General features: G+C 35.7%; 6 protein-coding genes across 7 annotated transcripts; 4 read left to right on the top strand and 2 right to left on the bottom strand.

Annotated features, from left to right (window-relative positions):
• The first annotated feature begins 26,698 nt into the window (after nucleotides 1-26,698).
• Nucleotides 26,699-62,401, top strand: LOC149951544 (uncharacterized). Of its 2 annotated transcripts, XM_090168091.1 has the most exons (35): nucleotides 26,699-26,778; nucleotides 27,271-27,449; nucleotides 28,347-28,600; nucleotides 34,064-34,126; nucleotides 39,806-39,913; nucleotides 39,980-40,095; nucleotides 40,162-40,223; nucleotides 40,852-40,904; nucleotides 40,974-41,077; nucleotides 41,152-41,308; nucleotides 42,488-42,653; nucleotides 42,720-42,829; nucleotides 42,896-42,934; nucleotides 44,168-44,354; nucleotides 44,424-44,488; nucleotides 45,725-45,872; nucleotides 46,103-46,220; nucleotides 47,148-47,320; nucleotides 48,516-48,622; nucleotides 48,705-48,777; nucleotides 49,220-49,315; nucleotides 49,400-49,573; nucleotides 49,931-50,065; nucleotides 50,144-50,228; nucleotides 50,887-50,978; nucleotides 51,054-51,116; nucleotides 51,917-52,009; nucleotides 52,080-52,139; nucleotides 52,789-52,947; nucleotides 53,560-53,723; nucleotides 54,596-54,674; nucleotides 54,736-54,873; nucleotides 54,944-55,046; nucleotides 56,390-56,464; nucleotides 62,197-62,401. In XM_090168091.1, exons 1-35 carry the CDS (start codon nucleotides 26,715-26,717, stop codon nucleotides 62,247-62,249), a joined length of 3,915 nt encoding a protein of 1,304 aa, XP_090024217.1. In that variant the 5' UTR covers nucleotides 26,699-26,714; the 3' UTR covers nucleotides 62,250-62,401. The 2 variants fall into 2 exon arrangements, with proteins under 2 accessions (XP_090024217.1, XP_090024218.1); XM_090168092.1 differs by lacking the exon at nucleotides 34,064-34,126.
• A 410-nt stretch (nucleotides 62,402-62,811) lies between these two features.
• On the top strand, nucleotides 62,812-64,762 carry LOC149951545 (uncharacterized). Its single transcript, XM_090169579.1, has 8 exons — nucleotides 62,812-62,850; nucleotides 63,062-63,101; nucleotides 63,198-63,350; nucleotides 63,405-63,501; nucleotides 63,570-63,625; nucleotides 63,693-63,766; nucleotides 63,842-63,961; nucleotides 64,022-64,762. The coding sequence occupies exons 1-8, from the start codon at nucleotides 62,812-62,814 to the stop codon at nucleotides 64,250-64,252; spliced, it is 810 nt and encodes a 269-aa protein (XP_090025705.1). The 3' UTR covers nucleotides 64,253-64,762.
• Nucleotides 64,763-64,876: 114 nt separating this feature from the next.
• LOC149951546 (uncharacterized) lies at nucleotides 64,877-65,493 on the bottom strand. Its single transcript, XM_090169580.1, has 3 exons — nucleotides 65,281-65,493; nucleotides 65,089-65,218; nucleotides 64,877-65,031 (listed from the first exon to the last, which is right to left on the bottom strand). The coding sequence occupies exons 1-3, from the start codon at nucleotides 65,491-65,493 to the stop codon at nucleotides 64,877-64,879; spliced, it is 498 nt and encodes a 165-aa protein (XP_090025706.1).
• An 851-nt stretch (nucleotides 65,494-66,344) lies between these two features.
• LOC149951547 (uncharacterized) lies at nucleotides 66,345-67,487 on the bottom strand. Its single transcript, XM_090169581.1, has 2 exons — nucleotides 67,293-67,487; nucleotides 66,345-67,229 (listed from the first exon to the last, which is right to left on the bottom strand). Exons 1-2 carry the CDS (start codon nucleotides 67,485-67,487, stop codon nucleotides 66,345-66,347), a joined length of 1,080 nt encoding a protein of 359 aa, XP_090025707.1.
• Nucleotides 67,488-97,360: 29,873 nt separating this feature from the next.
• On the top strand, nucleotides 97,361-114,237 carry LOC149951548 (acyl-CoA desaturase 1-like). Its single transcript, XM_090169582.1, has 4 exons — nucleotides 97,361-97,535; nucleotides 102,778-102,908; nucleotides 103,600-103,805; nucleotides 113,811-114,237. The coding sequence occupies exons 1-4, from the start codon at nucleotides 97,361-97,363 to the stop codon at nucleotides 114,235-114,237; spliced, it is 939 nt and encodes a 312-aa protein (XP_090025708.1).
• A 26,267-nt stretch (nucleotides 114,238-140,504) lies between these two features.
• Nucleotides 140,505-141,812, top strand: LOC149951549 (uncharacterized protein F54H12.2-like). The gene has a single exon (XM_090169583.1). It carries the CDS (start codon nucleotides 140,505-140,507, stop codon nucleotides 141,810-141,812), a length of 1,308 nt encoding a protein of 435 aa, XP_090025709.1.
• Nucleotides 141,813-144,179: the final 2,367 nt, after the last annotated feature.

Consider the following 144,179-nt stretch of genomic DNA (forward strand, 5'->3'; position numbering starts at 1 on the left):
GGTGATTATAAAAAACATAAAAAAACCTTAAAAAAGACTTGAGGTTATATTCCCTTTAAACGAAGAAAAAATGTATATGGACCAATTTGGAGACTACTATTTGAGTACTACGTTCTTTCCTTTTTGAATATTTTATTTAAAATAACCCAAGGCCAAGAAATGCCTACCACCTGGAATATTTAACTACGGTGAAGTCTTGATTTAAGATTTTAATTATAGGGGATATTGATAAGGCGTCAAACTATGCGTACCCAATTATCGCGGCCGCAGAATTCTTGTTATAGCTATACACTATCAAATTCTGTAATAATTTAGTGACATGTTGCGTGTTGTAACCCCCTTTGATCCCGCAACTTCAGGGACGCTCATTCGGATATTTCAACCGAGCGAAAACCAGCTTCATCTGGTCGTGATAATGATTAATATATTGAGTCGTATGGAATAATTAAAAAAATTAATATGTAAGGGCCTATAACGCATTGAAAATAGAGTTAAAAAGTTTAGGAAGTAAAATGGATAAAAGAGTGTAAAATAAGTACACTCCACAAAGGGACTGAATTTGGAGAGCAGAAGGTTTAAATATGTTCTATGGTAAAACCCCGAATGGTCTCAAATATGTTCTATGGTAAAACCCCGAATGGTCTTAAATATGTTATATGGTAAAACCCCGAATGGTCTTAAATATGTTCTATGGTAAAACCCCGAATGGTCTCAAATATGTTCTATGGTAAAACCCCGAATGGTCTCAAATATGTTCTATGGTAAGACCCGAATGGTCTTAAATATGTTATATGGTAAAACCCCGAATGGTCTTAAATATGTTCTATGGTAAAACCCCGAATGGTCTCAAATATGTTCTATGGTAAAACCCCGAATGGTCTTAAATATGTTATATGGTAAAACCCCGAATGGTCTTAAATATGTTCTATGGTAAAACCCCGAATGGTCTCAAATATGTTCTATGGTAAAACCCCGAATGGTCTCAAATATGTTCTATGGTAAGACCCGAATGGTCTTAAATATGTTATATGGTAAAACCCCGAATGGTCTTAAATATGTTCTATGGTAAAACCCCGAATGGTCTCAAATATGTTCTATGGTAAAACCCCGAATGGTCTTAAATATGTTCTAACGTAAAACCCCGAATGGTCTCAAATATGTTCTATGGTAAAACCCCGAATGGTCTCAAATATGTTCTATGGTAAAACCCCGAATGGTCTTAAATATGTTATATAGTAAAACCCCGAATGGTCTCAAATATGTTCTATGGTAAGACCCGAATGGTCTTAAATATGTTCTATGGTAAAACCCCGAATGGTCTTAAATATGTTCTATGATAAAACCCGGAATGGTCTTAAATATGTTATATGGTAAAACCCCGAATGGTCTCAAATATGTTCTATGGTAAGACCCGAATGGTCTTAAATATGTTCTATGGTAAAACCCCGAATGGTCTTAAATATGTTCTATGGTAAAACCCCGAATGGTCTTAAATATGTTATATGGTAAAACCCCGAATGGTCTTAAATATGTTCTATGGTAAAACCCCGAATGGTCTCAAATATGTTCTATGGTAAGAACCCGAATGGTCTTAAATATGTTATATGGTAAAACCCCGAATGGTCTTAAATATGTTCTATGGTAAAACCCCGAATGGTCTCAAATATGTTCTATGGCAAAACCCCGAATGGTCTTAAATATGTTATATGGTAAAACCCCGAATGGTCTTAAATATGTTCTATGGTAAAACACCGAATGGTCTCAAATATGTTCTATGGTAAGACCCGAATGGTCTTAAATATGTTCTATGGTAAAACCTCAAATGGTCTTAAATATGTTCTATGGTAAAACCCCGAATGGTCTTAAATATGTTATATGGTAAAACCCCGAATGGTCTTAAATATGTTCTATGGTAAAACCCCGAATGGTCTCAAATATGTTCTATGGTAAAACCCCGAATGGTCTCAAATATGTTCTATGGTAAAACCCCGAATGGTCTTAAATATGTTATATAGTAAAACCCCGAATGGTCTCAAATATGTTCTATGGTAAGACCCGAATGGTCTTAAATATGTTCTATGGTAAAACCCCGAATGGTCTTAAATATGTTCTATGATAAAACCCGGAATGGTCTTAAATATGTTATATGGTAAAACCCCGAATGGTCTCAAATATGTTCTATGGTAAGACCCGAATGGTCTTAAATATGTTCTATGGTAAAACCCCGAATGGTCTTAAATATGTTCTATGGTAAAACCCCGAATGGTCTTAAATATGTTATATGGTAAAACCCCGAATGGTCTTAAATATGTTCTATGGTAAAACCCCGAATGGTCTCAAATATGTTCTATGGTAAAACCCCGAATGGTCTTAAATATGTTATATGGTAAAACCCCGAATGGTCTCAAATATGTTCTTTGGTAAAACCCCGAATGGTCTCAAATATGTTCTATGGTAAAACCCCGAATGGTCTTAAATATGTTATATGGTAAAACCCCGAATGGTCTCAAATATGTTCTATGGTAAAACCCCGAATGGTCTTAAATATGTTCTATGGTAAAACCCCGAATGGTCTTAAATATGTTCTATGGTAAAACCCCGAATGGTCTTAAATATGATCTATGGTAAAACCCCGAATGGTCTTAAATATGTTCTATGGTAAAACCCCGAATGGTCTTAAATATGTTCTATGGTAAAACCCCGAATGGTCTTAAATATGTTCTATGGTAAAACCCTGAATGGTCTTAAATATTGGCAGGATTGCAGTGAGATGGTTCGATCACTTAGATTATTCATTTGGCGAAATATTTTTCCACCACGGATGGCGCTAGTGACGCTACGTAGCCCCAACGAATATTTTGTGAGCTTTACCTGATTACACTGGAGTACCTAAGGAAAGGGAACACTACCAAGTTTTCGTGTCGATTGAACTCGGTTCTTTATGATCTCTAAATTAATTAATTGTCGCTTTGTTATAAATTCATTAACAATTTAATACTTGAAATTTGCAAACAATCTAAGCAAACCTAAACTAATCAAGAGCCAAAAGGCAAAACTATGGTCAGTGATATTCCTTTATCAATTTTAGTACAAATTTTGTATTTCAGTTCAAATAAATATTTGATAAACTAAGATTAAATGTTCGCTGATTAATTGTAAATATTTAAAATATAAATTACTTTAAAATTCGCACGTGTAAAAACGAAACAAAAATTAAGGCGATCCCTGTTAGCTTGTAAAATTTAAATTTCCCGCTGCCTCCTATAAATAAGGCTGCACCTCAGTACTTCTATGCATTGGCGAATCACCCATAAGTATCTATTTGCCACTTTTTCTTTAGCCAAAATCTCCTATGGTAGCATTGCTAAGTGATCGAACCACTTTAACCACTTTAGAGGTCTAAAATAAAACTTTTTTTCTAACAGTGTAGTTATATTTTTTTCAATCCGTGAATATCATATTAGAGAAATATTTATGAACACGGTTGAAGAGGTAAAAAAGACCAAAAACGTTTGGGGAAACTAAAATATATTTAACGCAGTACTTCGGCCGATAGTACTTGACTGTCTTTCAAAAATTACGATTTAAATTATCCACTCTCAATGAAACGATTAATTCGTAACCCGTTGTTTTTTCCACAGACAATATTTCTATTGGCAACGCCACCAGATGAATTACAGTTTTTAGCAATACACGCAATCAACTTCGAACAAAGATTAACTCCCACATTAAGAGCCCAGATCTGGTTTATTCAAATGGTTTGAATGGCGTGTCAGCGTCTGTAACTGACAAACATATTTTAATCAAGGTAAACTAAAAATCACTCACGTGATGTTGCGTTCTAATTCTAAAACAGTTCTTGCATACTCTGTAATTAAAATTATACCTCTACTAGGATTTACACAATAGACGACTGAAAAATATTTTCATTGTGTTCCATATTTTTCATTTATTACGCACTTGTATATAAATATTCGTTTATGAAAAATGGTAAACCAAATAATGTTTTTAAAACAGTGATCTTGCCGTCCAAATTACAGCTTTTAAACCGTTAATAATTTTACAACATCTTTTGTTGAACTGAATTAGTATTTGTGATATTTAAAAGAGTTTGTTAATCCACGTGGAAATCAATCACGAAAAATGGACGCTACCCGATGGAACTGTTGGATGATGAAATGATATTTATGTTGACATGAACAATTCAGTGGTGGATTAACTACCACACGGTCCCTAGACTTGCATATTATTCGAGGCCACTTTGACCTCGCTCTAGTTTGATCTCAGTGGCCCCCTACCTTTTGACCAGTTTCAGGCTCTAGGCTTTCACAATAATTTAAAATTGAAACTAGCTTTTCAACGAGAGTGGCCAATTTTCAATTAATCTATTTTACGTACGTTATACATTTTGGTTTAGTGTTGTATTACCGTAGTGAAACATCTAAACCACCTAAAATCGGAATTTGCTCCCTAATTCATCCTATTTCTACTAAATTTTGTTAAAATCACCATCAGTTTATAATATTGAACCAGAATTGTAAAATTTATTACATTAGGTGGCGCCACAAGCTCGGATAAATTGAAATATTCGGTAAAATTCATAATGAGCTTCCCTGTCGTAAAGTTGAACTATATAATTTTTAGTAAACATAGGTCATTTCTGTGATAAAATATTTTAATAAATAAAGACAGTTTTAGAAATATCCTATTTTAAAATTAATTTTTTGTAAACATTAAAGTTTAAACAAAGATTAAATTTCTTATTAAAATGGTCCCTATTTGGTTAGTACTTTTCCAAATTTGGTTCCTATTTCACCCTATTTTAGCCTGAAAAATCCCCTATTTCCCTATTTTTGTGGGAGCTCTTCCGTTAATTTAAGTGTCAGCTTTTCGTTAAAAAGGAAAATAAAGTTTGACCGTTGATTTAACAACGATATTTGAAACGTTCATATAACTATAAAATTTACCGTGATATTTCTGTTCAGTTACGGTAATTTCTTAGTGCTAACGACGACCGGAAACACTACTATCACGCTTGTTTATATACGCCAGTAGAATATTTTTAGAAATATGTTAATCTTATAAATTGAATAATATTACAACATTGAAATATCGTTATTTCACTGCACGTACAATGGTTTGTTTTAGAATTTTAACCGATGCATATGAATAAGGTTTCGCACTCGTAACTACCTGAATATAACCCGCTTAAAACCTTCGTCCTTTCGTATAATTAAAAAAAAAATTACTGAAGCATGTAGGATGCTTGTTGGAATTTTCATAAATCACTGATCACTCAATGCGCGTCGAGGGAGATCTACCCGAGGGATTTATTTCATATTTTAAATAATTCTGTTCCATTGCGCCGAATCCCATTCAACCGAAAAAGCCGCACTTTGGCGGATTTAGGATTCGGTCTAATGGGATTGTCCCATTCGACCGAAAAAACCACACGACTCCGGGTTTAGGAATCGGTTTTATCCGTTTCAGCATCTTTCAGAACAGCATGCAGTGTTACCTAACCTAACCTAACCCGGAAATTTTTAAAGTGGTCAACTCATTTGCCCACTACCACCACAATTTCCTTTCCTTTCCTAAGCCTAACTGTTTTTTTTGCGGTCGCTCAATTGTGAATATTGCATCGGTCGATTAAAAAAATAGAAAACCCGCTTTTGGGCTAATTTCATCAAAAAGATTGGCGGAATTCGGTCTAATGGGAATTCGGTCAAATGCGATTCGGCGCAATGGGAAGATACCTTTTAAATCAGACGGATGTCATTCACGGTGGGCGGCATTGCGATAGTTTTAATAATGTTGGATTAACGTAGGTCACCTTAGCTATTTCCCAAAAATGCTGCATCTACGCGCAATCTACAAACCACCATAGTATAGCTATGGTTTGTATGAAATGGTGGTTCAAATTTGTTTAATAATAACCAGTTGGGCTAATACCCAAGGACCAGGCACCACCTTAGGCCCAAGACATCTAGCGACTTTTAATGCCTTTCATGTCACTCCATACACTTACTATTACCGTTAACCTCAAGGATGGGGAAACCGTATAACTCGGGGGGAAATCCCTTTCACCAGTAAGGAGAGAACTTGCAAACTCTACGCGCAAGGAATAGTTCCGAGTGTACACCCAGTGTCGAAAGCTGGAATCGAAACCGTCTCCTCATGCTGCGAGGAGAAAGTGCTCTAGCCCCTCCGTTACCCCAATTATATTCAAGCAAGTGGGAACCATGTAATTCTGGGGAATCCCTTTAACCAGTAAGGAGAGAACTTGCATAACTCTAAGTTGAAGGAGTATATCCGAGTTTTCACCCTGCGAAATGAGTTGCGATCTAAAACGGCTTCTCGTGCTGTAAGACGAAAGTGCTAACTACTCCGCCACCCAACCTACTGCTAACCACTCTGCCACCCAACCAATCTTTGAGTACACTCGTATTAGATGTGATCTATGGCTCAATATTTAAGTATTGAGCACTAATTTAGGTGTCTACAATCAAAGGTTTTTCAATTTTTACCTCTCCGAGGGGACAAAGTCCCCTAGGAGGGGTTATACAACGACCGTGTCTGTCTGTGGGTGGGTCTGTGGGTGGGTCCGTGGGTGGGTCTGTCTGTCTGTCAGGACTGCGAACGCGTTCGCATTTTCGGTGCAAAGTGTAATCACTGCGTACGCAGTTTCTCAAAGGGTTGGCAAAACCACCGTGTGACGGTGAGCGTTAACGGATGCATTTGCGGTTTGGTTTGGATGGTGTTTTTTCGCTCACCGTCGTGACGGTTTGGTGTATTACGTTTTTGTAATGGTTGTGCATGTTGAGACTGTTGTGTTTATACGGGCGTTTTCTCTCCAACTTCTTCTTATTGACTTTGGGACGGACCGAGTGCTGAGTGTAATGCTACCTCTCAACGTCCAATGGCAGGGTTTCCACCAGTTGTACACGGTATTCGTCTTAGTATCAATTTGCGATCGCATCGGGCGGGATTTGAACCCGAGACCTCCTGATTGACAGGCGGACGTTCTACCACAGAACCACCGACACTTGTTATCCTTATTGAAAATTAGACCTTCAGCTTTATCGGAAGCGTATTTAATAGAGTACGAAATTTTGGTTTAATTGAAATAGAATTGAAATTGAAATTATTGCATCGAAGAAATTCTAATTTAGCGTTTCTCTATTGATTAAAAACAAATGCGCCACCCAGGTTTCGAACCCAGACCATTCGGCTTGGCAGTCGAGCGCTCTACCACAGAACCACCGATAGCTGCTTAGATTCACTGAAATTAAGACAGGCATCGTAAGCATAATAGGTAATAAAGTCTTTTTTTATTAATGAATTTATGAAGGCCTAATCTGGTATTTTTTAAAGGTTAAATCTTGTTTTAGCGCAGTCAGCCGAGATTAGAGGGTTAAAGGGTAGACCCTGTGGGTGGTCCACTTTCTTAACGACCTATATATAGTTCTGTTAATTCAAAGGAGATAATTTAACGTTAATTGCTTTAAGAGGTGGCGGTTAGTCAAGTGGCTCTCTGTGCTTTGTTGATGGTAAGGTTTTTGCTTCTTGTAAATACATTTGGTGTGGATATTTGGATATCTACGATTTCTAACGCAGTCAATGATTTCTTGGGTGTGCGAGTCATTATATGATATTGGAAATTGGACGGCATTGGTCTTTTTCATGTGGTATGCGTCACAACGTCAACAGGAAGTGAACGAGTCGTCCACTACCAGATATCTACGGTATCTTCATCAAGGGCGAGTGTTGAAATAAAATGAGCGTTAAAGATGCGGCAAGTATTTCGTAAGCGAGTAATTCCAAAAAGCCTCTGTAGATATTCCTTTCTTTAAAATTTGCTTCGTATTATATTTAACTGATAAACTTGTTCTGTAAAAGGGTTTAATTCAATTGTGCATTGTTATAGTACGTCTAACTTACTGTTGTAACTACTTAACTTATGATATTCTGAATAAATTAAAATTGGTCGTTTCGTCTCAATTATTTTAATTATAATTAAAATTTTATACCGGGCGGGATAGAAATGGGTTAATATTTTTAACAAATAACTCTAAATTGCGGAGATATATCTTTAAGGGTTATCTCGAGAATTAAATACCACTAGGGACAATTCTACCGAGGAGAGGTATATTTTGGCTTGCCAACTTGTTCTTATAACTATTTAACTAATAATTTTGTGAATCATTCAAATTTTTAATCAAGCTGAGAAATATTTACACTTACATTTTACTAGTGAAAATTGTTATTAACTGTGTAATACAATTTCAGTAAGTTGTAAAAGAACAACACAAAATAAAATAATTATTTTGAGCTCAAACACGAATGTATTGGCGTATAACACGTACCCAAAAAAAAAACTAATTCGATTATCAATATTTTTAATACATACTGTTATTTTAGTTCATAGTTTTTTATACTTCCATTTATAATTTTCATTTCAACTGAGATAAATTAACTAAACTGACTACAATAGGTGATTCTGAAACATAATATCGACAAACACACAACGCGTGCTCTTGATATATTAGTAAATTGTGCCTCGCGCGATTTTGCACGCGCGTTGAAAAAAAAAGAAGCCCGCGTTCAAATAATTTAACCATACTGCAGAGAGTAATCATATCATGTGAAGATCGAACTTTTTCGGAATGACCTATTCCCCGTGAGATTCCTAAAGAACCGCGACTTTCTTCGCAACCAAGAACCAAACGAAAGTGGTGTAAGAAACTACTGCCACGAACAACCCACCCACAAAAGTCAGGTCAATGACGGCACCTCTGAATAAACTAAAATTCCAAGTAACCGAACGAAGTTTCCGAAGCAGGAAGAGTTCCGTGGCTTGGCTTTCCAAGCTAAAGTTCTCGCCTCGTTTGGACCTCAAATGAAAGCCTATCAATAACTTGGAATTAACGTTCTTCATCAAAGACATCTTGAAAAGCGCGACGAAGGGGTTTAGAGCCGGCGTAATGTAATAGATCATCGTGATGTAGTCTAGTTTGTACGTACGAAAGTAAAGCAAGGCGTAATAGCAGTTAATGGGAAAAATAATGATCAATCCGCACGTACTCCACTTCAGTAGATCGTCGAATTTTTGCGTGGTTTCGAACAACTCGGTGTGTCTTTTGAGAAGATCATTTATATCGTGATTAGTATCAGACAAATTTTCCGCCATCTCGGACACTTTCGTAAGAATTAAATCCACCGTGAAAACTATTACGGCTTCATAGAAGAAGAAAACAAAGTTTATTATGTAAATTTCCCAGATCCTTTCCAGGGCAACCACGAGATAACCAAGGCTTAGGCGCATTTTTAAGTACTCAACGTCGAACGAATAACATACGATATACTTCTTGATTATTTCTTCAGCCGAGTAGTAAGTTCTAACAACCGAAATTATTGTTCTCGCAAAACTACACGTTAACGAACTGATCAAATACCATTTGACGAAAATGGTACGCTTAGAATGGGTATTGCGCTCGTCCACGAGCAACCATTTAAAACTGGATATTATATTTCCGTTAAATAAAGTATAGTTGATTATGAGCGATACAACTACTATGTGTAAAGTGTACAATATTGCTCTGAAATTGGACGCGACCTGACCGAATCTAAATGTCAAGTACACGAAGGAGCAAAGCTGGCGAATCACCAATACATTGACCAATGAAAACGTAATCCAACGGCGTTTATTAAACCTCCTCTTGTTGGTTTCAAGTTCCAACAGTCCCACAAACACTTCACGAAGAAACGTATTACGCTATTTTCATCGCGCAATAATCTGGATGAATTTGCGTCTGCAGGCATTGCACACTAGACAGTTACTGGTATAACGAATCATTCAATCACGCAATGCCTTTTGGTCCGTTCTTGGTGATTCGCGCGAAAACGTACTGGTCCTGATTACCGTTAAGTGCGCAGAAACTCAATCATGTTGAGTGTTTTCAATTCCAATATTTGCTAAGCAAACAAGTTCGTCGAGGTCTTATAATATAATCTTTTCTTTGAGATTCGACTGTGGTGTGCAGTGCCGTAACTAGCTTTTCTTGGGCCCTGTGCAAAGTTCAATTTTTGGGCCCCTAATTTTTTTGGGTAAATTACTAAGACAAACACAGAACGAATGGTGCAAGGGAAAATAATTAACATCTGAAATTTTATAGTACAAGTTTGTGGGAGTGATGTTCGACGGGGAGAATAATGGTGGTTCTATGCATGCAGATATTCAATTATAAATTCAAATTATATAGAGGGTAATATTTCCATTTACTAATTTCATGGCTCTTTTTGAATATTTACTGAATTTAGTAAATAATTGTAGTTTATTGCCCGAGCGAGCGAGGTGTTAGGCTTAAATAATATTCGTAATTGATTTTCAAGGGCCACACCGACGTTTACTAAAAGCTGGGTAAAAATACAGTAACTCTTGACTATTTTCGCATTTTTTCAGAACTATTTCCAAAGATAAACCCCAGGAGCAGATAAATAATAATAATAATCAGCTAGGCTAATACCCAAGGCATGATTAAATATAGTTAAAATCAAATCTTTAGCTTTGGCTGTACAAAAAAATAAAAATGATTAATACATTACTAAATTTTAAATCATGATTATTAGGACACCTTCAACAGAGTGACCTTCATCTCGAGAAACCTGTAAAATTCAAAAGACAGAGTTCCACTTTAATAGCCGCTGTCAGTTCCGTTAATTAAGTTTGCTTAAGATTCATTAAAATTTTAAGCATAGGAAAAATCTAAGATGACCATCAGCCGCGTAAAAATTGAATTTCACACATTTAGTTATGAATGTGGTGAGGATTCTAGGCGAATTTTCAATTACTTCACTGCCTAGGCCCTGTCGTAACCAATCAATTGGATACCAGTAGTTAACGATCAGTCAAGGGCTTAATTATGTCTAATGCAGAGCTGAATTTGCTGTGTTACCTGAACATTGTGAGTCGTAAATTAGCTGATATGTAATTGATCGCTTTAAAGGAAATAGAACCTCAGGTATTTGGTATGGGTTTAGATATTCGTGATCTCTTGCTAAAGGGTATTCCATGAATAACGCGTTGAGTTTATATTCCCTTTCAAATATTTGACAAAGTTTGAATTTTTAATTTTGTCTCAAAACATTTAGCTTCATTTCCCGCTACTATAGGGCCCTAAGTGGTCCAGTTGATTATCAGTGATGGCTTGATTTGTAATTTGAAAAAAACTAGCATTTTTAAACTTTTAAATTCCCTTAAAATAATTGACATTTTTCTAATGCACCAAGAAATTGAAATGTAGACGGTTACTCGCCATATTAAGCTTTAATATTAATAAGAACGAGGGGCCTACTTATTTCCCAATAATCTCGGCGCCACCATATATCTTCGAAAAAATAATTTTACATATTTCATTCTAACCTCGTTTATGGGCCTCCCTTGGCTTCTGGGCCCTGTGCGACCGCACCTGTCGCACCTGTCTAGTTACGGTACTGGTGGTGTGCACATAAATTGGTCCAGGGAGGGGTCAGACTTCTATAAAATTACCTGGGGGTCAAAACATGATGAATGTTTCGTCCAATCAAAGCTACAAGCTTTCTGCGCAAGGAGCTTCAACGCTTAGAGGACACGCAACTCCATCCCCAAACAATTAAGTTGAAATTTGGTTATTCTATATTTAACCCTAATTGTAAATACAACTTTAAGCTTGTTTTAACGAAAACTATTCCTGATCGAAAGCCTCTTTGGGTTATATTACTAAATAAAAGCTCTTAACAATTGTCGCCTAAATATGCGATAATTATGCAACATTGCGATTTAAGGCTGCGTCCGTAAACTGCCAGGCACAAATTTTGGTAATATTAAAACAAAATCTTCTACCCAGGAATTTCTCCAATATAAATTACGATTGAAATTATAGATTTATGATTTCGAATACAGTAATTACGGTCACTGGAGGGCCCCTTCCAAGGATGGGCCCCTAGGCCAAGGCCTAGGTTGGCCTCGGCGGAAATACGGCACTGGGTTGACGTGAAAAACTAGAAAGGTAGCGTATTAGCAGGCGCTATTAATAGAAATAGAAGTTTTAAAAGGTTAATATATTATTATAATTTTCCAATGTTTTGTGTTTCGTCCATGCTAACTCAGACCAATTGTTTTCTAATTTGACAATAGCAGACGCAACTAGACTCTTTTCAGCCGCGAATAGACTAAGAAATTTATTTATTTGCATTTCCAGACGGTAACTGAATTTCTTGAATTGTCACCGAATAGGGATAATGATTAAAAAGCTTATAATTATCTATAACTACAAGTCTAAAAGTTTGTCCTTTTATTTATTTATTTGTATGTCATGGTCCTAAAAACTCGAGAAAGGTTAGCTCTAGAGCTTTGAAATTTTAACTCAATGTTCAGGGCCTAATTTCCAACTAAACGCGCCTAATTCCAAATACCTGACATGGTTATTAATCTAATTCAATTTTATTCTTATTTTACTCGACTTTGGACTTTCGCCTCTTGGCTTCACTTATCTAATTTCCGGCTGGTCTCGGTTTCAATTTGTTTTCTCGACTCCCACCCCTTTGCTTCCCTTATCTCCTCCTTGAGCTCCTTGCGCCCGACCCGACCTTTAAACTTTTTTTAACGGGTTAGTGTGAAATTCGTAGAAGGGGAGTTAGTGTGAAAGAAAGGGACTTTGTAGAAGGGGAGGTTTAGTTGGTATTTTTAAGTAGTTCAGAAATTTTTGCTACGCGTGTTGCGTTTTTGTTACAGCGTTTACCTTTCTTACGTACAAATCAGATCTAATTCATGAAAACTAAGACCCCGGGCGAAGCCGGGTATTAAAGCTAGTAAATCTCTAAAACAAGATCTTGTGGCGGCGTGGATCTGTTCGGATTTTCAATCTTCGCACAAACTACATTTATGCGCGATACTAACGGTATAACTATTGTTTAAATTTCTCTCGTGCTTTGATGAACCACTACCAAACAAAATCAATGGTAAATATTTCAGAGTGATTTCCAGTTTGTTCTATATTTAACGCAAACAGTTTTATTTTTCCAATAATTTCAAAAAATAAGTCTCAATTTTATTAGAAAGAACGTCGACACACCTTGGCAATATTTGGACATGCAAGGAAAAGCAACGTTAGTGTACCCCGTTTGTAGCACTAAGATCGACTATAATCAAAACCACCAAACAAATAAAGTACCTTTGATCTTCAACCATCAGCAGGTGCTGCAGCATCTTCAAAATATGTTCCACCATAAGGAAATTACTTGTTCCAATGCCCAAACTTGGATCCATCAGTAATCCAGTTTGAATCCAGTTCTGTATTTGATGAAATCGGATTTACTTTAAATTTCATTCATTACTAGCTGGGTAGCCCGGCTGAAGGACGGGCTAGAACTAAAATCCCGTGAAGACTGTTTCGACCGGGCCCCAGCTAGTACTAAAATCCCGTGAAAACTGTTTCGTCCGGGCCCCAGCTAGAATTAAAATCCCGTGAAAACTGTTTCGTCCGGGCCCCAGCTAGAACTAAAATCCCGTGAAGACTGTTTCGTCCGGGCCCCAGCTAGAACTAAAATCCCGTGAAGACTGTTTCGTCCGGGCCCCAGCTAGTACTAAAATCCCGTGAAAACTGTTTCGTCCGGGCCCCAGCTAGAAATAAAATCCCGTGAAGAATGTTTCGGCCGGGCCCCAGCTAGTACTAAAATCCCGTTAAGACTGTTTCGTCCGGGCCCCAGCAAGAACTAAAATCCCGTGAAGACTATTTCGTTCGAGCCCCAGCTAGAAATAAAATCCCGTGAAGACTGTTTCGGCCGGGCCCCAGCTAGAACTAAAATCCCGTGAAGACTGTTTCGGCCGGGCCCAGCTAGAACTAAAATCCCGTAAAGACTGTTTCGGCCGGGCCCCAGCTAGAACTAAAACCCCGTGAAGACTGTTTCGGCCGGGCCCCGGCTAGAACTAAAATCCCGTGAAGACTGTTTCGACCGGGCCCCAGCTAGTACTAAAATCCCGTGAAAATTGTTTCGTCCGGGCCCCAGCTAGAACTAAAATCCCGTGAAGACTGTTTCGTCCGGGCCCCAGCTAGTACTAAAATCCCATGAAGACTATTTCGTTCGGGCCCCAGCTAGAAATAAAATCCCGTGAAGACTGTTTCGGCCGGGCCCCAGCTAGAACTAAAATCCCGTGAAGAATGTTTCGGCCGGGCCCCAGCTAGTACTAAAATCCCATGAAGACTATTTCGTTCGGGCCCCAGCTAGAAATAAAATATCGTGAAGACTGTTTCGGCCGGGCCCCAGCTAGAACTAAAATCCTGTGAAGAATGTTTCAGCCGGGCCCCAGCTAGTACTAAAATCCCGTTAAGACTGTTTCGTCCGGGCCCCAGCTAGAACTAAAATCCCGTGAAGACTATTTCGTTCGGGCCCCAGCTAGAACTAAAATCCCGTTAAGACTGTTTCGTCCGGGCCCCAGCTAGAACTAAAATCCCGTGAAGACTATTTCGTTCGGGCCCCAGCTAGAACTAAAACCCCGTGAAGACTGTTTCGGCCAGGCCACAGCTAGAACTAAAATCCCGTTAAGACTGAGTCATAAACAAAACCCTATTCCCCCGGTCCCAGCTAGAACTAAAATCCCGTGAAAACTGTTTCGTCCGGGCCCCAGCTAGAACTAAAATCCCGTGAAGACTATTTCGTTCGGGCCTCAGCTAGAAATAAAACCCCGTGAAGACTGTTTCGGCCAGGCCCCAGCTAGAACTAAAACCCCGTGAAGACTGTTTCGGCCAGGCTCCAGCTAGAACTAAAATCCCGTTAAGACTGAGTCATAAACAAAACCCTATTCCCCCGGCCCAGCTAGAACTAAAATCCCGTGAAGACTGTTTCGGCCGGGCCCCAGCTAGAACTAAAATCCCGTGAAGACTATTTCGTTCGGGCCTCAGCTAGAAATAAAATCCCGTGAAGACTGTTTCGGCCGGGCCCCAGCTAGAACTAAAATCCCGTGAAGACTGTTTCGGCCGGGGCCCAGCTAGAACTAAAATCCCGTGAAGACTATTTCGTTCGGGCCTCAGCTAGAAATAAAATCCCGTGAAGACTGTTTCGGCCGGGCCCCAGCTAGAACTAAAATCCCGTGAAGAATAATTCGGCCGGGCCCAAGCTAGTACTAAAATCCCGTTAAGACTGTTTCGTCCGGGCCCCAGCTAGAACTAAAATCCCGTGAAGACTATTTCGTTCGGGCCCCAGCTAGTACTAAAATCCCGTTAAGACTGTTTCGTCCGGGCCCCAGCTAGAACTAAAACCCCGTGAAGACTGTTTCGGCCGGGCCCAAGCTAGTACTAAAATCCCGTTAAGACTGTTTCGTCCGGGCCCCAGCTAGAACTAAAATCCCGTGAAGACTATTTCGTTCGGGCCCCAGCTAGTACTAAAATCCCGTTAAGACTGTTTCGTCCGGGCCCCAGCTAGAACTAAAACCCCGTGAAGACTGTTTCGTGCGGGCCCCAGCTAGAACTAAAATCCCGTGAAGACTATTTCGTTCGGGCCCCAGCTAGAACTAAAACCCCGTGAAGACTGTTTCGGCCAGGCCCCAGCTTGAACTAAAATCCCGTTAAGACTGAGTCATAAACAAAACCCTATTCCCCCGGCCCCAGCTAGAACTAAAATCCCGTGAAGACTGTTTCGTGCGGGCCCCAGCTAGAACTAAAATCCCGTGAAGACTGTTTCGTCCGGGCCCCAGCTAGAACTAAAATCCCGTGAAGACTATTTCGTTCGGGCCCCAGCTAGAACTAAAACCCCGTGAAGACTGTTTCGGCCAGGCCACAGCTAGAACTAAAATCCCGTTAAGACTGAGTCATAAACAAAACCCTATTCCCCCGGTCCCAGCTAGAACTAAAATCCCGTGAAAACTGTTTCGTCCGGGCCCCAGCTAGAACTAAAATCCCGTGAAGACTATTTCGTTCGGGCCTCAGCTAGAAATAAAATCCCGTGAAGACTGTTTCGGCCGGGCCCCAGCTAGAACTAAAATCCCGTGAAGAATGTTTCGGCCGGGCCCAAGCTAGTAATAAAATCCCGTTAAGACTGTTTCGTCCGGGCCCCAGCTAGAACTAAAATCCCGTGAAGACTATTTCGTTCGGGCCCCAGCTAGTACTAAAACCCCGTGAAGACTGTTTCGGCCAGGCCCCAGCTTGAACTAAAACCCCGTGAAGACTGTTTCGGCCAGGCTCCAGCTAGAACTAAAATCCCGTTAAGACTGAGTCATAAACAAAACCCTATTCCCCCGGCCCAGCTAGAACTAAAATCCCGTGAAGACTGTTTCGGCCGGGCCCCAGCTAGAACTAAAATCCCGTGAAGACTATTTCGTTCGGGCCTCAGCTAGAAATAAAATCCCGTGAAGACTGTTTCGGCCGGGCCCCAGCTAGAACTAAAATCCCGTGAAGAATGTTTCGGCCGGGCCCAAGCTAGTAATAAAATCCCGTTAAGACTGTTTCGTCCGGGCCCCAGCTAGAACTAAAATCCCGTGAAGACTATTTCGGCCGGGCCCCAGCTAGAACTAAAATCCCGTGAAGACTATTTCGTTCGGGCCTCAGCTAGAAATAAAATCCCGTGAAGACTGTTTCGGCCGGGCCCCAGCTAGAACTAAAATCCCGTGAAGACTGTTTCGGCCGGGCCCCAGCTAGAACTAAAATCCCGTGAAGACTATTTCGTTCGGGCCTCAGCTAGAAATAAAATCCCGTGAAGACTGTTTCGGCCGGGCCCCAGCTAGAACTAAAATCCCGTGAAGAATAATTCGGCCGGGCCCAAGCTAGTACTAAAATCCCGTTAAGACTGTTTCGTCCGGGCCCCAGCTAGAACTAAAACCCCGTTAAGACTGTTTCGTGCGGGCCCCAGCTAGAACTAAAATCCCGTGAAGACTATTTCGTTCGGGCCCCAGCTAGAACTAAAACACCGTGAAGACTGTTTCGGCCAGACCCCAGCTTGAACTAAAATCCCGTTAAGACTGAGTCATAAACAAAACCCTATTCCCCCGGCCCCAGCTAGAACTAAAATCCCGTGAAAACTGTTTCGTCCGGGCCCCAGCTAGAACTAAAATCCCGTGAAGACTATTTCGTTCGGGCCTCAGCTAGAAATAAAATCCCGTGAAGACTGTTTCGGCCGGGCCCCAGCTAGAACTTAAATCCCGTGAAGACTGTTTCAGCCGGGCCCCAGCTAGAACTAAAATCCCGTGAAGACTGAGTCATAAACAAAACCCTATTCCCCCGGCCCCAGCTAGAACTAAAATCCCGTTAAGACTGAGTCATAAACAAAACCCTATTCCCCCGGCCCCAGCTAGAACTAAAATCCCGTGAAGACTGTTTCGGCCGGGCCCCAGCTAGAACTAAAATCCCGTGAAGACTATTTCGTTCGGGCCTCAGCTAGAAATAAAATCCCGTGAAGACTGTTTCGGCCGGGCCCCAGCTAGAACTAAAATCCCGTGAAGACTGTTTCAGCCGGGCCTCAGCTAGAACTAAAATCCCGTGAAGACTGAGTCATAAACAAAACCCTATTCCCCCGGCCCCAGCTAGAACTAAAATCCCGTTAAGACTGAGTCATAAACAAAACCCTATTCCCCCGGCCCCAGCTAGAACTAAAATCCCATGAAGACTATTTCGTCCGGGCCCCAGCTAGAATTAAAATCCCGTGAAAACTGTTTCGTCCGGGCCCCAGCTAGAACTAAAATCCCGTGAAGACTGTTTCGTCCGGGCCCCAGCTAGTACTAAAATCCCGTGAAGACTGTTTCGTCCGGGCCCCAGCTAGAACTAAAATCCCGTGAAGACTGTTTCGTCCGGGCCCCAGCTAGAACTAAAATCCCGTGAAGACTGTTTCGGCCAGGCCCCAGCTAGAACTAAAACCCCGTGAAGACTGTTTCGGCCAGGCCCCAGCTAGAACTAAAATCCCGTTAAAACTGAGTCATAAACAAAACCCTATTCCCCCGGCCCCAGCTAGAACTAAAATCCCGTGAAGACTGTTTCGGCCGGGCCCCAGCTAGAACTAAAATCCCGTTAAGACTGTTTCGGCCGGGCCCCAGCTAGAAATAAAACCCCGTGAAGACTGTTTCGGCCAGGCCCCAGCTAGAACTAAAACCCCGTGAAGACTGTTTCGGCCAGGCCCCAGCTAGAACTAAAATCCCGTTAAGACTGAGTCATAAACAAAACCCTATTCCCCCGGCCCCAGCTAGAACTAAAATCCCGTGAAGACTGTTTCGGCCGGGCCCCAACTAGAACTAAAATCCCGTGAAGACTATTTCGTTCGGGCCCCAGCTAGAAATAAAATCCCGTGAAGACTGTTTCGGCCGGGCCCCAGCTAGAACTAAAATCCCGTGAAGAATGTTTCGGCCGGGCCCAAGCTAGTAATAAAATCCCGTTAAGACTGTTTCGTCCGGGCCCCAGCTAGAACTAAAATCCCGTGAAGACTGAGTCATAAACAAAACCCTATTCCCCGGCCCCAGCTAGAACTAAAATCCCGTGAAGACTGTTTCGGCCGGGCCCCAACTAGAACTAAAATCCCGTGAAGACTGTTTCGTCCGGGCCCCAGCTAGAACTAAAATCCCGTGAAGACTGTTTCGTCCGGGCCCCAGCTAGAACTAAAATCCCGTGAAGACTGTTTCGGCCAGGCCCCAGCTAGAACTAAAACCCCGTGAAGACTGTTTCGGCCAGGCCCCAGCTAGAACTAAAATCCCGTTAAAACTGAGTCATATACAAAATCCTATTCCCCCGGCCCCAGCTAGAACTAAAATCCCGTGAAGACTGTTTCGGCCGGGCCCCAGCTAGAACTAAAATCCCGTTAAGACTAAGTCATAAACAAAACCCTTTTCCCCCGGCCCCAGCTAGAACTAAAATCCCGTGAAGACTGTTTCGGCCGGGCCCCAGCTAGAACTAAAATCCCGTTAAGACTGAGTCATAAACAAAACCCTATTCCCCCGGCCCCAGCTAGAACTAAAATCCCGTGAAGACTGTTTCAGCCGGGCCCCAACTAGAACTAAAACCCGTGAAGACTGTTTCGGCCGGGCCCCAGCTAGAACTAAAATCCCGTGAAGACTGTTTCGTCCGGGCCCCAGCTAGAACTAAAATCCTGTGAAGACTGTTTCGTCCGGGCCCCAGCTAGAACTTAAATCCCGTGAAGACTGTTTCGGCCGGGCCCCAACTAGAACTAAAATCCCGTGAAGACTGTTTCGGCCGGGCCCCAGCTAGAACTTAAATCCCGTGAAGACTTTTCGTCCGGGCCCCAGCTAGAACTAAAATCCCGTGAAGAATATTTCGTTCGGGCCCCAGCTAGAAATAAAATCCCGTGAAGACTGTTTCGGCCGGGCCCCAGCTAGATCTAAAATCCCGTTAAGACTGAGTAATAAACAAAACCCTATTCCCCCGGCCCCAGCTAGAACTAAAATCCCGTGAAGACTGTTTCGGCCGGGCCCCAACTAGAACTAAAATCCCGTGAAGACTGTTTCGGCCGGGCCCCAGCTAGAACTAAAACCCCGTGAAGACTGTTTCGGCCGGGCCCCAGCTAGATCTAAAATCCCGTTAAGACTGAGTAATAAACAAAACCCTATTCCCCCGGCCCCAGCTAGAACTAAAATCCCGTGAAGACTGTTTCGGCCGGGCCCCAACTAGAACTAAAATCCCGTGAAGACTGTTTCGGCCGGGCCCCAGCTAGAACTAAAATCCCGCGATGACTGTTTCGGCCGGGCCCCAGCTAGAACTAAAATCCCGCGAAGACTGTTTCGGCCGGGCCCCAGCTAGAACTAAACAACAATTTTAATCCAATGATAATTAAAATATGTTATCTAGATGGGAAAACTGTGAAAAGACGTCTAAAATGCAGTGCAATACCAAGTATAAATTTGCCATGTAGGTTAATTTCTGAAGCCACAGTCATTAAAAGTAAAGAAGAAAGAGCTAAACGTTGTGCAAATCGCTCCAATGGTATTTGTATTTAATAATATCATTTGTGAAATAAATAGATTTTAATTATCTGACTTATTTTTAGGTGAAGCTGCTGCGTCATCATCATCTGCTGATATAAATTCTCAGACAATTTCTAATAATTTGAATAGTGAAGTTTTTCATAAAAGTCCTGATGTTTCAACATTTTCCAACTTGGCTATACTTGCTAAATTAGCATCGGAAGAACTTGGAAAAGCTAACGTTCATGAGTCTTTGTCAGAAGTTACGAAAGCTTCAATTGGAATTCAAGTTTATTTGGATAAAAATCATAAAAGCAACAAAGAAGCTGGAACATCAAGAACTGGACTTTCTAGTAATGGAATGACTAATGCCGATTTTGTTTCTCTTACTGGCATTGGAAAAGAACTATTTGATAGTCTTTCAACTGAGGTTTTAGGACTAGAAAACCATAGTGACCTAGCTGATTTTGTTATGCCTGTTAGAGACCGTGTGTTATTAACGCTAATGAAGCTCAAGTCTAATCTGTCATTTGACGCTTTAGCTTTATTATTTGTAGTTTCCAATCGTTCAATATCAACATACTTTAAAAGGACACTTTGCGCTCTTTCTGAAATTTAAAAAAAAAAAATTATATTTTGGCCAAGTTTAGAAAATATCAGGGCTAATTTTCCCAAATGTTTTAAAGACTTTACAAATACTCGCGTTGTGTTAGATTGTTCAGAGGTACCTATGATGAAACCTAACACATTTCATGACAGAGTGGCTACCTACAGTCACTATAAAGGGACAAACACGATAAAGATTTTGATTGGAGCGATCCCTGGGGAGGTAAAGTCAGTGACAAGGAAGTCATTATTGAAAGCAATGTCATAAACCAATGTGAACAATTTATAGATGCGATTATGGTCGATAAAGGATTTCTTATCGAAGAAGAATGTTCTGCTAATGGCATTGTTTTGCATATTCCTCCATTTTTGAGGAAAAAATCTCAGTTCACTAAAGAAGAAAGCGTTAAGAATCAAAAAATAGCATCTGCTCGTGTACACGTTGAAAGAACCATACAAAGAATTAAATTATTTAAAATTTTAAATGATAAATTTGACCTGGATTTAGTTCCTTACTGTGATGAAATTGTTACTGTCATATGTGGTTTAGTTAATTTACTTAAACCAATTCTGGCAGATGACAAATTTCAAGACTAAAAATTAAAATACCAATTGTTTTTAAGAATCCATTTTAATTATTAGTTCTCAGTTCATCTTTAATATCAAATGAATTTAATTTTGTAAATTTCCAATGAATTTAATTGTAGAAGTTGTAAATTTATTTTTCACCTTTCATAAAAACATTTCCGATAATACTGTCTGGAAAATTTTTAAAATATTAACTATAGGAATTATTTTAATTAATTTTATCACTTTCTAATAGTTAAAAATCTTATCACTTTCTGAATATTTAAAAATAGGAATTATTTAATTAATCTTATCACTTTCTAATAATTAAAAATCTTATCACTTTCTGAATAGTTAAAAATAGGAACTATTTTAATAGTATCACATTTTTCTTGACTAGAAGTGACAGGTAAAATTTAAAATAGAAATCACTTAATATCATTATGTTTTTCTTCAAAAACTCTTCATCTCTCTCAATGTCAATTAACAAATAGCCCTTTGGAGAATATACAAAAAATTAGCATGTTTTGATGTTTAGTATATAAAGGCCAAGCTGAACTTGGGCATAATAGCCCCTGCAGTCATTAGTTGGCAGGTAAATCCCACCCTTTCCAAGTTTCAAAAAATTAAGTTTGTTTTGAGAAAATGCCTCTTCAATTGATATTTTTTTGCCTAGAAATGGACTCTTGATCTCAAGTAATTTGGTCTCTCCATTTTCTACAAACAAACCATCTGGACCAAAAGCTAGAAATGGATTCTTAAGACTAGCTATGAGACCAAATTCAAATAATTCAACTTTTTTAAGCCAAGAGAATTTGGCACAGGCAATTTTCTCCATTTTGTTACCGTACAAAACTGAAGGAACAGTTAGTTCCTTACCGGATAAATGGTTCTCTAAAAGTTTGGAAGCAGTATTCCCCTTATTTTTAGATGAAATAATTTTTTTTAAAGTAGTACCACTTAACCTAACTTTTCTCCCTTCTTTCCATTGATCTGATTTTTGATCTAATTGAGCTATGATTTTTGCTCTTTGCAAATCTACTTCAACAAATTCTTTAAAAAATTTAGCTTCTTCTGGAGATATTTTAGTATACTGGTTTTCATACACATTTGATACATTAAGTGTGTCTCTCAAAAGCTTATCAATTAAAATGAGAGAGTCCATTGTAGAGAAATCAGTTTGGCGGCGTTTACTTGGATTTTCAATAATTTCATCAACAGCTTCTACACTTGCAATGGTACTAGTAGAAACAGTACTTCTAGATTTGGAGTTTGCTTCATTCAAATTTACAAATTGTCTCAGATTTTCAGGGAGGTGTCTAGCACACATTGGCTCATATGGGAGACTAGCAAGCACTCTTTCTTCAAATTTATCTAAACTAGTAAGACAGAATGTTGGTTTATTAACTTTTCTAACACAGTCCAGATCTTTAATTTTCTTGGGTTGATAGCGAGCTTGTACGATTGCCTTCATTTCCCACCACTTTTGCGGCTGCAAGAGACTGTATCAGGAAGTTGGCATAATTATCCATATCTATTTACATAGAATAGGCCCGCAACTCCATGTTTGCAAAAACCTGAATTCCTACAAAAATAGTACATGTTACACTTATGTACTGAGTACTAAAAATAAAAATGTTTACCCGCTTTTGCACGAGCAGTAAACATTGTTAATGCTATGTTTTCGATCATCACGTTTAAATTTCAACTTTAATGAATGTGGCTCTCCATTTGGTTGGCTTGTTTGAATGACATAGCCTTCAATTACAACGAGACCATCCTCCTCGTTTGAATGGAAAAATTTCAAAGAAACTTTTGGGCTTTCTTTAAACATTCGTTCTCCCTCTTCTAAGGCTCGTGGTTTTTCTCCAGCATACTTGAAAATTTCAAGCATTGAGAGATTCACTAATAAAAAAAAATAGATTAAAATACAGCTACATACACCTCACTCTGAATATATTCTAAAGCTATGAAATGGATGGTTTATCTTTATAATAACAATAGAAATGAAAATCTAGACTTGTTCTAATTAAAATAGGATAATTAATAGTTTACATACCCTTTAGAGAAGTCATAATTATTCGATGAAAGTTGCCGAAAGTGTTACTTCAAACATTTGAAGGATAAATTAAATATCGCGTAATGGTGTAGTAAATATTCACCAAGGCCTACTCAAAGTCTTCAACAAAGTTTCATATCTCTCTAACACGACTAAAACTTCTACTGACAGTTAAAAAATATCAAATAAAAGTCTAATATACTTTTGTTAGACATGACATTCTATCAAACTTTCCGAAACACTTTAAACTAATGGTTACTCTATTTGGCCCATGGTTACTCGATGTTATAAAATCTAATACTTCTCTATAGAACCCCGTAACTCCCGGTACCCTGATCACCGAAGTGAAATTACACTCAGTGCCGATAGGTGGCATTACTGTAGTTTTCGGTGGCGAATAGTGAGAGCGCATGGTGATAAATTGTTCGGAATTGGTATTCAGCCCTGAAAATTGATAGACACGTGCCTTCAACTATACTCTCTACTACCTAATTTTTATTTTTCAAAAAAACCTCCTGAGAAAAAAGTTTATAAGCAAAAAACCCGCTTGTTGCCGAGGACGCGCGCATCTTCGTTTTTGTGAGTTTTTTTTTAAATTATTATTCTAAGTTCCCCCCCATCTCCACAACTTTACGAGTAAAAAAAAGGTAAATAACGTGTAGCTCGGTTGGTAAATATTGAGTATTTTTACGGTGATACGTGTCATAGCACTTAGAAGAACTTAAAACCTGATATGGAACCGCATCGAGATATTTTCTTTACTTGACGTTTTTTTACGATTTTACCTTTTTCTCCATAGGGAAAAATGGTAAATCGCGTGTAGCTCGGGGTGGTAAAGGTGATAAAGTTATGAATTGTTTATGGATGTACGGGTCATAGTACTACTTAAAAGCTGATATGGAGCCACATCGAGATATTTTTTTACTTTACTTTTTTCCTAAATTTCTAGGTTTTTTTTTAAAACTATCTGAGTATTACGTCTACCCAATCAATAAAAAAATCTTCAAATTCAACTGAAATTGTAAACGTTTATTACATACTATGTGCAAAGAAATATACTGACTATTAACAATGATGCAGTGTTGCATGGAATGTTCAAAATGGCGGTGCTCCGGTAAATATATATATATATATATATATATATATATATATATATATATATATATATAAATGTCTATTTTAAGTTAGTCATTTGATATATTCGCTTTTCGGTATAAATGTGAAATTTTAATTGTGTATTAGTTCTGCGTTAAAGCGCACGATTCCAAAAAAAATATTTTAATAAATTAAAAATAATTTTATTTTAATTATTTTTTTAATTTCTATATAAATAGAAAAATAAAATAAATATTTTCCTATTTTTAAAGGTAAATTATAGTATTGGCTGGATAAAAACATATAAAATCATATTTTCACCTGAGTTACAAATTTTAACAAGCAAAAAAAAGAAATTGACGTAGCAGGAGGTTGAAAGTTCAAGGAACTACATTTCAATTGAAAAGATAGCTATTTGAAGATCGAGATAATTTCCTGTTTATAGTAATTATTTTTATTTACGATTTTTGTATATTTTCGAGATCAACAGTTTTGAAGGTCGAGATCAACATTTTTGAAGGTCGAGATCAACATTTTTGAAGGTCGAGATCAACATCTTTGAATGTCGAGATCGACATTTTTGAAGGTCGAGATCAACATCTTTGAATGTCGAAATCAACATTTTTGAATCTCGAAATCAAAATTTTTTTAATCAATATCGAAATAATTTAGGGTCGAGATCGCAATTTTTAAAGGCCAAGATCCACATTTGTTAAGGTAGATATCGTCATTTACTCGACCAGTTTGACACCCCTAACATGAAACAATTTTCAACTCAATTAGACTTTTATATTCACCGCATCCTTCGAAGCCCAGCATAATGTGTCATTAATCGCGGTTTTAATATTTGGTTTTACAAATTTGAAAGGTAAACTTATTTGGTCTCATTAGGATTGAGTGAAGTTCAAAGTCGATTGAAGGTAGAGTCGATACCGTGACCGTAAATCCAATACCAGACACAAAAAAACCTATTTGTTAAAACTTATTTACACTTATTTACTTAAAATTGGAATTTAATCGATATTTAATTAACAAAAATTAAAATTTAATCGATGTTTAATTAATAAAAGTTAAAATTTAATCGATATTTAATTAATAAAAATAAAAATTTAATCGATATTTAATTAATAAAAATAAAAATTTAATTGATATTTAATTAATAAAAATAAAAATTTAATTGATATTTAATTAATAAAAATAAAACTTATCTATATTTTATTAATAAAAATGAAAATCGATATTTAGTCACATTGAGGGTAGAAAATCCAGTCAAGTGAAAATTATCAGATTTCTGGGTGTGAAATAAGTTAACATAATACTTAATACTTAATTCTCAAGCCTGTAATAAAATATAAATCTCGAAACTAAAAAAATAATGTGAACATTGTTAGAATATACAAAACATATGTGGCTATTTGAACGAAACTAGGTTTTTAGGATATCAGTTAAATTAGATTAGTAGTATTTATTTATTCATTTATCATCCATAAAATGGAAATTAAGTCCTTAAAAGCTAAATTGTTTTTTGAGATAAAATATAAATATGGTCCAATAACTCACTAACAAAATAAAACGAAACCCTAACCTTTTACTATGTAGCATGCTGTCAAAATTTCCAATATAATTGGAAAAATAAATTGTAACTGATATTTTTCGTCATGAAAGTAAGCTGGTAGTCATTCTGCCACCTAGGAGCAACAAACACAAGGAGAACGCAGCTAGCCTTTAAACACGCTAACGAAGGATTTTGTACGAATTTCATTGGACGAGCGTCACGAGCCTTTACGCTGAATGTTTTACGGGCGGGGGGGAGACAATTTCCGAATTTTCCCCTTCCGACGGCAGCAGGCGCTAAAGCGTCTAGCCAATGAAAAATGTACGCCAGAAAATTAACGACTTTTGACGGGTTGCGTTCTCCTTGTGTGGGGTGTTGTGTTTGTTGCTCCTAGCTGCCACTATAGCTTTAGACATTGTTTAGTCTATGTGTATGAAGTTTCGAGCATGTTCAATCTTTAATTCTTAAAATTTGAAAAGTTTTACAATATATAAATTTCTTGGTGGTTTGCATCTATAGCTATTAAAATAGTTAAAAACAATTTGCATACAAGCTCATTTTCTACCAAGGTCTATCATTTAGCGTAATCATATCTGGTAAATTATTAAAGTCGATTCTCTGACAATCTCAGTTAGTCTAGCTGTGTCAATACTCCCCAAAAATGTGACTTTGCCATATCTCAACCTATATACTGTTGTAGATAATATTAGGAGATATAAAATTCATTATAGAGACAGTGGAAGGTTGTAGCCGCGCTCGCGAAGTTCCTTTTAACAAATAAAAAAATGATTAGATTTGGCGAATTGTTTATGTCGATAACAGTAGCAAGTATGGTTATTTGGCTTACAACTGAATCGCTCTTTTCGTCACCGACGTTCGATATATCAAGTCGACAAATCATGTCACTCTTTCTAAGTTTTTCTCTGATTTACATCATCTACAGGATATGTACATGCAAAGAAGGTAAGCAATTCCTAAAAGGAATATTCACGAAAAATGTTTTTTTTTTAACATTTACCAAGGTAACTGCGGAAATACCGCGGGATATTTTTCGTTAGGGAATGGATGGAAAAGGCTACTTTGAGTTCGAGAATAGTAGGGAAAGGATTTCCTCTCTGTTCGTAATATACTTTGAGTATTGGGTACGATAAAATTGATGGCAAATGGAATGTAAATGGTTGGAAGACCATTATTTAAACGGAAAAAGCATGGGAATGGATATTGTTGAGGTGGGAAAGAACAGAAATGGTAAAGTAAATACGAAACTATCCAAAATCTAGAAAACACCACTATAAAACGGGATAATACCGAAAAACGTTCTCATTCAAGGATTTTAGCTCGGAAATATTAATTGTTTTTTTTTGTCCAAGTTTGTCAAAAACTTGCTAGCCTTGATTGCAAGGGCATCTCCTTCTGTTGATATTTATAATTAACGGTAATTTTGTTCTTTGGAAGGTAAATTATTCGCAGTGAAGGAGATTTTGGCTGAGTATTATTTGAAATTCGTCAAGCGCAAACAGAGATCTCGTCTGGATAACTACGACCATTTCAGCACGACAGACATCAAGAAAGTCAACATACTGCTACCCGACAAAGAGCAAGAATTGGAATACCGACAAAAGGACTATCAAGACGTAAGTTCCATTTCAGAGTACTTTATCGCAATACTCTTTGAACGCTTTAAGAGCTTTTTCAGGTCGCTTTCCAAACGTAATGTCACTTAGAAATGTAGCACTAACGCCAGTTAAGCGTTCCAAAACTAGCTATTTTAATGTCAGTTTATTCAAAGTAACGCACCCATCCCTTAGAAAACCGACGGTATTAAGCAGGATGATCTATTATCGTATAAGTTAAAATTTTTATTTACCATGGTTTAAAATATTAATTTCAAAATACCGCTTGACGAGGGGTCTCGAACCCGAAAGCTTCGGAAACATGTAAATTTTAACTGCTTTTAATAAAATCAAGAATACCATGAAGTATCAGTCATGCTTTAAACAACTATTAAATTAGGATGATCTATTAGCTTCTTTTGGGTAAAGTAGGGTACATGATATTATCCGTGTAAAGAAGAGATTTGCATTGAAAGGAAAAATTGTAACATTCCCATCTAATGTTCGTTTTAATATTTGTCTTTCAACCATTTCCATTCCATTTGGCATAATTCTTTTCTTTCCCGCCCATTCCCGAACGCAAAGGTATTTCGAGCAGAATGAAAGTCCATTCCCTCCCATTCAATAACCGCATGTTAACTTGTCTCGAGTACCCGGGAAAGGTAGTTGGGGTAGGAAAACGAGTGGCCAGCAGCGGTACGTAGAGAAAAATTGGGCATCGTCAGTCAATGATAAAGTTTGGGAAAAGAACGCACATGGAAAGAGAGATAGATCAAAATGAAATTTCCGTTCGCCTGTAAATATTTTGTTATAGCCGGTACCACGGAAGTTCATTTTGATCTATTTTATTAATTAGCCCCAGGATCTTTGGCGAATTGGAGAATAGACCAACGAATTTTGATTTGATTCCCTTTTCAGAAAGTCGAAGGATTATTTGTGTTCGGCTTCAATTCGAAGGGAGAAAGATTAGCGGCTCGCATCTCGACGAAGAACGACGAAGCTAGTGTCTGGATCCATCTGAAAACGAGCGATGGAAGATTGTTCGCCCTGCCCCGGGAAGAGACACGAAGGGCTCCAAGAACCGACTCCAGTTGCTTCGCCGCTGCCGGATTACGGGTCAGATGCATTATGCCCTTTCGCAAATGGAGAGTTTCGTTCAACGGAATGCTCAGGTTAGTCACAACGGATCTCTTAATATATACATTACATTGAAATATGTACCTTCGTTTACTCTAATGAATGAGTGTGTTAATTTATTCATAGAAACACGTGAATATATACGTAGCTATACCCTTCACGGCATCAGCCTGTCGCAGGGCGGGACTTTAAGTAGCGCCACACGGCATTGTCACTATTATACAGGGTCTTCTAAATTGATCGATTCAAGCGTTTATACCCGAAACGACTTAACTTAGAAGAATGATTTAATAAGTCAGTGTTATCACTTTAAATACTAAATGGTAAACCAACCTTTGAACGTTTAACAATAAACATAAACAAAAGCGGTAGACATGCCTAGGTCTAAAAAGATACTACGTCCTACAATCATCTACTCTTCTTCTTCATTTTATTTATTAATTTTCAAACGTTTTTTATCGAAAATCCGAAGTTTGAATTCCAACAAACGTGCACTTTTGTTATTTGCCTATTTGGGTTTCAAAAGGAGCTATTGCCTCCTACGGTCAACTTGTCGTCTTTCAAGCCCTCAAAAATTGGGGATAAATCAAAAGGGACGGTAGTCCCTATGCAAGGTCCGGTAGAGTAGAGCACCTACCCGTGCACTTGCTATATTATCTCGAGTCAGAATGAAGCCGATTTTACCCCCTCGTATCTCAAAAACTATAGGTCGTATCAAAACAAGTGATGTATCGTTTCAAAGGTTACAGGCACGCGACAAACATATACGAATTCCATCGAACAGGGTTGAGGCGACGTTTCGTAGTAATGGGGCAAAGTAAGGCTTAATTTTTCTTCTTCTTCTTCCATCTTCTCCTCGCAGACCGCTCTACAGCAAACACTACTAAACCGATTTAAATGAAATTTGGTATACAGTTTCAAAGTAAGCTCCCATTGGGTCCTGCCAAAGGAGAAGTTCATATCTGGTATAGTTCTTGAGCTATGGTGACAAATGTACAGTTCAGCGAGTCGGTAACGAAACCATGGAGTAATAATCACATAAGAAGTACTAAACCAGAGCGACCAGCGATTAAAAAAAATAATGCAAAAGGTTTGATGGTTGATTCTAGGTGAAAATGTGGCGCTGTGTTCGAAAAAATAGTCTTAAAGGTTAAAATGCCCACTATGACGGATATACTTGGAAACTATGTATGCAACGTATTGATAGGTGGATTGTAGGTAAAAAGGGGCGCTGAGTTTGACAACAATAGTCTTGCGAGTGTCAGGGTGGGGGTTGTCCGCCATAGGGCTTGTCGATAAATAAGTCCAGTTTATGACGTTTATGGGAATATAATTACAGATCTTGTCCTAGGGAAATAGATTAAACATTCGAATGCTACTGATTTATAGGTTGTTTCTAAGTGAAAGAGGTGCAGTGAGTTCGAAGTGACTCGCCAGTGTCAGGGTGGGCAGTATGCCGCCAGAGGGCGGTAAACGATGCCAATGAGTAATAAACACAGTTCAAAACGTGTAAAGTTTAAAAACAATCGTACAAGCTTATTTATGAACATTAAAAAATGAATTAAAGAGCATAATGACGTCACGTTTTCAAAAAATTAAAGTAAACAATATCTAAACGTACACCATGTTGGCGAAAGAGCTAGGCAGTTCTCAATATTCGAAATAGGTGAAAGTTCACTTTCCAATTTTGTTTATAAATATTATTTCCGCTTTGTTACGTTTGAAGGTATTATAATAACTTAACTTCTATTGTTATAAACAACAAGTTGGCAAGCCAAAATATACCTCTCCTCGGAAGAATGGTCCCTAGTGGTATTAATTTCTCGACACGACCCCCAAAGATATCTCCGCAATTCAGAGTTATTTACGAAAAACGTATTCTCGGTTCAAACCCTGCCCGGTATAAAATTCTAATTTTAATTTAAATGATTGAGACGAAACAATCGAGTTTAATTTATTCAGAATATTATAAATTAAGTAGTTACAACAGCGAGTTAGACTTACTAAAACAATGCACAACTGAATTTAACCCTTTTTACAGTACATGTTTATCAGTTGAATATAATACTAAGCAAATTTTAATGAAATAAATATCTACAGATGGTATTTGTATTTTTCTCGCTTACGAAATACTTGCCGCATCTTTAACGCTCATTTTATTTCAACACTCGTACATGTAGACTTCAAGTTGACGTTGTGACACATACCGCATGAAAAAGACCAATGCCGTCCAATTTCCAATATCATATAATGACTCGCACACCCAGGAAATCATTGACTGCGTTAGAAATCGTAGATATCCAAATATCCACACCAAATATATTTACAAGAAGCAAAAAAGCACAGAGAGCCACTTGACTAACCGCCAGCTCTTAAAGCAATAAACTTTAAATTATCAACTTTGAATTAACACAACTATATATAGGTCGTTAAGAATACCCGTAAATAAATAACAAAAAGCAACAAAGTGGACCACCCACAGGGTCTACCCTTTAACCCTCTTATCTCGGCTGACTGCGCTAAAACAAGATTTAACCTTTAAAATTTCATTCGTAAAAAAACCAGATTAGGCCTTCATAAATTCATTAATAAAAAAAGACTTTATTACCTATTATGCTTACGATGCGTGTCTTAATTTCAGTGAACCTAAGCAGCTATCGGTGGTTCTGTGGTAGAGCGCTCGACTGCCAAGCCGAATGGCCTGGGTTCGAAACCTGGGTGGCGCATTTGTTTTTAATCAATAGAGAAACGCTAAATTAGAATTTCTTCGATACAAAAATTTGAATTTCAATTCTATTTCAATTAAACCAAAATGTCGTAATATTAAATAAGCTTCCGATAAAGCTGAAGGTCTAATTTTCAATAAAGCGTAACAAGTGTCGGTGGTTCTGTGGTAGAACGTCCGCCTGTCAAGCAGGAGGTCTCGGGTTCAAATCCCGCCCGGTGCGATCGCAAATTGATACTAAGACGAATACCGTGTACAACTGGTGGAAACCCTGCCATTGGACGTTGAGAGGTAGCATTACAATCAGCACTCGGTCCGTCCCAAAGTCATTAAGAAGAAGTTGGAAAGAAAACGCCCATACAAACACAACAGACTCAACATGCACAACCATCAGAACACAAACTCAACACTCACAACCTACGCATAAACATTACAAAAACGTAACACACCAACCGTCACGACGGTGAGCGAAAAAACACCATCCAAACCTAACCGCAAATGAATCCGTTAACGCTCACCGTCACACGGTGGTTTTGCCAACCCTTCGAAAAACTGCGAACGCAGAGGTCTCGAGAAACTGCGTACGCAGTGATTACCCTTTGCCCCGAAAATGCGAACGCGTTCGCAGGCCTGACAGACCCACAGACCCACAGACAGACACGGTGATTGTATAACCCCTCCTAGGGGACTTTGTCCCCTCGGAGAGGTAAAAAGGCGTAAAATCGGCCCAAAAACCATTTGGTTAAAAATTGCAAGGTCCTTTAAACAAAAACGTCACGTCCTATATTACTTAAGGCCATAAAAGTAGTGAAATCAAATAACGGACAAGATCTGTAATTATATTCCCATAAACGTCATAAACTGGACTTATTTATCGACAAGTGATGTGCTCTGAAGTAATATGCTAGACCTTGCGCGTCCTAAGTGTTTTACTGAGTTAAAATCCTTTGTACAACCATAAAACATTTCAAAGAGAATGGCTAATATTAGAATCGCATTGTATCAAATATATTATTTAGATCGAAATACATTATCTACTTAATTTAAATTTACTCTTTTACCTTAAAACCATAATTAAATAAAGCAGACAAGTTGTTGACTGCAGTTATTACGTCATTGCAGTCAACCACTTGTCTGCTTTCAGTAATTGGCCAGTTTCAATAGTCACACCGCCATCAATCGATAATGTTCAGTACGGACAGTTTCAGTAATTTTATCGAGTGTTTTATTTTGTCTCGGCTGGCCAAGGTGGTACTTTGAGCGAGACAAAAATTAAACACGTGCCAACGTTTTTGTCTCTGCCAAGTTATGTTGATGATTATTGAAACTCGTTTACTATGCTTTTAAGGTAAAACAGTAAATGTAAACAGAGTAGATAATATATTTCGATCTAAACAATATATGCACCTATAAATAAAATAAACAAGCCGGGCCACGTTTTTCGAGAACGAAAGAAAAGTCGGGAGGTTGAAATGGTCCCGTGATTAGGTAATGCTGCCATCTACATCGTTTTTAGAAACTAATTATTGATATTTATCGTTACAGCTAAGCTAAGAAAACTTGTCTCTTCTAATATTAGTCATTCTCTTTGAAATGTTTTATGGTTGTACAAAGGATTTTAACTCAGTAAAACACTTAGGACGCGCAAGGTCTAGCATATTACTTCAGAGCACATCACTTGTCGATAAATAAGTCCAGTTTATGACGTTTATGGGAATATAATTACAGATCTTGCCCGTTATTTGATTTCACTACTTTTATGGCCTAAAGTAATAAAGGACGTGACGTTTTTGTTTAAAGGACCTTGCAATTTTTAACCGAATGGTTTTTGGGTGGATAGCCGTATTTTGACCTTAATTTCCTAATTGTTTATTAGCATTATCTTGCTATATTTTTCTTCCAAAAACGTATAATATTTCACGAAGTCAACGCGAACTTGCGAAGGTGCATGCTTCACACGAATAATATTTACCATAGAGAGATATGGATTGTCTTTTAAATTAATAAATAAAATTGGACTTTTATTGCCAGCATTTATTTATAAAATGGAACTTCTAAAATTTAGTCTGCATTAAAAAATTTCACCCATTTACCACGGTAACCAAGGAAGAAGTGGGGAACAGACTTCTATGTTATTTTAAGTTTTGGGGATGGTCAGAAATGGATTTGCCCCTGGTCGCGATACTCTGAATTTGGGAGTGGGAATTTCCGGATTGTTAAAGAATGGGTGGCAATGGGAATTTCTAGATTTGGGAAGAGTTTGGTTGTTCCCTCCATATCTATTAGAGCATTGCAACTGGGAAAATATTCCAGGTTTAATTCTAAAGAAAGTTATAGAAATAGTTACGTCAACACTCGAGAGCTGCCTGGAAACAGTTTTCTCGGTTTTTCTAACATTTACCAGGCTAACAGTGGGAATAACACAAGAATGGGCGGGTATCTCATTTTCAGTTAGGGAATGGATGGAAAAGGTAATTTTGAGTTAGGTATTGGAGGGAAAGGATGGTCGCCATACTTTCAGTTTGACAATGTGAATTTCAGTAATGGGCGGGAATAATAAAAATTTATGGCAAATGGAATGACAATGGTTTGAAGATAAATATTTAAATGTTAATGGAAAAGTTATTAATATCTTTTCAACGGGAATGGGTGGCAATGGTAACGTTTCTGTTTTCAAAACTATCTACCCTTTAGACTGTTATCCTTAGGATTTCAGCTCTCTCTTTATGACTCCTGCTGTCTCATTTTATAGCAACCATTTATTTTTTTATAGGGAATCAACTAAAGGTACAACCAGCAACGAGACTCACGATGTTCACGTGAAATTTAGTTTTATGTAAGTTTTGTAAAATAACATATTTGAAATTGGTGTTAAAACATTTCCGTTGCCAGATTAGTTTTAAGGACCTCACACACTCATAAACACAAAAAATTGGGAAACTAGCCCGAAATCTCGCGCAAACAAAAATTGTTATCTCTTCGATACAGCCCAATTCCAGTCAAAGAAAATCCCTGTTACCTGATGATTAAAGCAATGAACTAAGAAAGCAGTTCAGCCTTTGGTAGTGGCGTCAGGGATAGTATATACCTTTTGAACGATAATTCGAATAAAATAAAGAAACTTATAGCAGGAAGAATATAGTAGTAAGAATATTTATCGTCGTACATAATAGCGTATTACGAAGCAAAAATTTTACATCGTCGTACATTGCCTGCAGCCTAACGCTTTTTTTCCCCGCAATAGCGTTCCCAATCTAGGCAATTTTGGCGGAAAACCGCCTATTTGGCAGCGTCCCAATCCCTCTTTCAATATTTCTTGCCCCCCGGGGGGGGGGGGGGGGCGAAATAAAAACGGACTGGCTTTATTGGCAACGAATCTTCCAACTTTTCAATTTGTTTGAAATTAAAGATAAAAAATAAAAGAAAGGTGTACACTGGATGATCTGCGTTAGGTTTTTATAAAGTCATTCGTGAAATTTACAAATTACTTATTGTAGAAAATCAACTATTTTGAATGCTCTATCCCTAGTAACAATTAGAAAGACCCTCTTAATTACGTAACAAATACTAACACCTCAACTTAGCCTTAAAAACATCCGATTACTCGAATAAGCTGCTCTCTAAACTCGTCGAGTATTTGTTTTTTTCTATCCTCGTTGTTTCAAATTTCAAAGAGGGGTTTTTACAATTTTTGGGGGGCAATAAACGGTACCTACAAAGTTGTGGAAACAGTGGTTCATTTAAATTAAAGGAATATTTTTCAGAATTGAAAGTTACTTTATACTCGTTTTAAATTTAATTTCCTAATTTCTTGAATATAACCAGCTCCTAAGCAAGTACCCGATAACCCGACTCGTTAAAAATATAAATCGAGTTTTTTTTAGGTAATCGACTCGAATAAGAGAAAGTTTCCCCTTAATCAAGTACTCGATTACTCGACTAGACTTCAATATTACTCGACTCGAATACTCGATGAAAAAACATTTATACTCTATAACCTACTCGATTTTCTAAACCCACTAATCGCACAGCCCTGCTATTATAGGGTTGTTTAATGGGTTACACTTTAATTGAGGGTGGTTTGTTCTTCAAACGTAATTTCAACACTCAATATTTGAAGTATGCGCCAGCTTTATCTTGTAAATGACGACGGTAGATTTTTGAGAATATTGAAAATGAATCCAATAATGTTATTTATTCTTGTTACTAATTCTCGGTGGCGTTAGATTTTTGAGAATTATGAAACTGAATCCAATAATGTTATTTATTCTTGTTACTAATTTTCGCTGGCGTTGGATTTTTGGGAATTATGAAACTGGATCCAATAATGTTATTTATTCTTGTTACAAATTCTCGGTGGCGTTAGATTTTTGAGAATTATGAAACTGAATTCAATAATGTTATTTATTCTTGTTACAAATTCTCGGTGGCGTTAGATTTTGGAGAATTATGAAACTGAATCCAATAATGTTATTTATTCTTGTAACAAATTCTCGGTGGCGTTAGATTTTGGAGAATTATGAAACTGAATCCAATAATGTTATTTATTCTTGTTACAAATTCTCGGTGGCGTTAGATTTTGGAGAATTATGAAACTGAATCCAATAATGTTATTTATTCTTGTTACAAATTCTCGGTGGCGTTAGATTTTGGAGAATTATGAAACTGAATCCAATAATGTTATTTATTCTTGTTACAAATTCTCGGTGGCGTTAAATTTTTGAGAATTATGAAACTTGATCCAATAATGTTATTTATTCTTATTACTAATTGTCGGTGGCGTTAGATTTTTGAGAATTATGAAACTGAATCCAATAATGTTATTTATTCTTGTTACAAATTCTCGGCGGTGTTAGATTTTTGAGAATTATGAATCTGAATCCAATAATGTTATTTATTCCTGTTACTAATTCTCGGTGGCGTAAAATTTTTGAGAATTATGAAACTGAATCCAATAATGTTATTTATTCTTGTTACAAATTCTCGGTGGCGTTAGATTTTTGAGAATTATGAAACTGGATCCAATAATGTTATTTATTCTTGTTACAAATTCTCGGTGGCGTTAAATTTTTGAGAATTATGAAACTTGATCCAATAATGTTATTTATTCTTATTACTAATTCTCGGTGGCGTTAAATTTTTGAGAATTATGAAACTGAATCCCATAATGTTATTTATTCTTGTTACAAATTCTCAGTGGCGTTAGATTTTTGAGAATTATGAAACTGAATCCAATAATGTTATTTATTCTCGTTAAAAATTCTCGGTGGCGTTAGATTTTTGAGAATTATGAAACTGAATCCCATAATGTTATTTATTCTTGTTACAAATTCTCGGTGGTGTTAGATTTTTGAGAATTATGAAACTGAATCCAATAATGTTATTTATTCTTGTTACAAATTCTCGGTGGCGTTAGATTTTTGAGAATTATGAAACTGGATCCAATAATGTTATTTATTCTTGTTACAAATTCTCGGTGGCGTTAAATTTTTGAGAATTATGAAACTTGATCCAATAATGTTATTTATTCTTATTACTAATTCTCGGTGGCGTTAAATTTTTGAGAATTATGAAACTGAATCCCATAATGTTATTTATTCTTGTTACAAATTCTCAGTGGCGTTAGATTTTTGAGAATTTTGAAACTGAATCCAATAATGTTATTTATTCTCGTTAAAAATTCTCGGTGGCGTTAGATTTTTGAGAATTATGAAACTGAATCCCATAATGTTATTTATTCTTGTTACAAATTCTCGGTGGTGTTAAATTTTTGAGAATTATGAAACTGAATCCCATAATGTTATTTATTCTCGTTAAAAATTCTCGGTGGCGTTAGATTTTTGAGAATTATGAAACTGAATCCCATAATGTTATTTATTCTTGTTAGAAATTCTCGGTGGTGTTAGATTTTTGAGAATTATGAAACTGAATCCAATAATGTTATTTATTCTTGTTACTAATTCTCGGTGGCGTTAAATTTTTGAGAATTATGAAACTGAATCCCATAATGTTATTTATTCTTGTTAAAAATTCTCGGTGGCGTAAAATTTTTGAGAATTATGAAACTGAATCTAATAATGTTATTTATTCTTGTTACAAATTCTCGGTGGCGTTAGATTTTTGAGAATTATGAAACTGAATCCAATAATGTTATTTATTCTCGTTACAAATTCTCGGTGGCGTTAGATTTTTGAGAATTATGAAACTGAATCCAATAATGTTATTTATTCTTGTTACAAATTCTCGGTGGCGTTAGATTTTTGAGAATTATGAAACTGAATCCAATAATGTTATTTATTCTCGTTACAAATTCTCGGTGGCGTTAGATTTTTGAGAATTATGAAACTGAATCCCATAATGTTATTTATTCTTGTTAAAAATTCTCGGTGGCGTAAAATTTTTGAGAATTATGAAACTGAATCTAATAATGTTATTTATTCTTGTTACAAATTCTCGGTGGCGTTAGATTTTTGAGAATTATGAAACTGAATCCAATAATGTTATTTATTCTCGTTACAAATTCTCGGTGGCGTTAGATTTTTGAGAATTATGAAACTGAATCCAATAATGTTATTTATTCTTGTTACAAATTCTCGGTGGCGTTAGATTTTTGAGAATTATGAAACTGGATCCAATAATGTTATTTATTCTTATTACTAATTGTCGGTGGCGTTAGATTTTTGAGAATTATGAAACTGAATCCAATAATGTTATTTATTCTTGTTACAAATTCTCGGTGGTGTTAGATTTTTGAGAATTATGAAACTGAATCCAATAATGTTATTTATTCTTGTTACTAATTCTCGGTGGCGTTAAATTTTTGAGAATTATGAAACTGAATCCAATAATGTTATTTATTCTTGTTACAAATTCTCGGTGGCGTTAGATTTTTGAGAATTATGAAACTGGATCCAATAATGTTATTTATTCTTGTTACAAATTCTCGGTGGCGTTAAATTTTTGAGAATTATGAAACTTGATCCAATAATGTTATTTATTCTTATTACTAATTGTCGGTGGCGTTAGATTTTTGAGAATTATGAAACTGAATCCAATAATGTTATTTATTCTTGTTACAGATTCTCGGTGGTGTTAGATTTTTGAGAATTATGAAACTGAATCCAATAATGTTTTTTATTCTTGTTACTAATTCTCGGTGGCGTTAAATTTTTGAGAATTATGAAACTGAATCCCATAATGTTATTTATTCTTGTTACAAATTCTCGGTGGTGTTAAATTTTTGAGAATTATGAAACTGAATCCCATAATGTTATTTATTCTCGTTACAAATTCTCGGTGGTGTTAAATTTTTGAGAATTATGAAACTGAATCCCATAATGTTATTTATTCTTGTTACAAATTCTCAGTGGCGTTAGATTTTTGAGAATTATGAAACTGAATCCAATAATGTTATTTATTCTTGTTAAAAATTCTCGGTGGCGTTAAATTTTTGAGAATTATGAAACTGAATCCCATAATGTTATTTATTCTTGTTACAAATTCTCGGTGGTGTTAAATTTTTGAGAATTATGAAACTGAATCCCATAATGTTATTTATTCTCGTTAAAAATTCTCGGTGGCGTTAGATTTTTGAGAATTATGAAACTGAATCCCATAATGTTATTTATTCTTGTTAGAAATTCTCGGTGGTGTTAGATTTTTGAGAATTATGAAACTGAATCCAATAATGTTATTTATTCTTGTTACTAATTCTCGGTGGCGTTAAATTTTTGAGAATTATGAAACTGAATCCCATAATGTTATTTATTCTTGTTAAAAATTCTCGGTGGCGTAAAATTTTTGAGAATTATGAAACTGAATTTAATAATGTTATTTATTCTTGTTACAAATTCTCGGTGGCGTTAGATTTTTGAGAATTATGAAACTGAATCCAATAATGTTATTTATTCTCGTTACAAATTCTCGGTGGCGTTAGATTTTTGAGAATTATGAAACTGAATCCAATAATGTTATTTATTCTTGTTACAAATTCTCGGTGGCGTTAGATTTTTGAGAATTATGAAACTGAATCCAATAATGTTATTTATTCTCGTTACAAATTCTCGGTGGCGTTAGATTTTTGAGAATTATGAAACTGAATCCCATAATGTTATTTATTCTTGTTACAAATTCTCGGTGGCGTAAAATTTTTGAGAATTATGAAACTGAATCTAATAATGTTATTTATTCTTGTTACAAATTCTCGGTGGCGTTAGATTTTTGAGAATTATGAAACTGAATCCAATAATGTTATTTATTCTTGTTACAAATTCTCGGTGGCGTTAGATTTCTGAGAATTATGAAACTGAATCCAATAATGTTATTTATTCTTGTTACAAATTCTCGGTGGCGTTAGATTTTTGAGAATTATGAAACTGGATCTAATAATGTTATTTATTCTTGTTACTAATTGTCGGTGGCGTTAGATTTTTGCTTATACTGAACTAGCATTCGATTTACAACTACCAAAAATGCACTTTGCAAGTACGCTTTAAACCTATTGTTCGTCTTGCAGATGGATAGCATCTTCAACACCAATGGACACCCAAGACGTTCCAATTAGCACACTGGCCAAATATCTAGCGGGACAAACTTGGAAAGGATGGCTTCCCAACAAAGATTTGTAAGAAATTATTACAGTAACTTTCGCCTACCATTTTAAGATCGAATAAATTTACATATTACGCAGAATTCCACAAACCAAGAACTCCATCGATCAAGCTGGAAATTTAATGGGCACAGTGTCGATCAACGGCGAACCTGAAGTGGAAGTTCTTTTGTGGGGCGCCAGGCAGAGATTTTACGGTTGGTCCCAACCACCCTCACAGTTGATTTTAATTAAATTATACTGATTTCAATTCTTTTCACTAGGAATTGACGCTGATCAAAGTAACCGAGCCTTAAAATCAAAAGAATATTTATCCTATATGTCTGTAAGTGGGTCCTAGATTAATATTCTGTTTCAGTTATCAGAACCACCAAAGAAGAAGGCTTTTTTACACACGCGTCACTAGAGGGTGCGGTGGTTGGGAACCACACCGGGTGTCATCCACTTATATCGGTTCTGTTAGAAAAATCGTCATATTAAAGGTGTACGCGATCCCCTAGCTACACCACTGTGACAGAAGCGTAGTATGCGTAACATCTTCATTTTTGTATGTTATTATTACTACTGAACTAAATTGCTTAATTAAAATATTTTATCTAAAATTTTGCTAACAGTCAGTATTTTATTTTAAAGTTCAGTCATAGGAAAGGTAAAATAATAATTTAAATTGTTAGTAACACGACTATTTCATATTCTAAATTGTTTTCTGATTAGTTAACTACCTAAGAATTTTCCTCGAAAAATATTATTAGACGTTTTAAATATTATACTTGGTATTTGACGTACCTATCTAAATCTATTTGATATTCTATTCGAACCGCAAAATTTGCTAATGATTCTAGTAAGAAGTTGGATTGTTATTTTGAATGAAAAAGTTAAACGTATATGGTTGTGCTAAAAATGTATTTTGAACTACTATGTTGGTGTTACAATGGTTTTTTGAACTATTAAAGGAAGGCGAATATGTTCACGTTATAGAAGAAAAACACCGGGACACTGATAAAAGGTAATTTTAAAACCATCTTACCCTTAAAGGGCAACCCTGATTTGTGCATCTCATGGTTGAAATTTGCAGACTACTTTATGGCTACATAGTTTTTTCGAATTCTTTGGAAACTCCATTGGGAAACATCTCAACTGAGGATAACGCTGAAGAAACCAAAATAATGTTTAAAAAAGGTTCTGTAGTTAATTATTTTATTAATATCTGATTGAATTGAAGTGATATCTAAATCCTCAAAACAAAATCCTAGATAAAAACGACTTTGAATTGATCATAAAAAAACCGAAAGAAACGTTCGAACTAAGAACTGAGCGAGACTTTGGAAAAGTGACAACTCTCGATATCTCAACAGCTAAATTGAACCAAGACGACCAAGGACACTCTATCATTCTGGAAAGTTATTGCGAGTTAGTACCACACACGCATAAAATATGCGCATATAATGTCTTACTCATGACATAATATCAAAATATCAGTAATACATAGGTTAGGTTCAGTTTATAAGCAGACCGATTCACAAATAGATTGCAGAGAAACTATCATTTAGAGGAAGTTATTTTAAGGTTAGACTATAATGTTTTTATTTGAACAATTTGGCAGTAAATTATTATTAATTTCTTAGAAAAAGCTACTTCTAAAACTATTTTAATCGAGATTCTGTAGAGATTTTACATAATAAGAACCATTTTACAAAATACACTTTACATTGCTTTTAGATAACTCAATTTAATAATTTCAGATTGGTGGTTATTTAGTTTTACAAATTGTTATCTCCAATTTTGTGGTATGTAAAACAGCACTGTTGGAGCACGGGTAGCAACACAAATCGACCGTGATGCTTCACAGTACAAAGTTCAAATTGAAAATGAATTAGACATTAACCTTAATTTCCACTAGCGTGAACCACAATGTATGTTTCTTTACGCGTATAAACACGTGTGCACGTGTAATGCTTAGATTCCACTAGCGCGAATCACATCGCATGTTTCTTTACGCGTGTAAACACGTGTGCACGTGTCATGCTTAGATTGCACTAGCGTGAACCACAATGTATGTTTCTTTACGCGTGAAACAGGTGTGCACGTGTCATGCTTAGTTTCCAGTAGCGTTCAGAACGGCACAATGTTCAAGTTTGGCACGAATAAACTTTTTTACGCGCGTAAAAAAAAATATTATGCTTCGTTTCCACTGACAGGATACGTCACTCATCAATGGGTAGTGCCGAAATTTCTTATGCTCGTATTGGATGCTCTCTCTTAGAAACTAAGATTACCGAGCGATAGGAAACCAAGCTTAAAAGTTGAGTAACAAGCCGTTTCGTGCGCTAGTGGAAACCAAGCATTAGGCTTAACGAAGCTTTTAAAACTCAGCGCCCGAATAAAACCAGCTTTTAAACGTTCTAAAAAGTTTTACTGCGGCCAGGTTACATTACATTGAATATAACATCAGGTATTTGGCGCCACTGTAAAGGGAAATTTGAAAAATTGAAGGGTCTTACAAAAAGATTGCTTTGCAGGTTATATTATCTTTAAGATCTGTTGCACAGTAAATACTCCATTAATTTTATTCAAATATTTGTGACGCAGAACTGCCTTGAGTTCGAAAAGAGAAAGAATTCCGCGACCGTTACCCGCCATCAATAAGAAGTTGATTTTAAAACTAACTGACCAAGATTGCCAGAGTGTGGACAGCACCGGTGGAAAGGGATCTTCCTTGGCTCAACTAACGCAATTTTCAGAGGATAAAACTACAGTGGGTTCAACATATACGGCTTGCTCAAAGAACTCTTCCAATGTGAATTAATTCATATACTTCCAGTTTTCGGTCCCCAAAGGATTTGTCATCACGACCGCCGCCTACGAAACGTTCCTCGATCATAACCGGATCCGCGAGAAACTCACAAACATCGGCTTGCAGGATGTTGCGTGGTATGATCCAAAATTGTTTTGAGTTTTTACTTTTATTTTAAATAAAACATTTGATGGTATTTTCAGGAGTAATAATAACAAAGACTTGAAAGACGTTTGCCAAAGGTATCCACAATCTTTATAGCTCTTCAGATTTGCTTTGAAATCAGAAGTATAGAATATATCTCGTACGTACATATTGAAAATGTACTTTCACAGTCTTGAGGCAGTTTTAAATGGGCATAATTCGCGTAATTGGCGTGCATTACTTTACATGACGATGTAAAATGTGCCAATTATACGTCGTATGGATATTTACTTATTAATAAATAACATTTTCTGGATGAAATAGCTATAGAAAGTTAGTATATGATGTTTTCTCCAGAAACGCATTTTCAATTATCAGAGGCAACCTGCAGGGCCGTGCAGAGGTATCCTGGGGCCCGGGGCAAACTTACTCGCGGGCCCCTGAAAACTTTTCCCAAGTTATCTTGATTTGCACCCCCCCTTGAGCTTCTTCGATGAGCCCTACAGCTACGGGCCCTCCTCGTGGGCCCTTTTCGCCCGGGCCCTGGGGATTTTGCCCCCCCCCTGCCCCCCCTCTGCACGGCCCTGGCAACCTGTAAAGGTACATGTTTCAATCGAAGAAGATTAGTAGTGTACAGGGTGTTTCAAAAGGTGATGCACAAATTTGAAGGAGTTGTAGGGGGTGAGTTGAGAAGTATGATTTTTTTTCCCATTTTCCTACGATGAGTTAAAAGAGCGCCAGAGAGCTTCAAAGTGTGGCCTACTTGCCCCTGAAAGTAGGCTGCAACACGCGCAAAACCAAGCAGCAGGGACTTCAAATACTGTTTAAGTTTACTTTTTTACGCTGGTTACCTCGATTTGTTTACAAAGTCCTTATTTACCTAGATCGCACGAACCCAAACCTTAATGTTCGCGTTTCTCCGCTGCTTGGTTTGCGGTTGTTGCAGCCTACTTCCAGGGGCTAGTAGGCCACACTTTGAAGCTCTCTGGTGCTCTTTTAACTCATCGTAGGGAAATGGGAAAAAACAGGCATACTTCTCAACTCATCCCCTACAACTCCTTAAAAATATTTCATAACCTTTTGAAACACCCTGTTAATTCTGAAATTGCAATTTTAAATTACGTATGTCATAAGCAACATAAATAATATAGGTATGACTAATAGTAAAAAAGTCACTGAACTAATTTTCAAAGTGATTGCTCTATTAAGGTTTAGTTTGGCACAGAGTGTCTGAATATGTCCAAACAATTTCGTTAATTAAAATTAAAACAAAAGGAAGTGTTATTCTTATATTACATATTTGATAGAACTAACTCATCGGAGTGTTTTAGGACTGTAGATGAGATATCAAAAATGGAACTTCCGAACACGCTCGTTGTGAGAATCGAAGAAAGTCTGAAAGAATTCGAGGAATCCAGTTTGTTCGCGGTCAGATCTTCGGCATCGGGAGAAGACTCCGAGGAAATGTCCGCAGCTGGACAAATGGACACTTTCTTGGGCATGCGAGGAAAAGATGCCGTAAGCCGATTCAAAGACATTTCTTATTATTTGAAATAACTTTATTAATCAGTAGTATTTCATTTTCAGATTGCAAAAGCTGTGGTGAAATGTTGGTCCTCACAATTTTCTCATACAGCTATCCAGTATAAAAAGTACACTTCATTAAGATACAACTTTTAACTTACGGGAAAAACAACACCATAGCAGCTAGGAGCAACAAACACAAGGAGAACGCTAAGGCAGTGTTATGTACAAATTTCATTGGACGAACCTTTACGCTGAACGTTTTAAAAAAAAAGAGGGGAAGACAATTTCCGCATTTTCCCCTTCCGACGGCAACAGGTGCTAAAGCTTCTAACCAATAAAAAATGTAGACAAGAAAATGCACGACTTCTGACGGGTTGGGTTCTCCTTGTGTGGGGTGCTGTGTTTGTTCCTCCTAGATAGCAGTTCGTCTGCCAACTTCTAGCTATGGTCTCGGCCTTTAAAGGGAATAGAACCTCAGGAATTTGATGTGGAATAGTAACATTGCATAATGCATATTCCTTTTAAAACTCCTAAAGCTGTTTGTCAATTTTGAGAGTAAACATCTGCTTTTTTTACATTTGAGAAGCACGTGGTAGCAAACCGTAGTAATCACGTGTAGTCTTTGTTTAAGCTCTAGTCTCTAAGAAACATTAGTTATTACAAAACCAGAGTGGCCCTTTAAGTCTTGTTGATAACGTACTAGTAAGCGCCGCTATTTTGAACAAACCATGATCGGCAATACTGATTTCATGGTAGTTTATTAATCGATAATATATTGTCTTCACACCTAGTTATGGCCATATAAATACCATTTCTTCTTGGTTGGTTTGCTAAATGCAGACCCAGAAGGTTATTTTTATGTACATAACCCAGGTAACCTACGTGAAAAGAGTATATTTTCAAATATAACAACATTATAAACTTAGGGAATATTAACACAATCGTTATTACAATGATTTGTTTAAAAATTTTAACCGATAAATGAGTAAGATTTAATAAAATACGCGAATAATTAAAAAAGTCTATAAATAAAATGGATAAAAAAGCTAAACCCGAAAAAACATTTGGCCGTCATGCCTCCATACTCAAAAGAACTGTGGTAGCAGTCTGTAGTATGACCCGGCCACCTGAATTAATGGCATTAAAAGTCCTTTGATTACTTGGGCCTAAGGTGTTAGCTTAGCTTATTATTCCATTTACATAACTGCGAGTCGACAGTGTATGACGGACATAGTGAGGGAAATTGTTTGTAATTAGTTAAACTTAAAAATGATTAGTAAATTATTAAAAGCAATGACTGCTCTCCGAAAATATAACCTTATTTCGATATCAGAGGTTATCTAATGCCTACCTTTTTACAGACAAAATGGGCAAGAGTTGAATTCTCCGATGGCGGTGGTGGTGCAAGAGATGGTAGCCTGTGACAAAGCTGGTGTGATGTTTACGTGCAATCCCGTGACTGGAAACCCCCAATTCCTCACGATCACCGCTAACTACGGGCTTGGAGAAGTAATTACACAATAAATTACATACGTTTATTTACGATACGTGTGCAACTCCATAACTCGGCCGCCTATTACGTGTTGGGCAGAAACGTTATTTTCTTCATAACAAAGAAATATCATTTAAGATATTTTCGAATTATACTCGCGAATGTACCGTATCCACCCAACACGCAATCTGTATGTCGTACAAATTTGGGAAATTGAGGGTTTTCTAAAGCTCCGAAATGTGTTTAGAGTGTTGTGTCGGCAACAGCAGAACCAGACACCGTGATTGTCAAAAGAGACACGGACGGAAACCTGGCGGTGAAATCGGAACAGATTGGTCGGAAGACGAAGATGACTACCATTTCCGGTAGGTTAATAAATAACGCGATTGTGAAATACAGGGGTGACCAAATTTACAAACTAAAAGATAGCCATTTTGGAGGTTTATATTGCAAATTACAAACGATCGCCCATTTTGATCCATCTTTAGTAAAATAATATTAGCTGTAGTAGTGTTGTTAAGTTTCCTGGAAAACATAATGCGGAAATATTTACAGAAAATTTTCCGAATTGCAAAAAATGTTCCGCAAATCGGAAAAATAAAAAAATTAAACATAAATTACCTTTTAAGGGTTTTTAATTTTTAAACTTTTTATCGATATTAAATGTCTAATAACAGTAAACATACTACAAAACATGTTATAATTTAGTTATAAGTAGACACAATAATGACTAACCATTTAGGATAATAGAAAGTGTGCTATTTATTTATACAAGTAGAAAAAGTAGTAAAAGTTTAGGTACAGCAGAACCGATGTGTATGCCGTAAATATTATAAAACGATACTAAAGTAGTTATTCATGAATTTATTCCCAACAAAACATTAATAGTGTTACATTGTTAATCAGTTTAAAGCTAGTCTAGAGGTTTAGTTTTACTTTAAGATTCGAAAAAATTAGGCGAAAATGCCGCTTTATTTAAATTTGCAAACAATATTAGACTAATCATGGAATGAAAACGTTTTTTATTTTTTTCGAAAAAATACGGAAAATTAAAGGCTTGGGTCATTTTGCGGAAATTTTCTGACTTACAACACTAAATTAAATTATGTCCGACTTACATAGCAGCTGTAGTAATTATCTGTTTTCGGTAATCCCAGTTCCTTAAAAATGACTTTATACTTAAATATGTGAAGCCTTTCTATGCAAAGATATAATTAGTTACAAACTGATCCAATATCTCAATTGAACCGAAATTCAAATTGAAACCATGTTACTCTTATTATTATTTTCAGAAAACGGTGGTGTTGCTGAACGGGATGTCTCGAACTCCGAAACCTCTGTTTGTTGCCTAACGAAACACGAATCTCTGGATTTGGCGAAACTGGGACACCAGCTGGAAGAAGAGTTCGGTTGTCCCCTCGATATCGAATGGGGAATTGCATCTGGAAAAATATTCCTGCTTCAGGTGAATTATAAAAACAGTTGTAAGAATATCCTATTCGCACAAGGAAATATTTTGTTTGTAAACACAGTTTTTGACCCATTTTCGTTTACACGCTTCACGAAAACTTGTCGAGATTACGCTCGTTAAATAGTGAACTAAATTACTCCTAATTTTTTAAAAACTTTCATTTCTATATTAATATCGGATGGTGATAATAAAATTTTCGTTTATTAGTTTTCAATTAAAATGATTTGTACGAAATTTATTCCATTTAACTATTTGGTCAGCCAGAAACACCGGCATTGTTCAAACATCGCTCGAAAAATATGTGCCCAATAAGTTGTGTTAAGCCGTATTCAAACGAGACAACATTGTTGGTCAATACGAGTCGCAAATTAAGTTGCTACGTGTTAATTGATGGCCAAGAAAACGCTTTTGTAGACCAAGTTCGGACGAACGGCTGGTTTTAATGGCTGAGACTTAGCTCAAAACATTTAAATCAAATACTTTTCATACACATTTTTTTCATTACAAAAACAAAATAATATTATTAAAACTATTAAAACTAAATAATGCTAGTAAAACTAAATAATACTATAAAACTATTAAAACTAAATAATGCTAGTAAAACTAAATAATACTATAAAACTAAATAATGCTAGTAAAACTAAATAATGCTATTAAAACTAAATAATGCTATTAAAACTAAATAATGCTATTGACACTAAATAACGCTATTAAAACTAAATAATGCTATTAAAATTAAATAATGCTATTAAAACTGAATAATACTAATATACTATTATAACTAAATAATACTAATATACTATTAAAACTAAATAATACTTATATACTATTAAACTAAATAATACTAATATACTATTAAAACTAAATAATACTAATATACTATTAAAACTAAAAAATACTATTAAAACTTAATAATACTATTAAAACTAAAAAAATACTATTAAAACTTAATAATACTATTAAAACTTAATAATACTATTAAAACTAAAAAAGTACTACTAAAACTAAATACCTTTATTGATATAAATGGACATATTTGGTAGTAGAAGAGGTATTTTTAAGAGTTCTGAGCAATTTCGTCTAACGTGTGAGAACGAAAAAGCCGTGTTTTCGAACAAAGTTGGACAAAAAGTTTGGCTCGTGTGAATAGACATTTAGTTAACACAATGGCTAACTATTCCTACATTAGTCTAGGCCCGTTACGACGTTCGACCGAGAAACCGACTTCGAAATCATTCACGAAACTGATGTACACCTTCGATGTGAGAAAGAGTGCATGTCCAAAGCTAACGTCGGGTAAGCTCTACCTTACGGTCCTTACTTGAGTTACTTTAACCGAAGTGACCTTATTTGTTTGTGCAATATCCTTAATATATAGAGAAGTAATGCCCGGAGCTATGAGTGAATTAGGAGTTAATTTTCTGTTTAAACTTCTTGAGCTTTCAATGCAGGCAAGTATTTAATCAAATTCCTACCCTTCCCAATGTACAAGTTCCACCCTAAAATATATTTTAACGATACTTCTACGGTTCAAATTTCATACTTTACAATTATGAAAAACAAAACGCGTTTTTATGAAGTACATTTATAAAGTAAAGTTTTTTAAGTACCTAAATTTCCAAGAATTCACGCCAATAGTACAGAAAATTTTAACACACTAAACTGTAGTGTAACTGAAAGGGCCACAGAATCGTTTAAAGATTATTCCTGAATTTCAGCTAGTTCTTTTTCTTGCGTACATTATGATAGCATATACGGCCAATGAAATTTGGGAATTTTTCAAGGTTATTTCCGAAATTCAATGGTTCTGTGGAATTTTAATCGGGTGTATTGATGCATAAAAAACATTGAAAGTTAATCTTCCTGTATATGACTGCTGATGCATCTTTTTAGAACCATTTCACGAGGAAGGATCAAACGACCATCAATCCATTTTTACAAAAGAACTTAATTTTGTCCTCCAAACACGTCCTATTCAACGTAACAGACGTATGTATTGGTAACACAAAATTGATTTATAAAATTTAGGAATGCTAATGTGCATAATAAGTACCGTTTTCCCACAATTGTCAGATGCTGTACAGATTTCAAAGTAGTGAAGGAGAACTCAATGCCTTTACGAAAAGCTACATAATTTCCTTTTTTGGGAGACTTATTAGCGATGATGATTTGAGAGACAGAGCTGTTAGACGAAATAAGTTCTATCCAACGATTAATAGCAAGAAAAACATCATTTACCTAACTAGGGTACGTGAAACACCGCTTTCGTATTCTCGTTCAGCGCCATCTAGAATAAAAAACAGCGTTAAAATAGAACCTCTAATGACATTCCTGAAAATGTCTGTTTCCCTAGAAGCAGTTTATGAATCGCTGCATAAGTCCAGGATCTATAATTATTGGTTTATTGTAAATACAACGCAATGGCCGATTCCAAACATTAAGCAATAACTATCTACTTCAGTAGACTGTAACCGTATTCAATGAATTCTTTAGTGTTAAGAGTAAATACGATATCGGTCGGTAATTTTAACGAACTGCGTATTTAGTGGATCTGAGCTGAAACACACACGTTTACAACGCTCTTTTCTTTATAAAATGTGGTAGGATGTTCTGAGTTTGAGCAAACGCCTGGCAAAATCAGCAAAATTCATTCACCAGTACCACATGGATATTGACCAAAATCTTCCCGCGAAAGAATTCTTCCACGAGCTGCTGATGAAGATCTTTGATACCGCCGTGGTTAGTCACAATTTTATCTTTACATTTTAGTGTTCTTGGTATACTCCCAGTTCAAAATAATGATTTTTACCCTCACAGCACACATCTTGTCACGGTGAAGCATCATTTACATCATCATTTTATGGACTAATACTGCTTTCGACTTTATCCAAAGCTAATAAAAGTAAGCTATTTCAGTTTAGTTGAAATTATCTGAGCATATCGCGACAACACGCAAAAGCTATATAGAGTATTATTACTTCACGTGACTCGAAAACATTAAAAACCTTTTTATTAATTTTAATTAATTATAATGATATTTAGGAAAAAGTGTTCGTATTTTAAGTTCAATGATATCTAGATCTATAGTTCCAATTTTCATTTGGTTTCATAACTGCATCACAAGATAACAGTGAATTTAATAGTAATATAAATATTTAAATTAAATTCATCCGGGCTCTTTAACCACATTTATAATATGTTTTTATTCAGATATCAGATCAGAAACGAAATGAAGTGAGATAATGCTTTTTTCAATTAACGTCACTTTAGTACAAAATAGAAAATCCTTTCTCCAAATGCGTTTATTATTTATGAATAAGAGAACGTAATAGCAGCTGTTTTTAATAGTTTGTTAAATTTAAAACCAGGTGATTTAACGTATTTAGATGAGGCTAACAGAAGCAGATACCAGATATTAGTTTAAAAGTTAGAAATAGGAACCTTTACATTTATTTATTGATTTACAAATTTTTCAATACTTTCTAATCTGTTCTAACAGCGGCTTAATAGCAGCTCCCATAAAAAGTTTGTGTTCTTAAGACAATGTTGTTTATTTGTAGATGAGTGGAACGAGAAAGTATTCAGCGACTTTGCCACATTATTGTCCACTTGTAAAGATGTTGAAAGCGCAGATGTGCCATTTGCTCTGCAAGTAGGTTAACTCGTACTGACAATGTGAGTAGCATTTCAATAAAATTGCCCTGCATTCAATTTATTTGTCTATTAGGAATTAGCAGTTTCTATCGGTAATTGCATCGATGCTGAAATCTTTCGTACCATGTCATTCGAGGTAAGTTCAACGTGTATCATGGACAATAGCAAAGTCTGCTCTTTATAATTAAAATAAGTATATCAGTTGCAAATTGTTGACAGTAGGGCTGTGCGAGTAGTGGTTTTATTCAATCGAGTCGGGTTTCGAGTATTAATAAATTTTTCATCGGGTAGTCGAGTCCGGTAATATTTTGATCCGAGTCGGGTTGTTGAGTATTCGATTATTTCCAAATTTTTCTTGTTCGAGTAGTCAAGTAATAAGAAAAACCCGTTCGAGTACTCGAGTACTCGAGTTGTTATAAAAATCATTCGGTACTTGATTAGTCGACGAGTTCTATTCGAATAGTCGAGTAATTAAGAAAAATTTAAAATAGCCTACTAGTTACTACTTAAATGGATGTTAGGTAACAACTAACAAGTTAAAAAAGATAAAAATAATTAACAAAACGCTAAACTAAAGAACATTACTCAGGCACTCACGGCAGAGATAATTCCGAGCTCTCTTAAAACCAAAACCAAAACTTAAAAACTTATATACGAATCCAGCCAGCCAATCACTCAAGGTCATTGCAAGGGATGTTCGTTTGTATGAAGGCAAATTTCTGATACTCGATAATCGACGAGTATTTACAATTTTCTTATTTGAGTTCGAGTTTGAGTATCTGGCCTCAAAAATCGTCGGGTACTCGATGCTGATCGAGTACTCGCACAGCCCTAGTTGACAGTCATCTCAGAGTTCTTTGATTATATACACTTTATGTATTACCATGGTTATAAGTTGGAACTACAGCGGAATTAATTATAAATGTAATACTTTAGGATGCTTTACAATGGTTGAGATCTTCTGGCTCGAAAGCCAGCGAAGATTTTCACAAGTTTCTTAATAAACACGGTCATCGATGCGTCAAAGAGGTAAATGCATCTTGCAATATCCGTAATATTACCTTAATTAATACACGTTTTAATTGCTTTAACACTGTAGTTTGACGTCTTATCTGAGCCGTGGAGAATTAATCCCAAACCATTGGTGAAGAGTTTACAGGTAATGGATGTTGATCCAGCTTTATTGCAATTTTACCCTATACGATTCTTAAAAATTCAAAACGATTTCATTCGGTTACTTATAGTGAGAGCGCATGGTGATAAATTGTTCGGAATTGGTATATAGCCCTGAAAATAGATATACACGTGCCTTGAACTATACTCTCGACTAGCTAATTTTTATTTTTCAAAAAAACCTAATGGAAAAAGTTTATAAGCAAAAAACCCGCTTGTTGCCGAGGACGCGCGCATCTTTCAAATTTACACTCTAAGTTGCACCGTATCTCCGCAGCTTCGCAAATAAAAAATGGTTAATCGCGTGTAACTCGGGTGGTAAAGGTGGTAAAGTTATGAATTTTTTTACGGTGATATGTGTCATAGTACTTCTTAAAACCTGATATGGAACCACATCGAGATATTTTTTTTACTTGACGTTTTTTTACTATTTAACCTTTTTCTCTAATTAGGTAGTCGAGTCCAGGAACGTGTATATCAATTTTCAGAGCTGTCTACTAATTCCGAACAATTCGGGTGTTTTTGTAACCATGCGCTCTCACTATTACGTTTTGAAATGAAATTATTATTTATTCCTTAAATGAAGTTGAAAGTTTTTAATTCAGTGTTTTTGTGTATATGTTTTCTCCTCAAAGGGAATGGTCTTAGGAACTCAGAAAGAGGGAAAGAGGAAATCTGAGTTGAAGGAAACTATAAAGAAACTGAAAATTCCTTTAAGCTGGAAAACAAAGCTGTTGTTGAGAATTGTGGTTCCTTTTTGTCAGGCTGCGGTGGGACGCCGGGAAATGTCGAAAGTATGAGATTTCGAAATAAATACATTTTTCTCACCAAACTTTAAAAGCACCACTCACCTAGTAGCACAGATTTGATGAAAATGAGGCAACATTTTATTGAAATCTTTATAGTTAATTACACCAAAACAAATTTATAAAGTAGCAAATCCTCAATACACAATCCACACCATTTACTATTTGACTTAAATCGTTTTAATTACTAATAAAGTAATCAATTTACAATTATGGAAAGGCGAATAAAGTTAAGATAAAATAAAAAACATTTAGCCTTAAATAAGTGCAGTGAAGTTTTCAAAAAGGAAATATATTTTCGACATCGTTTAAAAATAAGAGATTTATAAAAAATATATGTTATTTTAATGTTATTTGGAAAATTATTGCCACAATTGAACTATGCCCGGTTCACCATACTTTCAATGAAAAAATGGTCTAGTTATATCAGAAGAATATAAAGAAACACGAAGTGGGTACATCGCATTCGCGGAATACTTCTTGTGACTATTTCCATGTTTTTTGGCCATTGTAGGAGCTAGACCGACTTCTTCTTTCCTAAAAGACTTCTGCTGCTAATAAATGTTTTAAAAGTAATAAACTATTAACTTTCTTTCACAGTCAGTCATGATTAAAACCGTCTACCACTTTCGTCAGCAGTTTAGCGTATTGGCAGCTAAAATGGTGGCCGAAGGCAGATTACCGGACAGCAGTCTGCTTTACTTCCTCACTGTGTACGAGATTGATCAACTCTTCAACACGAGATCTCCGAAGCTAATACAAAAGTAAACACTACTTTAGTTCACTGTTTTAGCTCAGAATAATGTGCTATGATCTTCTGTTTCGCTACTAGCTAACAACATCATGTGCTTCAAAACCGTTTATGAAGTTAGATGACCATTTATATTTATATGGTTTTTGAATCGAGATTTTGAAAATTGAACACCTATTGGCGATGATAAAGGAAATACTTAGGTTATAGAAAAATGCACTTAGGGTTAGCTCAATTTAATTTTCACTGCAACTCTCTTGTGGCGAAAATAAAAATTTAAACCAACGGTCATCTTGGAGCAGAAAACACAATAATTCCCAAAAATACGCGAGTTCCAAGACAATTTTTATAGTCTAGAGCCCTTGGTACCCGCAGTCATCCAAAAAGAAGTGCTCTTTTACCCCCTGTCGTAAAAGCTCACAGGGGAGTCATTCAAAATTGTCTTGGACATGTGCTCTCCTTGTGTTTATTGCTCCTAACTATCACCATATTTAACTTATAAGTATGCCTCTGCATAGCATTTCCATAGAAATGTTTTATGAAACCTTGTAAATGAAAAATTCCTGTATTCCTTGTGCCATTAAAAAGGTTACCATGGAAACCAATCTCGTGATCGAGAAGCGCGATTGTCAAAGACAGCAACGTGCGAGGAATTTTGCTGGTTTTCAATTTCCACTCAATTGATTTCCGTTGTCCATGTTTAAAGTTAATGAGTTAGAAGTGACGCAATTTACGTAAAAGGTTTCTTTAAAAAATATACCTTTATGTCATACTTATGAGTATGTTACATTAATTGAACTAAGCAGTAAAATATCGGTTCCTTTGTGAAATGGAGAACGGTTGAAAAATAATCTATTTTTTATCTTACATTACTCTCTGTTATAGAGCCTCAAGGAGGAAGAAATTGCATCCTTTGGTAGATTCATACAGATTTCCAGAAATTATGAAAGGCTTCGCCAAACCAGTAAGCTTCAACCGCCCGAAATGATATTGGAATAGTCAAATTACTCAATTTATTTTTGCAGGTAAATGCCGAAGATTCCATAGCTACCTTTGAAGTGGCCGAAGGAGGATTGGTCATGAGAGGGACACCGGTCAGTCAAGGGGTCGTTAAAGCGCGTGTCAGAGTGGCGAATAATTTGGAAGAAGCCGCTTCTATCCAGGTACTTGAACTCATTTATTTAAAACTAATCTTTTAGAGTAACAATTTACAAAATGAAAATGTGTTATTAGGCCGGCGAAATTCTGATAGCCTACAGTACTGACATTGGATGGAGTCCTTACTTTCCCATCCTTTCCGGAGTCGTCACGGAATTGGGTGGACTAATCTCTCATGGTAACATTCCTTATTATTGTTAATTTGAACATGCACAATTCCCGAATGATAAAAGTCAAGCATACGGTCCAATTCCAAAGATCTCCACTTTTAAAGTCGAGATCATCATTTAATAATGATGGTCCACAGGGCCGTGCAGAGACATTTCGGGCCCCGGGGCAAATTATGTCATTGAGGGCCCTTCTAACGGAAATTTTCAAGGGGGGTACTGGTGACGGGCTAGCTGATAGGCCCCTATTGTACCGGGCCCCTAAAAGGGAAGCTTCCCTACTCAGTTGAATTCCTTCTCATTTTTTTTGCCATTCAATAAACAGCAAATTAAACTTCGAAAATGTTAGGTCTTCACTCTTTAGCAAATATCCTTAATTTCAAGGATGTATTGTACTCAGTTTTTCTTTCTTATTAAAACAGTTGTTTGGAGGGTATTAAGCAACGTAAAGAAAGCGAAATAATCTAACGGGGACCTTTATGAGTCCCCATAATAATATTTTGCCGGTTATGCAATGAATTTAATGCTTGTAATAAGTCGGATGTTCCATGACAAAACTTAGTATTTTTGAATTTGAGATAATTAAGTTTTTATTTCGATTTACATAATTTATTATGATAATGTAAGTCGTATTTACTAGTTTATCTTATCAAGGTTTTTTTGGATGAAAGAAATTTTTACAGTATAGTAATTTATAGTACAGATTAAAACCTCTAATCTATACTGTAATTTACTACTAACTAGAAATATTTTAAATTGTCACTTTGCCTAGGATATTGATATACATTCATCTAAAATGATCATGGCCCTTAACAAATTACGTAACAACCTTACTAAAAGGCACTATGCAGTGAGATGATCAGTGGCTCACAGAGTAGTCGTGCCCCCAAAAGGAACGTTATTTAAATATTAAATTTATTTAGCTAATAGGGTTCCTCCTCCGAACCAAAATCCTAGCAACACCACTAAAATTTGGCGACAATTTTATCAAGATTTGGTGTACTGTTTCAATATTTTTATTTAAAAAATTTTATTTATTAAAAATAATAGCGAAGCAAAACGTTATGTTTTACCAATCGATTGCGAAAAGGTATTTTACATCCAACGGTGTAGCAATTCCAGATGTTTCTGTTTAAAGCGAGGGGCTGATCACTACCCGTAATCGGTGTACAAGCCTGCAGCTTTGACTGCACTAAAATGATTACGTAAGTGAGTACAGATTTAGCACTACCAAAGGCTGTACTAATTTTCATATTTGTGTAATCGGTGTACAGATTTTCAGAGAGTGATTAGCCCCTCGGTTTATAGTACATAATATGTTAACGAATTTTCTAATTCGCAATGTGACTTTTAGGAGCCGTCGTTGCTCGAGAATACGGACTACCTTGTGTGGTGGGTCTTCACGGAGCCACGTCCGTTTTCAAGACAGGTCAGTTTAACTTAACATGGTTCTGTTTCCTTTTAATTGTTATTTGAAGTTTAGTTATTTTGGTGTTTCAGTAGTGTAGACAGTTACGTTAAAAACATGTCCTAGCACGGGTTAGCAGACATTGGGGATCAGCATGCATGCCCTATCTGAAATAATACTAACAAGGAGACTACCCGAGGTGGTTATCACCGATTTTGTTGAAACTCGGGGGTTAGGTAGACCTTATGGTAGTATAAAAATTTCCAAAGGAAAAAGTTGCCATGGGTTTTTGTTTTCCTATGGAAACCGAAAATGTTTTGACCTCTCCATTTAAAAAAGCATGGGATTTTCTCGGTTACCCAAATTGTATTAAAATTTAATCAAAATCGATCAATTTTACCCAAAAACCTTGGTTAATTTTACCCAAAATAGGTCAAATTTATCTTTTTGGGTAAGTTTTGAAAATATATATTTTTTTATTTAATAAGTACCCTGTGAAACCCAGAAAATCCCATGCTTTTTTAAATGGAGATTTTGTTTTGAGATATCAAAAACATTTTCGGTTGTCATGGGAAAACTAAAGCCCTTTGCAACTTTTCCCTTTGGCAATTTTTATACTACCATAAGGTCTACCTAACCCCCGAGTTTCAACAAAATCGGTGATAACCACCTCGGGTAGTCTCCTTGTAAGTGCAAATTCCAAATTGACAAAGGGCCTAAAGCTCTGGATTTACCAGTTTGAATGCCCCCTAAGTTTGAATTTGGCCATAAAGGCACGTGTATTCAGCAATAGACAGGGAAAAATCTACGCTACCTGGCGGAGAAAAAGAGCATATTCTCCCAACCCATCACACCCCTACCACCTATACTACCTCTTGCCATCTGGTAGCATGCATTGGGGGATTTGTGCATAAGTTTCAATTTTTCACCACCAGATGGATTCATGTATCCAGTTTGGCCAGTCATTTGTCTAACGTTAAAATCTCATTCGTTTCAAACTTAAGGGGGCCTTGATAGTCATTTGAAAACAGCCATTATCGATACTCTCAATAATATTGGCCCTCAAGGGGTCGGAGTGTGCAATAACTGGTGGCTTTACCGGGGAGTCGGCGTCCGGCTCTTGTAACCCATAAGGGCGGTGGCGCACTGGGAGATGTTAGCTCCGTCCAAATGGTCCTATCTCCGACCTCCGACTTCGGTCAGGTGTGGGCTGGATACTGGGCTTCGGCCCGGGCTAACGGAGAGGGGCTGGACAAACTGGCCACCTCGGCGGATTGGGTAGCCTGCTGTGGGGCTGCGGACCCATCTCCCGGCCTTTTGGGGTTCCACCGGGATATCCGGTGCCAGCTGTGCCGGGTTATGCGGGCTGCCGTGTGCCCGCCCTTCCCCTTTAGGAGCTCTCTCCAAAGGGCTTGGCCTTCTACCTTGCCTTACCTCTACGTTGCCAGACCATCCGCTCTCTATCCCACTGCTGTGTGCGAAGTGGCGGGCTGGTCATCCCATTGCTGCGCCTTCTGCTGGGTTGAGCGGCTTGCGTCGAGGGTGCGACCATCAGTAGTAGGGTTCTACTGCCCATTCTGGTTTTGTCACCTGTCCGGGCTTGTGGACGCTGGCGTAGGGCATTCTGATGATAGGCCTCCGGTGGTGTGGTTCTTTTTCTTACCGGGCTATAAATTCTGATAACTCTCAATAATATTGAAATTTCGTTTCGAGTTCGGTCGGGCAGGATAAATTTTAAATATTGTTCGAAAAACAAAGATAAGGTATTGAAATAAGTTTATCGATTTCATTGTCTGACAATTTAACATTTATCCGCATTTGAGCTTTTTCTTAAGGTGAAACACGGTAAAAATTATATTTTCTGAAATTTTTTTTATATATTTTGTAAGCTTAGACTAGGAACAAGAAGGACTAAATTTTTCATTTATTCCCTTTACGATATTTTATAAACAAGTTGGCAAGCCAAAATATACCTCTCCTCTGAAGAATTGTCCCTAGTGGTATTAATTTCTCGAGACGTGCCTTAAAGGGAATAGAACCTCCAACGCGTTCTTTATGGAAGACCCCATCAATTTCCTTTATTCCCATCACAATCAGCGATTATCAGCGCCGCAAGTGTGAAAAGCCATGGGAGGCAGCGGACAATATTGGAACCCTCGGAGGGCGACAGAAATACCAGAGGTTATATTCCCTTTAAAGATATCTCCGCAATTCAGAGTTATTTACTAAAAACGTAATCCCGGTTCAATCCCGCCCGAAATAAAATTTTAATTTTAATTGAAATAATTGAGACGAAACAACCGAGTTTAATTTATTCAGAATAATATAAATTAAGTAGTTACAACAGCGAGTTAGACGTACTAAAACAATGCGCAATTGAATTTAACCCTATCTACAGAACAAGTTTATCAGTTAAATATAATACGAAGCAAATTTTAATGAAATAAATATCTACAGAGGGTATTTGTATTTTCTCGCTTACGAAATACTTGCCGCATCTTTAACGCTCATTTTATTTCAACACTCGCCCTTGAAAAAGATACCGTAGAATAGCTATATTCGACATCTGGTAGTGGACGACTCGTAGACTTCCTGTTGACGTTGTGACATACCGTCCAATTTCCAATATCATATACTGACTCGCACACCCAGGAAATCAATAACTGCATTATTAATCGTCCAAATATCCACACCAATAAAAGATGAATTAAGAAGAAGCGAAAAACTTACCATTCAGAAAGCACAGAACGCCCTTTGACTAAACGACAGCTCGCATATCAATAAATGACCGTAGACGGAAAAGTTAGGGCTCTTTATAAAAAACAAATGAACCCAATTGATGAACTGCATTAAACATCTTAATCCGTCGAGAAAACTTTTAAAATAAATTACGAAGTAATAACGACCCAGTTAAAAACCAAGACCACTATGTAAACAACTCGATATTTTCTTCATAAATGAACTATTACTCTTGAAAACTAATACGCTAAACACACAATAAATAAAAAAAGACTGAAAAAACGAAATAAATTACAAAAAACTAACGGGTTCGACCCTTAAACCATTTTATCTGCTGACTGCGCTAAAACAAGATTTGACCTTTATATTTTCATACGTAAAATATTTAGACTTTAACAAGTTCACAAAAATTAAAAAAACAAAGTTCAATAAACAATATATTCAGATATTGTATTCATCCGTTTAGTATCAAAACTCACCTTATCATAATGGTTCCTTTACTTAAATAGTTTTCCTAAGGAAGTCAATTGCTCGGCGGTGAACTATCCGCATTGGAACAATGCGATCCGAGTTCAATTCCAGATCACGATCAAATTTTACATTAAAATACTAAAATATTTAATTAAACGTAAGATTAATATAATTTATAAATATTTAATTAAATATAAGATTAATATAATTTATAAATATTTAATTAAATATAAGATTAATAAAATTTATAAATATTTAATTAAATATAAGATTAATATAATTTATAAATATTTAATTAAATATAAGATTAATATAATTTATAAATATTTAATTAAATATAAGATTAATATAATTTATAAATATTTAATTAAATATAAGATTAATATAATTTATAAATATTTAATTAAATATAAGATTAATATAATTTACAGATATTTAATTTAATATAAGATTAATATAATATATAAATATTTAATTAAATATAAGATTAATATAATTTATAAATATTTAATTAAATATAAGATTAATATAATTTATAAATATTTAATTAAATATAAGATTAATATAATTTATAAATATTTAATTAAATATAAGATTAATATAATTTATAAATATTTAATTAAATATAAGATTAATATAATTTATAAATATTTAATTAAATATAAGATTAATATAATTTATAAATATTTAATTAAATATAAGATTAATATAATTTATAAATATTTAATTGAATATACGATTAATATAATTTATAAATATTTAATTGAATATACGATTAATATAATTTATAAATATTTAATTAAATATAAGATTAATATAATTTATAAATATTTAATTAAATATAAGATTAATATAATTTACAGATATTTAATTTAATATAAGATTAATATAATATATAAATATTTAATTAAATATAAGATTAATATAATTTATAAATATTTAATTAAATATAAGATTAATATAATTTATAAATATTTAATTAAATATAAGATTAATATAATTTATAAATATTTAATTAAATATAAGATTAATATAATTTATAAATATTTAATTAAATATAAGATTAATATAATTTATAAATATTGAATTAAATATAAGATTAATATAATTTATAAATATTTAATTAAATATAAGATTAATATAATTTATAAATATTTAATTGAATATACGATTAATATAATTTATAAATATTTAATTGAATATACGATTAATATAATTTATAAATATTTAATTAAATATAAGATTAATATAATTTATAAATATTTAATTAAATATAAGATTAATATAATTTATAAATATTTAATTAAATATAAGATTAATATAATTTATAAATATTTAATTAAATATAAGATTAATATAATTTATAAATATTTAATTAAATATAAGATTAATATAATTTATAAATATTTAATTGAATATACGATTAATATAATTTATAAATATTTAATTGAATATACGATTAATATAATTTATTAATATTTAATTGAATATACGATTAATATAATTTATTAATATTTAATTGAATATACGATTAATATAATTTATTAATATTTAATTGAATATACGATTAATATAATTTATTAATATTTAATTGAATATACGATTCATATAATTTATTAATATTTAATTGAATATACGATTCATATAATTTATTAATATTTAATTGAATATACGATTCATATAATTTATTAATATTTAATTGAATATACGATTCATATAATTTATTAATATTTAATTGAATATACGATTTATATAATTTAGAAATATTTAAAATGATGTAGATTAAATTATAGTACCTATCGTTATAACTTCGTAAATTACATTTGCCAAAGCTGTTTTCGAAAAACACCGTAGTTTAGTAAGTCTCGCGTCGGTGGCTCAGTGGTTAGAGTAAATCTCTTGCACGCAGTAGACCCGGGTTCGATTCCCGGCTGGCGCCATAAAATCGCAGATTGATACTAAGACGAATACCGTGAACATTTGGTGGAAACCCTGCCATCTGGATGCTAAGACGTATAACCTAACGCTTAGCGCTCCGTCCGGAAAATTACAATACGCAGCCGAAGAAACGAAGAGAGACGTTTTGTAAAAACCTTTTCCTCATTCCAAGCCACTGCGAACGCGGTGAATTCGGGAAACTGCGTACGCAGTGATTACGCTTTGCACCGAAAATGCGAACGCGTTCGCAGGACAGACACACACACAGACAATCAGACACGGTGACTGTAAAACCCCTCCGAGGGGACATAGTAAAAATATTTTATATCGGCATAGGTATATACTTTAGCCATCTTTTTCGATGAGTAAATCGCTTGAGAAATGGTTAACCCGTAATGCCTCCAAAATTTCTGCTCATGTTCAATTTAATTTACTTTCTGTACGTTAGAATTAGGAAATATTCAAAAGGTGAGGGTGATTGAAACTTTGAGAGCTCTTACCCCATCTAGCGTCAGACGCCAGTACTAAACATTCGCAGGGTTTAACCTTAAATTAATTCGTCCATTTCACATAAAACTGACTGACTCATTTCTTTCGTCATCTAGGTGATGTTGCTATACTGGATGCCAACAAAGGAACGTTACAAAAAGTCGAATAATTTTGTGATACATAATGAGTTCTTATTTATTACAATTAAATGTAAAGTAAAATTAAGGAAAGCGGCCTAGCCAAATATCTTTAAGTATTATGTGACATTCCATATCAGGGAATAACTTTTGTTTTTGATGAGACATAAATATTGATTATTAGACAAATAAATTTATTTAAAAAAAGTTTGTATATTAATAATAATTTCTACCCTTACAAAAACGGTGGATCAAAATTTGATCCAAATTTCATCAAAAATTGGACAGATCAAACGGGGATCCAATTACAGACTTCTCTGGATCCAACTGTTATCTATTTGGGATCCAAGGGTCTTGATCCAATGAAAATTGGATCCGTTCTTGATCCAATGAGATTCGGATCCCATCTGGATCTAAGGATATTTGGATCTGGTTGGGATCCAATGAGATTTGGATCCGCTCTTGATTTCTATTTAATTAACATTTACTGTATATACTACACTTTCCACTTAGACGTGAGAGTTACTCCATGGACTAAATAATGTATACACAGGGACGGTTCGCAACGGAATTTTGTCGGCTAACGACTGCTAAATGTGCCCTCTAGCTTCTCTTCCCGGAACTAAAGGGAAAGTGAGTCAAGGGGGGAGGGGAATCAGGGGGAATAAACGTATGGTGGGAAATGGGAATGCAAAAATAGCAGTAGTCGCTTTTGAAAATACAATGTGGCCGATTTCGAAATTAAGGTTTTATTAATGTAGGTATATTTAAATTTATTGTATTTACAATAATGAACTTTTCATCTCATAACTACGAAACGTTGTTCAATATATCACCACAGTAGAAAAAAAGCAAAAACTTGGATTTAAGCGATGGCGAAATTGGTTAGTTAATTTTAGTGACAAGGCTTAGTGTGATGCACAAAACTTTTCGAACTTTAAAATCATTGGTAAATGCTAATGGTTTCATTTATTTTCAAGATGATGACGACTTTCGAAATTTAAATTGGAATGAACTTGTAGAACAAGCAGAGGTTACAGATAGTGACATTGAAAGGGAAGTAGTTCAAGGAAAAGTTCTTTCTGGAATTAAGAATCGTTCTGCTGTGCATATATTTGATGATATATCAAATGGTAATGTTAATTTGAATATTTAAAATCTTTAATTTAATAAAACTTTATGTATAGATTCAAATATCAATTATGATTTAAATGAAGAAAAAGCACCAGTAATTTCAAAATCAGACCTAATCAATGTCCTAAATGATGATGCATCGACTTCTCAGTAAGATATTGCTCCTTCACTTTTATTATAGTTTTTCAGTTGTTTATTTTAATTACTTTATATTTCAGAAAGAAAAAGACTGTGAGAAAGAAGAAAGAGCCTTTAAAAAATCAGTTAATATCTGGTAAGGTTTTCCCTGGAATTGGAGACCTTTTATTTACGCGTGATACTAATGTTTGTAATATTTTTAGTTGTATCATATGACAACATTTTCGATACTGCATGGACTGAAGCCATTACATCATTGGACGATTTAAAGAAATTAGTTAGTAACGATAACCAAGCCAAATTCATGTCTTGGCTCACTTTTATTCCCAAAGAATCTAAAATATATACACAGTTGAAAAGCTATTATGAAGATATATTCACCAAAACGAGAGAGGATAACATTTATGAAAAGCATAAAACTTTATTCTTGTCTAGTTTGATCCCACTTATTCAAACAGATACCAAAACCGAGGTAGTTTTACTAATTTGTATTATCCAATTATTTGAAGTAATTTTTCAACTGTTTTTGCAGCTTGAATTAAGCGACTCTGAAAAAGAAAAAGGCATAAAACATTTTCTTTGGCCTTTGTATAACAGTTTAATGTTAAATGCGAAAAGGATCTTGAAAGAAGAAGCAGATGTGATAAAAGGTGATCAAGAAAATAGTGATATATTATATTACGTTAGTGGTGCAATATTAAACAAACTACTCAAACCTTCAAAATCACCAGAAAGTCATAAAATTGGAAGGGTTATGAGATAAATGAATGTTGAAAATGTGGATAAAACACTGAGGGACTGGATTGATCGACAAAACAGAAATGGGCTCAAATACCCAACAAGGGAAGCATTTGAATTGTTCACCCAAATATTCACTCACATACTTAAATATTACAACAACACCTATGTAGCCCAAAAAAAATAGGACTCTTTATTCGATAAAAGAAGATGGAAATTTAAAAATGCAATGGAATGAAATTTGCCAACAAGCTGAAGTGAGTGAAGAGAAGGGCGAATCAATTTTCCAAACAATTGTTTCAACATCTATTAACACTGCTGGCAATGGGCACACAAAAAAAATTAGGATCAACATAAAGTGTCAAGCAAGAAATAAAAGAATGCAAACAAAGAGTATTTCAAAGGAAAACACACGTGCTAAAGCTGAAACAGCAGTTAAAAATGAAATAAGTACAAAATTAAACATAAAACTGTGATAAATTTATAAATGCAATAGTCCAAAAAATTAAGGTATTTTTTATAATGCAAAAGTTAAAGGTTCACTATTTTCAATAAACATGTTTTTACCTTTATTGGTTTCTGTGTTTGAACCAATAGATTTCACAATAACATTTCCTTCCTTGAGTGTTTGTAGCCTTAGACCATTACGTCAGTACTGATAAACTGTTGGTTTGGAGCCAGCTTTACAAGCTTTCCTATGCTTGCTGAATAGCTGCTCTACTGGGTCTTGATTTAGCCTTGCAGTGAGGACAAAAGTTGCTCCCTTTTCAAGTAGAAAAGGGATTATTTCCAGCATCGCATGTGCTGTAATGATTAAAAATTTGTTACACGTTGTCAAGGTATTTATCTTAAAGAGCCTACTAGTTTGTCGTAACCCAGAAAGTGTTTCTCTGCTGAGCAGCATTCGTTTCTTTTGATCAGGCTTTACATCCAAGTGGTTTACATAGTCTTCCCACTCGTCAAGGTATCCAAGGAAATCTTCAGTTAGCCACTGTAAAAATAATAATTTTTATTACATTCACAACATTTTTGTTCTATAATATGAGTATTTACTTTAAGTCTTCGATCATTTTTAGTTGTATAAGGATTTAGGTCTGGGTTTCTCGAATGATAACCTTCATACAAATGACCCACGTTCATTAGGTCAAACCATTTGTTGAAGGTACCAACAAATCTAGTCAATTCCTTATGGTCCTCCTCATGCTCGGCCTTAAGTGCATTTTCTACTGACTTACTCAGTACCTGAGTGGCTAGTTTAAATTTCATGCGGTTTTCCAAGTATAAATGGTTGATGTAAGTTTATGTAGTTTTCTTAGATTTCCAGGTTGATCCATATCTTTTTAAACAAATTTTGTAGAATGTTCCAAGTTAATTTTTCTCCATTTATTTGCATTATTCGTGAGCCACCAATCTCTTTGCTTCTTTCAAGGCAGTTACGTACAGTTTTTATTAAATGGGGCACATCGCATATGAAATAAATATCTCTGGTTGCATCAAATGGGTTTTTGCATTTGAATGGATGCTCCTTGCAATTCAAGTTGAAACACTTGCGGTTAGTTGCAGCTCCATCACCTACAACACACAAAATTTGGAACCCTGAAAGTTCTAGTTTTTTTAACGCTTCCCATAATAATGAGTCTAAAGTTTCTGCAGTTAAAGAATGTGTCGCAAAGTGTGCGAAAGGGCGTTGAAAACCATTCGTTATACCTCTGATCATAAACTGGAGAATATGTGAAGCTAAAGGCTTCTCTTTATAGAGTTTGGACTGCAATTACGATAGCTTTTGGTCAGTTTCGTTCAAATGAACATATCCAATAACATCTCCGCTTTCCACCCTGGGGACCAAATCCTCTTCAACTTTAATTTCATCCGCAACAATTACAAAGTACTTTGATGGAAGTATAAGGACTCCAGATTCATTGAGGGACTTATAAAGACTTGGACTTTTAGCGTACATGAATAAGCACCATTGTATTACAAGAGCGTGCCATCGCCGTCTGTTCTTATCCTTTTGAGTTAACATTTTTAGTTGCGTTCTTAAAAAAAGCCGAGATAAATCATTATTTTGTTTGTCATGCTCCAAATTGACTCCTTCCTCTAATATCTTTAAAAGGTATTCATGATCTTGGTCCGATACTTCTATCTGTTTTCCCTTTTTTTGTTATTTGTTTCATCATTTTGCGTTGTAGCCTTTCAAGTTTTCTTTTAACATTAATCTCCAAATTTTTACTCTTTCTAAGTTTCTGCTCTAAGTCAACTTTACTTAGATTTGAAAACTTGGTAATACTAGTTTCGGTTTTCTTTTTCTTCCTACTTAGTGTAACTTGAAAACTTAAACGTTGTTTGGCGCAAAAGAAACACCTTCTCCGGAGACTGTCTTTCAATAGTAATTCACAAGTCACACTGTGAATAGCTCCAGTAACAGAATTTTTATATCCATTATTTTGTGGCCGGTTTTCAAAAATATTAGCCATAGCAATGTCTCCATTTCCACCGCATAGATTGTAGCCGATTAACAAGATCAGCACACGTTTCAAATTTTCTTTGGAGTTTATTTTAAAAGGAAGTTTGTAGACATCAATATTTTCAAGTAGTTTCCCAAAGATTTCATACTTGGTAGAGAATTCTTCATCCAGTTTGACAGAAAACACAACAGTATCGGTCCCTTCCTTAAATTTATAAAATTTCAGGCCATCTTTCACCCGACTCATTGCCCACTCAAATGGCAGAGAGAAACCCGCAACCAGATCATTTAAATTGAGGGCAGGAATACTACTATCATGAAATTCAGTTGTGTCCATATTTGTGCAGTCGGATAAAAAGTCATCTAAATGAGTTTTAGTGCTAGAATTATCTCCGTCCTGTAATAGGTTTAGCTGCGGTACTTGTGGTTTTTTTAAATTCTCCTTGCCATTAACGGAGTACAACAAAGTTTCTTGTGGAACATTTTGCACCATAGCCGTTGCAGATGTAATGTTGCGTTTCAGTATTGATACATACTCCTACAAAAACAAAAACTTATTCTTTATTCTCATTCAAATTATTTTAGTAAATATAGTACTCACAGAATGATTATGAATTGGGTCTGGAAACTGTTCCGATGGTCCCTTACCACCCACAAAATGGTTTGAACATAAGTATGTATTACTATTTACTCTGTCTAATGGGTAGTCACTTCGATTTAACCAAATTATCCATCTTTGACACGTATCAAAACTCTTCTTAGCCTTGGGAAAAGGTATAAAGAAAACGTCTTTCATATGTTCTTTATCATAATACCTAGAGTCACTTTTACAAGCAGGGTAAACACACAATTTGTTTCTCATAATTATTATTTTGCAAATCACTTTTCTTAAAAGTATATTTCAAATATTAAAAGTTCAATCCTTTTCTTAACTAGGCTATGTCTTCATAGAAACCGTTTATTTGTTAGCAGACGAAAATTTACAGAAAAATTCAAACTACTGCCAAAAGATAGCGGCACATCCTTTTCCGTTTTATGACGTTTGACTCGGCTAGCTTGCCGGAGGAGGGGGTGGAAGAGGGAAAGACATTTAACAAAACTCTGTTGCCTTTTTTAAAAGGAGAGTACGGCTTGCGAACCGTCCCTGTGTATACATTATTTAGTCCATGGTTACTCACAGGCAAGCGTAGTATTTATGGCCTAAAGGACGAGAACAACGCCAGTTGACGTGAAGATATTTCTTAAATACATAACAAATCATGCCAAGAAACGATAAGGTACTATAATGAAAAGCTAATTTTTAGGCCACGAGCCTAGGAAACCTACGATATCTGTCAAAAGTCGTCAACTTTGGCCTAAAATAAAGCAACTTACCAAAAAACGGCCCGTACATCACGCGCTCCAAGTGCTCAAAACGTGGTAAACAAAACAAATTGAGGTAAATAAAACATAAAAATTAACAAAAACAATGAATTATATCCCCACCCAAATCCCTTGTTTTTACCCCTGGTTCCGCTTGGATGGTAGATTAAATAAATCAAACAAATGTAATTGGCCAGAACCGAGTGACGTCACTGCAACTTTGAGAAGGCTAACTATTAGAGAACCGACTAGAGTGTAGAAGGCAGGGAACAGACTTAAAATAAGACGACGCGTAAACCAAAACCACCCAAACGAGGCTACCTTTTATAGCAATTTTTACTAACCTTGGGTGTTACTGACTAATCCGCCAGTTTCAAATCGGTGCGTGGTCCATTGCAAAGATCATTCTAGTTACATTTTGATTTCTATGCTGTAGAGTTTTATCAAAATGTTGCCAGTTGTTCGATAAATTTAACCATTGAAATAAAAATGTATTTACTGAAATCGATATTGTTCTGGCGGTCTCGCCAGACATAAAAAGGAGTCATCGCCTTCTATAATTATTTTTATACCATTGAATTAGGAATATATACTCTAGATTCTTGAACACTCAATTGATATCCGCTATGGTGTCTCGGTTGGGACCACTTTCTAGAAACACGTACGGTGGCTGTCATCTATTTTAGAAATAATATTTTAAGCCACCGGCTTAAGTTATTCTCAGTGTTTCTAACCGCTGGCGGTAGATGACGACACCGTACAAGATTCCATACACGATTCCAAGAAAGTGTCCCGGCGAAATATCAATTGGATCCAAATTTGATACATTTTTATTTGATCAAATTAATTTGGATGAAACTTGGATCCAATTCTTAGTTAAAGATTTTTTTGGACCCAAATTTGATACAATTTTATTTGATCAAATTAATTTTGATCAAACTTGAATCCAATTCTTAGTAAAAGATTTTTTGGATCCAAATTTGATATAGTTTTATTTCATCAAATTAATTTGGATGAAACTTGGATCCAATTCTTAGTTAAAAAAATTTTGGGATCTAAATTTGATACAATTTTATTTGATCAAACCTATTTGGATAAATCCTGGATCCAATTCTTAGTTTAAAGATTTTTTGGATCCAAATTTGATACCATTTTATTTGATCAAATTAATTTGGATCAAACTTGGATTCAACTCTTAGTTAAAATATTTGTTTGGATCTAAAATTGATACAATTGTATTTGATCAAATTAATTTGGATTCAAATTTGGATCCAATGCTATTGGATCAACACAATTTAGATCAAACTTGGATCAAATTCTTAGTTTAAAGATTTTTTGGATCGAAATTTGATAAAATTTTATTTGATCAAATTAATTTCGATCCAAATTTGGATACAATTTTATTTGATCAAATTAATTTTGATCAAACTTGAATCCAATTCTTAGTAAAAGATTTTTTGGATCCAAATTTGATATAGTTTTATTTCATCAAATTAATTTGGATGAAACTTGGATCCAATTCTTAATTAAAAAAATTTTGGGATCTAAATTTGATACAATTTTATTTGATCAAACCTATTTGGATAAATCCTGGATCCAATTCTTAGTTTAAAGATTTTTTGGATCCAAATTTGATACCATTTTATTTGATCAAATTAATTTGGATCAAACTTGGATTCAACTCTTAGTTAAAATATTTGTTTGGATCTAAAATTGATACAATTGTATTTGATCAAATTAATTTGGATTCAAATTTGGATCCAATGCTATTGGATCAACACAATTTAGATCAAACTTGGATCAAATTCTTAGTTAAAATATTTGTTTGGATCGAAATTTGATAAAATTTTATTTGATCAAATTAATTTCGATCCAAATTTGGATACAATTTTATTTGATCAAATTAATTTTGATCAAACTTGAATCCAATTCTTAGTAAAAGATTTTTTGGTTCCAAATTTGATATAGTTTTATTTCATCAAATTAATTTGGATGAAACTTGGATCCAATTCTTAGTTAAAAAAATTTTGGGATCTAAATTTGATACAATTTTATTTGATCAAACCTATTTGGATAAATCCTGGATCCAATTCTTAGTTTAAAGATTTTTTGGATCCAAATTTGATACCATTTTATTTGATCAAATTAATTTGGATCAAACTTGGATTCAACTCTTAGTTAAAATATTTGTTTGGATCTAAAATTGATACAATTGTATTTGATCAAATTAATTTGGATTCAAATTTGGATCCAATGCTATTGGATCAACACAATTTAGATCAAACTTGGATCAAATTCTTAGTTTAAAGATTTTTTGGATCGAAATTTGATAAAATTTTATTTGATCAAATTAATTTCGATCCAAATTTGGATACAATTTTATTTGATCAAATTAATTTTGATCAAACTTGAATCCAATTCTTAGTAAAAGATTTTTTGGATCCAAATTTGATATAGTTTTATTTCATCAAATTAATTTGTATGAAACTTGGATCCAATTCTTAATTAAAAAAATTTTGGGATCTAAATTTGATACAATTTTATTTGATCAAACCTATTTGGATAAATCCTGGATCCAATTCTTAGTTTAAAGATTTTTTGGATCCAAATTTGATACCATTTTATTTGATCAAATTAATTTGGATCAAACTTGGATTCAACTCTTAGTTAAAATATTTGTTTGGATCTAAAATTGATACAATTGTATTTGATCAAATTAATTTGGATTCAAATTTGGATCCAATGCTATTGGATCAACACAATTTAGATCAAACTTGGATCAAATTCTTAGTTTAAAGATTTTTTGGATCGAAATTTGATAAAATTTTATTTGATCAAATTAATTTCGATCCAAATTTGGATACAATTTTATTTGATCAAATTAATTTTGATCAAACTTGAATCCAATTCTTAGTAAAAGATTTTTTGGATCCAAATTTGATATAGTTTTATTTCATCAAATTAATTTGGATGAAACTTGGATCCAATTCTTAATTAAAAAAATTTTGGGATCTAAATTTGATACAATTTTATTTGATCAAACCTATTTGGATAAATCCTGGATCCAATTCTTAGTTTAAAGATTTTTTGGATCCAAATTTGATACCATTTTATTTGATCAAATTAATTTGGATCAAACTTGGATTCAACTCTTAGTTAAAATATTTGTTTGGATCTAAAATTGATACAATTGTATTTGATCAAATTAATTTGGATTCAAATTTGGATCCAATGCTATTGGATCAACACAATTTAGATCAAACTTGGATCAAATTCTTAGTTTAAAGATTTTTTGGATCGAAATTTGATAAAATTTTATTTGATCAAATTAATTTCGATCCAAATTTGGATACAATTTTATTTGATCAAATTAATTTTGATCAAACTTGAATCCAATTCTTAGTAAAAGATTTTTTGGATCCAAATTTGATATAGTTTTATTTCATCAAATTAATTTGTATGAAACTTGGATCCAATTCTTAATTAAAAAAATTTTGGGATCTAAATTTGATACAATTTTATTTGATCAAACCTATTTGGATAAATCCTGGATCCAATTCTTAGTTTAAAGATTTTTTGGATCCAAATTTGATACCATTTTATTTGATCAAATTAATTTGGATCAAACTTGGATTCAACTCTTAGTTAAAATATTTGTTTGGATCTAAAATTGATACAATTGTATTTGATCAAATTAATTTGGATTCAAATTTGGATCCAATGCTATTGGATCAACACAATTTAGATCAAACTTGGATCAAATTCTTAGTTTAAAGATTTTTTGGATCGAAATTTGATAAAATTTTATTTGATCAAATTAATTTCGATCCAAATTTGGATACAATTTTATTTGATCAAATTAATTTTGATCAAACTTGAATCCAATTCTTAGTAAAAGATTTTTTGGATCCAAATTTGATATAGTTTTATTTCATCAAATTAATTTCGATGAAACTTGGATCCAATTCTTAGTTAAAAAAATTTTGGGATCTAAATTTGATACAATTTTATTTGATCAAACCTATTTGGATAAATCCTGGATCCAATTCTTAGTTTAAAGATTTTTTGGATCCAAATTTGATACCATTTTATTTGATCAAATTAATTTGAATCAAACTTGGATTCAACTCTTTGTTAAAATATTTGTTTGGATCTAAAATTGATACAATTGTATTTGATCAAATTAATTTGGATTCAAATTTGGATCCAATGCTATTGGATCAACACAATTTAGATCAAACTTGGATCAAATTCTTAGTTTAAAGATTTTTTGGATCGAAATTTGATAAAATTTTATTTGATCAAATTAATTTCGATCCAAATTTGGATCTAATGCTATTGGATCAAACCAATTTTGATCAAAGTTGGATCCAGTTCTAAGTTAAAAGATTTTATTGGATCCAAATTTGATAAAGATTATTTGATCAAGAAATAGTTGATCCTTATTTGATTCCTACAGGATATAGCTTGATACAAATTGGATCCAATGTCCAAAATTGGATCAAGTCATTTTCGTAAGGGTATAGCTATATAAATCTTTTGTTTGTTCAGTTCTTGACCGATTTTGACATCGTGTTTATTCGCGCAAACGAGAGTTCTTGTAAAAAAGGGGGCTTACCGCTTCCGAAAAATATGCACATTGATTACAACGATTACTGACTTTAGTAATGCGAAATCTGTAATCAGTTCTGTAGTTAGTTTTAGTTCAGTCAAAGCGACAGGCTTGTATCTTGACTTCGAGGATTGGTCAGCGTCTCTATTGGTCCTTTCGAATTTCGGGTTTAGCCGTTGGTTGTCTCTCTTCTGCTCTTTGTCGGGTGCTGAAGGTCATCTCCTAACGTCATTACCTCTGGTGGCTGGGCAGTGGACACTGCTCAGGGAAGCTGATTTCTTCGTTAGTCAGGTTATAGTTTAATCTCGAACAGAATTTTACTCAATATTACTGACTTACGGCTTTCAGTTATACTGTTTTCTTGTTTGTTATTATTTAATCGTTATTATATATTTTTATTTTTCATACTGTTTCACTCTCGGCTTATGTTCATAAAGTTCTGGGATATGATCATCTTTTAATTCGGTCATCGTATGCCACCGAAGAAAACAGGAAAGGGTACAGATGGGCGTTAATTATTAATACACTGTTAAAAAAATTGTTCTTATTTGAACAAATCGCCGTTCAGAAGGTTGTCCCTGTAACAGAACTCCATTTTGTTCTAATATGAACAATCAATATTCGTTCGATAAAGAAAGATGGTTGATGGTTCAATATTGAACTTAGATGTTCTATATTGAACAAACCTTCTTTGTTCAAATTAGAACGTTTTGTCGTTCGCCGTGGATCATTTTTTTCGTTCGACTTGGAATGCTTTATCGTTATTGCTTGCTAAATTATAGCTCATGTCGCCTGGAGGCAGTTCATCATGCTAAATTAATAAAAATAACCTAACCCTTTGCCCACCGAATAGGAAAACAAGCCCTATAACTAGATTATTTGCATTTAGTTCCAACCTCAAGTTCCCTCAACTACAACCATCTTATTAGGCTTAAAATATCTACCACGTACGTGACATGCGCAATAGATATTATATTCTTTTCTCAGCCTAAAGGCCGAGAACTGGTAACAAACGATGTTAGAATTTACTTCTATGCTGAAAACGTCAAACCAAATTGCAGTATATTACGAAATATTTTCTGTAAATTTTAATTCTGAAACTGGGGCAATTACATTTCCGAACGAATTTCGTCTACCTTGCCAATCAAATAAAAATATACTTAAAAAAAACGGTGCGTGTCCTATAAATTCGGACCTTTCACAACCCTTTTTCGTTTTCCACTTCGTTAGGACACGGAGGTTATTTATATCGTTATTTGTGTGAAGTTTCTTTTCAATAGGTGGGGTAGTTTCTGAGAAACAGCGTTACAGACCTAACGCCATTTGAGTCGCTAGTGAAGGAGCTACGCTCCAACAATGAAATTGAATCTTCGGTAAATTTCCAAACACCCTGTACATACCACTACAAAAACAACTTCATTACAACATGTTCTTACTCACCCTGTAAATAAATAACTACGAGTAATAGTTTAATCAACCAGTACAATAACTTAAAACAACATAATAATGTACGAAAAAACTACCTATAACAAAGCGCACTCTAAACCACTCATTTATTACTATATGAATGTTATACTTGTTTGTTACTTTTGACCATAAGAAGTTTTCCGCAAAATAGTGTCACTCTTATTTGTTACTTTTGGCCTTACGACGTTTTCCGCAAAATAGTGTCACACTTATTTGTTACTTTTGGTCATACGTTGAAAGTGTCACGCTTATATGTTAGTACATGTACATGAAGGCAATACAAAGAAATCCAAATAGGATTGTGTGTAAAACCTGTTCTAAGGGGAACGATCTCCTAGCTATTGGAACGAATCTGTTCTATTGTGTAGTTTAGAAGCCTTCCTCCAGAGGGCGAAAGAGCATTCGTTCTGATTTGAACGAAATATAATATCTTGAACACACCGTTCTCTGTTACATACCTTTAGAACGCTATCGTTCATTTTTGAACAGACTGTTCTAACGACGTAAGTTGAACGTCTTCTGAACGAATTTTTTTAACAGTGTATTTATTTACTTGCTTCTACAAACCTTAACCATGTTATAAATAGTTGAAAGAAAGTGTGGTTGTGCAGTCTATATGCTAGTTGTAATTTATGAATTTTAATGGAAAAAACTTCGTTAGATTTGCAATTTTTTTTTAATATACCTAGTGGTACTAAGGGTCTGACATGTTTCGAACCGCTCTGCAGATAATCATCATATATGAAAATCTAACGAAGTTTTTTTCCATAAAAATTCATAAATTTCATATTATAAATATTTAGTTTTTTGGCAGTGTCTTTAATTTACCAGGCTAATATATGTTTTAACATACTTTTAATTAAGTCACTTTACATTTAAACCTCATAACTCAACTAGATAACATTTAGAAAACTTGAACACATTCCGTTTAGTAGTCTATGTGCTCTGTTTAAAATTGTTTCGTTTCTATTTTCACATCTTTCTATGTCATTACAGACAAATACCTCTATTTAAAACTACTAAAACATTTATAAATATTTGTTTATGATATTACTTTGAAAGAGTGGGTGAGGACAAATTAAGTATTTCAAAAAATATATTTCAGTACAGCTTAAAGACCAAGAACAGAGCGAATTTCCACCCCTCTTATCCTTTACTTAAATTTTTGACGAGTGACAACTGATTGACATCTCTGACAACTTTATTGTCAGCTCTGACAGCTTGAGTGACCGCCTGGACAATTCCATATATTGTAGCTTACCTCTTCTTTTGATGCTCATTGTATATATTATATTCAAAAACAGTCAGAGCCGTCGGTCAAGCTGTCCACGCTGCCACTCCATTTTTCGGGGGTCGAAATTCGCGCACGAGAAAATGGAATCTCGGCCTTTAAATGATAAAAAAAAATGAAATAACGTAGAAAAATCAGACCGCATTTAATTGGTCGCAGATGATAAAATATCGCAAAACAAAGCGTAATCTGAAATAATGAAATTAGGGTAGAAAATCCATTGATATAATTCTACGACTGTTATTAGCCTTTAAATATTTCAAATCCCAAATTCTGAACTCAAGCAATGTCTCTTTGCTTGTTGACAGCACTTCAGCTATGAATGATTTCCAATATTACATTGTTTTGTGATTCCAATAAAGCAACGCGCGTTTTAACCAACATTTCTAAACAGTTAGGGTTCTAGAATCAGTGAAACCGAATCGATCTTAGTTACTGCAATAACTCATTTTTTTGCGTCACCTTGGAATGTTCTAAGGAATTTAAATCCCGCCAAAATTTTGCCGCCCCCATGTTTTACACACAAAGAAATTACCGTAATTTTACCGTAAAATAAAATCTACAATTGGTCATTAAAATTCTTAGCTTTATTAAAACAAAATTTACGACAAGAATACAGACATACTTCAGGAAATAATACATACATAATCATACATTTTTGAGGTGGGCAAGGGCCCATTGCAAGAATACATTTAAAATGACTGAATTACCACTAAAAATATAACGGTCTATCAAATGTTAGCAATTACCGTAAAATGACATTACATTTTACAGTGATCATACCGTAAGTTGAACGTTTCCCTACAAAATTGAAAGAAATCGAATCGTAAAATCAAAATTGCTAAAACAGGGTTCGTACAAAATTTCCAGAGCTAAATTCCCGGACATTTCCAGGTTTTCCCTGACCAAATTGACAAATTTTCTCTGACCATTTTTGTAGAATAAATGAATGGTTTGGGATAAAAATCTTGAAAAATATTTTCTTTCAAAAATTTATTTGCCTGATTTTTTTGGGGTTATTTTAAAATTCCCTTACTTTTTGGGACCATTTTCAAATTTCTTGACTTTTCCCAGACATTTTGTAATAATTTTAAAATTCAATGAATTTTCCCTGATTTTTTCGACACATTTTAAAATTCCTTGACTTTTCCCTAACCTTTTTGAAACATTTTAAAATTCCCTGGCTTTTCCAGGTTTTCGAGGTAGTGTACGAACCCTGTAAAATACACTCTTAAAAATTAAGGTTTATAAAACGACTAAAATTTGACATTTAATTTATTTCGAACCATTTAGGTCTAATAATTTATTTTAGACCCATTTTACTCTTCATGTTGAATACCAAACTTTTTGGTGTATTGTAAGGGAAGTAGCCCTAAGACTAAACCTTTTATAGTCCTTGTGGTTAAGGTGTAAAACGTTATGTTCCTACATTAAGTCCTTTTGAATACCCATTTAATTCTCTTAAACGAAGAAAAAATTTATATGGACCAATTTGGAGACTACTATTTGAGTACTACGTTCTTTCCTTTTTGAAAATTTTATTTAAAATAACCCAATGCCAAGAAATTCCTATCACCTTGAATATTTAACTACGGTGAAGTCTTGATTTAAGATATTAATTATAGGGGATATTGATAGGGCGTCAAACTATTCGTACCCGATTATCGGAACCGCAGAATTCTTGTTATATCTATACACTATCAAATTCTGTAATAATTTAGTGACATGTTGCGTGTTGTACCCCCTTTGATCCCGCGACTTCAGGGACGCTCATTCGGATATTTCCCTCGAGCGAAAACCAGCTTAATATGGTCGTGTTAATGATTAATATATTGAGTCGTATGGAATAATTAAAAAAATTAAAAAGTAAGGGCCTATAAAGCACTGAAAATAGAGTTAAACGGTTTAGGAAGTAAAATGGATAAAAGACTGTAAAATAAGTACTTAAACACTCCACAAAAGGACTGAATTTGGAGAGCAGAAGGTTTAAATATGTTCTATGGTAAAACCCCGAATGGTCTTAAATATTGGCAGGATTGTAGTGAGATGGTTCGATCACTTAGATTATTCATTTGGCAAAATATTTTTCTACCACGGATGGCGATAGTGACGCTACGTAGACCCAAGCCCCCAACGAATATTTTGTGAGCTTTACCTGATTTCACTGGAGTACCTAAGGAAAGGGAACGCTACCTAGTTTTCGTGTCGATTGAACTCGGTTCTTTATGATCTCTAAATTAATTAATTGTCGCTTTGTTATAAATTCATAAACAATACTTGAAATTTGCAAACAATCTAAGCAAACCTAAACTAATCAAGAGCCAAAAGGCAAAACTATGGTCATTGATATTCCTTTATCAATTCTAGTACAAATGTTGTATTTCCAGTTCAAATAAATATTGGATAAACTAAGATTAAATGTTCGCTGATTAATTGTAAATATATAAAAAATAAATTACTTTAAAATTCGCACGTGTAAAAACGAAACAGAAATTAAAGTGATCCCTGTTAGCTTGTAAAATTTAAATTTCCCGCTGCCTCCTATAAATTAGGCTGCACCTCAGTACTTCTATTGTAAAGCCCGCATTTTCATCCGCAAATGTAGGCTTTGTCCCTAACAGCCTTTCCCTTACCAGACTTGGAATTAGCGGGAGTCTTGGGGCCAATGGCTCTTAATAAAAATCAGTGGGCTCTTAAAATTAATCATTCGAACGGGGGTTGTGGGCCACCGGGGCTCTCAATTTAATTAAAAAATATTTATTAAACATTCTACAGAAATTTCTGGAACATGATTTGTACGCCGTTTTTGAAACTGTTTTCCTACCCTATACGAGAGCGGGATCTAGCGTTACAAATGATTATGTGTGATATTATAATAGACTTGCTTGTTTTTAAGTTAATAAATGTTATGTAAGTAACGTAACCAATTTTTATTTTCCTATTTTCCCTACCTAATTTTAATTTTTTCCCCCAATCCCCCCCCCGCTTGGGCCAGTGACTCTCAATAAAAATAAACTTAAAGGGGGTTGGGGGCCCTGCGGGCCCCCGTAAAAAATATCACTATTTCCAAGTCTGCCCTTTACTTCAGAGAGTTATCTCGTTGTTTTGGGCCAACGCTGCTGGGGAAGGTAGGGATGACTCATCCTCACTCGCATCGTCCACCTTTGGAATTCTCCGAAAGTGGCGACCTCTGACCCGAAGGGTTAAGAGCGGGGTAAAGTTACCGGTGATGCTTACTATTGCGCCACAGTGAGTCAGCAAATATTTCTTGGCGGGCTTTCTTCTCCAGCCAATTATGTTGGAGACCGGTAGCGTCATCCGAGGGGCCCGCTATATAAGGGACGTCGGGATAATGGACGTCATATCTTTTGTATTCTCTCTTCTAGAGAAAGTTTAGGGCCATGCCTTGTAATATTTGGTAAATATATATATATATATATATATACATTATTAATAAAGAGTATTTTATAGTGTAACTCTCGTACATGGTTTAGACATAAGCCGACAATTTCCAGGCTTCACACTATGCATTGGCGAATCACCCATAAGTATCTGAAGGGGCTACAAAGTGTTGGGCACGCCATCTATTGGCCACTTTTTCTTTAGCCAAACTCTCCTATGGTAGCATTGCTAAGTGATCGAACCACTTTAGCAACTTTAGAGGTCTAAAATAAAACTTTTTTCTAACAGTGTAGTTATATATATTTTTTTCAATCCGTGAATATCATATTAGAGAAGTACTTATGAACACGGTTGAAGAGGTAAAAAAGACCAACAATGTTTGGGGAAACTAAAATATACGTTAATCCCGATACGCGGTACTTCGATTTAAATTATCCACTCTCAATGAAACGATAAATTCCTAACCCGTTGTCTTTTCCACAAGACGATATTTCGATTGGAAACGCAACCAGATGAATTACAGTTTTTAGCAATACACGCAATCGATTTCGAACAAAGATTAACTCGCACATTAAGAGCCCAGATCTGGATTATTCAAATGGTTTGAATGGCGTGTCAGCGTCTGTAACCGACAAACATATTTTAATCAAGGTAAACTAAAAACATCCCTCACGTGATGTTGCGTTCTAATTCTAAAACAGTTCTTGCATACTCTGTAATTAAAATTATACCTCTACTAGGATTTACACAATAGACGACTGAAAAATATTTTCATTGTGTTCCATATTTTTCATTTATTACGCACTTGTATATAAATATTCGTTTATGAAAAATGGTAAACCAAATAATGTTTTTAAAACAGTGATCTTGCCGTCCAAATTACAGCTTTTAAACCGTTAATAATTTTACAACATCTTTTGTTGAACTGAATTAGAATTTGTGATATGTAAAAGAGTTTGTTAATCCACGTGGAAATCAATCACGAAAAATGGACGCTATCCGATGGAACTGTGGGATGATGAAATGATATTTATGTTGACATGAACAATTCAGTGGCGGATTAACTATCACACGGGTCCCTAGACTTGAATATTATTCGAGGCCACTTTGACCTCGCTCTAGTTTGATCTCAGTGGCCCCCTACCTTTTGACCAGTTTCAGGCTCTAGGCTTTCACAATAATTTAAAATTGAAACTAGCTTTTCAACGAGAGTGGCCAATTTTCAATTAATCTATTTTACGTTATACATTTTGGTTTAGTGTTGTATTACCGTAGTGAAACATCTAAACCACCTAAAATCGGAATTTGCTTCCTAATTCATCCTATTTCTACTAAATTTTGTTAAAATCACCATCGGTTTATAATATTGAACCAGAATTGTAAAATTTATTAATTAGGTGGCGCCACAAGCTCGGATAAATTGATATATTCGGTAAAATTCATAATGAGCATCCCTGTCGTAAAGTTGAACTATATAATTTTTAGTAAACATAGGTCATTTCTGTGATAAAATATTTTAATAAATATCCTATTTTAAAATTAATTTTTTGTAATTAAAGTTTAAACAAAGATTTAATTTCTTATTAAAATGGTCCCTATTTGGTTAGTACTTTTCAAAATTTGGTTCCTATTTCACCCTATTTTAGCCTGAAAAATCCCCTATTTCCCTATTTTTGTGGGAGCTCTTCCGTTAATTTAAGTGTCAGCTTTTCGTTAAATAGGAAAATAAAGTTTGACCGTTGATTTAACAACGATATTTGAAACGTTCATATAACTATAAAATTTACCATGATATTTCTGTTCAGTTACGGTTTTTTCTTAGTGCTAACGACGACCGGAAACACTACTATCACGCTTGTTTATACGCCAGTAGAATATTTTTAGAAATATGTTAATCTTATAAATTGAATAATAATAAAACATTGAAATATCGTTATTTCACTGCGTACAATGGTTTGTTTTAGAATTTTAACCGATGAATATGAATAAGGTTTCGCACTCGTAACTACCTGAATATAACCCGCTTAAAACCTTCGTCCTTTCGTATAATTAAAAAAAAAATTACTGAAGCATGTAGGATGCTTGTTGGAATTTTCATAAATCACTGATCGCTCAATGCGCGTCGAGGGAGATCTACCCGAGTGATTTATTTCATATTTTAAATAATTCTGTTCCATTGCGCCGAATCCCATTCAACCGAAAAAGCCGCACTTTGGCGGATTTAGGATTCGGTCTAATTGAAGGAGTATATCCGAGTTTTCACCCTGCGAAATGAGTTGCGATCTAAAACGGCTTCTCGTGCTGTAAGACGAAAGTGCTAACTACTCCGCCACCCAACCTACTGCTAACCACTCTGCCACCCAACCAATCTTTGAGTACACTCGTATTAGATGTGATCTATGGCTCATTTTTAAGTATTGAGCACTAATTTAGGTGTCTGCCATCAAAGTTTTTTCAATTTCTCTTATAACTATTTCACTAATAATTTTGTGAACTACAAAAATTCAAATTTTTAATGAAGCTGGAAAGTATATACACATTTTACTGGTGAACATTCTAATTAACTGTGTATTACAATTTTCACATGAGAAAATAACTACTTTGGGCTCAAACATTTAAATTAAAAAAACGTTTATTCAACTTGAAAATTAATATTGCTCTTGATATATTAGTAGATTGTGGCTCGTGCGACTTTGCTCGCGCGTTGAAAATTCAACAAGAAGCGCGTGCTCAAATACTTTAACCACACGACAGAAAGTAACCAAATCATGTGAAGATCAAACTTTTTCGGAATCACCTATTCCCCATTGGATTCCTAAATAACCGCGACTTTATTCGCAACCAAGAACCAAACGAAAGTGGTGTAAGAGACTACTGCCACGAACAACCCACCCACAAAAGTCAGGTCAATGACGGCACCTCTGAATAAACTAAAATTCCAAGTAACCGAACGAAGTTTCCGAAGCAGGAAGAGTTCCGTGGCTTGGCTTTCCAAGCTGAAGTTCTCGCCTCGTTTCGACCTCATATGAAAGCCTATCAATAACTTGGAATTAACGTTCTTCATCAAAGACATCTTGAAAAGCGCAACGAAGGGGTTTAGAGCCGGCGTAATGTAATAGATCATCGTGATGTAGTCTAGTTTGTACGTACGAAAGTAAAGCAAGCCGTAATAGCAGTTAATGGGAAAAATAATGATCAATCCGCACGTACTCCACTTCAGTAGATCGTCGAATTTTTGCGTGGTTTCGAACAACTCGGTGTGTCTTTTGAGAAGATCATTTATATTGTGATTAGTATCAGACAAATTTTCCGCCATCTCGGACACTTTCGTAAGAATTAAATCCACCGTGAAAACTATTACGGCTTCATAGAAGAAGAAAACAAAGTTTATTATGTAAATTTCCCAGATCCTTTCCAGGGCAACCACGAGGTAACCAAGGCTTAGGCACGTTTTTAAATACTCAATGTCGAACGAATAACATACGATATACTTCTTGATTATTTCTTCAGTCGAGTAGTAAGTTCTAACAACCGCAAGTAATATTCTCGCAAAACTACACGTTAACGAACTGATCAAATACCATTTGACGAAAATGGTACGCTTAGAATGGGTATAGTGAACCTCCACGAGCAACCTGTTAAAACTGGTTATTATATTTCCGTTAAATAAAGTATAGTTGATTATGAGCGTTACAACCACCATGTGTAAAATGTACAATATCGCTCTGTAATTGGACGCTGCCTGACCGAATCTAAATGTCAAGTACACGAAGGAGCAAAGCTGGCGAATCACCAATACATTGACCAATGAAAACGTAATCCAACGGCGTTTATTAAACCTCCTCTTGTTGGTTTCAAGTTCCAACAGTCCCACATGATACAAACACTTCACGAAGAAACGTATTACGCTATTTTCATCAAGCAATAATCTTGACGAATTTGCGTCTGCAGGCATTGCAAACTAGACAGTTACTGGTATAACGAATCATTCAATCATTCAATGCCTTTTGGTCCGTTCTTGACGATTCGGGTTAAAACGTACTGATCCTGATTACCCTTAAGCGCGCAGAAACGCAATCATGTTGAGTGTTTTCAATTCCAATATTTGCTAAGCAAACAAGTTCGTTGAGGTCTTATAATAGAATCTTTTCATTGAGATTCGACTGTGGTGTGCGCATAAATTGGTCCAGGGAGGGGTCAGAGTACTATAAAATTACATAGGGGTCGAAAAATAATGAATTTTTTGTCCAATCAAAGCAACAAGCCTTCTGCGCAAAAAGGAGCTTCAACGCTTAGAGGACACGCAACTCCTTCTATAAACAATTTAGTTGAAATTAGGTTATTCGTTTTTTCACTTTAATTGCAAAAACAACATTAGGCTTGATTTAACGAAAACTATTTCTGATCGAAAGCCTCTTTGGGTGGCCGCAGGGCCGGACTGGGCCCATAGGCAGAAAAGGAGTCTGGGCCCCCTTTTCACCCACTGCATTTACTCTTATTCCAGGAACTAGGCTGTGCCTGAATTTCCCTGATTCAGCGTAGAAGTCTGAGCTCTACGGTTATATTACTAAATGAAAGCTCTTAACAATTGTCGACTAAATTATAATTATGCAACATTGTAATTTAAGGCTGCGTTCGTAAACTGGCAGGCAGAAATTTTGGTAATTTTATAACAAAATCTTCTACCCAGGAATTTCTCCAATATAAATTACGATTGATATTATAGCTTTATGCCTTCGAATACAGCCCCTTCTAAGGATGGGCCCCTAAGCCACGGCCTAGGTTGGCCTCGGCGGAAATACGGCACTGGGTGGCCGCAGTGGCGGAATAACTACCACTCGGGCCCCTACACTTAGCTTTGTTTAGGGGCCCCTTTACCTTGGGAAACTTGCCGCGGCGGTTTTGATATTATTCGTTTAAGCATTTATGGTTGTACAGTATGCTACAAAAGTCTTCGACAGAGGGAGTTTTTGCATTTATCTTAAATTTTCTCGAAACGTGTAAACGATAGAAAAATGAAACCACAGGCAATTTATAATACTTTTTTTATATCCTTTCACGTGGAGTTGTCGTATTTTGCAAAGCGATAATAGTTACGGCGGAAACGCCAGATGTCGTTTTGTCAACGTTTCAAATAATGGAGCTACGCATATTCGGATTCAGAGTGGTTGATTCATATGAAGAAAGTGTCACTGCCATTGCTCTACCACCAACGGTTGAGGAGCTATAGCCGGTGGCAATTTTCGTATTCCATTTGGTAAAAACTAAAAGACGTCAAATAAAATTTGTGGCATTCCCCGATAATGCAGAGCATTTCAACAACAATTATTATTGTACAGGAAAAGATACGAGAATGGAAGCAATGAAATTAGAAAATAGGTGAATAAAACTGTAATCATTGTGTCAAAAACGACATCTGGCGTTTCCGCCGTAACTATTATCGCTTTGCAAAATACAAAAGTATTAAAAATTGCTTCTGGTTTCATTTTTCTATCGTTTAAACGTTTCGAGAAAATTTAAGATAAATGCAAAAACTCCCTTTGTCGAAGACTTTTGTAACAGACTGTACTTTGTACGATACTAAACTTTCTTATTAAATATATATATCTAAAAAAATCTGATGATACAAGATGAATAACTGACCATTGACAAAGCACATCTTAACTGAATTCGTCTCAGAAGCAGCGAAATGATTTTTCTTGCTATTTGGGTCGCACAGATAACTCGAGTCAGAAATTAGAATTTCTAATCCAGCCTTGATTGGCACTTTCCTTAAGTTTTATGAACAACGCACAGTTTATCACAGTCAATCAGTCATTCAATTAATTAAATATTATAATATATCAAAATTGGTCAAGAAAATAACCGCCTCATTGGTGATGGACTTGGACTCGGACTCCGATCCGTACTGTCCAGGTCCGTTACTATTCGTGGCTACTCGCAAAGTATTATTTAATTTAATTTTACTCAATTTTGAGGACAACAGGATACACGCATAAAATAAATGCTTGGATTATACTATATAGATAAAATCAATAAGCAGAGTAGTATTATCAAAAAAATAACGTTTTCATGTATTCGGCTTTACTACAAAACGAAGATAATACAGACGATCTTAGCGGCGGTTGTTGAAATGATATCCCACAATCAGTAGGAAACGCGATTACAAAAATTTGTGTTTGGACAATTTTTCAACAATTTTTTTCCAACTAAAAGCTTAAATATTTTTATATTTTGCGTTAACTGTGGATTATTTATTCTCGAGGGCCCTTCTAGAAAAATCCTACCGTGCCCATTTATCCTCCGGGCCCGTAGGCTTAAACCTACTCAGACTATTGGATAATCCGCCACTGGATGGCCGTGAAGATAAGTAGCGTATTAGCAGGCGCTATTTATAGAAATAGAATCTTTAAAAGGTTAATATTTTATAGACTAAGAAATTTATTTATTTGCATTTCCAGAAGGTTACTGAATTTCTTGAAGGGTCACCAAATAGGGATAGTACATGATTAAAACGAAGTTTTAATATATATATATATATATATATTCATGCTTATGTAATTAATCTTTAGAACAAGATCTTGTGGCGGCGCAAGGTTCCTAGAAAAATCTCTTATATAGGTTGGCGCATACAGCCTCTTTTCATACAATAAAAACCAAACACTCCCGTTAAAAAAAATGGGGCAAGATATCCCGTTTCCCCTTTAAAAACACGTCACTGGATGTCAGGCAACAAGTCGTCGCTCTCCCTTTTGTCGTCAGAATCGAGTATAAATATTTATATCACTGCGCAAACGCGAGTGACGTCGCTGGAGTTTTATTTTGGTTCGCTTGTTTATTCAGTATGAAATGAAGGCACACCGCGCTTAAAGGGAGTATAACCCCTGTTGTTTGGTAGGGTGCGCTTAGACTATACCGACTAGCTTCCACAAGCCTTCCTAGCGGGGGGCAAGCAAGTAATAGGAAGGCTTGTAGAAGCTAGGCGGTATAGTCTAAGCGCACCCTACCAAACAAATAAGAGGGGTTATACTCCCTTTAATATCTTTTATTCGGTGGGATACTCTTGTGTTGGGTTTTAGGAAACCTCTAGCTCAAGTCACCTGACAGTAAGATTTACTACCGCATACGCTAACCGTGTATTGAAATTTAGAGAAAAAATCGTTTTTTATTGTTAAGACCGAGGAAAGTTGAGAAACGAAAAAAAAACACTCCTTTTTACGCTTTTCTTCTTACTGGTCGCGATAAAAAACAACGGCAAATGTAAATTGTGGCCGTTATGAAATAAAAAAACCAACAAACAAACGAAACATTGTTCAAGAAATAATTGATGTTTTTGTAAGTATTAATTTTCCTAATAACAATTTTGAGGTATTGATAACTTTCTCTATTAGTGGATCCATGGTAGATCTATTTGAATTCATTTTAATCGTGATCAGGTTCGTAGCCTGCCTCCTTAAAAAAAACCTACTTCCTCAAGTGAAATTTCGATTTGCCCCAGCTGCCCCCTCGAAAATATCCTCTGCCCCTCCTCTATTTTTAGCTTGTCACTTAATACGTCGAAATATTTATGAAAATTTTAATGAATACAGAATAAAGATGATTTTTTTTGTATAATTTTTGTCCCAGGCTTAGACCTTTTAGTTTGACTGTTTAAGAAACTGATCAAAATTTCAATTACAAGATACTTTCAGTGGCGTAACGACCAAATTTGGGCCCCCCGCAGTAGGATATTGAGTGAGGTTGAGCAAAAGTTCTTCGAAAATATGGGGGTACGTGCCAGATTTCTACATATTTACCAACAATTGAAGATTAATTTTTAAATTTATTTAAAATGAAAGGTCCCCCTATTTAGATACGCTACTGGATACTTTTCCAAATTTAAATTTAAATAATTCAATAAATCGGATAGTTTTAATTAAAATTGCATTAATGGTTGTCATTCAACGGCATAATTTAAAATATGACTCAAAATATATGTTTTTTAAATTATATAATTAATTTATCAAATAAATTCTAATTTTTTTGAAACATTTCAAGTGACATTCCCCTTTTGAACAGTAAACTTTTTTTTAAATTTGCAATATGGTAATAAGAGAAATGGAAGTAAACTATAAGCCCCCTCTAATTCAATCTCCCGAAAACACGAACTCCAGAGACGTCACTCGCGACTGCGCAGGAGGAGAAAGAGAAAAGAAACGTTTTCAAGAGAGGAGCAACATTTTCCCCGAATGCGCCCCCGTTGGTGGCGGCGTGGATCTGTACTTATTTTCAATCTTCGCACAAACTCCATTTATGCGCGATACTAACGGGATAACTCTTGATTAAATTTCTCTCGTGCTTTGATGAACCACTACCAAACGAAATCAATGGTAAATATTTCGGAGAGATTTCAAGATTGTTCTATATTTAACGCAAACAGTTTTATTTTTCCAATAATTTCAAAAAGTAATGTTTTGTTTTATCAGATAGAACGTCGACACACCTTTTCAATATTTTGACATGCACTGAAAAGCAACGTTAGTGTACCTCGTTTGTAGCACGCAGATCGACTATTACCAAAGCCACCAACCAAATCAAGTACCTTCGATCCTCAACCATCAACAGGCGCTGCAGCATCTATAAAATCACGAAATATGTTCCACCATAAGAAAATTACTCGTTTCAATGCCCAAATTTGGATCCATAATCAAGACATATCCAGTTTGAACGCAGTTCTGCATTTGATCAAATCGGAATAACTCTCAATTTAATTCAGTATAATTGTATGAAATAAGTCCCAAAATTCGATCAAAGTGGCTAATCGATGATTCACTCCCAATTGGAAAAATAAAAAAAACACATTTTTTAAATTGCTTTTCGCAAGAGTTTTTACAATTTATAGATATTGATTTTCAGGTTCCTAAGGAGCGCTTTCGAAAAACAACTGTCAGTCGTTATTCTAAATCATTTTCTAAAAAAATTAGTTTTTTACAGGGAAGTGAGGGGCTAAGTCAACTGTGACTTGTGCCCCTATTTACATTATTTTAAATTAAATAATTACCAAACAGTGAAAATATTAATGTACTTCATAACACAGTAAAGGTATTTTTTAGAAAAAATGGTTACAACAACAAATTAGATTTGCTCTTTAAGATAAATTAAATAAATAGTTTTTAAGTTTAGTTTTAAATTGAACAAGAGTAGAAGAAAGTTGGAGGGATGATTCTAAAGAGTTAAAAAATTTAACTCCATAGTAAAAAATTGATGACCTTTTTTTAGATGTTTTACAAAAGGGTATTGTTAAAAAATAATTATATCTTGTTACCGAAACAATAGGGTTTCTAGAAAAATTTCGTTGTAAACCTAAATTATTCAATTCCTGAAATATTACAATTAGACAATTAAAATCATATACTTTAAGTTATGATTAGAGGTATTACCCCAAATAGGTATCCCATAGGAGAGAGATGAGTTAAATAGAGCGTAATAAATCTCTCTTAGCATGTGCCTTGAAATGGAAGACTTATTATAGTATCCCCTGTAGCACATGAAGTCGTTTTAGGGTCGGTTTACGGTCGAAAAGTCGCTTTATAGTCGACGAACAAATGCCGACCTAAAAACGTCCGAACGTTTTTCGACACTAAAACCGTAAATCCTTTTTTGGGACTATTTATGGTCGGTATGCCGACCATTATCCGACCTAAAATAGACCTCACATTTAATTATTACCCCTGTGGCACAAAGGGTATATTTAAGGTCGCGCTTTGCCAATTAATCGCTCATAACTGTGAAACTTTGGCGATTTAATAAAACTAAATTGAAATATTTTTAAAATAACTTCCTTTCTGTATTATATTTTTTCGAAAAAGATTATATATTCAATGTGAGAAGGTTTCCTTATTAAAAATATCTCAGCTCAAGTAGATTACATTCGTATAGCTAGATATGTTAGGCTAAGATATTATTAATGAAGATTTGTTCGTTACTTTTACTAAGCCCCAAGAAACTTTAGAACTCTGTACTCTAGATTCAAGAGCTTTCCGATTGACGGAAATAAACTCATTGTTTCACTCCCGTTCATGGGACTTGACCAACTACATACATGTATATAGCTATTTATATAGTTATATTTACGGTTTTATTTGGTCATTTTCAGTCACTTAAAATATCAAAAAGTAAGTCATTTTGACGTAATGATACAGTACATTCTAAGTCGGGATAACGTCGTTTCGGAGTCGGTTCTTAGGTCTATTAAAAGGCGGTAAAGAGTCAACGTTTTGAAGGCGGCCGATGGTCGGCCGACCCTTTTACCCCTAGGACATTTGGACCCTAAATCCAAAGGTCGGCCGACCGTTGGCCGACTTTAGTGTTTAGTACCTTTTGCCGACGTCGCTTCGGCCCGACTCTAATTTGCTACAGGGGATAGGGCACCACAGACTTTAGCCAATGTATTACATACATGATTTACATGTTTATTAAAGGTAAGTTGATCATCGAGGATAACACCCAATTATTTATATGTGAGAGCCCTTTTAATTGCAAAATTATTTATAACTATTTTGGGAGGGTCTATCTTCTTACCTTGGTTGTGAAAAATAAAGAATTCGGTTTTCTCAACACTGAGGGAGAGACCATTTAGGGTTATCCAACGATTTAGGTTATCTAACAAGGCATTGGTTTGTGTTGTTACGAATTTCACGCACTTATTACATATAATTAAAATGGCATAGTCAGCGAAGAGGCAAAAGAAATTTCAAGGTACAGAGTAGACAATATCATTCAGGTATATAGATTAAATAATAGTGGAGATAAAACCGATCCCTGTGGGATGCCTGCTATTAAGAATTTAGGTAGGGGAATCTTTGTATTTAATTTAGTTCTACAGGGTCGGTTTTGAAGGTATATGTTTTAATCCAACTGTTTGCTGGTCCTCTTATTCCCACGCGGAAAAGTTTATTCAAAAGTCTATTGTGTGGAACCGTCTCGAAAGCCTTTCGCTAGTCTAAAAATACTGATAGTGAGATTTGGCTTTACAGAAGTCTAAAAGTCTTACATGAAATGCTTTGTCGAAGATTTTAGCAATGCAGGAAAGAAGGGATATTGGCCTGTAATTCTTGGGGTCAAATTTATTGCCCTTTTTGTTTATTGGGATTATAAGAGTTTGTTTTACCGTTCTGGGTAAATACCTAAGGTAAAAGATAGGTTTATTAAGAATAAAAGTGGACCTAATAAAATATCGGCAGCAAATTTGATCGCTTTAGGACTGATGTCATCAAGACCTGGGCCAGTGAGAGGAAGATTTTTTATTACGCTCTTTCACTCTATAACTCATCCATTGGGAAAACAGCCATTGAATTAGGGTTACTGACGAGAGGTCTTCACTGGGTTGCACTAAGGACGCGTCTTTAGTAAAAAAGTTGTTTAGACTGTCTTGGTTCACTGTGATATTTTGATTACTCTTCGTTTTTCTATTTAGCATTTCATTAATACTGCGTCAGTTATTTTTAGAGCCTTTTGATTGTTGTAATTTATTCGTAAAATATGAGTTTCTAGCATTTTGTATACGCTTGTTACAGAGGTTTCGGGAGGAGTGGTAATTTTCCGTGTTTTCTTGAGATGGAAATTTTTTAAATAATTTTAATTGGCGGTTTTTTTCTTGAGCATAATTTATAAGTTCTGGAGAAAGCTAACTCTTACAAGGAGAGTACCCGAGGTGTTTATTACCGATTTAGTTCAAAGTCGGCCGTAATGTAGACCTATATGAGATATGAAATTTCCCAAAAGGAGACGTTGCACTACCCATTCGATTTGCCATGGCAACCGAAAATGTTTTTGGCCACTTACAACCAAAATAAGATTTTTTCCTTATTTTACCCAAAATTTGTTACAAATTTACCCTAAAATTGTTTCAATTTACCCAAACTTGATGAAATTTACCTAAATGTGGTCCAAATTACACATTTCGTGATTTTCAAAAAATTTCAAAATTTTCGTAGCTAGGACCCTGTGAAACCGAGAAAATCTCATGCATTTTTCAATGGAGATTTTTTGTTTTAAGTGATCAAAAACATTTTCGGTTGCCATAGCAAATCGAATGGGTAGAGCAACGTCTCCTTTTGGGAAATTTCATATAGGTCTACATTACGAATAGTAAAACGATTTAAGTCCATGGTAAATATAATAATTTAAAATCTTAAAAGGAAGAGACTCATGGATAAAGGTTAATTAATTCCTTTAATTAAGGAAACAAATAGGGTGTACAGAACCCATGTTAAGAGAGAGCTTTCGGCCTCGTAAGGCCTTTATCAATCTAACTTACAATACCAATAATGTCAGGTTTTTATACAAAGCAATTAAGTTTTTTATACAAGTACGTTTTTTTTTTCATACGATGTCACCCCATAATCTGGCCTCTATACAGCCTTCGTCTAGGTTCATATTATTAGAATGTTTTTTAATATATACTCCCTCTACAAATTTCCTTTTATACCAATTTTTCTCAGAGTAAATACATTCTACACCTTCCCAATCCATGCTATGATTGTCTCCATTACAGTTCCACATGTGGTGGGCAATTCCGTTCTCAAAATTACCCGTATGTTCATTCATCCTCGTCTTCACTTTCCGTTTAGTTTCGCCAACATATTTTTTAGAACAACTGCAACCAATTTTATACACTACACCAGTCCGTTCATTCACAGGGTTATCTTTTTTAACCGGTCTATTTAACATATTTTTCAGAGTATTAGAGCTTCTACTGACCCATTTTACATTAAACTTAAGACCTTTTCACACGAGCCAACTTTTGAAATGAAAATGCTGAGTCAGCAAAAATGGATCCATTTTTTTCTCACGTACTTTTTTGGTGGATCAACTCATCGAACTTTTATTCACACGAACCAACTAGTTCACTCAACTCAAGTTGACTCATCTAGTTGGGTCAAAAAGTTGGCTCGTGTGAAAAGGCCTTTAGAATTCAAAATACGAGCCAATTTTTCGGTTTTTTCTTTTACGTAAGGTAAAACGAGGGATTTTTCTTTTGCTTTTCTTTTAACAGGATTAGGGACATGATTATAGTCAAAAATGGATAATTTGAATATAGTAATTGGACTTTAAGTATTTCTTTATCGGCGGCAGCGTTATCGGAAAAAGATTCAATACAGGCTTTTGAATCTACATTACGGCCGACTTTGAACAAAATCGGCAATAAACACCTCGGGTACTCTCCTTGTTAGTAGAGGTACTAAGGGTACCAAAATTTAATGATTTATTATATTCTTCAGTTATTATATTTTCAAAGTGATCGTACGCTCTGTTTATATCTTTTAATTTATACAGATCTCTCCATGAAATTAGAGATAGGCCATTGGTAAATAGATTCAGATTTTTGATACTGAGATTTCTAATTCTGGTTAGTGGAGTATTAGGGATGTTTATATTATATATAATATAATATAAGACAGATAGGGTACTGATCGGAGATATGTATGGTAGAGAAGACACGTATCTGTGCAACAATGTTGGTAAACACCCCCTGTAGCAAATCGGAGTCGGGCCGACGTCGGCGGGAGACGCAATTCGCGGAGTCGGGTGGACGTTGGCCCACTGCACTATTTAGGGTCGAAGTGTCCTACTTGATTTAGGGTCGGCCCGACGTCGTATGTTCGACTTCTGCCGACTTTAAATGTTCGTCGTATGTACTCCGAAACATCGGTGGGCCGGTATGGCAAAGTAGGGTCGGGCCGACGTCGACGATCAAGATAAATACCCAAAATTACCGACGTCATCCCGACTAAGAATGTACTGTATAATTACGTCGAAACGACGTCGGCCGGACACCGTCAGGTAGTCGGGCCGACTTCCTTTTTGATATTTTATATGACTGAAAATGACCATGTAAAGTCATATATATAGCTATATAAATAGCTATATACATGTATGTAATAGGTGATGTCCCATGAACGGGAGTGAAGCAATGAATTTCTTTCCGTCGGAAAGCTCTTGAATCTAGGGTACATAGTTCTATAGTTTCTTGGGGCTTAATAAAACTAACTAGTAAATCTTCATTGAAAATATCTTACCCTAAAATATTTAGCTATATGAATATAACCTAATTGAGTTGAGATATTTTTTAATAAGGAAACATTCTCAGATTGAATATACGATCTTTTATGAAAAAATATAATGCAGAATAGATGTTATTTTAAAAATATTTCAATTTGTTTTATTAAATCGCCAAAGTTTCACAGTTTTGAGGGATTAATTGGCAAATAAAATGTCGGATATAAGTCGACCGTTGGTTGGGCTATAAATGTGTAATGTCTTTTTCAAGTCATGACAGCTATAACAATTCAAGGTCGGTGTTCGGATTCTAAATAGTTCCAATGCTTAGACTTTAAGAGTCGGCAAGTGGTCCAAAATGTTGAATCGCCATACCGACTTTAAAACGACCAAAAACGTTTTTACAAGGTACCTATTATCTCACAAAAGTTTAGGACTTTTGGAGTTGGTATTTGGACCAGGACCGAAAAGCTACTTTTCGACCAAAGACCGACTTTAAATCGACTCTTCGTGCTACAGGGTAAGTATTATTTTCGACCCAAAAAGTACTTAATGGTGTTAGAACCAAACGAGTGGTGTTTAAGAATTAAAGAAAAATAAGTCAGTTGAAAAGTATGAAGATAAAGATTTTTGGTCATTTTGTCGATCACGGTGTTCGCCAGCTCGTTTTATCTTTAATCTTGTAAACGATTAAATAAAAGAAATTTGACAATGCATATCACTTTTTCAATAAATTTTATTTAAAAATAAACAAAATTTTTAAAGCTAGCACTGTATATTTTATTGATTTAATCGTTTATCTATATAAGTATTCAAAAAGTTAGCACAGTATTTTTGGTAATATTTTGGGTTCATGAAACCGATAAGATGCCCAAAATCTCAATTATCAGAAAACCGTGTACTTAAGGTCTTTTTTAAGTCGGAAATTGCACTATAAATTTCGGTCGGCACCCTGACTAAGAAAAGTCTGAAATACGTACATATATTTTTTTAAAGATTAAGACTTTTTAGGTCGGCTTTTGGTCATGGACCTAAAACTACTTTTCAACCCAAGACCAACCCGTAAGCGACTCCCGTGTATTACAGTGGTCGCCACCCTGACTAAGAAAAGTCTGAAAAACGTACATATATTTTTTTATTCGAAAAAGATTAAACCTTTTTGGGTCGGTTTTTGGTCATGGATCTAAAACCGACTTTTCGACCAAAGACCGACCCGTAAGCGACTCCCGTGTGCTACAGGGGACGTTATCTATGCCAGATTCAGAGCTTCCCTGCGCTCTAGTAACCTCGAAAACGCACTTATAACTTGCAAAGATATCACATAGTTCATCTACTTTTGGGTTTTTTATTAAAAAATTAATGTTAAAATCGCCCATAATTATTTTAGATAATTTCGAAGTACCTAGTTTATTGGCAATATTTTCGCAGTGATTAAAAAACATTTTTATATCTGCCCTATGGTGGCGATATACAATAGCAATAGAGGTGTTTAGTTCCTGAATTTTGATTGCGTAGGTTTCAATATTTATATTAAAGAGAGCCAGATTATCAATCGGAAAAACACTAAGTGATTTCTTTCAGTAGAAACAAACGCCCCCTCCTTTTCTATCGCCAATACCATAGAAAATGAAATTAGGAACGTGTAAGACCTGGTCATTTCTGAACCAATTTTCGGTAACCGCGATAATATCAGGTTCAATATTTAAGCAATTTAGTTTGTATAGTAGATTGTCCAAAATACAATATGCCCTCGCGACATTGGCGTAAATAAGTGACATAATAAGAAATAAGAGACGGGTAAAGTAATCTAATTAATTTAATCTTTGGTTTCTACTTTATTTGCAGTTTTGTTATAATTGTATTGTACTCCTTCAATTTCAATTACCAAGTTTGATATGAATTTGCGGTATATTCCCATTCGATCGAAATCCCATTCGACCAAATTCAATATGTTTGACCTTTTGTTTTGTTTTTTACTTCTGCCCCGAGATATAGCAGGGTACGCAAAAAACGTTATACCTAAACAAAATTGCTACAGGTGTACTAACGGTAAGGTTAGGTTAGGTTAGGTTAGGTTAGGTTAGTCTCTCACTTCCATAGGGTGGCGCGCTTTTATAAATATATTTATGCTTTGAACTTTTTATTTATATCAAGAATACAATAATTCGAATAATTTCATTTTTTAATGTGAATGGTGAAGTTTGTAGCAATTGCGTCGAGTAAGGCTAACGCGACTTCTTCATTCGAACCCTCCTTTGTGAGCTATTTTCTCCATTTTAGCTAACTGGCTCCAATAAGACTATCAACACTTATTTATATAAGAAGTAAACCTATTTAAAAAATGTCTCATAAAAACGAAATTTGATGTACTATAAAAAATAATATAAACGTGCAAAATTGGGCTGTAAACCGCACAATTGGGATATTTTCGATCGATTGGGACTCAATGTTAAATCGTTTTCGAACGAATGGGATTTCGGTCGAATAGGACCAAAGCGAATTTGCCATTTTCCGTTTTCTCTCAAAAAGCTGTAGGCTCTAGGCGATTCTTATTGATATTCTTAATATTTCAGTTATCCAGCGTGTGGATAAGATCAAACTGTAGTACTATTAAGCATTTCGCCACGTCTACCTAATAAAATTGCATTTATCTAATATAGTGGTTCAACTAAATCAATTAAATGTTCACCGTTTTTCAAACTAGTGTGATTGCGTGTTTGCTTATGAAGTCCTTTAACAATCACAATCAACAGCTCTACTTACAAGTTATCAACAAGATAATTTCCCTATTCACTATTAATCTGGGTGTAAAATGTAATAATATAATGCTCAATACGCCACTAAAATCTAACTAACGTTACTCGTCTTGAGTTTGATAGCTAAAGTATTTAAAAGTCGGAATTATAACGATGAAATTAAAAACGTTTATTCAAAGGGTAATGATAAATTATAGCAACAAATCCATACTGATTAAAATATATATATCTGTATCTTAATATACTGTTGTAAAAACATATTTTGGTCGCTTTCTGTCAAAAGTAAGGTAAGCGATATATTTCATGATTCATTTAAAGATATATGATTAATCTATGAATTTACAAATACAAAAAATAGACTAGGGCACACACAACCATCCTTGAATGGGAAGTTCTGTGGGTTGGGTTTTAATAAATAAAAATATAAATAAATAATAACAAATAAAATATTTACTTCAATGTACACGCTATTAGTTTCTTCATTTACAGCTGATTGGAAGTCTACCAAAACAAAGATTGTAGGTCAACTGCAAATGCTTGAATACCCCTATTATAATTTGAAGTGGATTTTGGTCCTTAAATTCAATTTGACTAATGTACAAATTACAATTGAGGAAATGTGTGAAACTTGGTTTTATCATAATCAGGGTGACCAGGGAAAAGCTTTGAAAATTGTATAGGAAAAATAGGAATTTTGGGGGCGAATTATAGGAAAATATAGGAAACTAAATAGGCTAAGAAAAATATGGGAAAAATAATAAGGTAATTGTTGCATATCGGTATACTTCGACTTGAATCACCTAGAATATTAATAACGTTTTCAATTTTGTACACTGCTTTCCTGCATTATTGGATCACTTAGCGGATTTACAAAGCTCGTACATTTCAAGATTTTGTTCGAAAATGGCAGTATTTACACTAGATGATGACACGTACAAAAAAAGTTATTTCGTTTTCAAAAGACCGTGAAATTATAGGAAAATATAGGAAAATAGGTTAGAATAAAGGAAATTATAGGAAGGCATTAAAAATATATGACAATATAGGAAATATAGGAAGTCTGGTCACCCTGCATAATTCATGAGTAAAGATTAAACACGAACATCGTTCAAATAATTTTCGTGGTGCCGTTACCTATCAAAACCTTTACCCCAGTAAATTTATCTATGCCTCTTAAAATAATGAATTGACCTAAACACTTTTTCCCTCCAGTGAACTTCATTCCTTGCCCACGTCAATGAAACTACTTTCAAATATACTTTATCACGTACGTACCTCATTTCCTTTGTTCTTACAAAAATGTGTAACTTTTAATTAAATATTCCGTGAGAGTGTAATTTTTAATTAAAGATTCCGTAACAGAATCTCACTTAGAATTCAAGGAAAACCACCAAGGACTATTTTATTTTACATTTAATGCTTCGAAGATGTGTTTCTGGTTCGTTTATACATGTAAAAATATAAAAAACATTCTCGCTCGAATTTGAAAGTTTAAAGATTTTATCTTACCATGTCAACGTAAAAAAAGTTAAAAAATGACTTCTTTATACCAAGAATTATCTCGTGCCTGCACCTGAACTCTCATTCCCAAAAGTAAATTAAAAGGTCTGGAGCAAAAACACCTTGAATAAAAATATTTTGAAGGTTTCTTCTTATATTAGAGACCATTTTGATCACTGGATTAGTCAGTGTCGGTAATAAGTCCTTTTCAGAACGGATTTTCTTCTTTTACACGAAATATGTCGGTTATCAGAGTACTTTCAAACATTATATATTCCGTTTTAAATTGGTCATTTAAAACTAAATACGGACAAGTTTTATATTTTAATATATTATTGGTAATCGTTATTCACACGATATCATTAGGCGCGGTATTTCAAATAACATCAGCGCAATGGCAGACTATACTATTCCGTAAGTCACACTATTATTCCTTACACCAGTACATAATTGTTCAGTTAAGTTATATTTACCGTGCTCTTAATTAATATTTTACTAGATAACTTTGTAAGTATTTTTCAATACTACCGCGAATACTTCCGTACTGCTTAGCCCTTTTCGTTCAAACTTTCTGTTGATAGGTCACACCCAGTATAGAATGATGACACCTGTCGTTTTATTTGAACTTTCCCGCCATCTTAGAAAATGGCGGATGGAAAATATTTCACTTAAGTAATAAATTTCTTTGTGTTTGACACTTTTCACAGAAATGTTCTGATAGTTGGTCACATTCAGCAGATGAGTCCTATTATTTTACTTCCCCGCCATCTTAGAAAATGGCGGATGGAAAATATTTCACTTAAGTAATAATTTCCTTAGTGTTTAGCCCTTTTCACAGAAATTTTCTGATAGTTGGTCACATTCAGCAGATGAGACCTACTATTTTACTTCCCCGCCATCTTAGAAAATGGCGAATTACAAAAAATGCGGTAGCTTCCGTAGGGCTTAGATTTTTCGCCGCAATTTTCTTTTGGTCAATTAGTAACACCTAGCACGTGAGACCTTTATTTTTGGTTGAATTCCGATGCCATTTTGTAAAATGGTAGACCCAATAGGTAATAACCACGGTAAAAAGTTGGGCCAATTTTTACTGAAATTCTACGGCAAGGAAGAAAAGGAAAATTAAAATATAAAATTCAGTGCCTTTTTTACTCTAAGCTAAGCTATAGTAGTTTCTGTTGATATTCGTTTCGATGGTTTTTGAATTGGTAATTTATCGGAGCCATTGATTTACCATAATAAACCATGAACTAATAACTCTTTACACTCCTAGTGTGCATTGATTTCTACACAACGCTATAGGCATGAGTATCGACAAATCGGGAAAAGTTAGAAAATTTCGAGGGGTAAGACACTCTCAGATAATCTGTACACCGAGTTCGTGCATTTAGCACTGTTAAAGGTGCACATTTTCAAGAGTTCGAGAGTTCCATTTAGCACTGGCAAAGGTACGGCAGTGTACACCGAGTTCGCAGAGTGTCTTACCCCTCGGAAAATTTCGTCCAATGCAATGTAATGTTATGTTACATTCCTTACGTTACTTTGTTTTATGTAATAATTATTATACAGGGTGCTTCTTGGTGTTGCGCTTGTACAGCCTACTTTCAGGGGCTAGTAGGCCGCACTTTGAAGCTCTCTGGCGCTCTTTTAACGCATCGTTGGAAAATGGGGAAAAAACAGGCATGTTTCTCAACTCACCCCTAGAACTCCTTAATTTTTTTGCATCACATTTTGAAACTCCTTGTATAACCAATAGCCATATTTTTTTCACGCGGTATATAAATTTTGAAACAGCTTTCTACGATATTCCTAATAAAATTCTATAAAATGAAGGTACTTTAAAGAAACCGAAGAATACGGATAACTTGAGTAGTTCCGGCACGTGCTTAGATGTTATCTCACTTAGCCGGTAAAATACTTCCCGAAAATTTAATCACATATTAATATTCTTTCAATACTGCCTTATAACGAGGTCGTAACAGAGTCATTGAAGAAAATAAGTTTTTTTTCCTTATTTTACACAAACATTGTTACAATGTTACCTAAAAAATGTTCAAATTTACTCAAACTTGATGAAATTTACCTAAATGTGGTCCACCCATTTCGTGATTTTAAACCCCATACTTTTTTAAATGGAGATTTTCTTGGTTTTAAGTGGTCAAAATTATTTATTTATGTAATTTGGACCACATTTAGGTAAATTTCATCAAGTTTGGGTAAATTGAAACAATTTTAGGGTAAATTTGTAACAAATTTGGGTAAAATAAGGAAAAAATCTTATTTTGGTTGTAAGTGGCCAAAAACATTTTCGGTTGCCATGGCAAATCGAACGGGTAGTGCAACGTCTCCTTTTGGGAAATTTCATATCTCATATAGGTCTAAATTACGCCCGACTTTGAACAAAATCGGCAATAAACACCTCGGGTACTCTCCTTGTTAGTACGATGACGAAATATGTAAAACCATAAGTCTATAATGTTGTTCCATAAGTTTGTCACTTTAGGGAATATTTTACCGAGAGCTAGTAACGAAGTGACGTCATCAAAAGATGAAAATCTCCACCTGGCGAGGCGCTGTAAAGGCTACGTGTGACGCGGGAGCAAGTGGACGCAAAACTGCGACGAAGCCGGAAATGCAGTTTGTCTTGTGAAAAGCTCTCAGTAAAAGTGTTGCATGTGAAGAATAGGAAGTGTCACACTTATGTAACAATATTATACAATTATGTTAAAACGTAATACATTACATTTCCATTTTCCTTTTTATAATTCCTCTTTCATTTCATTTCATTACATTACATCTATATACAGGGTGTTTTTTGTTGAATAAGTGATTTTTTACGAAATATACTTAGGTTGAAATTTCACCAATCAATGTTCCCGCGGTTACGTAAAAATTCACCGGTCCGAACCAAAAAAGCACCCTGTATATCATTATAAATCTAATTTAAATTATTATTCAATACATTATTAAAAGGGCATTTTATCAAATGAACATAATATATCATTCAGTGATTACAATTTATCTTCGGGTAACTATCAAGGAATGTACCGGAGGTGTTACCCACCGATTTTGTTTAAACTCGGTTATCATGTACCCCTCAATGTAACTTGAAAAACCTGCAAGGGAAAAGTTACGCTGGGCTTTCATTTTGCCATGGCAACCGAAAACGTTTTTGACAACACGGAATGAAAATTTTACCGATTATAATTTTGTTACGAAAAAATGCACAAAACTAATCAAAAGTTGATCAAATATATCAAATTCTCCAGTTTTTATTTAACTTAACCAAATAATGAAGTCTTAACATTTTATAATTAAATTTCTTAAAATTTGATCAAGGTTGATCAATTTTGATCATCTTTGTAATTTTTAGCATTCAGTAATTTTTTTTCTTAAAATTTGTGTTATTTTTCCAATTACAATAGTTTTTACCCTATTCCGTTTATTTTATTGATTTTTATCTTACTTTGATCAAATTTAACTTAATTATTTTGGTCAAATTCACCAAAACTAACCAAAAATTGATAAAATATGTCAATTCCACCAATGTGTACCTTATTTTACACTAATAAATCAAGTTTCATAATTTTTTATTAAATTTTTTCAACTTTGTTTAAAACAGATAATTTGATCAAAGTTGGTCAAATTTGTTTTTTTCCCCAAATTTAAAACAAATATGAGATATTTCACCAACTATGCCTATTGCTCGATTTTTCTTAGAAATATAATTTTTTTACCATTTTTTGATCAACTTTGTTCAAAAGTTGATAAATTATATTATTTTCGTCAATTTTGATAACATTTTTCTCTTTTTAAAATTTTGAAAGGGCCCTTATAATCGGTCAGATTCCCATGTTATTTTAAATGGGAAAATTTTCATTTCGTGTTGTCAAAAACATTGTCGGTTGCCATGGCAAAACGAAAGCCCAGCGTAACTTTTCCCTTACAGGTTTTTCAAGTGACATAACCGAGTTTGAACGAAATCGGTGGGTAACACCTCGGGTACATTCCTTGTAAGAATATGCGAGAAGAGCAACAGACTTTGGAACCATTATCGCATACGTTATAGGTCAATAAATCTGCATTTTAATCACGAAACGTAAACCTAGATGGCGATCATCTGCGCGAAAGTGTGACACAAAAAAATGCGATAACGGTTTTAGGACATATATTTAAAGATTTATTTATAAAAAAATATATAATTTTAATTTAAAAAAAATATATATATATACACACATATATATATATACATATATATATACATATATTAAAATATAAAACAAATTGTTGCTGACTAGAAAATGTTTTAAGGGGGGAAGTTAACTGCACCGTTTTGGATGACCTCTGCCGAACTTAAGAATAATTAAAAATAAATAAGGTAAACACTGTGATCTCGACCTTGAATATTATAATCTTCAAGATACACTATCATCTTATAATAAAAACGTGTTAGTAATCAAGGTTAATGGTTATTGGGAAGTATTTTCACATAAACCCAAAATCCCGATATCCTACGCATCGTCTTTGAATAGAGTTTCATTAAGTTCACCTAATCTAAAGTTGTTGTTTAAAATAGATGAATACTTTTATTATCAGTCCTTCAAAATGAAAATAAAACGAGAAGGTTAACCGCCAACAGAAAATAAAATTAAAAGGTATAAAAAATACCGTTAATTTTCAAAGACGCTATAGATCGATTATCTGATTTATATTTCTTGCGTGTAATGATTATAAAGAAAGGGGATTTCTACAAGACTTCGCGTAAGATTAAATATAAAAAAAATTGTTACTATGAAGAAAAGTTTAAAATTGGTATTTGGCATTTTTGGAATTTAAAAATTCTGATTTTTCAATTTTAGAATTTATAGATTTTTACACAATTAGTTGTTCTTTCCTATATAATTGTTCAACACTTTACTTCTATGGGTTTTGCAAACTAAAATTTAATTTATATTCAATGAAATCTTATTCATTATGTTTTATTAATTTGGTTTATCAATTATTTTCTTTTAAAAGTCATGATTTAATTCAGCCAACCCTGGAAAATAATTAATTTAAATAGTATCAATCAAAATAAAATCTTCCATAGTGACTTAGGCTTACCTTGAATTTTAATTCTTGTAGAACCATTTTTTTCAGTTTTTAGTGAAATACCTTAAATGATTTAAATCAATGATCTTAATAAAAGTAATATGATTGAAATTAGCCGGCCTTGGAAAATAATTAATTAAAATAGTATCAATCAAAATATAAATCTAAACTAAAATCTTTAAATTCCATATAGTAACTTAGGCTCACCTTGAATTTAAGTCTTGCAGAACCTTTTTTGGCAGTTTTTAGTGAAACACCTTAAGTGAGTTTAATCAATGATCTTAATAAAAGTAATATGATTGAAATTAGCCGACCCTGGAAAATAATTAATTAAAATTATGTCAATCAAAATATAATTAATAATTTTAATCTTTTAAGTTCATGGTAATATGATAATGAAGTACTTAAAAATAAATTCAATTGATAATCCAAGCGCTTCATCTTTTAAGTACTTATCTTATTAACATTTACTTTAAATATTTTAATATTTTTGATTATTTTGATGTACTTAATTTAAAAATTTACGATAAATTAATTAACTTTAATGTATTTTTTTTGGTAACAGATGCTTTCTACTATTTTCTATCATCGATGGGAATAACCGCAGGAGCTCACCGACTATTTTCTCACCGCGCTTACAAAGCCCGCTTACCTTTGCGCATATTCCTGCTCTTCTGTAATGCTTTAGCTCTACAGGTAAATTTACAATTTTCTGGTATTTGTATCTCGAGGTTAGAAAACATTTAGTTTTTGGGTAATTTTACATTTGAAGAGAGTAAAAACGAAATATAATTTATATAATTAATTTATTTATGGGTCATTCCAGGACAGATTTTCCCACTTGTTCACCCGACCATCGCCAAATTTCGTGAAAACTTGTATTTAGGGTTCTTTTGGCCGTAGAAGTTGATTCTGAAATTGTCAGGAAGATTGGTTTAGTGGTTGCTGAGATACGGGGTATTCACATTTTTGAAAATGACCTTGAACCCTACCATTAACCATTTTTTATCTCAGCTTCTACTTAACCCAAAAATTCAAAGAAGGGCTCATTTTAAAGGAATTGAAGAGCGCAATGTAACTAAGCACGTAGGTTCATGCTATATATAAGATAAAATACAATAAATCAAGTTTTAAATAGTTGACCTTTGACCCTGAAAATAGCTCATTTTTAATTTTCAAAATTTAATTTTTTTCCGCATTCCCTATACGCGCTTTAGTTGCAGTCAAAAAACTGCGAGGGTAATATTTTTTGTTTTCGAGAAAAAAAATATTTTGTATACCCCTCCTTAACTTTTATTAAGCCTATGACAAACATTTTGCCGAGCATTTCGTCATTTATTTGTAAAGTTCGCTTCCATAAAAAATGAATATGTAAATTTCCTTCCAGAGGAACATGTTTTGGTGGTGCCGCGATCACCGGACTCACCACAAATTCGTGGACACGGACGCCGACCCGTACAGCATTGGAAGAGGATTCTTTTTCGCGCACATCGGATGGCTGCTGGTGAAGAAGCACCCGGATGTCACTCGAAAAGGAAGAACCCTGGATTTAAGTGATTTGGAAGCCGATGCAGCCCTCATGTTCCAAAAAAAGTGATACAGTTGAACAAAGCTTACTTAAGCGTATACTAAACTTAATAGCTCTTTCTATAAAATTATATATACGCATTCATGTATAAAAAGTGTTATTTTTTGGAGCGCGCGCTTCCGAATATTTCCGTGTAGAGGATCTCGTGCGTTTTCACGCGAGCTCATCAAAAACCAAAATATGCACTCGCTCTCTAACTTTAACTGCACGATACATTTAACGTAATCACGTGACCTCTCGTATTTTATATAAAGAGCTATTGGTAACCTTAAAAAGGGGAAAATTCGAATTGAGAAATCGCTGTTAAAGCAAGTTAGCAAAGGGGCGGCTCTATAAAAAAGTAAAAAAAACGTAAAAAAAATGCTTCTAAAGCGTTTCTAGGTGGACCGTGGAAGCTAGGAGCAACAAACACAAGGAGAACGCAGCTAGCCTTTAAACACGCTAACGCAGTGTTGTGGACAAATTTCATTGGACGAACCTTTACACTAAACGTTTTACGTACGGTGGGGGGAAGACAATTTCCGAATTTCCCCCTTCCGACGGCAGCAGGCGCTAAAGCGGCTAACCAATGAAAATTGTACACATGAAAATCCACGATTTTTGACGGGTTGCGTTCTCCATGTGCGGGGTGCTGTGTTTGCCGCTCCTAGGTGGCAGCACCTTCCGAGGACTTAGACGAAAGGCGAACTGTCTCCTATTTATTGGCTTCCCGAAACCACGTGTTTAATAAGTTAATAATCAATTGATTCTGAAAAGCCAATCAACGCGAGAAGCTCCCAATTTGCCACACCTTTTAGGCTAGATTTTGATGCTTACTAAACTTGTTTCGATTAATACGCTAACGACATCTAGTGCGAGCGAATGCAACTATACAGGAGCCGTCACTTGATTTAAATAATCAGCAGGTGACTTTATTTATCAGCATTGGTATTAAACGTATTAACAGATACAAGAACAGGTCAAAAACTAAATTTCAAAAAAGGAATTTTTTTTTGTTGAACTTGTACCCATAGAGTAATCCACTCACATAGAGTGGAAGGCTATCAGCGAAACTTGTTAACACTTTTCGTACGCAGCGTCTTGTTTGCCAGGCGTGAAAGAAACAAGTTGGCTAAGTTGATGTACAATATCTGGTTAAAAAAGTAAGTTTATACTCACACCATCGCTCTTCGGACTATATTTATTCACGAGTCCAAAACAGGTTGGCCCGTTAAGATTAATGTTTCATGCGCTTCCATTGGGCATTCCGCTCTATGTAAATGGCTTACTCTATGCTTGTACCAGACGTTTTAGCATTTTTCAGTTTAGTACTCAGTATATCGAACTAAATGAGCTAAGTTAATACGAACCACCGATATTGGTTGGTTAGTCGCACTCCAAATTCCCTGCGAAGTACTGGTCTAATAATGAAAATTCTGGCTATTTTCAACACGTTTTAATTCGTTTTTGATTCGAAGGTCTATTTGCTTCTTTATTTTACTTTCGATGACCTATTTGTCAGAGTAATTCGTAAGATTTGTAATATCTTTAAATTCGTCTAGCGTTTAGCTATTCTGGCCCTTTTACACGATGGAATTTTCATCCTTGTATACACTCTTTTACGCACGTATTCTCCACCCCTGGATACCCTTCATCTACCGGAAGGCCAAGGGGTCGGACACTTGCCATTATTTTGGACGGGATTTCGGGATTTCGTAGATATTTTGGCTATTTTGTCATTACTTTTTGAAGTGATTTTGGGATTTCAATGTTAATTTACCATAGAGAGAGTTGAAAGATTTTGCGATTTTAGACAAAGTGTACGGGATTTTGGTAAATGTCCGACCCCTCGCGGATGCGCCCTAGCCGTGATACATAAATGCATTTAAAAGAGTCTATATTACCGTTTTTTGGTGTGAAATGAAAGTGGGTGGATGCACACTGCAGATACGTTAGAATATTTCTCAAGTTGGATTTGTGGAAAAACGTTAATTTGATAAGAAGATACGTTCGAGATTTACTCGGTTCTATTCGATAATTAAGAACATCGAATCGAATATCGAATCGAATGTAAAAAGTACCCGAATCGAATATCGAATCGAATGTAAAAAGTACCGGAATCGAATATCGAATCGAATGTAAAAAGGACCCGAATCGAATTCTTAGAATTCGGAATAATCGGATACGAATCGAATATTGAATCAAATGTAAAAAGTACCCGAATCGAATACTTAGAATTCGGAATAATCGGATACGAATCGAATATCGAATCGAATGTAAAAAGTACCCGAATCGAATACTTAGAATTCGGAATAATCGGATACGAATCGAATGTAAAAAGTACCCGAATCGAATACTTAGAATTCGGAATAATCGGATACGAATCGAATATCGAATCGAATGTAAAAAGTACCCGAATCGAATACTTAGAATTCGGAATAATCGGATACGAATTGAATATTGAATCGAATACTTAGAATTCGGAATAATCGGATACGAATTGAATATCGAATCGAATGTAAAAAGTACCCGAATCGAATACTTAGAATTCGGAATAATCGGATACGAATCGAATATCGAATCGAATACTTAGAATTCGGAATAATCGGATACGAATTGAATATCGAATCGAATGTAAAAAGTACCCAAATCGAATACTTAGAATTCGGAATAACCGAATACAAATTGAATCTTCGAGCTAGGGATTGTTTTATTCGAATCGAATGTCGAAGCGCGAATCGATTCATCGAATAATTCTGGTACGAATCGAATCAAACCCCGTACACGTGCTTACGTCATTTATTGATTTACAAAATATACTAGTTAGTCCAGTCAACGAATGCTCAAAAAAAGGTATATAGGGAAATTTTGGGAACACAATTTTTGAATTGGTAACTTTGTTTGGACTAGTTAGGAGGTGAACATATCAAAAGTCCCCGCCCGTAGCCCTTGAGCCGGGGGGGGGAGGAGGGGGTTTGAAGGTCCCATTTTTCGGGTTTTCGCTTATATATCGGAAACTATGTGTCCTAGCGACATGGTAACTCTATACACAATGAAAGCTGATTAAATTTGCTACAGGTCTTACTCAGTCACGGTTTTTGATATCTTGCATAGTTTTCGAGATATCCGCTCTTGAATGTCTGTAATTTTGGAAAAAAACATTTTTGCCTCACATTTTTTGCTCTTTTTGACCGGATAACCCTTCAACGATGCACCCAAAAAATAAATTCCGGCCTTAGTGTAGTAGAGCATTAAATTCACTTCAATAATATATATTACTTTACTATTTTATCTATTTTCCTTCCAATGTTAAAGCAATTTCAGTGTTGAGCGTGAAATCTGAAGTTTTCCGACAACTGCCGACTAATGAATCTTTCAATTTCTCACCATTCCCAGTCAACATATTGGCCAAAATATGCACCATTATGTACACATAGTGAGTACTGGACGTCTATATAGCACAGATACTCATTTTAGAATATATACTGACCAGGCGACCAGCATCCTCACACTTAATTAAAGAAGACCTAGACCATTTTAATGGGAAAATATGTTGCTATGACCAACGTTGTGCATATATGAGTGTTTATAAGGCATTGGGATAGTGACGAGAAGTGAAGTCACATTGGCTAGTTGGCTGATTTTGCCATCACCCCTCTCTTTACTGGCTTTTTAAAGGGAAACTATCCCTTTTTCACCCAATTTAGAAACATCAGGACTCGATGCAGTCACTTCCTCATCACATACAAAACACTTGCTGGTCATTTTGTGACACCAAAACATAACACTGAAACAAACAAAACAAACTATGACAAAAACAAACAAATGAGCAGGGCCGTAGCTAGGGCTGGGCGGCCGGGGCGGCCGCCCCGCGCGCGTGATAGGGTATAGGGGCGCCAAAATTGATCCATATTATTATATTAGGGGGCGCCAAAATTGCAGCTCACCCCTGGCGCCATTTTCTCTAGCTACGGGCCTGCAAATGAGTGCCCAATTAGGTTATAACTAGCAGTAAAGCACAAAAACAGTTATTTTTGTGTAAAAATAACCTAACCATGTCAGAAAATGCTAGCCGAAACGCTGAAACTATGAGACGCATTATCGTAGCGATCGCCGTCTATTATTTATATTAGATACAATAAATCTTCAATAAAACAGCTAAAAATAACTTAAATTGATTAAAAATTACAACACATCCTGTTCTAAAAATCCCAACTAAACCTCCCTTTCTACGATTGGAAATTGCAGGCGTTTAAAATCAAAAGGCATATCGGTTGGTATTATGAGTATGCGTGGAATGAATACGGCCCGGGCAAAGGTGCCTGCGTGACACAGATAGAGAGGGAGGGGGAGCTGTGAAAAGGGAACGAACGCCAGCGAAAATGGTCGAAGCATGGACACGGTATATATGTATATCATGTTCCTAAAACTCGAAAACGGTTAGCTCTAGAGCTTTGAAATTTTAACTCAATGTTCAGGGCCTGATTTCCAACTAAACGCGGCTTATTTCAAATACCTGACATGGTTATTAATCTAATTCAATTTTACTCATAATTCAATTTTAATTTACTTCACTTTGGACTTCCACCCCTTTGCTTCCCTTACATCCTCTCTTTAGTTCCTTGCGCCCGTCCCGACCTTTAACGGGTTAGTGTGAAATTCGTAGAAGGGGAGTTAGTGTGAAAGAAAGGGACTTCGTAGAAAGGGAGGATTAGTTGGGATTTTTAAGTACAGGACGTGTTGCGTTTTTGCTACAGCGTTTACCTTTCTTACGTACAAATCAGATTTAATTCATTAAAACTAAGACCCCGGGCGAGGCCGGGTATTAAAGCTAGTAAATAATAAAATAATACATCATTGGAAGGTAAATAATCTAATTTTTAATTAATTTCAGTTATTTTTAGCTGTTTTATTGAAGATTTATTGTATTTAACATAAATAATAGACGGCGATCGCTACGATAATACGTCTCATAGTTTCAGCGTTTCGGCTAACATTTTCTGACATGGTTAGGTTATTTTTACACAAAAATAAACTGTTTTTGTGCTTTACTGCTAGTTATAACCTAATTGGGCACTCATTTGTGTGTTTTTGTCATAGTTTGTTTTGTTTGTTTCAGTGGGATGCTTTGGTGTCACAAAATGACCAGCAAGTGTTTTGTATGTGATGAGGAAGTGACTGCATCGAGTCCTGATGTTTCTAAATTGGGTGAAAAAGGGATAGTTTCCCTTTAAAAAGCCAGTAAAGAGAGGGGTGATGGCAAAATCAGCCAACTAGCCAATGTGACTTCACTTCTCGTCACTATCCCAATGCCTTATAAACACTCATATATGCACAACGTTAGTTATAGCAACATATTTTCCCATTAAAATGGTCTAGGTCTTCTTTAATTAAGTGTGAGGATGCTGGTCGCCTGGTCAGCGGCCCCACTAGTATATATTCTAAAATGAGTATCTGTGTTATATAGACGTCCAGTACTCACTATGTGTACATAATGGTGCATATTTTGGCCAATATGTTGACTGGGAATGGTGAGAAATTGAAAGATTCATTAGTCGGCAGTTGTCGGAAAACTTCAGATTTCACGCTCAACACTGAAATTGCTTTAACATTGGAAGGAAAATAGATAAAATAGTAAAGTAATATATATTATTGAAGTGAATTTAATGCTCTACTACACTAAGGCCGGAATTTATTTTTTGGGTGCATCGTTGAAGGGTTATCCGGTCAAAAAGAGCAAAAAATGTGAGGCAAAATTTTTTTTTCCAAAATTACAGACATTCAAGAGCTGATATCTCGAAAACTATGCAAGATATCAAAAACCGTGACTGAGTAAGACCTGTAGCAAATTTAATCAGCTTTCATTGTGTATAGAGTTACCATGTCGCTAGGACGCATAGTTTCCGATATATAAGCGAAAACCCGAAAAATGGGACCTTCAAACCCCCTCCTCCCCCCCCCGGCTCAAGGGCTACGGGCGGGGACTTTTGATATGTTCACCTCCTAACTAGTCCAAACAAAGTTACCAAGTCAAAAATTGTGTTCCCAAAATTTCCCTATATACCTTTTCGTTGCCTGGACTAAGTGTTATGTTTACTGTTTCAAAGTCTCTTTTTTAACCGCGAAGTTTATTATTTGTGTCTTTACCACACCCCCCTCCCTCAAAATACAAATTTATTTATTAGGTCGCAACCTACCGGTTTATGAAAAACATCTCAATTAAAAATGAAACTTATTTTTGTTTAATACTGCAAATTTGAGGTAAAAGCTTTCTGGGAAGTCACTACTGAAATTGTGAATCGCGTAACACAATTGTAAGGTTATAACTCCATGAATCGTAATTATGTCGTCAGTGCAGATAAAATTCGTTCCCAGTTGTAATGAGCATCGTTGTGAGTCCTGTCAACAGACGTTATCGTCCCAATCCAGTGGGAAAACATCTCATTTATGGAGCCATTTGCTAAGAAAACTCCCAGAACAGTACAAGCAAGCGATAGAAGCATCGGCTAAAAAAAGCTTTTCGCCATTGGCCAAATATCCAGAAAAACGGTCACTTCAACTTCAAGTGAAATACAGAGTAAGAAAACCAAGACATTGCCACTTGAACAGTGGCGGCTTAAGAAGACTGGGTCCCCGGGGCGGCAATGTTTTGTGACGCCCCCCAGGACCACGGGTCCTTCGTTTCGCACCCCCCGTCGAGCCCTAAAACATTCTTCAAGTTCACCCCCCCCCCTCGACTGGGCGAACCGCCCCCCTTGCCCCCCCTTACGCCGCCACTGCACTTGAACACAAGGGAAAACATGATAAAGCCGTTCGGAACTACGTCGTCGTTGACGGTTGACCCTTTGAAGCTATCGCTGGTTCCGGGTTTAAGCAATTGAGTGCCGAGCTAACTAACAACCAGTACAGTCCCCCACATCCTACAACCGTGTCTCGAAGACTAGAGGACATGAGAATGGAACTTGAAAAAAAATGCACTTAACGCTGAAGAGTCATGTTGATACTTCACGTATATCTATAACGTTCGATCACTAGAAAAGCAACAACGGCAGTAACTATTTGATCATTGCATATGCGAGCAAGATTGGTTATTGTACTCCAAATGCCTATCGGTGTCAAACTTAGAAATTCGCAGTCCATACTTCGGCGGCTACGGAAAATATTATTAGGAAACAACTGGACTTCTACAATATACACTTATCTCAAGTGTTTTACGCTACAACAGACACTACTAACTATATGCCTTGAACTGCTAGACTTTTGAGAGTAAAATGGCTAGGTTGTGCCACTCAAAAAATACAACTTTCGTTGGCTGTTCAAATAACGATAAAACATTTGATTAAGAACGCTCATCGAATTGGTGCATTCTTTCACTCATCTACAGTAGGCGCAAGCATCTAGTTGACATCGAATTGGCGGAATCTCCGCCCCCACTATAGTCCAAGAGCCCATGCCGTGCTCTTACCAAATATCGCTAAATGAACCTTCAAATCTGAACCAAGAGGCGTATAAGATTAAAAAACTAATTTCGACCAATATCAGGTGATATCAATTTTCAAGGTCGCCGGAAGTGACGTCACGTGGTTCGTTTTTCCGGAAAGCCCCACTTTGACCCGTAAGACAAACAGTTCTTTGTTACAAATCACTAACCTAAATAAAAAATACCTTGACCCATCGTGTACCTTATCACATGCTTATTTTGTCATAGGCTCTTGGACTACTAGACACGGTAACTAGATTCAATAGTACGTACAATCTTGGATTAATAATAGTAGTTACTATCTGGATATATCACTTGGAAATAATCTTATCAGCAAATGGATAATTTCCAAAACTCCCGTAACTCGTAGCCTTCTACTAGGCAGAACCCGTAACAAACATATAGAGTGATATATTCAGGTATCAAGTACTATTATGTATCCAAGGTACAATCTACTACTTTGAAAAATGAAGTTTCTGTATCTCTAGCGCTTGTGGAATCTACGGAAAAGAAAAACTGTCCACCATCGGTTTTAACTCAACAATTGAAAGATACTTTGGAATTGTCCTGGCCAAATTTTAAAGATAATGGCGGAAGCGACATCAATTTTCAGCACCAACACATCGGTCACGGTCAGTTTAATTATTCCGCTAATAACCACTCTGAAAGATGAAGTAAAAAAAGCATCGGCAAAAGGAGTCAATGCGAAATTTCGAACCAGTTGAACGACCGTTTCGATCTAACTAACGAGCACTTGCTTGCCGCGACATTTGTAGACCCACGATTTAAAAACACTTTATTTTCCGACCTGGCAACTGTGGATGTAAAACGTCACTTGAACGACCTTGTTGGAAACAACGAAGACAATGGTAATATACTACAATCACCTGAAATTTCAGGCCAAGAGTTTCCGAACAGTGTGTCAGAATTTATAGCCCGGTGTACCTGGCAACAGGGGCCATACCACCAGAGGCCTATCATCATAGTGCCCTACGCCAGCGTTCCCAAGCCCAGACAGGTGACAAATCCAGCATGGGTAGTAGTACCCTACAACTGATGGTTAATCAGATATTAACAATAAATAAAACAATTTGCTTCGATTACTTAAAATTATTAAAAACCAACTATTTCTTTATTAGAGGGAATATTACTTCCAAGGCAACCTTTAACGATGACCCTTACAGTTCCTTACAAAACCACTAAACCCGGGCATCTAAAAGAAAAAGGCGGCAGCGGCAAAAATTGAAACCTTACGGCACGACAAAAAACCAAGGAGTAATATTACCTTTAACCCGGAAAAGAGCCGCCATTTGCTTTAAAAAAACCACACATCTATCGTTTTAAGTGGTAATAGCTGCGTAGTAAAATCAAACATTGATTACGGTTCGATTCGATTCGACTTTTCATTATTCGGGTATTCGAAGCGAATATTCGCTTCGTTATAATTTCCCGAATCGAAGTGGATTCAGTATTCGATTCGACTACTTCGAATCAAAATGATTCTATTCTATATTCGGAAATGATAAAAGAAATATCGATTCTTCGTTATAGCTTTAATCTACGAATCGAATCGAATTTTTCACGAAAATATTCGAAGTCGAATAGTAAATCGAAGATTCGCGATGCCCTATATTTCTAAAACCTTTTAAACTGAACATATCCATCTCAATCGGTTAGATTTTAGTAAATTTAAATACTAATTTTAATCAACCAATATAAGTCTAAACAAAAGATAAGAAATTAATATCTGGAGTTTAGATATGACTAACACATTAAAGGGGAACGTCCAAGCTTTTCCAAATATCACCTTATTTGCATATCAAAAGATCAGCAAGACGTTCAATATACTTACAGGTACCTTTTTTGTCTTGAAAAAATAGTTTGGGCCTAAAAGGTTGAAACGCAAAATAATGCCAAGTATTTGGGTTTGAATTTTCGCCGCCATCTTAACTTTTAAAATCGCGCCATTTAGGCTTAGGTCTCGTATAACTGGAAGGTGCCGCGCGTACAAAACAAATCTTTCGCGTCTTCAGCAGCGCGCGCTTTAATGTGGTTTTTCTGTCTCACCGATTTCTCACCAGGTGTCGCAGCGGACGCGCGCTTTTCAATTTCCCGAAATTTCTTTATTTCATTGAAAATTAACCACTTAATATTTTTTTGCGGGTTTCGCCATAAATTTTAGTTTTTAACGTGCTATAGGGCTATCTAACTGGCTAAAACTTGACCGTTCCTCTTTAAGTGCTCTTCTAAGGGGGCATCCGAACCTCTAGTACTGTTGTAGGCGTTGTTATTCCAATCAAATAACTATCGTAGATAAATAATAACAAACTAGTTGAATATATGAAGCAACTATAAGAACCTGACGTACATAAAGACTTCACTGGAAAATGCACCGATTGATAGGCATGTATCCACATAGATGCCCGATACGATAGCAGTTTTAAGTCTTTCAATACGTGTAAGAGTGTGTGATGTAGCGCATTTTCAAAATTTACAATGTACTTGATTGTAACGAAAATGTGATTATAACTATATTTTTCAATTTGAACAGATATTACGTATTTCTGACGACGATTTTCGCCATACTTTTGCCACTACTGATTCCAGTCGTCTTTTGGAATGAGAGCGTTTGTATGGCCATCTCAGTTTGCACCCTCCGATATGTGATATTTTTGCACGGCACTTTCAGCGTCAATAGCTTCGCCCACATGTGGGGTGACAGGCCTTACGACCAGACCATGACCTCGAGGGAGAATCGGCTCGTGTCCTTCATTGCCATGGGCGAAGGTTTCCACAATTTCCATCACGCGTTTCCGAGCGATTACGCCACCAGCGAATTGGGCTTAAGACTTAACATCTCGGCGGTATTTATCAAACTCATGTCCCATTTAGGACTCGCCTACGACTTGAAGACGGCGAATCCGGAATTGGTATTGAAACGCTCCTTAAGAACAGGACCCTCTACGAAACAAAAATGATAAGATCACGTGAATGTAAACGCGGATCTCTTCAGATTTGGACTCTCACGAAAAGTCCTAAAAAGTCACCGAAACAATTTATGTTTTTTTCATTTGAATCGCAAAACTTCACTTTAAAGTACAAAATTAAGCAATACCGAAAACAATGTTTGAAAGGAGTTGTTCATAAATAACGTACCGCACTTATGAGGGTCAATGCAATAAGTTTGATTCTTTTCAGAATCAAAATCATTATTTTTTTAAGGTAAACTAGTATATTAATATTTGGTTGTCTCATTTATGATTAGGTTTTTAGATGTTAAACAATAAAAAATATACTTCATTTTGAATGTAATTTAAAATTTTACGGTTTTTATAACTTTTATACTTGAGGGTGTCAAAGTATTTTAACAGAATTTAGGGGATGTGGCCAGGGGTGGATTACACTGACGGCGCCCCTAGGCATAGAAAATGTTTGCGCCCCTTGGCCTTGATCTAATTAGACGTTACAGTCCAGTCATGTGGGTATGAATAGGATGTGACCAGGATATGAAAAAGATTTAAGATAAGTTTTTTAAATATAAACAAAACATTTGTTTTATTTGCTCCTTTATCTACATCAGCTTTCATCTGCACTTTTGTTCGGAAAATGCATTTAAAATATCCGAGTAATCGATTGAGATCTTTAACTCCTTTTCAATTGCCACTTTTCGTCCGAAAGGTTTGCTCTCAAATAATTCTTTATTCTCTTCAACGGTCGAGCAATTAGTAGCTGGTGTTCAAACAAACATACTATGGAACCAGGTTAGGTAAAGTTGGGATAATATTTTGTTCGTTAATAACGCGACATAATCGTAATATTGCTTTCTTTTCGACGTCGGGAATTTCAAGGGTTTTCAAATATAATCGAATATGCAAGCACTTCTCCGTGAAGGATTCTTCCAAATGTTTGTGATAGTGCACTTGTAACGCCTTAAGCCTGGTTTTCACTGTGCTAAAAAACAGCGGAATTGGCTTTCCGCGCCGTTTTACGGAAAGCTCGCGATATTCCACGAACAAGCGCGGAATGGAAGTTCTATTTTTCCGAATTTTTAAAACGCAACGCAATGTGCTAACCAATCAGTGAAGATCATGCGTTGACGTCACTAGCTCACTACTCTCGGTTTGATTCAATTTGTTAGACATTGTTATTGTAATTTAGTCAGTTTATCACGATGACTTCTAAACAAAAAAGAATGAATGGTAGTCAACAGGAGTTATTCGTAGAAGAGGTTCGCGCTTATCCTTTTTTATATGACAAAGCAAATAGATGTTTTAAAAACAATGAAATGAAAGACAATCGGTGGACTGCAGCTATTGGAGCTATCTATGGCGTTCATTTTAATTCTGTGAGTCAGTAAAGATACAATTTTCAGAGCATGCGCTATCGAAACCGCCAAATTACAAAGCGCTTGAAAAAATCCCCAGTGAAAACCAGGTGCGGAAAAGCCTTGGAAAATCCGCCGGAAATATTTTTGCGTAAAACAATTTTCGCGACTCAGTTCAGAGGACACAAGACCTACTATAGCCAAAAACGTATCAACTCTAAATTTTTCCTCGTCCCCATTAATCTACTTCTCCAAATCGGGTCTCATCAGGAAGAAGTTTTCGTATCCTTTTTCGCTTGCTGTCTAATTTATTTAAACTTTTATTTAGCTTTTTTTTCGTAGTAATGAAACAGGTTACGCATACTATTAACATAACCAATAAGTAACTGATAAAGCTCCAAAACCATTTGAATGTCAATTTCAACATTTTGCAATTTTTGACTAAGAACGTGAAATCTGTTTAAAAGCGAACTCCAGAAAAAAGCCATGAAAGCTGATTCAAGTCGTTCCAACTGTTTTCGGAATCCGGCAGCCTCATTTCGGGTGACTGGTTTCACAAAAGAATTTTCACTTATTGTTTTTAAGGCTTCAATAATATAATTACAATTTTCACTCAAATTGTGCAGACCAGCGTGTATCGGAAAGTCTTTTTAAACTCTATTACTTGGTGGCAATACATACAGGGTGTTAAATTGAAATGATACCAGGACAATAACTACAAATGTATTTTAGCTAGGAATTTGAAACTTTTAGGACGCACAGAACGTGCAGGGGGGGACGATGGAAATTTCCATGACCTTGAACCCGGTCTTCAAGGTAATCTAAACTTTATTTCGAGAACCATTAGAGATACAAGGTTGGTTTCAATTAGAAAAGTGTTCCCTATTACATTTTAGGTGTATTAAAGTTTGATCCTTCCTTATTTGACCAATAACAAGTAACCCGGCCACCTGTTACTTGATCACGCACAAGCAACATTGCTTATATGGTCGAAGGTGGTGCCTTGGGTATTAGCTCTATTAAAAAAAAAAAAAAAAAAAACATGATGGAGGTCGTTATGAAAATAATGTACCAGAGACCATGTTGAAGGTCTAATAACTCGAATAATACTCATGCTAGAGTATCACAAATTGCTAGACATACTCATCTGGTAGGGAATCTTAAGAAATTGCCCACTCGGATAACCTTTAACTCATGGTTCAAAGTCATTCAAAGAGTATCTCGAGAACCAATGGATTGAGAGAAAAAGGTCCAATTTGAAAGGTTACCATTGTGGTGGTTTACATCAGGTTAAAGACATTAAAAAGACATTTTGAGTTATTGGCCCTCGTTTCGTTTTTAGTTAACACCCTGTATATTAAAATAAAAACGGGTAAAGATAATTAATAGTGGAGAAAAAAGAACAAGCTTTTTGAGAACTTTCGGCAGCGCAAACTCCAACAAGATTCAAAGAATGTGCCGAGCACTGTATATATACTGCGTAAGGGTTGACATTATTTATTCGAGCCTGCAGCCCGCTATAAATTCCTGACATATTACTCGCGTTGTTGAACGATTGACCACGACAATTTTCGATATTTAAGTCATGGGACTCCAAGGTACTTACTAATGCATTTTCTAGATATTCCGATTTGTGGCCAATTTTTGGAAGAAAGTCGATAAACCTTTCGATTGGAATACCAGTACAACACGTTACAAATCGTTGAGTCGACGCTTATAGAAAAATATATGGCTTCCTTGATTTCTTTAATAATATGAGGTCACATTCGACGCAATCAGTTTTAAGAATTCGTTACAAACGTTACTGGAGATAGGATATTTTGCAACGACCTGCATTACCGTAACGGTCGATATGCTTTTCTAAAAATGGATCAAATTCTGCTATAGTAAGCTCTAAGGCCATCATGTAATTTCCATTGTAGTGGATCCAAATTTTTCATCTTTTCGTCGAAATGGAAAACCTAGGCTTCAAAGTTTCTAACCAATAATTAAATTAATTTTCTATATCAGATTTTAATTGAGAATCAACTCTTCCTAATACGGTGGTTCTCTTCACATAAGCCAATTGGCTCGCTCTATGTTCGGCCAAATTTCCATGCTGACTAAGACGGTTTGTAATGTTGTTCCATTCACATAATACCGTCGTTGCTAAACTACATTTTCCTCCAAATAATCGACAAGGTGCGCAAAAAACAGCTTTTAAGCTCTCCGAGTATACCATATATTCCTGCAGTTTCACTTCACCATTTAAATGTTGTCGTTCAAAGACAGTTTTTGATAAAGCCCTTTCTTTGTCACCAAACATTCGTTTTGAAAGGCTAAAATAACTCTCGATGTTCTGTATTATTCCATATTTTAATAAATAATCAATAGTAAAATCATTTATAATTCACTTACTACGGGTATAGAAGAATGAAAAAAACCATTCAAATATTGTACCGGTCGAAAACTGGGTCTAGAGGAAATCTTAGAGGAAAGGGACACCGTGATTGGTTTGCTTTAGATCCTTGTACACGCATGCGCATTTACGATTTTTATGTTTTTATTTTATTAAACATGGTTGCCCTTCAAAACATATTCACGAAAGGATCTTTGTCATTGACCTCTTATATTTGTTTGTAAACTTCAATGGATTATAGAGTTATTTTCAATAATCTTAAATAGACAGAAAACCATCATGTATCAAAATAAATCAGTTAAAAGGTAATAATAGCTTTATTTTGGTTAACGTTGACGGTCTATTTTGAAACTAAGTCAAAATTAACGTTTAAAAGAGCTCTAAGACTTTGGATTTGTCATAGCTGACGAACTTTCAAAAATTTAATTGTAACGGAAAAAACCTTCAAAATATATATTTATTTTGGCTATAGGTGGCACTAGCGTCGGGTCCACGTCACATCCAACCCCCCCCCCCTTTTCAAACCAAACCTTCCTTTGGGAAGAAGACTGGCGAGCTTGTTAATTTTTTTTAACCGTCTATTGCGGGACTGCTGACGTTTATTATTTCGACCGTTTTAACTTTGCTATCGGTTTCATCGTTATTCGTGTCAACTAAATTCACCGAAGAAACTGATATTTCAGGATTTGAAACATCTAAGTCCATACATTTCATGTTGTCGTTTTCTGCTTTATAATATTTGAGACTAGAACTCACAGATAATTCACAAATTTCAATCTGGGAATTAGACCATACTACAAAAGAATCTAATTTTCGCATTTTCGTTATTAATTCGTGATCTTTTTCTCATTTTTGAAGAGCATTTTTCTTTTTCTGAAAACCACTCAGTTTATTTTTTGAACTCGTAATGCCTATAAACCGAATAGAAAAAATAGAAAAATACAAACTAGCTGTTGACTTCCGGTTTTGTTTTGAAAATTAGAAACAAATTAGGCAAAATTTTACTATAGCTGCCCCCCACCCGATGTTTTTTAATATTTTTTTAAAGAATGCACGATGTGGTTTATTTTATAGGCAAAACGGCTAAAATGGGTTAAAAAACGGCTAATATGCATTGAAATAGTGCTAATAGTTTTGTGCTTGTTGCAGCATACTTCCAGGGGCTAGTAGGCCACACTTTAAAGCCCTCTGGCGCTCTTTTAACTCATCGTAGCAAAATGGGGAAAACAGGCATACTTCTCAACTCACCCTCCATAAAAACTTGTAGAGGTTAACGGTAATAGTGAGTGTAGGGAGCTGTTGGCACCACCGTCTTACGCATTGTAACCCGGCCACCTGAATTAATGGCTTTAAAAGTCGCGTGATGACTTAGACATATGGTGGTGCCTTGGGTATTAGCCTAGCTGATTATTATTATTATTAACTCCTTAAAATTTTTGAATAAAAAATTGAAACACCCTGTATAGTTTAAATAGTTTAGGTTTTTCTTTACATGTTTACTTTTTAACTATGATATATTTAGGTATAGTAATTTGCAAAGAAGTCCCAGGGGATTTGTTTTTCAACCTATTGCACATTAATTATCATTAATATTCGTCAAGTTCTATCGAATCATTTTTTTCGGTAGCATAGCTTATGCCCGGCGTGTTCGTGCATGATATGCCGCTACATTTTCTACACATTGATGTACAAAGAAATCCACTTTTTCGACACCCACAGGACGTGCGGCAATCTGTTTTGCATTTGCAAGAAACTAAGTTCAGAAGCTTATTAGGAGCCACGGGTTTTCGGCATGAAATTGGCTAGAAAACTCCGTTTTTTATTTCCCAGCCCCATTCGATTGGATTTAGCGTCCTTCCGTGCCATTTTTGAACTTGAAGGTAGGACCTTAGGGAATGCTGCTGAGCCGCGGTGGACGTCGGTGGTAGAGTTGCTAGGTCAAATTTTGATTTTATAGATAATTTGGCTGCTTCCCTGGTGTGGCCCTTAATGGGTCAGAGTGTGCAATAACTGGTGGCTTTACCGGGGAGTCGGGATCCGGCTCTTGTAACCCATAAGGGCGGTGGCGCACTGGGAGATGTTAGCTCTGGTCAAATGGTCCTATCTCCACCTCCGACTTCGGTCAGGTAGGGGCTGGATACTAGGCTTCGGCTCAGGCTAACGGAGAGGGTCCGTGCAAACTGGCCGCCTCGGCGGATTGAGTAGCCTGCTGTGGGGCTGCGGGCCTCCGTATGAGGGCACGGCGGACCCATCTCCCGGCCTTTTGGGGTTCCACCGGCATATCCGGTGCCAGCTGTGCCGGGTTATGCGGGCTGCTGTGTGCCCGCCGTTCCCCTTTAGGAGCTCACTCCAACGGGCTTGACTCCTTGCCTCCATAGGTGGGGTGTCGGCTGGAGTTGCTACAGCATCTATTCTTACTCCCACTGCTGTGTGCGAAGTGGGGATTGGTCCACCCATTGCTGCACCTTCTGCTGGGTTGAGTGGCTTGCGTCAAAGGTGCGACCATCAGTAGTGGGGTACTGCTACCCATGCTGGATTTGTCACCTGTCCGGGCTTGGGGACGCTGGCGTAGGGCACTATGATGATAGGCCTCCGGTGGTATGGTCTCTGTTACTAGGTACACCGGGCTATGGATTCTGACACACTGCTTCCCTGGTGTAACTATAATATCGGCTTTCATCTAGACTAGAATACTTTTACATCACATAAAAATGTAGCAGACACATTTCCCCTTTGGTGACTATTTCTTCTTTGGAAACATCCTTTTGGTTAAAGAGGTTGGCAGACTGTGTTAAATTTTCATTATTTTTTACTAAACTGATATCCTTTGACTTTCTCTTTTCTAAACAGAGCGGACGTGGTATCGCAACCCGTTATTGCGTGAACAAAAGGTTCTTAGATTTCCTAAACTGGAAATGTCATAGCAAACACCCGCTTTCGCACTTGTTGATGGCTTTAAAAAGAATAGTGGTTTCGAATCTACTGGAAAATTAACTAACAATAGCACTATAATGTCAGTATCTTGACCAACAACCACCACAGTTTTATTTTTAACTTTATCGATAGCTTTGGAAAAAATTTCGTAGTCTGCATCGTCGTTTTTGGTTTTAAATGATATCCCAGGAGGGAAAACACGAAATATCCAATCAAGGATAAAATAAAACAAATTCAGTTTTAACATGTCCAAACAAGGACAGACTCCAAATAAGTAGTTTATATTATAGGGGCATATTCCCCAATCAAATTTAATTATTGTCCAAGTATGGACTGAACATTTTGGTCATTAATTCGTAAGAATTAATAACGAATGGGAGTAAAATAATATAAAATAGTTACGAAACAGTTTTACGAGTCCATGTTGACATATCGTCGTTGGTTTCGTGATGAAACGGTGTTCCGTGCGTCGGAGACTCCGTAGGCGCCGTGCAGCGAGTTACCGAATGGGCTATTCGCCTCTTTTTATAACTGTCTTGCTGGGCGCGCAAATATTTAGGAGTACGAAACATTTACTGGACGCGCAAGTTCGAAACATTGCACGTTTTCGGAACTTAGTCGAGGGAACGGAACTGATTTTTTCTCTCACGATAGATTGATATTTTCCATCTCTGTCCGGTCTTTTCGAAACGTTCGTTTTTTGTATATTTTTCGTTGAAACAGTTTTTGGCGCGGGTACCAACGTGGTTACCAATCAGGTTCCAGGGGCACTGATTAAAATAGGTCACGATGGATATGACGTGACCCCTTATACTTAGGATTGGTGGGTTCATTGGTAAGGCAAATAGCCAAGCCCAACCCTTTAACTTAGTTCTGGTTCCCACACTCTGTGAGAAAAACGACGCGCACATTGGGAAATACCAATTATACAGAGGACCCTCGTCAAAGTGGTCATAAAAAGTTTCCAAGAGGAGAAAATACATTCGCGAAAAGAAAAATATATATACCGACATTAAGCAAATAAATCTTTCGTGGTAAAAATAGCTACTGGGTAATTGGCAACTCATTTATTTTTATAAAATGAAGGGAACCTGGGGCAGAAAAGAAGAAAAACTATCATTCCATCGAAAGATAAAGAGAGAGCTGTTAAGATCAAAGCCTTTGACAAAAGCTAGACCCGCCGTCGCGTTTAGCGAGCGGACGACGCGACGTTCTTCTAGTTGGTCATGGTCATCCCCGTCGAAGGGTTAACGAGAGGAAACCCTGACCAGAAGGTAAATTGCTATCGCTCCCCCCCAATAGGGCGACTGGGGGTCAATAGAGGCATCACGCGTGGATCCAAAGCGCAGAACCCCATTCATCACGCAAAAAGAGGGTTACTTCAATGACAGGTTTAAAAGAACTCTTTCACAAAAACTACCCTTTCTATATCTGTGCTCCGGAGGTAAAGTTAAGTGTGCAATTAAAATGATTTTAACCGTTTGAAAATTAAACATTGTTAATTTAAAATAAGCATATGAAAATTAAACATTGCTAAATTAAAATAAGCCTAGTAAATGGCGTTACAGTGTTTAGCGTAGGTGCTGATTATATCATCATATTTGGCAGGCTTCGGCCAAACTACGCTGTGAAGTTGATGACCACCATCCAAAACTACTGTCGCGTCCCTTGGTATACTACTTTCTGAAATCATTCCACCAGAAAACACTTTCAAAAATGTTGATTTTGTACCCTTACGAATTTACACTTCGTCAAATAAGGTGGGTGGACGAGGTGCTAATTCGTACGCAAAATATGACTAAAGTTTCGAAGGAGTGTTGCAATCACAAATCACTCGATTGAAGAGCTGCTGTGAGTTGATAGTGACTATTTCGTCTCTTATTTTGGCGCCTGATTTTACGTGTGCCAGAGTTTTCACCAATCACCATATCTTTTCGGTGCAATTTAAGGTCGTAAAAATTTGTTCCAAGGACTTTTTTCATATTTGCTGTTCCAACTCCAAACGACATATCGCGAGTCACCGTGTGGTCAGCTACTAGACCCGTGGAAAGGCAAACTAAATCTCCGAACAATTGACCAAATGGAGAATGATCCGCGAGCCATTGTTCAAATGATGAAATGTCTGAAAAGTCCATACTTTTCCTAGAAACACGCAGTTCGAGGTGTTGCTCAGAAAATGATGTGGAGGTTCCTGCAAACGTTTTAAAAGCTTGACTGCTGTTCAGAAACGCTGGCGAACATAGTGTCCACTTCTCTAGAGTGCTTTCACTTATTCCTCAACCGTGCGTCAATCCACCAACTGCCTTTAGAGAGCGCATTAAGGATTGCACGATACACATGTCTGTCCAAGTGCCGCAACCAAATTTATCTGAGCGTCTAACGGTGAAAAAGCCATTGTTAATGACATTATTGAATTCCCGTTCGGAGAGTTTTAATTTCAGATCAGCCGTCATCTGAACGTACAAGTGGGAGGACTTAGCGTAAGGCAAATGACCAGCCGCTTGGAAAAACGGAAGCATATCTGCAGGGTGTTACGGATAAGAGTACCGAAACTTTCTATTTGCATTCTATGGGTCTCTATGAGTAAAAAATGTCTAATAAACATGGGTCCTAAAGTGCTTCGTTTCAGATATATGGGCTCCCAAAAAACTACCCCAAAAATCCGGACACAGCCTTAAATCTGGCAAACAATATTCTTCCTTGAACCCAATTGTTTTCATTAAACTATCAATATTTTTTTATCCGTGAAACTTTAATAACAAGTGGCAAAAGTTCATTAATGTCCTTTTAGAAGTAAAATGAGTTTGAAGACAAAGCCATTTTAATTTAGTGATACGATTTTAATTATTAAATTAAAAGATACAAATGTCATAAAAGTTCTTAAGGAATGGTTTTAAAATTGTCCAATTCGTTTTGTAGCTAATATGGCACATTGGTCTAGGAACGCTTATTGCACGGACGGGCTCAAGAAAAATGGGTTAGAAGCTCAAAGATTCAACCAGCAGTAGATTCCTAAAAGACTGGTGTCAGATCAACACAAAGTTTAAACATTGTTTTTTTTTGTGATTGGCATGTAACCTGGAGAGAGGTAAAAATAATATTTCGACTGGTTTTACCAAATAGACGAACGATTGAATCGTTGAACTTCTAACCCAATAAGCGTTCTCGGACGGGCCATATTAACCACAGAACGAATTAGACAAACTTAAAAGCATTCTTTTAGAAATCTTATGACATTTTATCTTTAATTTTGATAATTAAAATCGTTCATAACGACAAAATGTTTTTATTTTATTTGGAACCGTGTCAATAAAATTAAAATGGCTTTGTCTTCAAACTCATTTTACTTCTAAAAGGACATTAATGAACTTTTGCCACTTGTTATTAAAGTTTCTCGCCTCACGGATAAAAAACAATTGATAGTTTAATGAAAGCAATTTGGTTCAAGGAAGAATATTGTTTGCCAGATTTAAGGCGGTGTCCGGTTTTTGGGGTAGTTTTTTGGGAGCCCATATCTCTGAAACGAAGCACTTTAGGACCCATGTTTATTAGACATTTTTTACTCATAGAATGCATATAGAACGTTTCGGTACTCTTATCCGTAACACCCTGTATAACGCTTTCTATCTGAGTATTCCAACTACCAGTACGTTCAGCGAATATAAATTTTTCTAGTAGATTAACTACTACATTGAATATACCTAATCCATAACTTGGACGTTCGACTTTGCATTGTTTTCTGTTCGAGTAATTCTTGAAATATCTTCCGAACGCAATTAAGCGTTTCGTTTTACATCACATATTGTAAAGAAATCTCGTTTTGAATAGCTTTATCGTAAATAATGGTCATGTTTCGAAGTTAATCTTGCAGTTCGTACGATTCCTTAACAATATCTTTAATAAGTGCAGCCTGGGTCATAGGCTGAGCTCGCAGAGCTCTAGATTAAGCGTATCCTGTAAGCATGTGACGAACGGATGACAATCCGTAGACAGTTTGCCATAGCTCTTCAATACCAGTTCCTTCCATTACACGTCCAATTGAACCCATTACTGGGGTCCACGTCAATAAAAGGCAGCGCGATTACGTAGCTGGTCTCATAGGTTGTTTCTTTTTCTACGACTGTATGGAGAAATCCTATCCAACCTGGTAATGGGTCGTTCTTGCACGCAAACCCACTGAGCCACAAGAAATTCAAAGGGGCAAATGCGTCGATTGAATATTCCTACCTTCTGTTAAATCTTGTATGGTAACGTTTCTTATAGTCCGATTGGTTTCTTGTAGGTTAACACGGGGATCCACGTAGTTAGAGCGTTAGCGATTACACCTTTAACTCGTGGTACAGCAACCTCTGTAGCAACTGACCTACTTGGCGTGACGCACCTAATTCCGCCCATGGCGTGGAACGTATTTTGACCGTCAAGAGTCCTTATGTTTACGTCAGCATTATCGAAAACATACGGAACAAATGCTTCTTTAAAGGATGATAAAATAGCGAATAAGTAGATTAGTCCATTATGAAAAGGGATAAAAAAGCTAAACCCTAAACAAATTTGAAGAAATTTCAAAACTTACAAATAGCTCGAACCGGTAGGTCTTCGAGCTATTTGTAAGTTTTTAAATTACTCTTGTCTCCTTTTTGTTAAATTTGAATTGAAAAGTTCTAAAGTTTCTGGTATAAGATTTCTTCCACCTTCGGAAATTTCTTCAACATTTGGGTAGGAAGTGCGAGCGTAGACCATTTTTTGAATGTCTTCACGAATAATTGAAGACGCTGCGTCGAAAATTCTTTTTCGTTCCGAAATCAAGTCACTGTTTCTCTCGGTTTACCATTTATTACAACTATGATTGTTTTCACGGTATCAGATAAACATACTATAGATTTTTTACCTATACTTTGGGTTAAAACGACATTTCCAAAGCGTTGATAAATTTTTTGTTTTAGCCATTTATCAGAGTATGTATTGCCGCCGTCTTCATCTCCATTTTCTATCTAAAAATCTCGAAGAATATCTTGCAGTTAGTCAGTGAAAATTGACTGTCGCTATTGTTTTCCATGTATTTGTAAAGTAACTTGGGCGATTTAGATTTTGACGGGCGTTCAGGACGCCCTGGTGTTCGGTTACTACTTTTCTTGGAAAATGTAATATAACAGCCAGAATGGTACCTTGCTTCCGCAGCTACCAGATCTAATTCACCCAAGACCCTTCGTCTGATTTTTCTCCCCATTCATCTTCACGAGTTTGGGCATACAGTAAAACCTGTTCTTTTATTTCTAGAGTTTCGAAACTTACGTCTTTTTCGCAAAACAGGCAATATATTTTAAAATTAAAACTATCGCAAGCCTCTCTTAAGCTACGAGAATCCGCAACCACACTCTGGGTCAGGGTTGGCTGGTTTAAATCACACTGGTTTAAACCATGGTGATTTTTTTAAAAACACCAATGTTTTTTTTTAATATTTTGGTTTTTTTAATTAACTAAAAATTATTTCAAAATGTTTGTAAATTTTCTTACCAAAATGATTACATTTATAAAACATTTACAAGGTGACCACATTTCCTTTATTTTCAATACTTTCCTATTCACCCCTTAGCTTTTCCATAGACTAATATACAGAGACACGTCTCCAAAGTTTGACTCCTGTACCGAGGAAGTTTCACGGTGCGCGAAAGCGGATGGAGGGAAGACATACGCCGGGGGATGAAATCGAACTTTTCAGGGGCAAGACACGTGATTTTTTGAACCGGTGCAGCCCTCTTTTTTCGAGTTTCGAAACTATTATGTCAAGCAATTATTTGCGCCATTTCTTTCTCGATAGACTCGATTTTCCAAATAAAAGTGGCTTGATATTTTTCAAGATCTATTAGGTTTAATTTAATTAACGTAGATATATTGAGTTTTTTATTTTCTTATAACTGGAATCGAAATTTAATTCGACTACTATTTTCAATTCCTGCAGGCATTTTTCCCAATACCAGCTAACCCTTGGAGCTATGCAACTATTCACTGGATAAATTATAATAACCCATTGACTAAAATAATGAATAAACGGTGTATTTTTAAATGCTAAAAACAATTTAAATTAATTATATATTGTTTAAAATATATTTAAATACTTACCACTTAATAAATCGTCTAATTGTCTGCAGTTAATTGAAAGATCTTGTGACACATCCATTATCCCAGAAAATAAATAACTGACGCTAAATTCTATTAACTTTTTACATAAATTTATTTGAAAATAAAACCGATGATGCAGAAATTCAAATGAAACCGACTGATGCCAGCATGCCAGCCATGTGGGAATTCCGAAGTCACGTGATGATTTATTTGCCCCTGAAGTTGAAGCCAACGCGCCCTAGTGAGACGATCGCGAACTAGTCCCATCTTTGGCTGCTACGGAACGTAAGCGTGACGCGAAAAGCTGCCCGAGAAGTGTCTCTTGTATTAGTCTATGGCTTTTCTCATCTATACAGGGTGTCCACTAAAAAATGAACCAGGGCGAACATCTCAAAATCTGTTTTAGGTACGATTTTGAAAGTTTCAAGTCGTTTACAAGATCTAGGGGGAAACCTACTGGGAAAATGTTGATGACCTTGACCTAAGTCTTGAAGAACTCCCACCATAATGAGTTTGTCTAGCATATTTCGATGTAACACAAATTGGTTTCGAGTTATGTGCGTTTTCTGTCAATTTTCATTTTAATGACCTTTGTGATCTTAAAAAACAGTTCCTCGAGTTCCTATTGGTCAAATTAGATCGAATCAAAGCTAGTTATTCCTACAATGTGACGTGGAACACTTTTCTAATTGGAACCAATTTTCTAACACTTACGGTTCTCGCGTTAGGTTTCGGATGACCTTGAAGACGTGATTCAAGGTCCTTGATGAGGATGTGTAGCAAATTTCAGTACTCTAACACGAGTATCTTTAGAGTTATCAGCTCCCGAACCTCGCTTTCGACACGTTATCAACTTAGCAACCTTCTTGTTTTTCATCTAGCATTTCTCGGCTTCCTATTGGCGAATTTCGGAGGGGGGATCATTTGGGGGTAGTATCAGAAGGCCTGTGTGTTTCGGAAACCGGGGGGGGGGGGGGGGACGAGGTGGTTCGGGTGCGTTCCGATTTGAAAGTCCCGTGGCCTCTCGGCGTACGTTAGTTCCGTGGTCTTTATGCATCAGCCATTGGATACAGGGGTTTAAAAGGGTACAGGGAGGTTTGGAACGACTGCGAGTTTGAGTTATTTTTGCGGGAAAAAATTCTCGCGTTGGACAGGGGGAGGGGAATACTACGGAAATTATCACATGTGAAAAGCGGAGAGGGGGTACCACGGTAATTTTCACATGGGAAAAAAGGGGAGGAAGGGCCTTACAGCGGTGGTTCGACTATGGGGTAAAGGGTACCGCGGTAATTATCACATGGGAAAAGCGGAGAGGGGGTACCACGGTAATTATCACATGCGAAAAAGGGGGAGGGGTACCCCGGTAATTATCTCATGGGGAAAAGGGGGAGGAAGGGCCTTACTGCGGCGGTTTTACTATGGGTAAAAGAGCACCACGGTAATTATCACATGGTAAAAAGGGGGAGGTGGGTACCACGGTAATTATAACATGGGAAAAAAGGGGAGGATCGGTAAGTATCACATGGAAAAAATGGGGAGGAAGGGCCTTACTGCGGTGGTTCGACTATTGGGTAAAGGGTGTCACGGAAATTCTCGCATGGGTAAAAGGGGGAGGGTGCCTTACTGCAGTGGATTGACTATCAGGAAAAGGGTGCCAAGGAAATTATCCCATGGGAAACAGGGGTTGGGGGGGGGGCGTACTTGAGTGGAGCGCCTCGAAACACACAACTAGCTGAGGGCCCGCCAGTAAGGCGGGCTTCTCGGCTAGTGTAGTATATAACCCGTATAATATCGTCGTGTACCCTTCTTCATCCTATATTTCACTTATCCTTCTTTTTGATTATGGTTTTTCCTATATTTTCCTTTAATTCGCTTGAAAAGTTCCTATTTTTTCTATAATATTTTCGAGGCATTTTCCTGGTCACTCTGCATTTACACAAAATCAAAAATGAAACAAACTAAAACTTTGTTCTGGTGAGACTTGTAAAAAACGAAACTAAAACTAAAACTTTGTTCTGGTCACGTGAGTAATATTTATGCACGGTTAAACAAAAGCGAAAAATAGATTAAAAGTAAAGTAAGGAAGTGTTTAAAAAAACCTGATTTAAACCAAAAAAACCTGGTTTAAACGAAATAAACCTGGTTTAAACCAAATAAACCGGGTTTTTGGGTTTTTCCCCAACCCTGCTCTGGGTGTCGGTAGTCTTTTCTTTCCTTTGAAGAACCGATGTCAGGCTGATTTTTATGGTATATTTTTTTGACACAATTGATGTACGGTTAACTCTGATAATTCACTAATTATGTTGTTAATACCGTCTCTTCCCAAAACACTAGCATCGATTATTGACTTTAGTCCTTTTGTTACTTTTACCACGGGATTTTCTCTATTATTTAGAGAAGCTTGACAAAAAATACACTTTTCCATCGCGTCAGAACTTGCAAACTCGCGAAAACAATTAGTAAAAGAATTGGAACCGTTAAAATTTGGATTTTTCCATTAGGGTAGTAAAAAAGGGTAGATAAAGCCTTTGTGTTGGACCAGATCTGTAGAAGCCTATGGTTAACCTGCTTTATTTTTCCCTCACCGAGGAGGGGTATTACAATCACCGTGTCTGTCGGTGTGTGTGTCTGTCTGTGGGTCTGTCTGGGCTGCGAACGCGTACGCATTTTCGGGGCAAAGTGAAATCGTTGCGTACGCAGTTTCTTAGATTTAGGGAAAAGGTTTTTGCAAAAGCACCCTCTTTTTATTATTGAGTGTATTATAATTTTCTTTTGCGAATTGTGATTGTACGTGAAGAATCTTCGACGTTTGAGACGGACCGAGTGCTGAGAATACGGTAAACGTCTCAAAATTATAAGCTCAGCTAAAGCGGAAGAGTATATTAATAGTTTTTAAAGTCTATATTTTTACCTCTCCGAGGGGATTATGTAACCTAGGAGGGGTTTTACAATCACCGTGTCTGTCTGTGGTTCTGTTTGTATGCGAACGCGTTCCCATTTTCGGGGCAAATTGCAATCATTGCGTACGCAGTTTCTTGAAATTAGGGAAAAGGTTTTTCCGAAAACCCCCTTTTCGTCATCAGGCGTAATATAACTTTTCTTCTGCATTTTGTGATTGTGGCCAGTGTTTGAGTTTTGGGACGGATCGACTGTTGAGGGTTACCGTAAACGCCTCAACGTCCAAATGGCAGGGTTTCCACCAACTGTTCACGGTATACGTCTTATAATCGGGCGTGTTGTACTCGAGTCCTCACGCATGCAGTCAGGCGAGTGTTCTTCCACAGAACCACCGACGCTTGTCTTATTGCGATGTTTTTCAAAAACAGCTTCGACGAAAGTCCGTAACGCTGTTATAAAGTTATTAACGTAAATTTATTTTATAACATTTTAATTTTAATTATTTATAAATTAAATCAAATTGAAAATTAATTAATTACATTAATATAAACCACCGACACTTATTACGCTTAATTGAAAATGAGAAATTCCGTTATATCGAAAGCGTAAATAAAATTAACTTTTTTGTAAGCTCAGTTGATTTTATTTAGATAAAGCTTTTATTTTAGTTAAAAATATTTAATTGGTCGGAAATTAAACCGGGACGGCAATTTTAGACCTTTGATATTCTGTCGCTAAGCCATTGATCCGTGTTACGCTGTAAATAAGTAATATATTAACCAATGACGTTTATCTTACTCTTTAATCATCAGTAGGTGTACTTTTAAGCGTTTTTACTTCTTCCGCGAAATTGGATACGTCTTGTCACGAGCTTATCCGGTTTGATGATAACTGCGTCGAAAGTTCGTAATTTATTTACGGGTTTTCTTATCGACTTATGCGGTGGCGTTGGTTTGACGTTTTATGATATAGGAGCTGTCGTTTAGTCAAGTGGCTTTTTGTGATTTGTAATTATAATAAAAAATATTCTACCGGTCGGGATAGGTCCGGGGATTACGTTTTTAGAAGGACGCTCTGAATATGGCGGAATATCGTTGAGTGCCGTGTCTGGTAGTTAATACGCCCAAGGGCCAACTCGAGGAGAGGTATATTTTGGTTTACCAACTTGTTATTTTTAGACTTTGAAGTGAAATGGCAGAAAATCATTTTATTTTGGAGATAACGTTACATGTCGTATTTCTCACTTTAGAAAAATGACAAAACATTTCAGAAGAGGGGGTCACATTTATTTTCTTTTAAAGCGTAATAAACGTAAATACGTAGAAGGAACCAATAAGTTAATTAAATGGTTTAATTGATTTTTTTAATTTTTAATTTTAGCTTTAATTAATTCCGGTGTGGTTGGAGATACGGGTTTGTGGCACGGGTAAATAAATATAGAGTTGTAGACTATGTTATTTTCTATCGAATGAGTTCTTGCGCAACATTGTAGGTTAATTAGATCAAAAGATATATCCCGAAAAGCTTAAAAGGTCAGATTTGACTGAAGGGGGTGGAAACGGGGGAAGCAACACTCGGATTCATGTGTACTTTTGGGATTTTGGTAAGGGGATCATATACTAACTTTATGCAAAAATTCAGCTGTCTCCTAATTTATTCCGGGTTAATGTCTAGATTTCCTTGTATGTTGAAATACGGCAAAAATATCCAACCTTTTAAAAGTTAGTACCGTTTTGCGTTTCAACTTTATCTCTTTCACCATCACCCCTACTTTATCCAAACCGTATTAAAATCTAGGAATATAAATAATCGTCCTAAGAAAAAATCTCTGGAAAATCGAAATATTTCAAAATTCATATCTTTAAAAATAATTATTTCCGCCAAAACATTTTAGCATTAAAATAATCAACATCTTGCCATCTATCAAAAAAATATTAAACACAAATTGGGTGGGGGGCAGCTTTACCCAACAATTTAAAACCAAATGAGTTTGGAAATTGAGGAGGATCTCGAGACCTCAATTTTTTAAAAACTTATTATAAGGAGTAGACTAACAATGTAAGACATGATTTATGGCACTGTATTACCTTCAACCTTTTTCATTGTGAGAAAACAAGTAAGGCGTTGGATCGTACACAATCCTTAGACGCCCTGCACCTTGATTCCCTTCAACATTCAAATTCTACTAGTTCGATTTCCCTCCAAAGGCCAAAGACTATTTATACGCTTCGCAATATAGACTGGCGATTCCAAAGTCTATTTTTGCATACAATAGCAGACGCTAGTCAAAATTTTCCCCGCACTTCAGCTGTGCTACTAGTGGCGCCTCTAATGCCTGGTCAAAAGCTTCTCCCGTATTTCGAAAGTGTTAACAGGTTTTTTGTATGGTGTCTCCTGTCTATATTGAGTTGCAGGCTAAGAAAGACAACATATATAGTACAGTGAACCGCGCGAAATTTAAATTTAACCACTTTACGTAGTCTTATAGCGCCATTTAGAAACCGAAATTGGAATCTTTAGTTTGAAAGTTCAAAGTTGTGGTGGCGAACAATTTAAAAGACATTCCTATCATTCTTAAATTTAAAATAGTATGCATAATTAATTGTTTTTTGTAAACAAACGAGCAATAATATTCAAGTAAACAGACTAAGACTTTATTTGATAAGGCTAGAGAAAACTTATTCACTGTAAAAAAGTATTGTATAATGTCAATTAATATAACAAAATCAATGGATTCTAAGCCAATAAAACAATAAGAAATCAATTATCACATTCCTCGGGACCACTATTATCCGTGTCGCTTTCGCTTTCCGAACTGCTTTCCTCGGTGCTACTAAACGTAATCTGGAATACATATTGCTTTGGCACCCTCTCTCGTAAATTATCAGCCTCACACGTCATTTGTTTAACGTTTCGTGACGTGTCTTACGCAAGTGCTCCATTTTTCGACGGCTATTTCACTTATTGCAGTTTCAATCAATTGTTGGACATCGTTAATTTTAAAGGTTTTGTTTTTCTTTGCCACTTAATTTTTTATGTCTGCCCATACCAGTTCGATAGGGTTAAGTTCGCAATGGTAAGGCTGGAGGCGAAGTATTTCATGGCCATGTTGAGCAGCAATATCATCAATGAGATACCCTTCGTACAAGTGTCTGTTTTGTTTCACGAGATCAATAAGAATTGGTTTATTGGCTCTTGGATTATGTGGAATTTGTTTTTCGTTAGTAGTAGAAATTTGCCAATTCAAGAACAAAAGAGAAAAAGGACGCTAGGGAGGCTACGTGAGGCTGGGAGACTGGTAAAGTCTGCGTGAGGCTGGGAGGCTACGAGGTTGGGAGGTTAAGAGCCAGGTATAGGCTCTAAAGAAAAGAAGAAGGGCTATAATCCTGATTGACACACCCCGATTTCGAACACCCGAAGAATAGGAGAGGGGGATTTGATTGACATGAAGCGCGTTAGATTCTCCAGTACAACAATATATATTATTCCTTACGAGGATAGAGTTAACTACGATATAAAAAATAATCACTATTTTAATATGCTAATTAAATTAAAATTCGAGCCGCTAATTTCGCCAGTGTTAAACAAATGGCGAAGAGGCTACAAGGAGGCTGTGGGAACCACCGCAAAGAGCCTACAAGGAGGCTGTGTTAGCTAGTTACACAGTATGTATTGTGTAATGTAATAGTATAAATAGTGAAGAAACCAGGTTGAGAAAAACTTTCGAAAATGGAACCAACAAGCTATTCGTAAGTATATTTTAATTTAGAAATTATATTTTCCGAAACCGTACTAGAGTGAACGTTCTAAAATATATTTTTATAGGACTGAAAAATCTATTGTTATTGACTTTGAATTTCCGAATGGAGGTAACGGAGAGAAAGTTGTAAATAGTTAGCGGCCACGTCGGTCGAAACGGCTCCACGAGTCGCTTCGTGGTATTCTCTCCCCCCTTAATCTCGAGACGAACTTTCCCGTAGTATACAACGGCAGAACACCTGGCTAGAAAAGTTCCACCATGGGTTAAGTTGGGAATTTGGATACGTCTCCTACGACAGACTGAAAGACTGTCTTACAATGGCTGTGAAAGATTACCAGCGTGTGTTTTGTAAAGGGGACGAAAAATGTATATTTTTGTTGGAAATAATAAATCGTGAAGTTATAGATCTAAACGGAGTGGGGTGTCCAAAAGCTGTCGATATGAAAGACGACCCAATGTTTGAATTTTTAATTGATCATAAATCTATTTGTAAGAAAATAACTTGTGCTTTAGAACAAAGTATTTTGTATTCTGAATGGATTTATTATCATAAAGATCTTGTTAATACTAAAATAAATACGATTGATTAACAATTTTGAATTTTATTTGAAAATCTCAATCAATAATTTTATTATTTTTTTAAAAAAAATAGAGCTATAAAATTTATCGACGGTATGCTTGCATAAAATTTATAGCAACTTGAGTTAAAACTTGATGAGTAATTTTGTGAAGAATGTTTTCTTCAATATTTGTTATTTCTTGGAATATTGGTGTGGGCAGATCAAACCTTGCATCTCTTCTGCATATAAAAAACACATAGATAGCATTTAGAAGCCTGAAAATATATAATCATTTTATAAATAAATTTATTAAATTAAAAATATATAAATATAATAAAAAATAAATTACATAAATCCATCGGAATTGATTTGCGGGTGTTCGGGGATTTGATAATCATCGTTAACATTTCTTATTGGACGAAGGCACATGTTGAAAGCGATAATATCCTGGAGAGTGTACATTAAATTGTGTACTCCACCTCCGGGATATTGAATGTACGACTCCAACATGTCGAAAATGTACGTTATAATGCTATATAAAAATAATTTTTATCTAATTGTGTAAAAAAAAATAGAAAAAATAAAAAAAACTTACACGAATCCATCAATGTTTAAAATATACGTGGGAAAACGTTCATATTCGTAAATAAATACTACTTCTGGTGATGGGGGAGGTGTTTCGTACCCCGCGGGGATAATATTTTCTACAGGTAACATTTCAACGCTAAAAACACAAAAATGTTAAAAAATTCTTCAAATTATATAAGTAATTCTAATAAAAAAATGTTAATGTTTGTAAAAAAATATCTCACATTTCATGGATATCCAATTCTGGTAACTCTTCTAATTCCAAATACTCTTCCTCTTCCCCACTGGAGTTTTGTAATGGAACGGTGGCTTGACTATCATCAGAATCTGAATCCGTATATTCGGAAATTCCGTTTGAGCAAAAACGTACCCGAGTCATTTTTTTATTTGTATCGAGAGTTATTGGAGTAACGGATTTTGTAATCATCTTAGCGCGGGTCGAGCGTTTTATAGACCAGATCCATAGAGGTTAAAATCAGGATGTCCAGAGAATAAGCAAGTGACGTACATTAAAAACCCAAGCGACACCATAGTTTTCAAAGAAGATAGGTTGAATCTTAGAACGAAAAGTACTGTTTCTTTATAACAGCTCAATTTATTACGGGAGAAAGTAAAAATCAGGTGCGTCGTCAGGTGTTTTCCATTACCAGATGAAGAAAAAGGGATTAGGCTTTTATTCTCCTCTTCGAGAAGATGCACTAAGTGCTAGGAATAAAAGGACTATATTTTGGTATAATTCGTTTCGGGTTCGAATGGGGTAAAAACGATGGTATTCCGAGCTCCATTACGGTTCCGAGAATATTCAAATTCATCGAAGTTACACCTTCGCTCGATGTACGGCTATGCCTTCGTGATAGTGCTACGGGCATTACTCTACACGAATCCAACGTTCACGAACTTTACCGAAAGAAGGAAGAAATTATCAGCTTCTTCGAGAACGCAAACTCTCCTGGCACTTCTTGGTTCTTCACCGGCTCTGAGACGCAACGTATTGAGCTGTGTACGTTTCAGGACCGCAAACTATTAGACATTAGAGAAGTGCGCCCTGGTTACGGAGAATTGTATGGCAAGTTATTACCGACCCGAAAAGGTTTGTCCGTCGGATACTCCCTAGCCAAGGTGTTAATGAACAACTATACCGACGTTACAACGTATTTAAATGAAGAAAGGCGAGTGTATACCATGTTAAAAGACGAAATTATTGGACAGTTAACCGACGGTATTCGTAAATTTTGCTACGGGTGTGAAATTTCACATCCGTCACAGACGCAACACAACTGTCTTGAGGACTGGGAAATGCGTGTTACCATGAACTTCGATACTGTGATAAATAATTTAGATTATTTTAAAATTTATCAAATTTTCACTTTAAAAAGATTTTTAAGTAACGAGTTTTGTAAATGTTTGGTAGCACGTATTGTTTGTAACGCCAAACAACATTTGTGTATAAATGCCCCGTGATTGGAAAATAAAATGTGTCATTCTAAAAATGGAATTCAGCTTGCAACATCCTTTCAATGGTCTTGTAGCGGGTGCAACTCAGTCAGGAAAATCATTCTTAATTGCTAGTCTTATCAAATACAAAGATACGTGTATTTCACCACCACCCGAGAATAATTTGGTGTTATACAGAATACCAACCGAAACTGTTTAATTCAGTGTTAAATCATACACCATCAGTCGAGTTTCACGAAGGGTTACTGGATGTGAAAATTTTAGACCCTGACGTCAAGAATTTTGTTATTCTAGATGATTTACTATGCGAGATATTACTAATTTGTTTATACGAGGGTCTCATCATAAAAATACGTCAGTCTTCGTCCTCATGCAAAATTTATATTATGGGGAAGGAAATAAGAACATTAAATTTAAATGTGCATTATATGATTATTTTCAAAACACCACGTGACAAATCTGCGATATTTCATTTGGCTCGACAGATTTCCCCCACGAACAGTAAATTCGTCATAGACGCATTCAATCAAGCTATTGCTAGAGCCTTTGGGTATTTATGGGTAGATTTGAAACCAACAACGTCAGACGATCACCGACTACGAACCGGACTTATACCAGCAGAGGAAGCTGCAGTTTTTGTACCGCAATGAAGAGAGTTCACAATCACAAAGATTTTTAAAGTATCTCGCAAAGTGTAATACATGTCAAAGGGCCGCAGCTATCAAATATGCAAATAATGACGCAATCAAGGCTATTGTAGAATGTTGTATAAATGTTCTACGTGGGAACGTGAAACTGTCAGACACCCAAAAGAAACGATTGAAGAGACACCGTCAAACTTTGCGGAAAATATCTAAACCTAATTCCCTTTGCAAAACGAAAAAAGATTCTGATACAAAAAGGTGGTTTTCTTCCTTTACTGTTAGCACCTCTTCTATCTATTGTAAGCATTGCTGCGGGCGCAGCTATAAGTAGAGCTATCAAAAATGGCTAGAAAGATGATTCTAGTTCCCGAGGAAGTTTATCGACGGCTGAATTCTCAACCGAAACTCGACGAAAACTTGGATGCTAAAACTGTTTTGAATAGCCAGAAACTCAATGATTCCCAAAAAATGGACTTGTATAACCACGTTCTGCAACAAAATATTAACAAAAGAACTAAAAAGAAGAAAATCGTTGAAAAACCGAAAAAGAAAGATTGGTACCCTGAAATTGCCATTGCGATTCCAGATTCTCATCTCAGACCCGTCATTGCGTTGTACAAGTGGATTGATAATAATAAAAAGATTGAATAGACTTCTAACGGTGAACTTATATATAAAGGACAACCAGTCGCTGATTCTAATATAATGGACATTTTACACGAATCTATTAAAGGACCTAGAACCAAACCCAAATACAATACTGTCGGGATAGATAAGTTTTACGAAATGCTTAAAAATGAAAATGTACCCAAAACTCTCGTTAAAAATAAAATTTCTTTTACCACCGCTATTGACAATGAGGACAAAACAAATGAGCCAGTTATACATGCCGTGAAACCTAATGATTCGAATGATGATTTTTACTTGACCCAAACTCCTGAATCTATACATGGAAACGGGTTATTGAATTGGATAAAATTGAAATAAATAATAAAAACTTATATTGCGTGCCATTTTCTTTCACTTACGATTTCGATTTCAACATGGAAGGATGTAACGATCCCACTCCCACTGGGCTGCTAAACTCTTTATCAGTTTCCTATTTAAAATCACCTAAAGTTGTTACGGCGTTTTTATTGCTATTTATTATTATCGTTTTTGAATTATTTGATTTCGCGTACTGGTACCAAGAACGTAAACTGAACTGTACGATGAATGGATAAGCTTGAAGAAATATACTTTAGTGTAAAGGACCCCGGAAGTTATGGCGGAATACACGGTCTTTATCGAGCTGCCAGAGCAAAGGGGCTTAAAGTTTCCATAAATGACGTTCAGGAATTTCTAAAACGACAGGATACGTATACTTTACACTAACCGATAAAACATAAATTCAGAAGAAACAAGACAATCGTATATGGAATAGACGAACAATGGCAACTTGACCTGGCAGACCTATTATGTTGTATAGACGTATTCAGCAAATACGCTTTCGCTGTAGCTACCAAGGATAAGAAAGGAACGACAATACTTGAGGCTTTTAAATCGATCTTGGAATATGGTCGAAAACCAAAGATTGTTCAATCAGACCACGGGAACGAATTCATATGCAAAGAAGTACAACGAGAATTAAAACGTCGTGGTATCAAGTTTTTAGCTACTCATTCGGAGGTGAAAAGTAGCATCATAGAACGGTTTAATCGCACCTTGAAAAGTCGTATGTATCGTTATTTCACGCAAAACAATACACATAAATACATTGACGTATTACCAGATTTACTGCATGCTTATAACAACAACTATCATAATTCTATTAAATGCAAACCAGTTGAAGTGACGAGTGAAAATCCAAAAAAAGTGTGGCAAAATTTATACGGGAAAGTAAATCTTTCCCCTCCCGTTTCATTCCCCTTTGAAGTCGGAGATCTGGTTCGAATTAGCAAGAATAAAAAAAACTTTCGAAAAGGGGTTTAAAGCGAACTTTACTGAAGAATTATTCAAAGTAGCGCAGTGCATACCGAGAGACCCACCAGTATATAAACTCGAGGATTTGAAATCCGAACCCATTTCGGGTGTGTTCTACAAGGAGGAAGTACAGAAAATCGGGAAAGACCTCGAAAACTGTTTATTTAAAATAGATAAAGTTCTAAGGAAGAGATCAAAAGCAGACGGAACTAAAGAGCTACTAGTACGTTGGCGTGGTTACGGTCCAGATTTTGACTCTTGGGTGCAAGAAATCGTCACATTATGAGTTTCTATATTACGTTACCGTCCGACTCTTCTCTGCGTTATTTCAAAAACAATACTATAAGCAAGTTCAGAACGTATTTACCGGAACCAATTAAGCTAGAGGGTGCTTACGAAGTCGGTCTTGCAGAAATCAGTTATCCTAGGACTTGGAATAATGTTAAAGAAGAGTGTATTGTTAGAATTTGGAAAACTATATCCATCCTGACTCTTTAGAAGAACAAAGTCTAAAAAACCTAAGACACAGAGGAAACACGCCGACACGGGAAATTTCAACGACGTAATGGATTTCGTTAATATAGTAATTCCACCAGGTTATTACGGAGTTGAAGATTTACTGGAAATCATGACTACTGATGACGACGGAGAAAATATTAGCTCTCGATTCAAACTCTATTACAACAAACCAAACCGTCGTGTAATTGTTGAACTTTATGAAATGAACCAAATTTATTTCCCCCGTGAAATCGCCCTCATATTAGGCTTAACGAGAATACCCGACAAAGATGTTACCGTGGTTACCTCAATGACGGCTCCTTTCAGTTGCAATATGGACGCAGGTTTACACTCCCTGTTTATTTACTCGGACGTTATACAAAGTTGATCGGTTGGCGACTCTGACGTGCCGCTGTTACGAATTATAAGTATTCAAGGAAAAGACGGAGACACGGTAGAAAAAGAGTTTTCACGTCCACATTATATGCCTATAGCGAGCAACAACTTTCAAACCATTGAAATTAATATTATGAACGAAATGGGTCAACCAGTACATTTTGAACGAGGAAAGGTTCACGTCACTCTCCATTTCAGACCTCGAAGAACATGGACTCCACTATAAAACTAAGTTGGAAATCAACCACCGTTTCATTTACGTCAAGCGAGTCGAAGAAACAAAATGTCTCCGCATAATTTAGACAGAGTTTTCGAGACCGATTTTCAAAACTATTACTTAAATCAAATTGGACACGGATTGATTCCGGTATATCGTGGTGTAGCCGTTCAAAGAGGCTATGGTCTCGGAAGTATATAGGCTTCAGCGTTTCGATCAGCCATGCCCATACTTAAAAAAGGAGGATCATTCCTTGGACGAAATTTTTTAAATGCTGGTGCTAAAGTTGCATCAGATGTCTCAAGCGGGGTTTCCCCGAAAGAAGCATTGAAAACGAGGGGGAAAGAAGCGGGGAAAGACGCTTTAAGAAAAGCAGCCGAACTAACTGGGAACGGTAAAAGGAAACGCAAAGCAACAAAAATTATCAGTTCAGTACGAACCAGGAAGAACAGTAGACGTTCATTGCTTCACTCCGTTATATTCTCGTAATAATGTCGTTTCAACACCCAAGTTCGCAAAATAGCATCAGCTCAGAACTCGATTTATTCCACGTACCGTATATTCAGACTGGTATAATCGGAAGTCAATGGGTTGAATATAAATCAACGTCGAATGTAAATGAAAATCAAGCAATTATCTTCAATATCGCTGGAAACTCAGAAACGTACATTGATTTGAAAAACACCTTATTGCAAGTTCAAGTGATGATTGTGAAACCTGGCGGAACTTTACCTAAAGCCGAAACTACTAGCGGAACAACAACAACGCCTGCAGATAAAGTCGCACCAGAAAACCTATTTTTGCATAGTCTATTTGGAGAAGTTCACGTATCACTGGGTGACAGATCAGTTACATCGTGCGCTCAACAGTACCCCTACAAGAGCATGATTCAAACACTTTTGACATTCGGTGGCCCCGCAAAAGAGAGTTTTTTAACAGCTTCACTGTTTTACAAAGATCAAGCTGGGAAATTCGACGGCTTTTTTGATAACGATGGTTTCAAGAAACGAGCTAACTTAGCGCAAGAAGGCGTTATAGATATGATTGGAGCTGTTCACGCGGACATTTGCCAACAAAACCGATTTATCCCAAATTTGATTGACGTTAATTTCAAATTTATTAAAAGCCCCAACGAATTTTGCATACATTCCGATGGAACAAAATGTAAAGTCGTATTTAACCACGCATCGTTGTTCGTCAGAAAGGTGAAATTGACTCCAGAAATTGTGATATCTCACGCTAAAACCTTGGAATTGGCAACCATGAAATTTCCAATTACCAGAACCGAGTGTAATTCATTCTCTATATCGGCTGGTAAAAAGATATGTGTCAAAGACAATTTATTTAGCGGACAGTTACCTAATAAGGTAGTTATAGGATTCGTAGACCAAAATGCCTTTTTAGGGGACTATAAAATGTCACCATTCAACTTTAAAAATTTTTCGCTATATCAAATCGCATTATACGTCGACGGGTCAAGTATACCACATAAGCCTTTAAACCCAAACTTTAAAGATAATTTGTACATGCGAGCCTACACCAACCTGTTTCTTCAAACTGGTCAGTGGAATATTGACGAAGGAAATTTCATTGGAAGAGACGAATTCGTTAATGGAAACGCTTTATTCGTGTTTGACCTGACGCCTGACCTAAACGGGAGCTCGACTCAAAGTTTTAACCTTATAAAAAACGGCAGTGTTCGATTGGAATTAATATTTGGAGAATCTTTGCCGACCACAGTTAGCGTTATTTATTATTCCGAGTATCAGTCGTTGGTAGAAATCGATCAAAGCGCATAATGAACTCTCGTCAAATTGAAAAAATACTCAACATGGATCCATATACCAAATATCTGTTCAGAGGCGTTTTCCCTGCGGATAAACTACCCAAGAATGTGAAAACGTACCCATCACTATACATTGCGAACACGGATACGTCGGAAGGCGCAGGGATACACTGGGCGAGTGTGCTTATGGCATCATTTAGAATGTATCGTTTGTCATCGCATGGATTTAAACACAATTTGTTCTGTCATATTGTCGACAGTTCGTGTTTGTTACTGACAATTCTTGTCATTTCCGCGATTGTTACGGCGCGGTTAAACAAACAGTCGCGGTATTCGGCGTGGCGTACGCACTTTTGCACTACACGACGGCACACTCCTTTACACGCCTTTTTTTCTCCTTTTGTTGACAAAATGCTGTACATCTTGGGCCTGAGACCTACGAACTGAAATATTGGGACACTGTCAAGTTCGTCCTTGAATTTACCTAATTGTTTTTTGTTTGTTTCATCGAACAAAAAGTGATCTTTGGGGTATCCGGAAAAGTCGAATTTATCTTTGGCCTGTTCAAAATCTTTGTACAGATCTGGGGTTTCAATGTGGTAGGTAAGACTGTCTGTAAACCAAAATAAAGTTAGAATACTAGACAAAGAGATGATAGGGGAATAAAAACCAAACTAACCGGTATCGGTGAACAAAAGTTTAGCTTTTTCACCGTATTGATGTTTTATGGTGTCGTAGTGAAATTCATACATAAGCAGCTTCGAAAGGTCTAAAATTGTGAAACCTGTGTATATATGGCGATTTAGAAGCAACTTCTTTTTCACTGAGTGGATTCCCACCAAGTCATTTTGGAAGATGGTGAACTTTTCTTTACAGCCTTTTCAGCTGTGGTTACTAGTTTGAAATCGATACAGTTACGTAAGTTTTCCATAGTTTTCCCTGAAAAAAAATTAATTTAATTTTTAATTTAATGTTTTAATTACAATTTAATCACTTACCGAAGACTGCGTTGTTCATTAATTTGAAAAAGTCCTTTTCAAAGGCATTAGCAACTAATTTTCGTTTTTCCGTGTTGAATTCAATAAATGGCCTCAACCAAGCTCCTTGATGAAACTTCAAAATTCGGTGGATTTTGGTTACTTTTAGACCTTTTGACACATAGTACTTTAAGTTACGATAGTGAACTACATATCGTTCCTTATTATTTAAGTTTGGGACTAATTTTGGGAGACTCTCTTTTATTTTATTGTTGAGTTTTATCAATTGGTCCTTTTGGTACTGGGATAATGTTTCCGGTTTTATAGTAGTGGATTCCGGTGCCAAGGGGTAACAATTATCAGGGCTCCCACCAAAATCTAAAAAAAAATAGGGAAATAGGGGATTTTTCTTTCTAGAAATAGGGTGAAATAGGAACCAAATATTTTAAAGTAGGAACCAAATAGGGACCATTTTAATAAACAAAAATAAGATCTTTATTTAAACTTTTAAAAGCAGCAAATTTTTAAAACTGACTTAGTTTTAATTTAAAAAAATGTTTTATCACAAAAATCAAGTACTTAGTTTTAATTTCTAAAAAAACTTTTATCAATCCCAAAATTGACTATAAATTTTTTGTAATAATTCTATCACATTAAATCGGGTTTTTTTCGCTTTTCTACGAAATATTTTAAGCCGATGGTACTTTTCACCAAATGTACTAGAAATACGGTGATTTAGTGACCAAATCCCGATTTTATGGTGGTTTAGGGGCGTTTAGGCATTTTAGGGACCTGGTGGGAGCCCTGAATTATGGGCATCATGAAGCTTACTGGGGTAGTTTAAATCAACCTCAACTATAAACCCTTCTGGCACGTTGTCTGGACAGATAATGATTTCGTTTTTTTATTAGAATTACTTATATAATTTGAAGAATTTTTTTGCATTTTTGTGTTTTTAGCGTTGAAATGTTACCTGTAGAAAATATTATCCCCGCGGGGTACGAAACACCTCCCCCATTACCAGAAGTAGTATTTATTTACGAATATGAACGTTTTCCCACGTATATTTTAAACATTGATGGATTCGTGTAAGTTTTTTTTATTTTTTCTATTTTTTTTAACACAATTAGATAAAAATTATTTTTATTTAGCATTATAACGTACATTTTCGACATGTTGGAGTCGTACATTCAATATCCCGGAGGTGGAGTACACAATTTAATGTACACTCTCCAGGATATTATCGCTTTCAACATGTGCCCTCGTCAAATAAGAAATGTTAACGATGATTATCAAATCCCCGAACACCCGCAAATCAATTCCGATGGATTTATGTAATTTATTTTTTATTATATTTATATATTTTTTAATTTAATAAATTTATTTATAAAATGATTATATAT

This window comes from Leiobunum rupestre, chromosome 3 (assembly GCF_980474605.1).
Source record: "Leiobunum rupestre chromosome 3, qqLeiRupe1.1.hap1, whole genome shotgun sequence".
In the NCBI taxonomy this organism is placed as follows: domain Eukaryota; kingdom Metazoa; phylum Arthropoda; class Arachnida; order Opiliones; family Sclerosomatidae; genus Leiobunum; species Leiobunum rupestre.

Excerpts from the sequence above, each read along its gene's own strand:
- LOC149951544 (XM_090168091.1), top strand. The coding sequence starts at position 26,715 with ATGTCACTCTTTCTAAGTTTTTCTCTGATTTACATCATCTACAGGATA. Across the intron at positions 26,779-27,270 it reads GATATGTACATGCAAAGAAG|GTAAATTATTCGCAGTGAAG; the intron begins GTAAGCAATTCC and ends GTTCTTTGGAAG. Across the intron at positions 50,979-51,053 it reads ATGTGCCATTTGCTCTGCAA|GAATTAGCAGTTTCTATCGG; the intron begins GTAGGTTAACTC and ends TTTGTCTATTAG.
- LOC149951545 (XM_090169579.1), top strand. The coding sequence starts at position 62,812 with ATGTGCCCTCTAGCTTCTCTTCCCGGAACTAAAGGGAAA. Across the intron at positions 63,102-63,197 it reads TTTAAGCGATGGCGAAATTG|ATGATGACGACTTTCGAAAT; the intron begins GTTAGTTAATTT and ends TTTATTTTCAAG. Across the intron at positions 63,626-63,692 it reads AAAAAATCAGTTAATATCTG|TTGTATCATATGACAACATT; the intron begins GTAAGGTTTTCC and ends TAATATTTTTAG.
- LOC149951546 (XM_090169580.1), bottom strand. The coding sequence starts at position 65,493 with ATGAAATTTAAACTAGCCACTCAGGTACTGAGTAAGTCAGTAGAAAAT. Across the intron at positions 65,219-65,280 it reads AAAATGATCGAAGACTTAAA|TGGCTAACTGAAGATTTCCT; the intron begins GTAAATACTCAT and ends TTATTTTTACAG. Across the intron at positions 65,032-65,088 it reads TTCTGGGTTACGACAAACTA|CACATGCGATGCTGGAAATA; the intron begins GTAGGCTCTTTA and ends TAATCATTACAG.
- LOC149951547 (XM_090169581.1), bottom strand. The coding sequence starts at position 67,487 with ATGAAAGACGTTTTCTTTATACCTTTTCCCAAGGCTAAGAAGAGTTTT. Across the intron at positions 67,230-67,292 it reads ACCCAATTCATAATCATTCT|GAGTATGTATCAATACTGAA; the intron begins GTGAGTACTATA and ends TTGTTTTTGTAG.
- LOC149951548 (XM_090169582.1), top strand. The coding sequence starts at position 97,361 with ATGTCGGTTATCAGAGTACTTTCAAACATTATATATTCCGTTTTAAAT. Across the intron at positions 102,909-103,599 it reads GTAATGCTTTAGCTCTACAG|AGGAACATGTTTTGGTGGTG; the intron begins GTAAATTTACAA and ends ATTTCCTTCCAG. Across the intron at positions 103,806-113,810 it reads GCCCTCATGTTCCAAAAAAA|ATATTACGTATTTCTGACGA; the intron begins GTGATACAGTTG and ends CAATTTGAACAG.
- LOC149951549 (XM_090169583.1), top strand. The coding sequence starts at position 140,505 with ATGTCGTTTCAACACCCAAGTTCGCAAAATAGCATCAGCTCAGAACTC.